The sequence below is a fragment of the Gadus chalcogrammus genome, chromosome 19, assembly GCF_026213295.1.
Source record: "Gadus chalcogrammus isolate NIFS_2021 chromosome 19, NIFS_Gcha_1.0, whole genome shotgun sequence".
NCBI lineage: Eukaryota > Metazoa > Chordata > Actinopteri > Gadiformes > Gadidae > Gadus > Gadus chalcogrammus.
In genome coordinates this window covers 7,726,776-7,869,473 of record NC_079430.1, presented here as the reverse complement: position 1 = coordinate 7,869,473, position 142,698 = coordinate 7,726,776, and the positions used below count along the sequence as shown (strand labels likewise).

General features: G+C 44.1%; 10 protein-coding genes across 21 annotated transcripts in view; 2 read left to right on the top strand and 8 right to left on the bottom strand.

Moving 5' to 3' along the window:
• The window catches only part of prlra (prolactin receptor a), a 17,339-nt gene extending 16,592 nt beyond the window's left edge, over positions 1-747 (bottom strand). The window contains exons 1-2 of the mRNA XM_056578141.1: positions 456-747; positions 1-358 (exon numbers count right to left, since the gene is read on the bottom strand). The exon at positions 1-358 is cut by the window's left edge and continues 327 nt beyond it. The gene's annotated coding sequence lies outside the window, so the exon portion shown is untranslated. The remainder of the gene's footprint in view (positions 359-455) is intronic.
• A 2,686-nt stretch (positions 748-3,433) lies between these two features.
• nedd4l (NEDD4 like E3 ubiquitin protein ligase) lies at positions 3,434-53,562 on the top strand. Of its 8 annotated transcripts, none has more exons than XM_056578135.1 (32): positions 3,434-3,802; positions 5,530-5,603; positions 11,505-11,586; positions 14,579-14,617; positions 14,937-14,990; positions 22,284-22,319; positions 23,469-23,519; positions 25,378-25,441; positions 25,799-25,908; positions 27,201-27,355; positions 28,634-28,772; positions 29,323-29,508; positions 29,634-29,711; positions 34,061-34,123; positions 35,074-35,214; positions 36,762-36,965; positions 39,460-39,657; positions 40,488-40,565; positions 43,450-43,504; positions 44,237-44,295; positions 45,262-45,327; positions 45,782-46,011; positions 46,555-46,676; positions 47,554-47,624; positions 48,015-48,110; positions 48,242-48,315; positions 48,727-48,787; positions 48,879-48,938; positions 49,068-49,175; positions 50,155-50,251; positions 50,735-50,807; positions 50,998-53,550. In XM_056578135.1, the coding sequence occupies exons 1-32, from the start codon at positions 3,758-3,760 to the stop codon at positions 51,098-51,100; spliced, it is 3,072 nt and encodes a 1,023-aa protein (XP_056434110.1). In that variant the 5' UTR covers positions 3,434-3,757; the 3' UTR covers positions 51,101-53,550. The 8 variants fall into 8 exon arrangements, with proteins under 8 accessions (XP_056434110.1, XP_056434111.1, XP_056434112.1 ...); XM_056578136.1 differs by having other exon boundaries at positions 25,378-25,439; positions 25,806-25,908; positions 50,998-53,549; XM_056578137.1 differs by lacking the exon at positions 22,284-22,319 and having other exon boundaries at positions 50,998-53,549.
• Positions 53,563-57,402: 3,840 nt separating this feature from the next.
• alpk2 (alpha-kinase 2) lies at positions 57,403-69,246 on the bottom strand. Of its 4 annotated transcripts, none has more exons than XM_056578516.1 (11): positions 69,166-69,246; positions 65,060-67,333; positions 61,977-63,588; positions 61,630-61,777; positions 60,909-61,036; positions 60,396-60,455; positions 59,954-60,252; positions 59,469-59,557; positions 58,779-58,996; positions 58,617-58,665; positions 57,403-58,533 (listed from the first exon to the last, which is right to left on the bottom strand). In XM_056578516.1, exons 2-11 carry the CDS (start codon positions 67,139-67,141, stop codon positions 58,323-58,325), a joined length of 4,896 nt encoding a protein of 1,631 aa, XP_056434491.1. In that variant the 5' UTR covers positions 67,142-67,333; positions 69,166-69,246; the 3' UTR covers positions 57,403-58,322. The 4 variants fall into 4 exon arrangements, with proteins under 4 accessions (XP_056434491.1, XP_056434490.1, XP_056434488.1 ...); XM_056578515.1 differs by having other exon boundaries at positions 69,048-69,220; XM_056578513.1 differs by having other exon boundaries at positions 65,060-69,220.
• Positions 69,247-73,554: 4,308 nt separating this feature from the next.
• oacyl (O-acyltransferase like) lies at positions 73,555-82,166 on the bottom strand. The gene is made up of 15 exons (XM_056578974.1): positions 82,004-82,166; positions 81,021-81,154; positions 80,680-80,758; positions 80,021-80,156; positions 79,460-79,713; positions 78,579-78,776; positions 78,009-78,111; positions 77,820-77,921; positions 77,438-77,603; positions 76,740-76,819; positions 76,197-76,307; positions 75,810-75,933; positions 75,311-75,497; positions 74,628-74,770; positions 73,555-73,878 (listed from the first exon to the last, which is right to left on the bottom strand). The coding sequence occupies exons 1-15, from the start codon at positions 82,164-82,166 to the stop codon at positions 73,774-73,776; spliced, it is 2,085 nt and encodes a 694-aa protein (XP_056434949.1). The 3' UTR covers positions 73,555-73,773.
• A 2,074-nt stretch (positions 82,167-84,240) lies between these two features.
• Positions 84,241-95,944, bottom strand: znf532 (zinc finger protein 532). Of its 2 annotated transcripts, none has more exons than XM_056578052.1 (9): positions 95,641-95,944; positions 90,126-92,582; positions 89,592-89,773; positions 88,675-88,851; positions 86,800-86,962; positions 86,272-86,586; positions 85,958-86,070; positions 85,740-85,872; positions 84,241-85,362 (listed from the first exon to the last, which is right to left on the bottom strand). In XM_056578052.1, exons 2-9 carry the CDS (start codon positions 92,550-92,552, stop codon positions 84,802-84,804), a joined length of 4,071 nt encoding a protein of 1,356 aa, XP_056434027.1. In that variant the 5' UTR covers positions 92,553-92,582; positions 95,641-95,944; the 3' UTR covers positions 84,241-84,801. The 2 variants fall into 2 exon arrangements, with proteins under 2 accessions (XP_056434027.1, XP_056434026.1); XM_056578051.1 differs by lacking the exon at positions 95,641-95,944 and adding an exon at positions 94,024-94,072.
• A 7,955-nt stretch (positions 95,945-103,899) lies between these two features.
• Positions 103,900-105,586, top strand: grp (gastrin-releasing peptide). Its single transcript, XM_056578058.1, has 3 exons — positions 103,900-104,128; positions 104,367-104,623; positions 104,814-105,586. The coding sequence occupies exons 1-3, from the start codon at positions 103,975-103,977 to the stop codon at positions 104,865-104,867; spliced, it is 465 nt and encodes a 154-aa protein (XP_056434033.1). The 5' UTR covers positions 103,900-103,974; the 3' UTR covers positions 104,868-105,586.
• A 1,450-nt stretch (positions 105,587-107,036) lies between these two features.
• Positions 107,037-108,712, bottom strand: rx3 (retinal homeobox gene 3). Its single transcript, XM_056578057.1, has 3 exons — positions 108,415-108,712; positions 107,935-108,185; positions 107,037-107,540 (listed from the first exon to the last, which is right to left on the bottom strand). The coding sequence occupies exons 1-3, from the start codon at positions 108,671-108,673 to the stop codon at positions 107,037-107,039; spliced, it is 1,014 nt and encodes a 337-aa protein (XP_056434032.1). The 5' UTR covers positions 108,674-108,712.
• Positions 108,713-120,815: 12,103 nt separating this feature from the next.
• Positions 120,816-125,447, bottom strand: cplx4a (complexin 4a). Its single transcript, XM_056578059.1, has 3 exons — positions 125,284-125,447; positions 123,429-123,516; positions 120,816-121,043 (listed from the first exon to the last, which is right to left on the bottom strand). Exons 1-3 carry the CDS (start codon positions 125,445-125,447, stop codon positions 120,816-120,818), a joined length of 480 nt encoding a protein of 159 aa, XP_056434034.1.
• Positions 125,448-126,718: 1,271 nt separating this feature from the next.
• Positions 126,719-137,458, bottom strand: lman1 (lectin, mannose-binding, 1). Its single transcript, XM_056578054.1, has 13 exons — positions 137,201-137,458; positions 136,546-136,700; positions 134,960-135,067; positions 133,852-133,913; positions 133,357-133,456; positions 133,007-133,130; positions 132,479-132,537; positions 132,125-132,257; positions 131,414-131,601; positions 130,850-130,926; positions 127,565-127,727; positions 127,320-127,444; positions 126,719-127,215 (listed from the first exon to the last, which is right to left on the bottom strand). Exons 1-13 carry the CDS (start codon positions 137,418-137,420, stop codon positions 127,179-127,181), a joined length of 1,551 nt encoding a protein of 516 aa, XP_056434029.1. The 5' UTR covers positions 137,421-137,458; the 3' UTR covers positions 126,719-127,178.
• A 4,940-nt stretch (positions 137,459-142,398) lies between these two features.
• Positions 142,399-142,698, bottom strand: part of ccbe1 (collagen and calcium binding EGF domains 1) — a 29,910-nt gene continuing 29,610 nt past the window's right edge. Inside the window, exon 11 of the mRNA XM_056578056.1 lies at positions 142,399-142,698. This exon is cut by the window's right edge and continues 1,572 nt beyond it. The gene's annotated coding sequence lies outside the window, so the exon portion shown is untranslated.

Below are 142,698 nucleotides of genomic sequence, written 5' to 3'. Positions count from 1 at the left end.
TGAACCTGGCTGGAGCAAACTGCTGGTACATGGTTGGTTTAGTCTCCGAGATAACCCCGCCCACGATGTCTTTCAATCCTCTCATTGGTTTAAATATTAGTAACAAACAAACAACTTAATATGGTCATGTCAGGTACTAACCCAAGCGTATTACATTTGTATTCCTTGTTAGTTTTTTACATTTTAGTCATCTGAAGATTTCGGTAACCTACTTAATCACTCTGTCAAAGTATGTTGAATTACGCCCGCAGTAGGTTTATTAAGCAGTTGTATGTGCGACCCATCTGACCGTGTGTCTCGTCTCGTCCCCTGGGGACATCGAAGTACGGGTAGGCAGTTGCGTGTGCGTTTGGTCCTTCTACGGAGATAAGACAAAAAATTAATAAACGTCAACCATAGCTTCACCTTTCTTCAAACATAAACTGATTAACAGACGGTCTACTATCAATACCTACTCCTATATTTGTCACAAAGTAGTCCTAAATTAACTTCTGGGGAACGCTAGGGCTCTCCTAGTCCCGCAGGGACAGCTTTCCCATGGCGACCTAGTGTGCAAACGCGCGGTGTCAACTAATAGAAGGACTGAAAAAGTCATGACGGCATGGGGATTCCCTGATCGATCACTCTATAAGGGTGCGATATATTATGTTTTCCCCCCGCATTTTCAAGGTTCCAGAACTCGCAAATCTGAAATCGTTCTGAAACCGAAAGTCATTTCCATAACACATCGTAACCTGCTAGTTGAAACAAGGCCCTGGTCCTGATGAGGGCGTATTTTAGCTTAGGTTGTGCTAAAGGTGGAGAGACCTTCTGGGTCCATGGGAGAGACACGCGTGACCCCATGCTCCTGCCATTGATTTTATATTCTCACCTACTTCATTTGGATATGCATGTGTAGGCCTATATTGTTGCAATGTGGCAATAACATATAGAAATATACTGGGATAACTAAGGTTGATATGAATACGGATCTTCATTAAAACAAAGAAAATAAATGACCAAACAAATATAACATGAAGAGGATGTTTCCAATTGCTGGGACAAGAAAGTGCCTCACGTCAAAGGCAATCCTGAATTGGTTGATGAGTCTTCGTTATATTGATATTGGTTTATTTAACCAAGTACAAGGTTTGCTTAGGTTCTGCTTAGCCTTATACAAAAACAGGAAGTCTCTTTCAAAATTGCAACCTTGGTGTACATGTTCGCTCATACCTGAGGGACTTTTACTCAATGTCATTGCGAACAAATATCGATGAAAGCATTCTGTTTATTCTGTCTCAAGGGCCTCTTATTGGGAGCTGTAAACATACTGTGGTTTCCACGTATGTGCCGTAACCCCCCCCCCCCCCCCCCCACATTACATTTAAAACCACATATTGGCCTATTATGTGTTTGGCTGGAGTAAATAATCATAATAATCTTTTAGTTCTTTAATGTTGGACATTTTCGACAGCGTAAATGTCATGCAGAACACTATAGAAGTAGCAAAATTCACGTATGGAACTTTACAGAAAGGGAGAATTCTGTTCACTTCTTTATTTTCAGATTTAGCTTCAGACAATTTCCCCCTTGTTCGGGCCAAGCTTCAGAAGTTTACCACAAACAATGCGTCGTTCAGTTGCAGATTGGCAGGTTGAGAGGTTGTATCCTTGTAGAACCTCTAAATCCCTGTGGAGGGAAACAACTTATCTAGAGAGAGAGGGGGGGAGATGAGAGATGAGTACAGAGAAAGTGAAAGAGGGAGAGAGAGGGAGAGAGAGGGAGAGAGAGAGGGACAGAAAGACAGATGGAGACAGGGCTACAGAGAAAGTGAAAGAGGGAGAGCGAGAGAAGGACAGACAGATAGAGAGAGGGGAGAGAGCGGTAGCGCGAGAGAGCGTGAGATGGAGAGATACAAAGAGAGACAGAGAGAGAGAAATAGGGTAGTGAGAGAGGAAGAGGGACAGAGAGCCAGACAGAGAGGGAAGAGAGAGGGAGAGATAGAGAGCGATAGAAAGAGAGAGTGAGAGAGGGGGGGCGAGAGAGAGCGGGAAGTGGCAGCGTTCAACAGCAGAATCAGTCAGGTGAACTGGAACAGCTGGAACTAGAACAGCTGGAGGACATCATTCTCTGGATTAGTAGATGAGGAGAGGCACAGTGCATCCATTCACCCACATGCATAAACATCCACGTACATCAAGTGTGCATGTATTGATTCAGTGAATTACAGGAAAGAAGCAGGCTTGTCATCACAATGGCAATCAAACTCTAAGGATATTATGGCCATATAATATAATTACTTTTAAAAATCTGGACAGGGGCTTTCTACAGTAGTAAGGTTGCCACCATTCAACCACATTCCTCAGTTCAGCAAATAATGTTAAATGATGTCATAACTCGACTGAAGAAACAATAGTGATCAAAACCAAACAATTTAGGTCAAATTTGTCTTATGGGCAATGTTCATTGACAAAAGGTGGTAAAGTGTGGCAGCTGCATTTATTACAGATTAAATCCCACCAATTTTTCATATAAATAGTTGTCAAGCCCATAAAATATTTTATTTTCATTGAGTCAAATTTTACTAGAAGGCTTATCATGCATAATCCATAGAGGAGCTATGCCTCTATTTGTATTTATTTCAATATGTCAATGATTAAGCCTAAAAACTCACGGTGACAAGCTGCACCCGTGCCAAAATATTCCCTCCGATTGCATCTCTGCATGTTTAAATGTAGGCCTACGCCTCATGTGATTAATATTTCGAGATAATATTTCCCTTATTGTAAGCTGCATGACCCCCATCATGTCACCACAGTTAAGTAGCACAGGCGTTTACGATAAGTATGCCAAGATGGTACCAAAGGGTCCTATTACATGTTTTTATTCTAAAAGAGCGCTCTGTAAACGAATCAATGGTCGTAAAGCTCATCGATAAACAACGCTTATGACAGGTTCTTGAGCCAACAACAGTGATATAGTGACACCTAGTGTTAAGTACTGGACGGAATGTGTATGTAACTGTAATGTGGATCCTTGCCAATTAGTATTTTGGGGTTTTTCTATTTTAATTGATGCATATTGCATTCACACTTTTATAGGTGTATGCATTTAAATTAAATACAATTATTGAATTTGAATCTTTATACTGTTATTGTCAGAACGCTCCAAAAGAGAAATAATGCAAAATAAAGACAGAAAGAAAAAAGAAAGAAAGAAAATGTAAGATAATATAGATCAACAATATGTGTCATATGCATGTAATTATGTTTTTAAAATACATCTGTAGGCGGCGTTACTAGTCCAGCAAAGCGCTTGTTGATCAATGTGTTCATATCAACCCGCACACCCAAAATCAGAGCTTGTCTCGGCGTATTTGATTGGTCCGTTGGAATGCCGAAGAACGTAACGAGCCAGGTGGTTGGCTAGTGATGTCATCAATCGTACTGCACTGTAAACGCTTGCCTGGGCGAGCGAAAGGAAGTGAACTGTCACAGCGTTTCGGGACAAGCTTGGAGTTGACCAAATCCAACAGTCTGAATATACGCAAAGAGTGTGTGTATTGTATAGTTTTACACCTTACAGATCTGGCACTGGCGAGGATTACAGCGCTTAGCCTGCTGCAACAAACCACCGTGTGTCGTTGGCAGGATTCGCTGTGTCTGGATCCACCATCACCACACGGCAGCAGAGAAACACACACTTTATTGTTCAGGGCTAGCTAGCTAGCTTTGAAAAGCCGCTTGTTTTCGTGTCTTCGGAGCGGACCTGAGGCTCAATGGCTACGAATTCAGATCAGATACATGGCGTTTCCGAAGACGAGGTAAGGCGACGTCAAAGCACGGGTTTTGTTGAGCCGAGATGTGGAGATGATACTGGGTTCCACTTGCACTTCATGGGTTTAACACAGCCAGTCAGCCACCTACAGCTAGCTTTACTAGCCAGATAGTCCCCCAGATCACCTTAAGACAATCCAGTAAGACATGGAGAGTTGTCATTACCTGATCAATGTTATGATTACATTCCCATCGATCATTCAATATGTGGTCTCCTCCCTCTGCCTTCTAATAACGAGATTAAAGGAGCGGTGCTCGATCGACCGTGCTAAATTTGTAGTGTTGCAACCACGGACGTGTTAAAACATTGTCCTACTTGAGCACAAGTTGGTCCAACACTTAATATGTACAGAAATGGGTTTCAGTATTATCAGCTGGTGAATGTTTCACTGAAGTTATGGTGCACCCCGCCCCTTGTTCAGGGTATGTCATCGTACGGGTTCCATGAAATTGAGGAGTAGGAGGTGGTCCAAGTGTGATCAGATGATCTTGCCATTACCTCGTACGACTTGGCACGGAACGCTTAACTACATCATTATGATGACCTTGTTTATTTCTTGTTATAGCGTAAGGAGGATTCAGTGCCATTAAATGTATATTGTCAAATGTTGGCCAATGTAGTTATATCCTTGTAATTCTGATGCATCCTAGTAACAGGTTTGCTAAACGGTGGTGCTTTCAATAGAAGCAGACTAAATCCACTTCTTTGAGCATAACCAAATAGATCAACATCCCCTCAAAAGGTAGCCCATAATGCAGGTAAAGTTGAATACAGTTAATGGTGGAATTAAATGTATCATACCCATCAAATAGGAATGGATGGATATCTTCTTTACAGACAGCGTTATACGATTATACACAAGTGGTTTTATGCAGTGATATGCCTCATCCACATTGCTAATACTGATGCAGATACATCTACCATATTTATGAAAAATAAATACTTTTACTGACCAACACAAGGGCTTTAAAACAGAAAGCAGCTGTTTTCTTTTGTGAGCCCAAAGCTTTGACAATCACACTTACCCAGTCGAAGACACATGTCCATGTTTTTATTCAAGGCAAGACAACTGGCTCACTGGTAAAACGTGGTACAGATCAGGATTAAATTTGAAAACTGACATTTGGTGTTTGGCTGAACGGACAAAAACACATCTCTCCAGGTGAGATTGTTGTGACAGTATAAAACTGTTTTTTTTCCATTAAGTGGGTAACTTTAGTCCTTAATAAAAGCTAACCCTTCATCATTGCTCATCGGGCATCAATTCTGAAACCTATCTTTTAGAAATTAAAAAAACCGACATGGAGAGACTAATGAATGGGTATTAATCATTCATGAAGTTAAAACTAATCCAAATCAGTCATACAGCCAAAGCAAAAAAAAGTAATGCTTACTTATTAATGAAGGACTTGTCCATCAGAATGCATCATGGTCCTCCATATTGAGATGACTCAAGATTATTGTAGTACTTTAATATTCTGATCAACGAAAGTTAAAAAAAAAAAAAAATTCATCCCCATAATGCCAAATTATTTAATGATTAATTACCAAAAAATTACCAAAAAACATTATAACCAACATCTTAACTAATTACATTCCAATGCTTCTACGCTTTGGGATCAACACCAACAAGGGTAGCAAACCCGGAATAGATTATCCTAAGTATAAGTGCTAGTCCAGAGTGATTCATATTGCCTTTCTTCTGCTCCCCAGCATGAATGCAGGGTGCTGCGCGTTAAAGTCATCGCAGGAATTGACTTGGCTAAGAAGGACATCATCGGAGCAAGGTGAGCCTCAGTCGATTTGTTATCTCATTCTACAAACCAACATAACATACTACAGCAGATCAAGACAAGAATACACAATGCAGGGCTTTGTTGTATTTGTCCCCTTGATCGGAACAAACAAACAGGTTTGGGTTTGTTTTTGAAAATATTCGCGCCGGTACTCCTTTGACTTTCTCTGTAGCTAGCTACGCCAAATTTGTATCATATGATAGGATTGTTCCCAACCTCACTTGTTTTTCGCTTTGATTATCTAATAGTCTGCTAAATGTAATGTTACAAAATATTCCCACAGGTTAAGAACTTCCTGCTAATATGTGAACAATAGCTGCGTTTCATTCCCCTGATTTTATGCGAATTTTGAAGTATTGAATCAGTAAACGGTGATGGAAACACCAAAATTCGCATAAAAATCCTCTAATTTGCAAAAAGGTTTATCCGCTTGCTTGAGGTTGTTTTTGAGAAATGAAAAAGAGAGTAAATGCGCAAAATGGGAGATGGAAACACACTTATCGAAACAGTTGTGACGTAGTAGCGAACATTGAACACACAGGACTGACAACGTCCTTCCGATTTCCGCATAACGACCGGCAATAGCAACCCTGCCGACATCAACTTGTAGCATCAATATATATATATATTTAAGCGTTTGTATACATATAAATCCTATATCTCATATATATATATATATATATAGATATAGATATAGATATAGATATAGGATGTCTATGTTTGCATATCCTTTAATTATATCGTGTCCATTAATCCCTGATATATGGACACCTACTAAGTTATTCCAGTCAAATTGTCTGTTCAGCCTTCAAAACGAGAGCTGGTACATTGTGGAAAGTGCATTAAACTGTAATCAGAAAACGCGGTTATATGCTATAGACCCTATAGTATCTGTGGTATAAAGGCTGGGGGGAATTTCTAATTATAAATATGTACACTTTATGTTGAAAGTATAGACCATCGCGATTCCCATTGAAACGAATGGCGTGGTGGTGATGAATAGTCTTCAAAACGAGAGCTGGTAAATTGTTAAAAATGAATTCAACTATAATCAGACAACGCGGTTCTATGCTATAGACCCTGGAGTATCTGTGGTATAAGGCTGCAACGAATTTCGAATTATAAATATGCACAATGTATCCTTTAAATACGTCCATGGAACTAATGGGCAATGTGAATAATAGATACGTGTAGAACGCTGAAAAGGTACAACTTTTCCTTGCTCTCATCGAAGAAAAAAACATTACAGCTATTTTAGATGGAAAACAACGCAATTCCACTATACATCAGGACCTAAGAGCGGATGTTATAAAAAGGAACGACAAGACCTGGAATGGGTGTAGTTTTCCACTCCAACCATTTGATGGAAACGCACCTAATTCAAATTTCTTTTTTGCGAACTTTCTAAAGATTTGCTTCACCTTTTTAGATGGAAACGTGACTAATGAGGGTGACCATTCTATGTTGGCTAATACGACGTCTGTGATTTACACATGGTATTAACACAGCAGTAGTCTTATTTCTATCCCAGCCTATGTTCCTTTCTGAAAAAATGGGTTCATGGCACAGAGAGTGAGCAATATACCCCAGTTCACTAGACAAACAATACTTTTGGCCATAATAAACCTTGTCACTTTTTAGTATGTCGCCTTTTTAAAGGGCTAGCAGTTTAATTATTTGTAGTCCTATCTTGGATTTGAAAGATTGAAACTGGGTAAGTAAGTAAAGCTGTCCTTACTTCACCAGCGGCTTGTTGTTAAACACAGTTCAGACACAAATTATGTAAACATTTCATGCTAATATATTTTTTAGTAGAAATGGAACGATACTGATACCAGTACTCTGTATCAGTCCGATACTATGCTCTTGTCCTTATACTAGTAAAACTACTCTGATACAACCACACCCGATTCCACTTACGGCCACAGGACGTAAAAGCTTGTTGGGAGGTCGTACCAGTTTCTTTAACAATCCAGACATTCAGCAAAATCAGTTAAAACATTAATTCTATATGCTGACATGCAATACAATTAATGCCCATGGAACTGTTACTCATTATTTGTTCTCGAAAGCTTGGTTACCACAGTGGCAGCTTCCCACTTGAGGACCCTGAGAACAGCCTAGCTGTCCTTTTCTCTGAGTGTATCGCAGGCAGTATTACTACATGTGATTATATGTTGGGGTAAATCGGTGATGGGTATGTATTATCCATACGGTCTATCTATGTTATTATCTGTTACTCCTTTCCTTAGTGCACATCTGAGTGTTGGCCTGACCCATTCCGGTAAACAGAAATCCCACTGATTCCTTCTCCTTTGTTGAAGTGATGTTTCATTTGTTCCACTTTCCTTAACGAACAAATGACGTGACGTATTGACACAGTCAGGAAATCGTGTGGCTCCACTCTGAAGTAATCCACGCTATACTCCATAGTGCCCTGTGTTTAGAGGCCTTTGTGTCTTCTTTTAAAGGCAAACAACGCCTCAACAAAATAACAAGAACTTGCATAACTTAGGGCTTATATATCTTGCAAACCATTATACAATCGGCACACATTGCTTATCAAAATAAACTTCACATTTATATAGGGAACAAACAACTCATGCCAGCAACAGCATCATGTTGTATATCACATTTTTTACTGCCCGAAAGAGGGGCACATTGCTTATCAAGATAAACGTCACATTTATATAGGGAACAAACAACTCATGCCAGCAACAGCATCATGTTGTATACTACATTTCCTACTGTCAGAAAGAGAGGCACAATGCGTGGATAAAAATATATTTATGTTTAGTCAAAGCAATGGATAGATCTGTAATGGTATAAGTAATCACATCAGAACTTGCGACCAGCAAGTTCCCAAATGTCAATACTTGGTCTGGTACTCTTGGTCTGAAAAAAAAGAATTAGCTGCATCCCTATTTTTTAGTGTAGCGTTGTTTCTTTGGAGCTATTTACCTTGTGTGCCTGACTCATGTCTTTCCATTCACGATAGACTACCTTTGTGACCTTGTGTGGCTAGAATAACAAGGCCAATCATGAGTAACGTAGTACATGGGACCGCTGCATTAATTTGAGTTTAAGTAAACATACCACATTTGTTGGTCCCTTTTATCAAAGGGACCACTAGGTTATGTTTTATGCCAAAATATTCTTTTGGATGATAATACAGAGCTTGTAAAAGCTGATTTTCACTCTATCTTCATGTGGAAAGGGAACTCTAAGTTTATGATTACCTAACAATTGAAAAATACAGAAAGGGTTGGACTATGTATGGAGAACTTCAAAAGTTGGAAATAATATTCCAACTTCCAAAAAAAAAAAATGTCTGTCACAATGTTCAATAGTTACCTTAAAATCATATCAAGGTAGCAGGCTTATATCGACTCAATGTGTTTTGTTTGCCCCTTGCCGGAATTTATGAATTTATCGGAATTTATTTGATCATGTATTATGTACTGCTAAAATATCACCTTTCCACAAAAATAGTGCCATTGTGGCAAGGATTAATGATTTAAGGAATGTATAATGAGTTTCCAAATCTATGCAAATACTTTCCATACTCAAGCCTATGCAAATGATTACAGTCAACAAAATACCTGCTTGTTCTTCTTGCTCTGTTGCCAATTTGGGAGGACTTTTACATGGTTTTCGGGTCTTCAATAACACAGTTGTAGCCATTTCTATGTGTAGAAATATATTCACAGGCATCGTAATTGGCTTCACTTAAATTGGTACGCTTTAAAAAAATTATCACTTCACATCCACTAGGCTGAATATTAAAGGTAGGGCATTAACATAATTCTGAATATGGTATTAAACTGCGTCTCTGCTTTCATCATTCCTAATCCCTTTCCTAAATGTCGTTTTAATTTCCCAGTGTCCTTCCTGCCTAAACGGGTTGCTCCGGAACTGCTGAGGCGAGGCTATCACTAAGATTGTGCTCTACCAACATCATTCTCTTAATTGCTTCCTACCCCACGCCCAAATATACTCTGTTTGCTAAATAAGCTCTTTGATGGGCTCTTGTGTACTGAAGGAAACCAGAGTTATTTAACTCCAGGGGAGGGGGGAAACAAGATATGTATTATTTATTAAGGTGTGTTTTTGGTGCACCCACGTCATTAAAACTATTGGTGCTTTCCTTTGGGCCACTATGGGACATTTGCTGAGATCCTTTCGTTGTCTTGCACCGAGGGTGGCGGTCAATCTTATGGGAATCAGCCTACGTGACAGATTGAGTCACTGTGTGAGTGCAACCCACTGCCGATGTAAATGTGCTGGCATACTGAAGTCCTAGCGCCATCGTGCCAGCTCTTCAGCAGGAAGCAAATGTAATTCTGTTTATTGGAGAAACATCAAATTTGCCCTCAGTGTGTAGCCAGCTACAATGGCGTGTGCTGATTCTGCAGGCTGTCACTTTGTAAGATACAATAACTTTTACCGTCGCTAATTCTATGGGTACTGATCCAGTCTGAGCCCCAAGGTTTTCTTTAGTGATTTTTGTATTTGGTTTATTACATTTCTTTCCAAGTTGTCATGGAAATGTTCTTCTATTATCTCTCAAAACAATTATCATTTATTTTTACAGCAGATCATTGTAGTTTATTTCAGTTGAATAATAGAGCAAACAACATTCTTTGTAAAGACTACCCTTACCTTCAAGCTGACTGAGATAACATTCTGTGACTCTAGCACAACGGCAACTCTAAAAAGCACAACTTCCAAATACTGCAGTCAGAAAGTGAACTTCTGCTTTAGAATTGCAACAAACTGACCATTTAACCTGAAGCTATTATTTAAATCGATTGCATGCTTTTTTGATTCCGATTGGAATTGGGTAATGGAGCCAGGCTTTGATTCCTTGGCATCACTTCGGGGTGAAATACAATAACAGTTTTTTCCCTGTCCAGTGGGCATTCACTTTGTGCTCTTTAAAGGCGGCTGTGTTCTTGTCAGAAATCTCTGATGCAATTTAACAAAGCAGCTGAAAGATGAGTGCTGCTGACATTGATTTGTTTTTAAACCTTCACCTATATCAAATGCTCTTCTCATGAAATCGTGGACAGATGTCTTCCAAGAGCAGCAGGATGTTGAAAGTTGATTGAAAAAATGCAGCAGCTGAAATTGATTGTCAACTGGACTACATTTGTTATGAAACAACCCGTATTATCCTGTTGGTTCATCTTTGTTTTTCCCCGATGTTCTTAATCACTTGTTGAAAGCCTGGATTTGGAGGCTGTAATCGCGTGTCAGTTACCTCCTATTTGTCCTTCTGAGATCGGAGTTGCAGTGGATACCGTTCCCGCACATAAAGGAGTGGACCTACCAGGATCGCTCAGATCATCCAAAAACAAGAGCAGGGTTAATTTCTACCTACCCAGCACTCTCCTGAACGGCAGGTTCCCAGCCTCTTCCCAACACTGATTACTACCACCCGTTTGCCTCGCCTCACCTCAAAACAGTTAGCGGTGGCTATTTTTAGCCGAGGAGCTCTGACAGTTGTAGCCTTATCTCACGATAACCTAATATAAGCAGTTCCTGGTTGTGAGGGTCCGTTAGAGACTCAGATTTCACACCTGGGAATCGTCAGGATGATGAGCAGGGCCTGGATCTTCCGGATGTTCCGGGCCTGATTCCCTCTGGTTAATATCAATCCAGTACACCCTGTCACTCAGGATTTAAATTAAAAAACTGTACATTATGTTTTTATTGGGCAGAATTGGTCCTCTATGTGTTCTTAGACCTTTGTGATAAAATTGGAATAACCTAATATCAACTCTCATGATGTAGAATATAGTTAGTCATATATATGTCTATTACACTGAATACATATAGGCTCATTTTAAATATTTAAATATTTAAATATTTATTCTCTGTTTCCCTCAGCGATCCATATGTCAAACTCTCCCTCTACTCTGCGGATCAGGACCAGGAGCTCGCCTTAGTTCAGACAAAAACAATTAAAAAGGTGAGTACAAAGGCAAAAAAACAGCTCTTCTGCTAGCCATTTGTGTTTCCTCTCCCAAACACTGCCACCAGCCCTTCCGTTGTTAGGTACCCTTGCTGTGAAAATTGTTTTCCTTCCCCTTCCCGCACGGGGATCAGTCTGGACCTGTAGAGTTTTCATTTTGATGGCTCATCAGAGGTAGAATTAGGTCAGTTATTCTGCCCAGACCAAATTCCTTCCTGCATCAGATATCAAGCCAGCGCTCATTGCTGTGATAGTCCATGCTAGGGAGGAAAAGCTTTCTGTGTTTCTATTGTGCGTGTGCATGTGCCATGGGCGATGAAGCAGACTGGATGTGTCCTGTACCGCCTCATCCTCACAGGGTTCAGGGCACTATCTTTCACTCTAGAGGAGGGAAAAACAGAAAAAGAGGCGTGTCTCTTTTTTGACCCATTTGAAGAAAACATGGAAACAGGCTCACAGCAGGGGGAGCTGTTAACATGCTAATTCACATCCACGAATAGCACTTTACACCGGCTGTACGTGATGGCATTTCCTAGGACACAATATGCGCACAATGAAACATCATACCACATTACAAACATCAACTCCACCATTGTGTGTATACACATGAGAGCGGGGTAAACACATTTGAGTGTACATACTGTCCTAAGCGGGTGTTATGTAGGCTAATACCTGTTTGTCCTTCCCAAGTTCACATTGCTGCGGCCATGCGCGGGCCCAGGCCTCTTATCTCATTGTTATTGTCCTCCTTGTTTTTTCCCGCCCTCTCTTTTTTTTTCATTTTATTGGGAGCTCCGGCCAATCGGCGGCGGGCGGTTTATCTCGCCGCTGCGTGGCAACCCTAGCGTCCACGGAGACGGACATATGCTTGTACGATGTGTTTATAAATAGCTGACCATGCAGTGTAATGTAGAGCAGAAGATAAAGCACCCAGGCTCAACTGTATGGGCTTTGTCTGTGTGTCTTTTTTTAAAAGTGGGCCATCATCTGCAGCTTTTCTTGGCAGTTGAAACTGAGATTCTGCTGGCCAGTGGGCGAAACGCTAAGAGGGATGTTCATCGCTATATCTGGAGCAGGTCACATGTCAGCATCCTATCACTGGATAAAACCTACAATGCATTCGGTACCTTATCACCCGTATTAGGTAATACTGTACCTATCACATTTCTTGCTTCATAAAACACACGGTAGCCTAGTTTTCTGATACATTTATCTTTTGGCAAGGCATTGGGTTCAATGGGAATATTGATCCCCCTTGAAATCTATTCCAACTGAGATGTGAGTCTTGGGTAGCCTGGTCCTACCAGACTCTCGTACTTGATTTCATTTGCACAGAGCGTCTGGACCCAATCAATTGACTAACGTTAACTCACTTGAAGGCGGGTGTCTGTTGAAGTTTAAACTATTGGATCCGCCTAATGCCACCCTGGATCTGCCATAACCAATCGCTAACGTTTGGTCGTGAAGTATGTCATGCGCCGGGACCGGCCGGGAATCACGTTGCGCGCAGGCTGTAACCAAACCAAACACCGTGAGTGAAGATGTCCGTCAACGAGAGCTGACTTTATCGTCATTGTTTTCAGCCACTCCCTCTGTTCGCTGATTGACGCACAAAATGTTGACGGAGAAAACCCGCAAATATGCTGCAAACCCAGACGTTGTACTGAAGAAAAATGAAAAATTGAGCGGAAGTACTTAGGCGGGCGGTGTAAGTCTAAGGTGTAAAATCAGCCACACTTGTGAAATTAGGGTTTCGTTGGCGATGTGGTGTTTGTCTTATTTCAATATCCATAGGAATTTTAATGGGGAATGTCACCTAGGTTCCAGACTTATAAAATGTAAAAATGGGCGCAGTGAGTGAGGTGCAGAGGTAGTGACCTGATTGGATTTACGAGAGACATCCCTGTCTCAATCCAGCTATCTGATCGGTCGGTTCTGAAGCCTGTAACGCCAGCAGTATAGCTGACATAGGAAATTTGAACCTAGCCAGAAATGTAAACAAAGCAAGAAACCAACCCAACATTTTACCCCAACAGCATGATCGACAAGTATACTCAAATTCGACTCATTTGCACCAACCCATGAAAAAAAACATCACACAACGTGATGTCATTTATGCTGAGGCAGAGCAGAGCAGATACCGAATAATGAGTGACAAGGGTGAAATTTTTTCCTAATTCAGCAAATGAGTCTTAAAGACACCAGTGACCCATGCAAGTAATGGGGCTTTTTAGCCCTGCCAAGCACAACCGCGGTATTCATCACCAGGGCACAAAACAACCCATTTAGAATTGTGTGCAAGCGAAAATGCGATTTTGCACAGGGACACACGGCCAACTGCCATTTTGTTAGCCTTGTTGTGGCAGACAAGCGGGTACGTGCAAACACTAACCAGAGATGCTACAGCAAGAGTCAGTGGCCAATGAGGTAGACCAGCCAAGCTGTTGCAAAGATGTACCCTAGACATCTCAAATAAACTTGCCTTTTTTATTGATCTTCTCAACATCACTGGAGAAAGGTTTTTGTGTGTGTGTGTGTGTGTGTGTGTGTGTGTGTGTGTGTGTGTGTGTGTGTGTGTGTGTGTGTGTGTGTGTGTGTGTGTGTGTGTGTGTGTGTGTGTGTGTGTGTGTGTGTGTGTGTGTGTGTGTGTGTATTAGTGTTTAGGGAACATGATTTAATTTATAAGCAAACGATTTGTATGTCTAGTCTGTTTGACTCGTCTGACTAACGCCTGCTATAACACATTCATTTCACACTGTGTAGAAAGTTAGAAACTCGCAAGGTTCAACTAATTGTTCAAGTGGTTCTCGCCCTCGCTTTGCCCTCTCTCTTCTTTCTCTCTCTATCTCTTTCACTCTCCCTCTTCCCCTAAACAAGGACAAAGGTTATTGGGTAATTAATTATTCTGTGTGTACCAGCGATGACCCGCTCAGTGTGTGGTTGTGAACTATAAATCCAACCTTCCACTGTGTCTGCTCTTCCCTTCCAGACCCTGAATCCCAAATGGAACGAAGAGTTCTACTTTCGAGTGAGTTCTGTTAAATAATTCAGATGCACTAGTTAGTCTTTCTTTTTAATCAATAATATACTCGTTCACAGACTTATTTTATTTTTGAACTTTAACCCAACACACAGAAATGATTACCCTGGACAAATGATTGATTATTGTATTGTCTAGTCAAAGTATTTTGCATCATCATTCAGATCTTAACCTACAGACTGAAGCAAAATCAGTTTGCTTTTGTCTGTAGGTTTTTGTAAGGGAAATACTATTCTTGAAGGCATTCCAATTAACACCGGATGACTGTTCTAACATCATGACTCTTGTCATTTCCTCGCGAACGCAGGTGTGTCCCCTGAATCACAGACTGCTCTTTGAGGTGTTTGATGAAAATAGACTGGTAAGATCACACTTTGTTTCTCCTCACTTTTTTTTTTTCTTCCTGGTTGAGAAGCATCTCAAAGGCATCTTCTAACCTGCACAATATTTCTAATTTGAGCTGGATGATGAACGCGTGCGCACAACCGTAACATAATTGTGATAACCAACGTTCGATCGTCATGGCGGGATAAACTCTATAGGGTATACCAGCCCAACTACAGGTGTGTCCATCGCGGCCTTATGCTGCATGGGAATCAATGTCCACTCCGTTTAAGGTCAAAGCAAGATGCTGAGGTTGTAACAAAACAATGGTACCTCCCTTCCCTGACTAATCGTTTGTAGTTTCAACAGAGAGGGGCAGTAATGTGGTTACCCACTTCGCCAGACGAACTCTTTTCCCCCCAGGCAAAGTAACATTTTTCCTGGAGTCGGTTATGGATAATGGCTAAGAGCTGTGACAACACAAAATTGTATTTGATATTTTTTTTTTCATCTAATGTCTTTTTAATACCAACTGGGGTCTGAATATCCAGTTTAATGCCACAGCGAATGACTGTACAGGACAGGCCAGTCTGAGACAGGGTGTTCCTGGCCCAATCTGGTACACATTCTGTTTTTGGGACTCGATGCTCACACATGCACACACACAAGGACATACACATGCACACATGCACACACACACAGACACACACACAGAAACACAGACATACACACACACACAGGTTCCCGCTGTACTGTGGGTAGTTAGGCAGATCAGTACACACATAGTGGGAGAGACAGAACACAGAGATTGTATTGCCTCCCTCCTCCGGTGTAAAGCGATACGACCAGATTTTCTCGCACATTTGCACCTCCCGCTTCTCGTAAGGGATTTGGTGACGGATGATTTATGCGCCATCGAGATGCCAGCGTGTGGAGAGGGCTGATTAGTGTTCAGGCGCTGTCGCGAAATGTTTTGCTTTGTTTTTTTTTTTTTCCAAATGTGGTGGGAGGCGTCTTGGCAACGGGCCTCGGCTGCCTCGCAGTATAGACGTCGACGACAAAGCACAGCCTGGTCGTCTCCTTATATGTCTGAGGCGGAGGAGGAGGAGGAGGAGGTTGTGATGTGTGTTTTGTTGCATGCCAAGGCACCTCCTCCCCCTTACCCCCGCCTCCCACCTCCACCGCTTTCCACTGTTTCCTTTTGGTGGTCCTCTGCCGCTGTAGCAATATGTTGTGGTCTATTTGACAGGAGAGATGTTTGAGGAGCCAGGTGGTCCGTCTTTGTACTGGGTGGCTGGATCGGCGATGCAGGCTGTTCGTTATGTGTTTGAATGAAGCGGCCCTGGCTACCTATTATACTATTATAACTACATTAATGACGGTGTTGAAGACTAGTTTGGGCTTTGTACCTGTGGCAGTGGAACTTACTTTGACCTTTCATTCCTACACAGAACATTTCTCCTTAAAAAATGACCCCTGACCCTGCACTTTGATATTCAGGGAATTCTCCACAAGTCGACCTATCGTCTGGCTTTGGCAGCAATAGATAATCGTAGCGTCTGTCCGCTCACTTGCGGACAGAGACGTTGACTAGATGCACTCTCAGGACTCCACTTGAGCACCAAGCTGCATCAGCAGTAAAGTCAGAACAAGACGTCAACTATTCCAACTGCATGCCTCTCAAAGGCCACATTATCATCTAAGCTCTGTTCCATCTCTGTACGAAGACAAATCACATCAGCCCCCCCTCCACAGAAATGAGCCTGGGGCCAGCCCTGTTGTATGCCAGATAGTTCACTCCTCTCTGGAGTGAACTGTTCGTCTTATTCACTCACTGCGTGTTTTTTGATTTGATTGACTGAATGGCACTGTGTTGACTGAATTGTGAGACACAGTTAGAAGTCTGTCTCATGAAAGCTACACCGACTCTCTGCTTTTAAAATTTTCTTCAAAGTCATAAAAAGATTTCTGCGTAAATTCTGGCAGCAGCTGGTATCACACAGCTGCATTCTGCCTAACCTGGTCCTGCATTTCAATGACTTCAGTTATATCCCTCGAAGCGTGTCTTTAAGGGGTAATGACCAGGTATGGTGGTCTACCCAGAACATCTGCTGCTCGTCCCCCCCTGGCTCCTGGTCTACTGTTTACAGACAGAGGTGTTGGCATGGGCGGAGATGTCTTTCATGTTCCATGGTTCAATTGCACATATCCTTAAGTCGAATGCTTTTCTTAGTATGGATTTTTTAAGATGCCTAGAGAGCGATCGGCGGTAATGAAGTAGTCTCCGACTTAGCGTTGGTCTCCTGAAAGAAGGGGTAGTGGGCAAAATGAGTGGGGGGGGGGGGGGGGAAAACAGTTGGCAACATACGTTTGTAACTGGATGCAGGGCAGCCATTGGTGGTCACGTGACTGACAAGCAGCCTACTGTCACCTCGGAAACCAGGAGTGCCAGCCACTCTTAACCAATCATCCCTGGAATGCTGGCTGTCACTGGGCTGAGGCTATTTCTGCTGCCGGTCGCTATTGCTCGCTAGTGCATGGAGCTTGGCTTACAGGGATCCTTCTATTTAGTTTCTCCCTCTCCCTCCGCCTCACCCCCCCCCCTTGTTCCCCCACTCCCCCCAAAACTAAAGTGTGTACCAATAAGTGGTTGTTTTTTTTCCTCAGTGCGCCTTTTCCGCTTAAACTTTTTATGTGTGTGGGGCGAGTGTGCTGCTGGTCCACATTTCATACAGCTTACTGTCAGAGGGAAGGTTCCTGAAAGACTCTTAAGAGGAGGGGACAGAGGAAGAGCGAGCGAGAGGGAGAGAGAGAGAGAGAGGGAGAGAGAGGGGAAGGGAGGTGGGGTGAGAGTGAGAAGGAGAGGAGTAAAAGGGGATCATCCAGCCGGCTGGCCGTAGAAGTGGGAGAAGTGAGCGACACGCCGAGACAGAAGCCAGAGGAGCGGCAAGCAGCCAGGCAGCGTGAGCTCTCCGGCCCCAGGACAAAATGGCCCACCGCCTGCGACTTTTTTTCGGCTCGGGCCGCAGCAACACGGCTCCGGAGCTGGAGGTGGTCGAAGGAGACCCCGGCGAGAGGAGGCAGCGGCAGCAGCAGCAGGAGGACGGCGGCGGCACCCACGCCTTGAGGTTCTGCATGCGGACACCCCCAGTGTCCGGGTCACCACAGGAGCCGTCGCCTCTGTCCTTCTCCGGCCCGACCGGCGCTGCAGCATGGGGGTCGGAACCGGCGCTGAAACGGAGCTCGTCCATGTTCATCCCCCAGCTCGCCCCCTCGGCCGAGCCGCGGGCCACCAAGAGCTCCACCATGCAGATCTCCCTCCAGCGCTCCGGCAGCAGGCCCGGCTGTAAGGAGTTCAACGGATGTGCGTACGACGACCCGCCACCCTGCTACAGTCCTCCAGGGCCGGCTCCCGCCTACACGGAGCCAGGCGAGCTAAGTGATTATCCATATCCACCGCCACCCCCGTACTCCAGCCCGGACATACCGGGGAGTCATCCCGCGGAGCCCGATCGGCCCGGTCGCAGGGTCTTCAGCATGGGGTCCAACGGGCACGGCGGGTCCGCCCCGGGTCAAGCCGGCATCAGCATCGGCGGGATCCGTATCCAGAGGAACTCCCCCGACGGTTCGGAGGTCCAGCATCTCCGGATCCTGCCCTACGGCGGGACCGGGGGGCCGCTGGGGTGGTACGTCCAGCAGAAGGGCGCGGACCGGCCCGGGACGGGCAACGGGGGAACACAGAGACTCGTGTTTCAACTGCAGCAGAATCAGAGCCAGGACCTGAACCAGGGCGGACAACAGTCCCCTTCACCTCAGGACGAGTGCACTCATCTGGGATTCGCCAACCCCGGGGACGGACCAGTGTTTGGTTACCCCAGAATTAGACTGGAGAGGACGGCCTCAAAGCAGAGAGCGCCGATGGAAAACCTACAGCAGGGTTCTGGGGGTCAAGCTAACGAGGAGGCCTGCGGCCAGCCGGAGACACGGCAGAGGGTGGAAACAGAAGACCGAGCTAAAGGTTGCACCTTCAAAATCCGAAGAGAAACTCCGAGGAGGCAGCCTCATTTCAGGATATGCTTCAGCCCAAATGGTAGTCGAGGTCAGAACGTGAACATTGACTCTGACTTCACACAAAATAACCCAAAGGTAAACCGTGTGTATGAGGAACAAAATAACTAAAACTTTGTGCTTCGTAATTGCGCTGTGTCCATGGCTTTGGATTTGCAGTGAGGTAGTGATAAGGGGTAAAACCCATCCAAATTAGTTTGGGAACAACTGTAAACATCCTGTTTTGCAAGTTCATGTAGTGCAGTAGAGTTTTCCTCAAATATGACAAATAAGGGTCATCATTCTTTGCTTTTCCATGACTCGGATGGGGGTCTGTTGTTGTTGTTGTTGTTTTAGTAGTACTAGTAGTAGTAACAGTAGTAGTAGAAGAGGCATTTTACGAGTATTTCAAGCCATACAGCCCCCGTACCAGGGTGATATGCAGGGTCTGATTGGGAAGAGGGAGGTCGACTTCTGGGAAGAGCAGCAGAGAGCTCTGCGTAGACGGGGCTCAACCACACGCCCCGGGTTCTCTTTCACCCGCAGGCATTTGAAGTTTTGCATACATCAGCTAATATACTTTTAATGAAAGGAACAGAAGGGGGAGAACTGAGGGAAACACTGCATAACCTTTTGACACACTTGTCTCCTTCTGATGTGCTTTTAATTGAATTATTCCAACGGTGAGTGTGACCATTTATTTTCATAATGCAGTCAGCTGGAGGTTACACTCATCTCTGCCACGGGCTGATTCTCAAGACGTGTTGTTGAATTTCAAAGCAGGCCGACAGGCTTTTCTTCTGAGTCTTGAGTCTGGTCTGATACGGGTTCCTCTTGCTCACAGCTGCTCCTCCAGTCATTAGGAGACGAGGTGCCAGGACAATCGAGAAGTCTAACAAGATATCAGTGTCAACATTGCCTGAAGGTCTCGAGTCCTGCGAGGTAGCGATGATCTTTGCCTTTTTAAACGACCAGTTTACTATTTCACACCTTCTCGATGTAAACTGTTGAGTGATTTATAAAAAAAATTCCACACTCATCGGTAACCACACTTCATTGTTCAGCAACTTCAGGCGCCTGTACTGAATATCCAGAGGGATTTTCAGGTCATATGCTGCAGTAAACGACATTAGGGCCTGTATTGATGCGTCTACTATGGTTATTTGGAAAAGGATTTGACAGCGAGTTTCTTCAAGCAAGTCTATCCCTGGCTTAGCAAGTCGTGATGGTCAATTGAAAAGTGCAAGTTATATAATTCTTGCATATATTTTATCCTGGCTTCACCATTTAGAAAAGAAAGAAAATATTTTCCACCCGCTATTGGTTTATTCATGGTTTCTTCAAGTGTCTTGTTTTGGTTTCTTGGAAGAGTCCCGTTCATATGCCAGAGTGACAGCACTTTTGGTTTTGGTTTCCACAGCTTGGCAGTCGTGCTGGGCCATTGGTCATGCCGCTGTATATCTATTACAGCGCCTTCACCTTCAGCAACAATGCGCCTGCTATGGTGAATTGCTCTTGTCCTTTTCGGTCTTGCTCACACATTTCGCAACACATTGTGTTTCATTTTCGCACTAGTCCCCCTCCTGGCATACCAGAGTCCCATGCCAGAGAGGGAATCCTCATATAGACCCTACAACCCCCCCCCCCCCTCCAACCCTCCCCACCACCTTTCAAAAGCCCTGCATGTCATGGCACACGTGCATGCATTCGAGTATGTCTGTGTTTGTGCCAACCAGATTGGCTGCAGACAGTTATGCAGCCATGCCATGCCCAGGTCAAAGCTCTGTTAAGACCTCCACCGCCCCTGCCACTACAACGCCCCCTCCTCCAGCCCGCCTGCATTGTCATTCACAAAGAGCTCTGGCAGACTGTCAAGGCACACTAAATCTACCTGGGAAGGCCTGGAGGCGCAGCACACATCTAAGGACTTAGATGGGTGCTTGGGATGGTTCCTGTTATTGCCCCTCTCTCCTCAGATGTTTTGCTGACCTTTTGAAAGGCAATGTTTCTAGTGTAAACAGTGCTTTATGCACACTGTGCGGTCCCCCCACTTTGACTGGAGAGACCCTTTTCAAAGGTGCACTCTGAGTGGTTTACGAACACCCATTTTCCGTTAATAAAGTCTGCGGCCGCCCAACACATTTCTGGTTTCCCGATGTGGTCGGGCAGTTGTTTGGCGGCCAGACGGACAGTTATTTGTCCAACCTAACACAACATACCCACGTAGGACGACTTGTTTATAAAAGTGTTCTAGCCTATTAATGCCCGCTTGCCCAGACATCTGTGGGCGAGCTCTCTGTATCCTCCTGTTCCGTCCCTGTGAGCATATTTTTCTGTGACATTCCTGCGTCTATTATCTTAATCGACTACGGAATGATTGATCGTAATCTGGTCCAGGGAGGGGGGGGGGGGGGGGGGGGGGGGGGGGGGGGGGAGGGGAGAGGAGAGAGGAGAGAGGAGAGAGGAGAGAGGAGAGAGGAGAGAGGAGAGAGAGAGAGAGAGAGAGAGAGAGAGAGAGAGAGAGAGAGAGAGAGAGAGAGAGAGAGAGAGAGAGAGAGAGAGAGCGCTGTGGTCTCACTCTGTGTGACCCTGTGATGACTCGGCAAAATATCCCTGTCAGCACGGGCCACAGGTCTCTTTAAGTGCCAGTGGAGGGAATGTTGTGGAAAAATACCCTCCACGTACCAGACCAGCACTTCTCAAACTTGTTTTATGACTTTAGGACCAAAGGCTGTAATTACCTGGAACATTAGAGTCACAAGCTGTGGGCTTTTTCCAAATAACGCTTTTATTTTCGTATCAGTAGCCCAATCTTGCCAGAGTGCACGATGTGTGTGCGTGTGTACATTTCTGTGCTCATTCAAGTGTGCACTCGTGGGTGTTTAGTTCCCGTATGTGTGTTTAACTAATTACACAAGTATGTCTGGAGCTTGTTTTAACCGCTTGTTGATCTGTTTGTCAGTGGTGGCCGACCCATTGTATTCCAGAAATGTAAACAAACTAAAGCTGGGAGTTGGAGTCCTGTGCCAGCACCACTACCCTGCAGAACGCAGCCACAGCGTCGGCCCACCCCTCTTTCTCTTGACTGCTGTGTATCTTTATGATGATCTGGCTTCCTATTTGCTTTTTTTTACTGTACCTTGATTGCAGTTCAACAGAACGTCCTGTTTTTAATCATGAATCAATGCAAACAGCAGAACTCCAAACGATGACCGTTTCCACCGCTGTCTACAGAACTTCTTGTTGTCTAAATGAATTGTTCCCACCCCCCCCACTCACGCAGGGCTCTACCAAGAATGGACTGTTCCACGTTGGGCAGGTAATCGTTGTCTCCATTCAAGAAGGGGCTCACTGCTATGTGGCTAAATCATTCGTGCCGACTTTCCTGCAATTGCTATCAATAGGTGTATGAGGGAGAATTTGTATTGATTGCACTGCACGCGCACACACACATATACACACACAATCGTACAAACACATTCGTACACACACACAATCACACATAAGTACACACACACACACACACACACACACACACACACACACACACACACACACACTTATACACATGCATTCGTAAATACACACACAGCCTCATGAACACGCACTCATACTGACACACACACACACACACACACACACACACACACACACACACACACACACACACACACACACACACACACACACACACACACACACACACACACACACACACACACAGTCACACAAACACACACACAGTCACACAAACACACACACACACACACACCACCTTTTCATGGGCTTGCTGTCCGTTGCCACCTCCTCTCCCTGGTTGTGTGGCCCCTGACCTGTTCTGTGTATTGGGTGGTGGTGGTGGGTGTTGTCCTTTTATCCTGCTGGGTGAACTGATTTCTGGTCCTGTCTCAAGTGATTCCTGTCTCAAAGACCTCCATATAAAGAATCCCCGGTCTAAAGCCTGTTGCTTGAACACTTGTACAATCCGTGCCCTTTTAATGAATAGGGATGGGTACCCGGGAACAGCACAGCTGCCACCATAAATTCAAATGGGAATAAAGAAGACATTGAATCGTAGTCTTGGGGTTAAAGATCCATGGTGTACATGTATTCCTTAAACCCAGTTGAAATGCTGAAGTGATGCTTGTCTCCAGATTTGTACAGGCATTCAAGGATAGGACTTAAGACTGCTGGGGATATTTAATATGAATCTCGCTCTCACTCTCTCTCCCTCTCCGTCTCTCTGTCTATGTGTAATATACACTGTGTTCCTGGATTTTTCTTTTGCTGGACTTCATAAACCCCATTCAATTTTGTGGTTTTCCCCTCTATTTTCCTGTCTAAATCCTGCTCAACATTTAGCTCATGCTTTTGGTATTCCCCAGAAGGAATTGTATTTACTTCTAAATGCAGGTATTTAAAAGTTGATCTACATGTTTTAGTTTTGTTGTTTCTTTTCCCCCCCCAGACAAGAGATGATTTCCTTGGACAAGTCGATGTACCCCTCAGTCACTTGGCGGTGAGTAGGGTCTCTCTCTCACTCTCTCGCCTTCTCTCTTTCAATGTTGCAGCTCCGCTGTCGCTATGGAGAGTTCACCATGCTCTGTTTTTCCTACCTCTGTGGGCCTACCTGGTTGACTTCTACAGAGGTCAGGCCTTGCTTGGGGCTTATCGTAGAGTAGAAGAACCGAATGGACCAGGGTGCCACACTAGGCGGCCATTCGCTGTAATCAAGGAACCGAGGGAGTCCTGTCTTTTAAAAATAGAATGAAGGCTAAATTATCTGTAAACAAAGGAGGCGGGATGGAGTGGAGAGCTAGTCGAGGTTTCCTGATAGGAGGAGCTTTGATTGGTCGATTGTTGGTAAGCTATTGATTTATTAACTTTTTGATGACAACAATAACTGCTTTAGATCAATGTTTGTTTAGTGGTAGTGTTGCCACAATAATGTCAGCAATAACGCTAATAATAATAATAATTCTACAATAAAAACAAAATAGCAAAAACAACAATGCTCATATTTAGTATAACTCCAAGATAATTATTTATTCTAAAAGTACGGTACGTGAACGACTCCTCGAGCGAAGCAATAAACCAGTCACCGAGACACACACTGCAGAACAAACACCCGCAACGAAAGAATCCGCAACCAAAGCCACCGCGCGCCTCGGCCAAGAAGTTAATGTAATGCTTTATAAGGCTGACTCGTGTTCTGCCCCCATAGGAAACGTGGACTGACGGCTCGCTCTTGCCCCCCCACCCTCCAGGGAGCGAAGGCCCTCTCTGATGTCCTTTGAGAAGTTCTAAAACTTCCAGGAATCTCTGTGCGCCGGGCTACAGGGTTAATTATTAAACGTTGCACTCGCCTCCTCGCACGTGATTAAGGATTTACAGGAGCCGCGGTCCGCTGCCAGATGCTGACTCACTTTGGTTTGGCCGAGGCAGACCAGACAAACGCTTTTCAGGCCTTTTCTTTTTTAAAGTGGCCCATGAGTATTTTGGGTCTATTTCTGTGATCTGGTGTAATGTATCAATTTTGTCTTGAGCGGGAACGTGTGTCTTCTTTTGTGTGTGTGTGTGTGTGTGTCTATTTATTTCTTTACAACATCTCAGCGAGTCACTTCCTCTTGTGTCTCTGGCTGGCGAAGTTGACATGACTCAGTCAGAATCAGAGTTTTGCTACGCTGGCTTGGTTAAAAGTGGCCTGGCTAGCATGGGCTCTCTCTGTCTCTGTCTCTGTCTCTGTCTCTGTCTCTCTGTGTCTCTGTCTCTGTCTCTGTCTCTGTCTCTGTCTCTGTCTCTGTGTGTGTCTCTGTGTGTGTCTATATTTGGATGGATAGGGATGACTTCTTTATCATATTCCTCAATGGGCCTGTCAATTTGAGGTTTCCTGGGTTTGGTTATTTATTATAAATGTTGGCTAAACTCCCAGAGCATCAGAACAAGCACCGCCATTGATCCAGAGGCATAACTTAATACCGTTATGACTGAGCTAGCGCTGCCTTGATGGATGTTGCCTGCTTCTAATGCGTTTTTAGTTGTCTTTTTAAAGTATTTTTCCGCCGTCTTATGAAATAACCTGGCTGTATTAAGAAGCCAGTACCGATAAAATAATCCTTCACTTTTAAGGATGATTTACTGTTAGGAGTTAACACAGCAAGTGTTGGAACAACTATTCTGCTACTCAGAATGTAACTTAAGTCACCATGGGCTTGCATCACCACTCCTGGGGTGATCTGAATTGCACATGGTCCACACTGACTGATCTGAGCTGTGATATCCCTCCACAGTAACTCCGTCCTGTTTCCTCTAGGATTGTGTTCTTCTATTGTATTATATTGTGTCGTTAACAAAAAGCACACCATGTCGTTTTACAGACGGAAGACCCCGCCATGGAGCGACCGTACACGTTTAAAGACTTCCTCCTGCGGCCTAGAAGGTGAGTTTCGGAAGGACGGTACTCATTAACTCTACCGTGGGAAGAAATGGAGAAACGAAAAGGAAAAAAATGGCCGGTGAAAAATTGTTAAGCGAGTGACGATCTTGCGGTGTAAGAGCGGTCATTTTAATTTTTTCTTGGTACACCCAATACGACAATGTGAAGGTCCTTCAAGGGCTACCAGTGGCAGTTAGCACCGACTGCCAAGAGGTTAGTTCTGGGGAAAGTCCCCTTCGCTTCTAACTGACGACCGAACCAAGGAGCTTAAACAGAGCTCCCACCAATTAGGCCATTGTTTTGGTCCATAGTTTTATCAGTGTGGTTATTATAAATTGGCGTGTGTTGCTATCTGTGTTGGTTGTCCAGTCACAAGTCCCGGGTGAAGGGGTACCTGCGGTTGAAGATGGCGTACCTGCCCAACCAGGACGGACAGGAAGAGGAAGTGGGCGACGTCAGGGAGGAAGCAGAGGTGAGCTAAACCTCAACTTCATAATTTTTAGGTTGGTGTAGTTTCACCGTTTGAACACACAAGGTTGGTCAGGCGTCACATTTTTGTGAGAGAAGTGCTGAATCTGAAAAAATAAATATTTTTGTTGTTTGGTCTTGTTCATGCCCCTATATATATGACTTATTCAAGAAAGGTTGTGTCCTCCAACTTTTGCTTCTATTCACCATCTTTAGCTGGTCAGCTGAATTTGAGGTAGTAACAGATGTACTAATGATATCCATATTTTTCGAAAATATTTTTCCAACTACATTTGGTTGGATGTCAATGGTGTCATATGCCCTTTACTCCCTAACCTCCAGAGAAAACTACCAAAATGTTAATCCAGTAGAGTCCTAATTTATTAATATGATCTTTCAATACGGATCTAGCTGACTATGACCTCTTTGTCAAGAGGCTCATGCTAGCCATCAAGTTACTCCAGTGTTTCCCTAACATAGACTTAACTTTGGCTGGTCATTTATTATAATATCTTTTTATATTTCATATTAAATTGTAGAGCTGCCAGCAACACACTCCCTCTCTCTCTCACCAACACACTAGCAACAGACCGTCTTAAAATAGCCCCTCCTCTCCTTGCACACCACCCTGAATCAAAACATGATCATGTGCGGGATGAAGGAGTGTTGTTGGCTTTTCGCAGCAGAGAAGACCGCTGGCCGAACTCATTAATAGAGTCAACTGGAGTTCAAGGATCAGTTTGAGGGATGCCATGAAGGCCAACCAAGCGTATAATTGAATACACGGCCTGAAACTCAACGAGAACTCATGTACTAGTTCTCGTTGGTTATGAACCAGGACCTTTTTTGGGGGTGTGAAAGAATGCGATGGTTTCCACCAATGTAAACGTATGGAAATTCAGTTTAATCTTTATTATATACATCCTATGTGCGTCCCGTCTTTCTGTCCCCCCAAAGCTAGCGCTTGAACACTACACAACAATATGTGAAATTCAACACACCGACAACAACTCTCATGTTCCCACGCTACTTCGCACGCCATCAAAATACGTCCTTTGTTATTGTTTTGATTGAGTGACCCCTAGCGGCAGAAATGACATACAAAACCATTCATTAATTTAAACTGAACAGTTTACATTGATTAACATTTAGGGCATTTAGGAGACACTTTTATCCATCGCGTCTCACAATAAGTACAAGAATATAATGATAACACTACAACCACAAATTGCATTGCAGATGATTGAATCAATTTTTTTTTAATAATTGATCCATGTGTGGCTCTTGGTCCATCAGGGCTGGGAGGAGACCAGTGAACAGGGGAACCAGAGGCCCCAGCAGCTGGTGCCTCCCCTGCCCCCCGGCTGGGAGGAGAAGGTGGACAACCTGGGCCGCACCTACTTCGTCAACCACAACAACCGCTCCACGCAGTGGAAGCGCCCCACCAACATGTAGGTCCCCTCGCGCTCGCCTCTCTTATATTCCATTCACCATCAATAACCTTTCTGCTAGGTTCTCGGAGTGCTATCCACATTCAGGTTTTGAATAAAATGGGAACAAACACATGTCACCCCTTGGATAGAACTGCTACTTACGATGACTGTTTAGTCATGGAGCAGATGATTTTATCTATATGGTGCAGATACATGTCATTAATGTGCAGATAGGGTTAGGACATCTGAGGCATTGGGGCATCAGGCACAAGAGTGGCCTAGTGGAAGACTTTGGACATGGGAAGCATCCCAGGGAAACACCCAAACTTACCACCCTAATAACCACTCTAATTAATACCATTAATATATGCTTTATAAGTATATTCATAAATGTAGGTTCTTGGCATTCGTTGGTTCCAAGATCCCCTAACTCCTGGCTGGGTGGATGTGTGTATTCCTAACCCCTGACTCCTGGCTGGGTGGATGTGTGTATTAGGGCACGACCGATTCATCGGCCTGCCGATTTAATCGGCCGATTATAGCCTTTTTGAAAATAATCAACATCTGCCAAAAAGACGCCAATTCCAACCGTTTTTTATTATTTATTTTTTTAGAAATGTTATTGCGCTTAGTATCCTGCAGATTGCGCTCCTACTCGCCTTGCTAACTAACAACTTTAGCTGGAGTAAAAAAGAGGAGATGGAATTTTACCGTACAACATGAAAGCACGCTCGCTCAGGCAGCTGCGCGCTCACCTCACCAATGTACACAAGACGCGTTGTTTGAGCATGTTGTGCCTGTTTTTCTTTAGGTCCCAGGCCATGTTAATTTGTTATACTGTAGACTCTAACGGTGAGACCATACTGCTCAGCACGCACGTGTTAGTCACTGCTCACGAGCGCAGCACATTGGGAGTTAGTTATTTATTTTACATTTTACATTGCACTAATTTTTGACTGTAAATGTATTCTAAAACACTCAAAGGTTCTGCATTCAATTCACATATTCGTCAAAAGTGTTTAAAGTATATTTAAGGTATCAAAAACTGCGTTTTATATGCTTTTTTTGGTTTTGTTTTTAATTGGCCGATTAAATCGTAATTGTAATTTTTCTCTGAAAATTATCGGCATCGGCATCGGCACTCAAAAATAAATATCGGTCGGGCCCTAGTGTGTATGCCTAACCCCTAACTTCTAGCTGGGTGGATGTGTGTATTCCTTACCCCTGACTCCTGGTTGGGTGGATGTGTGTATTCCTAACCCCTAACTTTATATTGATGCCTGTATGCCCATGCAGGGATGTGATTTCGGAGAGTGAGAACGACAGCCAGCAGCGGCAGATCCACCAGGAGGCACACCGCGTGTTCCGCTCCCGGAGACACATCAGCGAGGACCTGGAGAACGAACACATGGAGCCCAGCCGGGACCTGGACAACGTGAGGCGGAGGGACACACACACGCACGCAGGCACACACACACACACACACAGGCACACACACACGCACGCAGGCACACACACACAACCACGCACGCACGCAGACACGCAGACACACACACACACACACACACACGCAGACACACACACGCAGGCACACACACACACACGCATGTATACACGCAGGCACACACGCATACATACATGCAGGAATACATACGGGAATGCAGGCAGACATACATACACGCATGCATACATACATACATACAGGCACACAGGCATTCATACATGTATACACACAGGCACACAGGCAAGTAGGCATGCATTCAATAAGGCATGCAGGCAAACATAAATACAGACACACACACACACACACACACACACACACACACACACACACACACACACACACACACACACACACACACACACACACACACACACACACACACACACACACACACACACACACATACCTCAATATGCAATGAAATGCAGACTTTCTTGGTAACTACTCTATTGATTTTGACTCCATATCGCCCTTCCTCTAGCTATGGGAGCTGATCTCAGAGGAGGATCCCAATGAGCTCCCCGGCCCCCCTTCCACCTCCTCCTCCATCATCATGCCCTCCCAGCCCCCCCAGTCCCCGGGCCCCCCCCAGGAGTACTCCGAGGAGCTCAGACTCTCTTTCCAGCCCGAGACCAACGGAGAAGACCCAGGACCTGCGTCTGTCCAGGTAGGACCGAGAAAGACAAAGGCACGCCGATGCTTTGAAGTCGTGGCGTGAAAATGAGCGAGCGTGTTGATTTCCGATAAAACAAAAAAAAGATGAGCGGTCCATAATTCCTGGTGTCTGCACAGGGCCAGCTGTCCGAAAGACTTCGCTCCTCCAGTATGACGGACGGAGTCAGCGAACAGGCTCAGCCTCCACCCCTGACGGTACCAATCTCATCCTCTGTTCTCCACCTCTTCCCCTCACCACCTCTTGCCTTCTCTCTCTCCTCCGTTCCACAACTCTGCTCTACCTCTCCTCCTTCTCCTCTCCTCTCCCCTTCCTTTCTTTCTTCTCTCCTCCTTCTCAGCTCCCTTCTCTCCCCTCCTCTCTCTCTCCTTTCTCCTCCCCATTTCCAGTTTCCAGTGCTATGCATATAGTCAAAGTGATTGCATTTGGTGCGTTCAATGGTGGGGCACACATGGTCGTTCACCTGTTAAGTTTTGTGTTTTCTATGTTGTTGTGCTTGTTGTCATACACCTGTGTTATTGTGTGTCACATACCCATGTCCTCATGTTACTCTACACTTGATACTGTGTAGTCATCGCAGCCTCTTCCTCCTCCTCCTCCTCCTCCTCCTCCTCCTCCCACGGAATTTCTTTATCCGGTCGCAGCTTTTCACACACTTGATTGTCACAGTTCCCTTTCACTCTTTTCTTCACTCCCTGTGGACTATGGACGACGAGCGCACAGCGTCCTCCCATCCCTCTCTCCCACAGCTTGTCTCCCTTCTCTCCTTGCCACTCTCCACTCCTGATGATTCACTATTAAAGCCCCTCTACTTCTGAAGAACTCATCTGTATGACGAGTGTAAAGGTCCTAATGCTTATTAAGAACTCTACTGATGAGTCACTCACTGTTAATATTTATAAAGCTCTCTACTTATTAAGAACTCAAGTCTGATGAGACACTGATGAGACACTGTTAAAGGGGTGGTTTGGAATTTTGGACATAGGGCCTGATTCCGAAGTGAGCATTGGTATTCTATATCACTGGAGACAGCTTTCAACACATTTCATTCAGTCCTTCTAGTTGCAGAGTTCGCTCGTGCTAGGCTAGCGCAAGTCAACGGGCAATGCTAGCCTGCTATTAAAAACAGTCTTACCCACTCCACAGTACACCCGAGGTAAATCAATTATAACGACAGACTATAGATCTAAATGTCTGTTTATAGAATAATGTTAGAAATAAAACCAACCTTGCATTGCATTGCATTTTGAGGGAATTGCGGGGTCTCAGCAGCAGTGTTTATATTCCTGTACGTAGGCTACGGCAGCGGCGGACTGATACCTAGGTTACCTGCCGCTGTCATTGCTACAAACGCAGAGTACAGTGAACGAAGGAATTCTACAAGCGTATTAAATTAACAAGATATGGCCACGTTTGGAGGAGTTAGCGATGCATCTGCTTTTGAAGACGATTATGAGGAATCTGTTGTATCCAACGAACCGTACATGTACGAGCCGGTGTTTTGATGTCAAAGCCAGCAGCAACAAGCCACAGTTGAGTCCTTTCTGGATCTCACACTGGAAATTGGTGGAAACTTTGTGGTGCCCATCTGTACCGTTTATTTCTACAATTTCTAAAAGCACACTGAACCATCATGTTGCCTAGTCGTTCAATTGCTCTGTTTACGTTCTTCTGTCGTGATTCGGTTACAAACCTAACCAGCGCATAGTAGAATTCCGCTTCTGCTGAGAAAGTAGTCCCTCGATGATTCATGCGATGCAAGGTTAGTTTTATTTCTAACATTATTCTATCAACACAGACATTTAAATCTATAGTCTGGCGTTATAATTGATTTACCTCGGGTGTACTGTGGAGTGGGTAAGACTGTTTTTAATAGCAGGCTAGCATTGCCCGTTGACTTGCGCTAGCCTAGCACGAGCGAACTCTGCAACTAGAAGGACTGAATGAAATGTGTTGAAAACTGTCTCCAGTGATATAGAATACCAATGCTCACTTCGGAATCAGGCCCTATGTCCAAAATTCCGAACTACCCCTTTAAGATCACTGTTTAGATAAATGGAGAATTTATTATTTATTAGGAACTCTATCGAAATGATGAGTCACTGTTAGGGTCCCTCTACTTATTAGGAACTCTACCGTACTGATGAGTCACTGTTAGGGTCCCTCTACTAATTAAGAACTCTACTGTACTGATGAGTCACTGTGAGGTCTACTTATGAAGAACTCTACTGTTCTGCTGAGTCACTTTTAAGATTCCTACTTTTAATTAAGAACTCTACTGTCCTGATGAGTCACTGTTAGGTCTAATTATTAAGAACTCCACTGTTCTGCTGAGTCACTGTGATGATCCCTACGTTTAATTAAGAACCCTTCTGTACTGATGAGTCACTGTTAAGGTCCCTCTACTTATTAAGAACTCCACTGTTCTGTTGAGTCACTGTTAAGATCCCTCTACTTATGAAGAACTCCACTGTACTGCTGAGTCACTGTTAAGATCCCTCTACTTATGAAGAACTCTTTCTTCCGTACTTCCAAAGTTCTCGGCCCCTGGCAGGGGTCCAGCTGTACTCGTTACATCACAGTCCAGTCGGGCCATCACGGAGCCACAGCAGCACACTATTTGCAATCACTCGAGTCAAGAACTGTTAAGTGATCGGATGGGGATGAAAGTTGGGAGACAAGCAGCTCATTCAAGGGGGCCAGGATTCTGAGTCATCGAGATCTGGAGTCGATATTATGTCTTTTTTGTTTTTGTCTTTGAGACATCTGCAGCTCTGAGCTGGCAGAATACAAACTCCCACTCCTTGCCGCTTACACCCAGATTGACCCCTTTTTCAGGGCAATCAATTGACAGAGAAAACAGCCACCCCGGCAGAATGGCTTGATTGTAAGAGTCACTTAGCCATGAGCTAAAGGCTAGTCATGGGACCATCTGAGTAATGCGTTGTTCCTCTCGGGGATGCTGACAGTGGCCAGCCTGGCGTTGTCAAACCGACCCAGAGGCAGCAGATTGCAAAGTACAGCTGGCGATGTCGGACTTAGCCTCAAATGACTACTTTATGGACAACAGTTGGCGCTCGGGATGAAAAGCCATCAGAATAAATGCATAATCTTCACATTTTGTGCTCAGGTTTTGCTTTTCCCTGAAGCGGGGGGAAATGGGTGAGTGAGAGAATGAGTGAGTAATGGAAGATGTGAGAGGGCGTCGGTTACTTCTGAGTTGGAACAAACGCGGCCCTCTCCTAATGCCGATGTGCTTCTGAATGTCCATATACATGAGATTTATGATCTAATGGACTGTAGGGGTCACGCCAGTAGAAGCTTACTGGGTCTGTTTAATGTGGTAAAAAGCTGAAAGGATCAGGCAGAATCCTACAGTCAGGTCCAGTGGTTTTCAAAGCTGATTTTGGTCTCTGAGGCAACCAGTGGCTCATATTTGATACATGGCTGTGTTTGGTGGTTAGGGTGTTGGATTCCCATCGGAAAGGTTCTGTGTTCGTATCCTAGTTTTTTGTTCCCCCGACTGCCTGAAGGTATCCCTGAGCAAGATGCCATAACCCCTACCCTCTCATTAATGACCTGTATCTAAAATAACATGATTAATCACTTTACGTCCCTGTAGATGAAAGCATCTGCTAAATGAACTGATGGCAATCATAATATTCCAAACATCAAATGTAATGTAATCTTAAGGAGCACGCTAGGGGGGGGGGTTATTACATAACTCCAAAATGAATGCTGATTAGTGAACATATTAGGGAGTTATTCAAAGCATTTCTATGGGTTGGGGTCTCGGTACGGATCAACATACGTGACTCTGAGTCCCCAGTAGAATATAGAATGAAAAGCATTTTTGTTTTTTTGTTAGTAGCATGAAGCCAGCTGCAAGGTAAACAGAATTAAACTCATGGTTACAAGCAATTATGGTTAGAAGCAAGCATACTTTTGAAAAAATGTTTGATTCCTTTCTTCTGAGTAAGTTTTGTCCACCAGTTATCCTCTGAGGCCTTATGGTAAATAACATTTTCAAGAAAAACAGCTTATATTTCATGGAAATCAGCAGGACACATTTGCATGTGTATTGTTTTTAGTAAGAAAACAGATCTGTCTTTAGCTCGAGTAATCAGTGTCAACAGTATGTTTGAATAAATCGGAACAATATCCCGCAAAAACGAATCTTGATTAATTTCTTCAAAAAAAGAATCAACGATTTAAAGCACCTTATTTCCTCACTCTCTACTCTTTACTTCTGTACTTTCCACAGCCCTCCCAATTACCCACCATTACCCCTCCCCAGCCATGATTATGGGATGCTTTTCCTCCTTCATCCAATCAAAAAGCCTGACGCTAACTCCTTTAAGATCTGACCCTGCTTGCTTCCTCTCCTTCCTTGACCATATATGGCCACGACCCACCTCTCTGATCACAAAGCACATCTCTCAATTCACAGTTCACTCATATTCCCTCTCACTGGCTCCCTTCCCGCTCTCCCCCCCCCCCCCTCCACCTAACACTAAAGACCCCGTTCTCCCCTGTTGTCCGCCAGACGCCCAGCTCCCAGAGCAGAAGAACCAGAGCTCAGACAGTAACAGGCGTTGAGGAGCCCATGGTAATGTCTCCGTTTACATTCCACACACACTCGTTGTTGGACTGTCATTCAGTGGGGCGCTGAGTGAAAGATATGCCCGGGATCCCAGACATCCCTTTGGTGGGTCTGGGAGCCTCCCCCCCCTTGTTAAGAAGGCGCCGGAAGGAAAGACTGACCACAAAATATATAGAAGTTTACCCTGTTTCAATGGTGTCCTATTAAACACTTAAATCAAGACATAACAAATACACAAAAATAAATAATAAAAGTAAATAAGTAATAAGTAAATCAGTAAATATACAATTATGACCATAATCTACCATAATCCAATATAATATTATTAAGAAAATAAATAAGGTAACTTTTTGTTGGGTTAAAGCTTTGGAGTACCGTAACAAAGATAACTGGGCCGCCATGAAGTGTTTTCTGTCCAGGGAAACCTAAATGCATACCATCTGTTCCACGTGGTCATGGGTGTTGTTGTGCCCCTTGTCTTGTGGTTGTTTTTGTGGACTCGGTGTGTGTGTGTGTGTGTGTGTGTGTTGCATCAGCCGCCAACTCCAGCCTGTGTCTTCATGCTTAATACCAGCCCGGTACGCTAACCGCGGTTGTCTGGTATACGGTTTGTTTTTGGAAAAGAGTCCACCATAAACAAACTCCAAAATGTTGTCCTGAACGAATAACGTCCTCAAAAAGTGTGAAGTGGCAGAGCAGCTGTTAAGCATAAATCCAACAGGAATCCTAACCACTAAGCACCACTGACGGACCACCGTTTAAAAATAATAAAGAGAATATGTGTCCAACTCGTCCTGAGACATAGCCCCCCCCACCCGCAGATTTTAAGTGTGTGTGTGTGTGTGTGTGTGTGTGTGTGTGTGTGTGTGTGTGTGTGTGTGTGTGTGTGTGTGTGTGTGTGTGTGTGTGTGTGTGTGTGTGTGTGTGTGTGTGTGTGTGTGTGTGTGACCCCCCAGTCCCCCTCGGCGGCGGCAGCCTTTGTTCTGACCCCGCCTATCCTGCCCACCGGGTGGGAAGAGAGGAAGGACGGCAAGGGTCGCACCTACTTCGTCAACCACAACAGCCGCTCCACCACCTGGACCCGACCCGTCATACAGGTACACACACCGACACACACACACACACACAGACACACTAAGGACTACTGTTGCCCACCAGAGTTTGTTTGGCTTCTTCTTTCCTTCTTCCCTTTCGTTTGTTCTGTTTTTAATGGCGTCTCATCGCGTGACGATGAGACGCCATTAAAAAAAGAACAAACGAAAGGAAAGAAAGAGGAATGCTTCCAACACATCGGTTGGCCTCACACCAACCCGAGGCCTACTTCTACCTCTTGATCTCTCTACCGCTCACAATCTCTATTGTGCATCTCCTCCTGTCTGTCTGTGTCTGACTCTGTCTGTCTATTTGCCCGTCGTTCTGTCTGTCAGGGTCACTCTGCCTCATATTCGGGGAGAGTGTGGCCCCCAAGAGACAGAACCAGGCTCTCTAGGTCTCATACTGTGATGTTTAAATACCTCCATCTTTCTTTCTTTCTTTCTTTCTTTCTTTCTTTCTTTCTTTCTTTCTTTCTTTCTTTCTTTCTTTCTTTCTTTCTTTCTTTCTTTCTTTCTTTCTTTCTTTCTTTCTTTCTTTCTTTCTTTCTTTCTTTCTTTCTTTCTTTCTTTCTTTCTTTCGTGTCTCTGTGTGTGTGTGTGTGTGTGTGTGTGTGTGTGTGTGTGTGTGTGCGTGTGCGCGCGTTCAACTTCAATCCTCTTTAGTTTGAAATCTAAATGACTGTCTGTGTGACTTGGGTCGTCCATGGTAACTAAATGGAAATTTCCTTCTCATTTGCCTCAGGTCCGATGTGTTGACATTCTACCAGTAGATTTTCTTGCCTCATGACAGTAGTAGAATACAGGCTTCAATGTTTCCTCGACGACCTCGTATTGCACCCAACTCGTATTGTTATTACTTTTTGTATGAACTGGAATGAATATGTAAGGAGTAAACTAACCTGGGCTGTCCGGTTATTGGACAATAAGGTACGACAGGGTTGGGGATGGCTGCCTGAAGCGAAGTCGTCGTACATTATTTTCCAATAACGGGACAGGCTAGACCGGTTTTATTCTGCCTCTACCACAGTTACCAACACTGATTAAAAATGTGTTATTTCCATCTATCATGCTATTGGGTTTTTATCGCCTAAATCAGCAAAAACAGAAATTCTGTGATACTTTGAGCATGTTGTTCTTGAGTTGTCAAGCGACATATGGGTGATAGCTGACCTTTGGTGGACCGCTGGATTTGTAACGTTATTATTCAGAACCGTCGAACGGCAGCGTCGTCCCGTTATTGAAAAGAATGCACACCCTTGGAATGTCACTGACCAATCACCATCAGGGTCGTCCACCACGCTGTGGTAGAAGAAATATATCAACATATATCAAGAAAGTCTGTCAACTATTAGAACTTGGGATCGAAAATGATCTTTTTGCGGTTTGTTTGACGAACAAACCTCCCCACCAAACCGCTCTGAATCAAGAGCCTATGATGGGGAGGGGGGGGGGCGATTAACTCCTCCCTTTAACTCTCCTCCTCACCACCCACCGTGGCCTGCTTTCCCCCTAACCCCCCACCCTAACCTCCACCCTCCCTCCACCGCCAGCTGACGGAAGACGGCACCAGCACCTCCGCGGCGGGCGCGACCGCCTCCACCTCCTCCCCCACCTCCGGAGCCGGGGGTCCCTCGGAGGCCCCCCCCTCCACCTCCTCGGCCTCCGGCTCCACGAGCCACCTCCACGAGCCCCCCCAGGTCCGCAGGGCCCGTAGCCTCAGCTCCCCCACCGTCACCCTGTCCACCCCCATAGAGGTGAGATGTAGTGCCTCGCCCGCCCTCCCACTCCCCTTCCTCACCACCTCTCTCCCTCCCTCCCTCCTTCCCTCTCTACCCCGCTCCCTCGCTCCCACCCGCCCACCTCCCTCTCTTCTCCCCCCCTCTCCCTCACTCCCACCCTCCCACCTCCCCCCCCTCTCCCTCACTCCCACCCTCCCACCTCCCTCTCTTCCCCCACTCCCTCACTCCCACCCTACCACCTCCCTCTCTTCTCCCCCCCCTCTCCCTCCCTCCCACCTCCCTCTCTTCTCCCCCCCTCTCCCTCCCTCCCACCTCCCTCCCTCTCTTCCCCCGCTCCCTCACTCCCACCCTCCCACCTCCCTCTCTTCTCCCCCCCTCTCCCTCCCTCTCACCTCCCTCTCTTCCCCCACTCCCTCACTCCCACCCTCCCACCTCCATTTCATCTCGCCCCCTCTATTCGCCTCCCTCTCTTCTCCTCCCTCTCATCTCCCTCCCCCCTCCATCCCTCCCATCCTCCCTCCCCCTAATCTGTGCTCCTGATAAGAGGATCTCCCTTTGCTCTCCTCTCTTTTACCGTTATGGATCATGCTTCTCTTCATACCTTGTTTTTGTTCAATTATGATTTGATTTTATTTATGTTCTTTTTTATTAATTTTTTTATTATTTATTATGTCTTCCACGTTATTTCTCCACCGCTCAATAAGTGATGGATTTTTCCATTATTTCCTCTCACTTTAACCTGCTGTTTGTTGGACTATTTTAAATTGTCCGCTTCCTTTCGGCTCTTCCTAATCGGTCCAGCCTCTGTAGGAATATAAAAATCAATAATTTCTTTTCTTTTCTTTTTTTCAATTGTGCGCTCACTCAAAAGTGAATCATTTCTCACTAAAAGCAAAAGGCAAAAGGCCTGAAGACAATTTTTCATCAGAAAATGTGATCCACACCATGTGCATGTACAGGGCTAGTAATCATTTCAAAGCGCCCTCAAGTTTGTTATGTAAGCACTGTTTCTAATTTTAAATCTGTTCCTTGTAATCAGTAACTTATACCAGGGATAGTGTTGGGTTCTGATGACCCAACGAGCATAAACACAGCCCACAGGGCCAATGTTTAAGACACAAGTTCATCAAACTAATATGACAAGGCACAGATTGTATGATTTTTAGTTATGTTAATTCATAGATTATTGATGTCGGGAAAGGGTTACAAGCGTTACATTTTTTCAGATCATATGAGAATATCATTGGAGACTCTCCCTATCAGCCTTAAATCGCACCCAGGCTGTGTTACAAAGAAGGCTGTGTTACAAAGCTTATGAACAGTGAAACAGGATCCAAGCCCATATAAGGTCTTGGATAACTGTTTGACGACCTTTCTGTTCCCTGTTAAGATATTAAAAAGATGGCTTTACCAATATGAATTTTTACTTACTTAGGGAAGGATTAGGAAAAAAACAACAATTAGCAGAAGATGTCAAATCTAGCATAAAACAAAACGAAAATGTGAAATCAATTCAAACTCTTGACCTGATTGTTTGGGGCTCACTTTGACAGTTCTGCACGCTGTTGCACGTTTCAGGTTATGTGCGCTCAGCATCTGACACAGGTTTCCCAGTAGGAAAGTGGTTGGTTCCAGTATGTTGAGTCACGGTAGTGTTATTCATTGTGCGGTTGGCACCGTGGCCTGCAGTGGCTGAAGCACACGAGTCACGGTCGCTTCAGCTGGTTTCCTCTAATTCATCGTTCCCCGCGGAGCTCTACAGAAGAGCAGCGTGGTTAATGCATGAAATATATTTTTCATAGCAGAGGCCAGAAACAGATCAACTCAACAGGGTTGTTTTTGTCACAATCAATTAAATATATATCTTTTCTTTTTCTATATATACATAATATTCCCATCAATCAGTGGATTTGTTCAAATCATTTTATTTATTTATTTCTCAATGTGTTCTTGTCTTGTCTGTGTGTTTGGTTCGTGCGAGCAGAGAAAAATGAGAGGGAGGTGCTGACATTTCGAGGAAAACACTCTTTATAGCCAGAGCGTTGAGAGGTTGAATTGTGTGTATGTGTGTGTGTATTGTAATGAACGCAGTCCTTCATTAGGAATTAGACGTTGCCACTGAGAGGATAATGATAAGCCAGCAGCGGTTCACTCTGAGTCATTAGAATTGCTCGCATGTGTCATTTCCTGGGAATAAATGATGATTTATTTAGTGTAGGCTGGTATTCAGGTGAGGCGAGGTTAATCTTGAAAATGATGCTCAGACCTGTCTTTCATTTATTAATTTACTCCGATCTTGAATGCTGGGTATTTGCAGCATTTGTAAAAAGCAGACTTACCAAGCATATCTTTATCCAGGGCCTGCTTGCCATCATTTTGACAGCAGTGTGTTTTTTTTATCTCTATAATTTCATTACATTTCTTGATGAATAGCAGTTTGGTTTTCTGTAAGGCGCTCCAAACTAGCCACCGCTATCTGAATATATACGACTTTCTTTATCCTTTTTAGGGCGCCAACAACATCCAGGTGCGGCGGGTGGTCAAAGACACGGTGTCCAACCCCCAGACCCCCCAGCCTTCGCCCTACAGCTCCCCCAAGTCCCAGCACAAGCCCCAGCAGAGCTTCCTCCCGCCTGGCTGGGAGATGAGGATAGCGCCCAACGGAAGGCCCTTCTTCATCGACCACAACAGCCGCAACACCACCTGGGTGAGCACACAGGGGCCCCGTTGTAGTGGTGGTGAGGGGCCCGGAGTCTGGTCATGGTGCTGCATGGGAGATGACTTCCCATGCAGGGGAGACCAGTGCTTTGGCTGGTTTGACTCCCGGCCCGATGGGTTCTGGGTTTGAGGCCCGATTCCCAACGGCCTACCTTTAGGGAATCCCCAACCCCACCACAGATCATTAATGTATGTTGTTAAGAGACTTTGACTCTTGGGATAAACCTGTTCCTCCATCTGATAAAAGACAGAACGGTTAATGGATGTGACACTTTTCCAGGGGCGCAGATGGCATTTATTTAATACTATTTATTTAAATATTTGTGATTCATTGTGTGGCTTCAATAGGTAACGCTCAACATCTGGTGTTGTCAAACTGAATGTAGATCTGGTTGTTGTTGTGGCTGCACAGGACCGAATGAGATGTCATACTAGATTAGATATTCTTTGGGGGCCACACAGATGGGAATATGTTTAATAGATCAAGGGGTGTTTCTTTATTGTGTGATCGGTTTAGAGGGTCGACAGTGACACCTGGTGGTGTTGACCTGAACACTGCCTTAAGGTTTAGATTTGAGTTTGTATATTAAGTGATGCTGTTATCGTCATTTAGTTTTCAGTTAAAAAAACACCTGAAGAAAGCTTTTTTGTTTTCTCACTTTAGTCAGTTATTTAAACCAGTAATGTTTAAAATACGGCTTGACGAAGAAACGGTTGTTTCCTCGTCAAGCCGTATTTTAATCATTACTGGCAGTCCCTTCTAGTATGACCTGCGTCTGTGGGTCCTGTCTTTCAACCTCCTTGTGTTTTGGTGTGCAGGAGGATCCCAGGTTGAAGTACCCGGTCCACTTGAGGACCAAGACCTCCATGGAGCCTGGGGAGCTGGGGCCTCTTCCGGTGAGTACAGCCTGACGTCCACTCCCTCACCAGGGCCACCGAGCTATCGACGTGCGGCGTTGGACACTGGTCCACCCGCTATAGGTTCTCCCAGACGTTCTCCCAGACTGTGGTGCCTGGCCAGTGATAGATCCTCTGGGTTAGAAAGGATTAGATTTGATGGGTAACTTATATTTTCATCCATAGGGGAAGATTCTGTTGTAACGTACTAAACATCAGGGTTCAAAAGAGGGGCAATGATAAAAAAATAGGAATTAGATCACAATGGAATAACATTTTCAAGTAAAAAAAGATTATAGTCCAGTATCTGTATTAATAATATTCTAAGTACAATAATAATATATATTAAACTACAGGAAAGAAGGATGTCCATCACATTAGTGAACCCATTTAGCCACGATGAATACATTGGCGTGAATGCTTCTGCATGGGAGGGCTCAGCAGGGCTAAAGCTAAGTGCTAAACGTGGTGTGAAGGCATGGGGAGCCTCTCCAACTGGCAAAGCGCTTATTCCAAGGCACTCTGAACTTGAGGCCTTGTTTTTTTAAAGGCGTTTTCCCTGCACACATAAGGTGAATATGCAAATGGGACTGCTCAGACATTGGACTACACATCCAAGATGATTTTTAAATGTAATTGTGTGCTCAAATGTCCTCTTAAAGAGCCAGTGAGCCCACTGTTTCAGATGGAATTCGACCCTTAAGAGTTTGAAGAAAGAGGGGGGCTTATTATCTCCATGGTTACGACCCACGTCAACTTTATGATACTTCTTAAGTACCGCAGCTTAGCTGTTATGAGAGTTATAATAGGCAATGTTGCATGTAAGTGTTATACTTTATGTGTCCGGGAAGCCTAACCCTCACTCGGACGCACACATTAAATACATCGCTGCTCAGACGGAGCTTCACCGTGCACGCACATCGTAGCGTTATACTATAATTGTTCGATAAGCTGAACTTTCTCGTGGATATCGCAGCCAGCCGCTTCCTAGACAGAGCTCCATATGTCCACACCAAACAATGAATACCTCGGAAAAGGCACTCGGACATCAGCAACAATACGCCACCTGCAACCGCAGCAGAGACAAACGTTCACATATTGTTTCGGGGAAAATGGCAAGAAGCATAGGATTTTACCCCTTTATTTCCTCTAAATTTGAGAGTAATTTAATTTACAGTGATAAAATGGCATAGAATAAAATGTTGATGATCATATAAGACAAGGTGCCATGGTAAAACAAAGCATTTGGTTTTGGGTTCACTGGCACTCTAATGCATCTGGAGAGAAAATCGAATATTTCATTGGAATCAAAATACATTTGATTTAGTCTGTAAATCTCTACTGTGGGAATACTCCTCAAGTGTGTGTGTGTGTGTGTTAACCCTTAACATGTAGGGCAAAACAATGACTAACCTAGCTTTTGGCTGACCATAATGAACACACCTTCATGTGCTTTGGGGTTGGCCCAGGCTTGCGTGGTGTGCATATCTCTCTCACTCTTTCTTTTACTCTCTCTCCCTTTTGAATCTGGGGATTTAATCAAATATACCCTATTTCTTCTTCTTCTCCTCCTCCTTATTTTTCTCCCCCTGGCCATCTCTGTCTGCCAGAACATACCACCAGTGGAGGTTGGTTGGTTGCTTACCTCTGCCTGACCCCTCCCACTTATGTCTGGTCTGGTACAATGCCTGTCTCTCTGCCTCTCTGTCTCTATCTCTCTGTCTCTATCTCTGTCTGCCTCTCTGTCCATCTGTCTCTCTTTCGGTTGCTCTGTTTCTTTCTTTCTGGCGTTCGCTCTGACTCGGCTTCTCAATCTCTCTCTGTCTCTGTCATTTTGTCTCTCTCTGGTGGAGTCTACCTCTCTGTCTGTATATCTGTCTCTCTCTTTCTGTCTCTGTATCTATCGCTCCTGTCTTTCTCCAAGTCTCACGTTTGCCTCTCGAACTCACTGTCACTGTCATTCTGTCTCTCTCTGTCCCTGTTTTTTTCTCTCTGTCCCTCGGTCTACCTCTCTGTCTCTGTCCCTCTGCTTCTCTGCCTATCTATCACTATGCTCTCTTTCTGTTCCGGTCTCTCTTTGTCTGTTTCTCTCTCTGCCGCTCCCTCTCTTTGTCTGTCTCTGGAGCAGCATGAATGGACTGAACCTCTCCATTCCCCCTCTGCCCCCTGCCCTCCCCTCCATGTTCCCCTCTCCACCGTGTGTCAGCGTGTCCGTGTGTCCCTGTCTGAACGACATCAAGCTAGCTTCAGCTAGTCTAGTGGGTGGAGGTCCGTGGAGAGATCCTCCACCCAGAGCAGACTGTAAGGGGCTCGAGGGTCGGGTGGAGCTGGGGAACTGATGGAGCGCGGTAGAGAGAGGAGGGGTCAGAGGTGTCTGTGGAGTCCGTCGATCAATGTCTCATTTATTTTTCGCTGTGGTCTCTCAGCCAGTGTAGCATGCAACATAAAGACCCACGCAAACACACACAGACACACAAACACACACGCACATGCACACACACTCCTTGTGATCAGTTTGTCAGACTCCCTCGATCGCCCTTCCCCCTACCCTGTTTCTATTGCTTCCTGGCTGACTACCTGTGTATGCGTGCAGGTGTATGTATGTGTGTGAGAGACACTGTTGATTACAGATGATCACTGTGTTTCTACCCATGTGCTGATGTGGACTCGCTTTGGATGGCGTTGGATCCGTTTTCCGTTTGTATCGTTGGTTCAGTTTCATTTGCACAACCTGACTGATGTGTACCGGGCATGGACTGTAAGATGTCCATGCTCAGTACATAAGGAAGACAAAGCAGTCGCTTGATTATTTTTAGCATGGTCCCATATAGTGTAGCTAGCAGAGAGTTTGGGACTGAATGGTTGTTTTTGTTCTTCTCTGTAGCCTGGCTGGGAGGAGAGGATCCACACCGATGGACGCACCTTTTACATCGACCATAGTAAGAGTCTGTTCTCTCTCTGCCTCTTTCTCTCACTCACTGCCTTTCTCCGGCTCTCTCTCGCGTTTCTTTGATTTAGTTCACATGTAGACGGAACTGTTACGGCCACTAGAGAGCGCCAAATCTGTAAGCAGGACAGACACACACACACACACACACACACACACACACACACACACACACACACACACACACACACACACACACACACACACACACACACACACACACACACACACACACACACACACACACACACACACACACACACACACACACAGCATACTCTGTTAAGATTGATAGAGTCGTTTTCTGGTTTGGACCTGACTTCACAGCGTCTAGTGAGTTACGCCAGCGGATGGATTTTGGTTTCCTGAGGCGTCGTTGCTAACACATAAATATGCTGTAAATATGGCTGAAACACTAGGCTGCACAGTACTGCATAGTAGGCCCTAGGGTGGCGGAGCTAGACGAGACATGCATGCTATTTTTATTACAAAGGAATAAGAGCAGTGACATTAAATGTGTAACAGCTGACAGCTAATATATTGATATAAAATCCATATTCAGACTTTAATGCTGCTTCTTAGATCTGGGGTCTTTTGGTGTCTGTAATCACAGCAAATACACTCAGAGAAATATCAGCATACTTGCTAATATTGATATTAATTTTTAAAATTAATTCGAAATGTAATAAATTGATCATTCATTTCTGTCAATTTTTCTTTTTAGACACAAAGAACACTCAATGGGAGGACCCTCGCTTGCAGAGCCCAGCCATCACGGGACCTGTAAGTTCATCTGCTACTGACCAGTAGCTAACATACTGCTACTACCATGTAGCTACTAACACACTGCTACTACTACACTGCTACCATGTAGCTACCATGCTGTTACCACCATGTAGCTACTAACATACTACTACAATACTACCATGTAGCTAACATACTGCTACTAATAGACTACTACCATGTAGCTACTAACATACTACTACTACTACTACTACTACTACACTTCCACCAAGTAGCTAACGTACTGCTACTACTACACTACAACCATATAGCAACAATAATGTTACTACCATGTAGCTACCAACATACTGCTACTACTACCATGTAGCAACCATAATGTTACTACCATGTAGCTAACATACTGCTACTAATACACTACTACCATGTAGCAACCATAATGTTACTACCATGTAGCTAACATACTGCTACTAATACACTACTACCATGTAGCTACTAACATACTACTACTACTCATACACTTCTACTATATAGCTTACATACAGCTACTGCTACACTACTACCACGTAGCTAGTAGCTACCAACTGCCACTACCATGGAGCTACCATACTGCTGCTACCATCTATCTAATCTCTGTGTGTGTGTGTGTGTGTGTGTGTGTGTGTGTGTGTGTGTGTGTGTGTGTGTGTGTGTGTGTGTGTGTGTGTGTGTGTGTGTGTGACTGTGTGTGTGACTGTGACTGTGTGTGTGTGTGTGTGTGTGTGTGTGTGTGTGACTGTGTGTGTGTGTGTGTCACTTGCTCCAGGTTATTCTTTATCATACTGACACTGTTGTGTTGTTCTGTGAATACCACCCATACATCACTCGGCGGATCAGATGTCCGGGTAGTGACTGTTGAATGATTCATCAGACATTTGATTAGATTTTGTATACTTTTTTTTGTAAACCTTTCTTTGACATGGTAAACCACTGATGTGTGTGCGTGTGTATGTTTGTGTTTGTTTGTAGGCAGTTCCTTACTCCAGAGAATTCAAGCAGAAATACGACTACTTCAGGAAGAAATTGAAGAAGCCGGTGAGATATTGTTTTTCATATTTATACTTTATATATTTCATTCTGGGGATGTTGTCATTAAGACCATATAACAATGTTTTTCTCTTGCAAATGTTTCAGGTAAGGAAGCATATATATAGTTAAAATATATTTTGCTTCCTACATTTCTTAGTAGCTGAGAATTTCTTATGACGTATCATGCACACTAATTAAGTCATTCATAAATCATTCAGAGTATAATCTATTATAATATGAATTATTGCACATCATTCAACATTTATCAACCCATTGTCTCTAAATATGGCAATGGTCTTTTGTCAATGAATTATTTTTATAACATATTTTTCGAATTTGAAGTGTAAATAAACCACATGTTTGAATAACATCAACCTGTTGTCAAATCAACGTCAAGTTTTGCAAAAAAAAGAAGAACGACAAACAAACGTTGGCTTCTCTCCTCCTCTCCTTCATCCAGGCGGACATTCCCAACCGCTTCGAGATGAAGCTGCACCGGAACAACATCTTCGAGGAGTCGTACCGCCGCATCATGTCCCTGAAGCGGCCCGACATCCTGAAGGCGCGGCTCTGGATCGAGTTCGAGCTGGAGAAGGGGCTGGACTACGGGGGCGTGGCCCGCGAGTGGTTCTTCCTGCTGTCCAAGGAGATGTTCAACCCCTACTACGGCCTCTTCGAGTACTCCGCCACGTGAGTGTTTGTAGGGCGTCGTGGAGATGTGTGTGTTTTAAATGTGCTTCATTTCGCTAGCGTAGGCTGATTTGTTTTGGAAGCATTGCATTTTATATTTGTTGAAATTCTGTTTACATTGCGACAGGAATTCATAAATCAAGTGCTCTCACAAAAAGTTGAAAATATCCTGTATCTGTGGTTTGAATCATAAATGATTAGATGGCCTTCTTGTCTGTCTACCTACCTACCTACTGGCTACCTGCACTCACTCTGACCATGCTGTCATTGCGCACGACCTGAGTGTTAAAAGGCTAGGCAGACCTAAAGCTAGCAAGCAAGTCTGGTTATTTGGGGTTGGTTACCTCCAAATTCTGTTGTTTTCTCTAAATTGCCTACCCTAGATTAAATGGCTTAGCTTGTAAATCACAAATTGGTGATAATAGTCATAATATAGTGACTATAGTGAAAGTAAACCTACATATATAATGGGACAACAAACCCATTAGAAAAATGATTGTAAACGTTCACACCACAACAACAATTCTCCATGTGTTATTCCAGAGACAACTACACACTCCAGATCAACCCCAACTCTGGCCTGTGTAACGAGGACCACCTGTCCTACTTTAAGTTCATTGGTCGCGTGGCGGGAATGGCCGTGTTCCATGGGAAGCTGTTAGACGGTAGGAAGCAGCTGATTGGTCGACGGACACACACATGAGCTTGAGTGTCTTCCTACTTCCTATGACATGTTGGGTGCATTCCAAAACGTTTCCCTCTGTCCTCTGTCTATGGCTCGTTCTCTAAACTCTCAAGTTGATGAGCAGCAGTTAGTGGTAGGGCAGGAGGAATGGAGCATTGTGGAGAGGCGATGGCTGAGCTGCTTCTGTGTCCTGATAAACTTGTTGACAATCTTGGCCAATCACAACCTTCTGACCATATATGGCGAAAAATGTATTTCCTCTATAGGATACCCTTATGCATCCTTACATAATACGTATCCTTACTCTGAAGCTATTTTGATGGACACTTTATGCTGCCCGCTTATTGGTGAAATTGCGACATTGAGGAAAACATCTGGGGATTTTGTAAAAGCTATTGGAACGCACCCATAATGAGCGCTGTCTACATGCTCTACATCGCAGAGGGACAGAGGGTGGGCAGAGTGTCAGGGCTAGAAGATCCACCCATCCACACGTATCACAGCTTAATCATAGCAGTACATTGACACTACAGCACCAGGTCTATTTTTAAATAGATAGTGTTCCCTTGGCCGCCAGGAGAAAATATATATATTCGTAACATCTGAAGGATCTGGAAACTGTTTTAAAGGTAAAAATGGACAAAACCCTAGCTCGGTACAAGCCAATAAAAGTACAAAGGAACCAGTTACATCAAACTAGAATATACCACAGAACTACACAACCATGTGACATTGATAGACCAATACCATGCCATGCAAGCACTACTTAATACTACTACTAGTTCTAGTACTTGTACTACTACTACTACCACTACCACTAGTACTAATTCCATCGGTGTATTTGTATCTCCGCCCAGGATTCTTTATCCGACCGTTTTACAAGATGATGCTGGGCAAACAGATCTCTCTCAAAGATATGGAGTCCGTGGTAAGCTTTGACTTTTGTGATCAAGTTCTGAATACGCGTCGTGACACCTCTTTGGTACAGGGCAGGACTTTGTATCACACCGAAACGTACGTTTTATCAAACTTTATCGCACATTTGATCACACTTCATCGTACATTTGAGCACACATTATCAAGCTTTGAATTTTACGATTTATCCCACTTCTATCGTACTTTGTATCGTACATGTCATCAGGTTTATATTGGTGACTGAATCTTAGTTTGCATCATACAGTATCACACTAGTATGTTACTTAGTCTGCTTAAAATATGCATCCACTCAATACATTTGAGTGCTGCACGTGACAATACATGACCTGAGCCACTGGTTGACCCACTGTCTCTCATGGTATCGATGGTGCGCCCCCTGCAGGACAGTGAGTACTACAACTCCCTGAAGTGGATCCTGGAGAACGACCCCACAGAGCTGGACCTGCGGTTCTGCATCGATGAGGACAACTTCGGACAGGTACCTCAGCGGCCCTCATCAGTCTAGAGCTCCTTTACTCTCTGATCTCTGATCAGCTGAGAGCACTGTCTCTGTGGATTGTAACTATTGCATCGTTTCAATGTGTTGTTTCTGTCTTTCTTTTTTTCCAGACATACCAGGTGGACCTAAAGCCCAGTGGGTCGGACATGGTGGTCACCAACGACAACAAAAAGGAATACATTGAGTAAGGACAGCTTTTTGTTTTGAGATATGTTTCAGTATTTATTTTAACTACTACTTAAATGGTAATGTGTATTCCCCAGAATTTTCTAGAAAACATACAATCTTAAATACCACTGTAAAGTCGGTCCAAAAGGATTTACTTTCAGGCCTGAAAATGATGGATGACATTTAACTTTTCAATAAATCATATGTAAACGCCAATCTATAAACATATTTATCACATGACGGTTGATTTGGAGGTCTACATTGCCATTGGTCATTCGCTCCCTGTCCTACCCTCTCTCTCTCTCTCTCCCATACCTTCCTGTCTAACTCTCACTTTATCTGTCGTGAATAAAGCGTATAAATGCAGAACCAAACCCTGAACTACACCGCCTCCCCCCCTCACCTGGCTCCTTCTCTCTCCCCTCAGCCTTGTGATCCAGTGGAGGTTTGTGAACCGGGTCCAGAAGCAGATGAACGCCTTCCTAGAGGTGAGAGCATGCAGTGACTGTTGGTCACCGAGGGGAAATAAATAAAACCATCCAGGTCGATAGTTGGGATTAACATTCTTCTGTGTTGCAGGGCTTCACTGAGCTCATCGTCGTGGATCTGATCAAGATCTTTGATGAAAATGAACTGGAGGTATTAGATCCTGTTTAAATCGATCTGCTTTTCATTCTTCGATTGTCATCTTCTTTTTTTTTTTATAATATGTTTTTCTAACAAATTTCTGTGTCTTTGCTGTGTGTGTTTGTGTGTGTGTGTATATAGCTGTTGATGTGTGGTCTGGGGGATGTGGATGTCAACGACTGGAGGCAACACACGGTGTATAAAAACGGCTACTGTCCTAATCACCCTGTCATACAGTGGTTCTGGAAGGTAGGTCACACACACGCAAGCATGCACGCACGCACGCACGCACGCACGCACGCACGCACGCACGCACGCACGCACGCACACACACACACGCAGAGAGAGACAGGCCCATGCTACCAAACTTTACTTTGTTGTAAAGATTGCAACTGCCCAATGAGATCTATGGGTGTTCATGCGTAGCACAAAAGTACTTTTAAATCATGAATCGAAATCATGAACATTTCTATCGTAGTATTCAGGGAAAGACGTATCAATTCATATTTTATCTATATTTATTTTAATTAAGTAGTGCTACAAAAGTTGTTAGCGATGCGCCCTGGGGGACAGTGAGCGTGCGGCGGGCCCCGGAGGAGCAGAGCTATCAGGTCCTATCAGTCCATGTTAGGGCCCTGCTACAGGAGACCAAAGTCTGTTTGGAGAGCTAGCCTGTTTGTTTGCTTTGATGAAAGAGACCCCAACTCACCCGGGCTATCACTTATTAGCTGTCTTGAGCCAGGGTGACACACACACACACAGGTGTGCATACATAAAACACCCATAAAATCTCACACACATTAAACGCAGTCGCACACATAAGCACACAAAATCACACAGACGCGTCTAAAACACACGTAAGCATGCTTGCATAAAAGCACGCTCTCATACATAAAGCACAGACACACACACTTGCATAAACGCACATACACACGCACACACACACACACACGCACACGCACACGCACAAACACACACACGCACACAGTCAATCGCACACACATAAATACACACAGTCAATCACACACAAACAAACACACATGCACACACATGCCAAACACAGGCAAACAGTTAAATACAAACTCACAATAATGGCATGTGTAATAATTTCCAGTGTGATCCAGTCCTCAGACTGGGTTCATTTGATGCCCCTGTTCATCCCCCACCGGTCTGTACGGCTTGGTGCTGTAGAGCGGGTATGTGTTAAGTAACGTTCCTCCTCCTCCAGGTGGTCCTCCTGATGGACGCCGAGAAGCGGATCCGTCTGCTGCAGTTTGTGACCGGGACGTCCCGGGTGCCCATGAACGGCTTCGCAGAGCTCTACGGTACGTAGACTCATCCAAAGACAGAGACTACGGTCTACTAGCTGTGTCTCCACCCCCCCCCCCCCCCGACGAATAGTTACATGGTTTGATCCCCCCCCCCCCCCCGTACCTGTTCATGTAGCTAGATGTCTGTGGCCCCTAGAGTGGTTTATTTTGGATAGTGTTTGAATGACGGAAATGGCCATTTATTTGATTACACCAGGCTTTTAATAGCAGAACGATCGAATGGTAGACAGCGTGCGGGTTCCCCAAATACATCTAGTCATTTATCTAAGCAGGCTATTTCAGTGGATGTGGTTCAAAATACTCCAAAGAACTCTTCACCCTACTTCAGTCTTTTCTCGACTTCCTTTGATGGGGCCCACATAATCGAATAATGACCTACAGACCCCCAATGTAGTCTTCACTAGTGGCCTAATGAGGAACAGTGCACTAGCCCCACTCTGGAGTCCTCATGTGTCGCTGGTGTTTCTACCGTCTAAGGTTCCAACGGACCTCAGCTGTTCACCATCGAGCAGTGGGGCACTCCGGAGAAGCTACCCAGGGCCCATACGTGGTATGACACGCACACACACACACGCACGCACACACACACACACGCACGCACGCACGCACGCACGCACACACACACACACACACACACACACACACACACACACACACGTACTGTATGTACGTGTATATGTGTACAAATAGCCTCATAGATCCTCCACAAATAACCAAGAGTTTATATTCCCCCCCCCCAGCTTCAACCGCCTGGACCTGCCCACCTATGAGTCGTTTGAGGACCTAAGGGAGAAACTGCTCATGGCGGTGGAGAACGCCCAAGGGTTTGAGGGCGTCGACTAGAACCGACTTAAAAAAAGAGACATCAAGACGAATAAAAAAACTGTTGTTGGTTGTTTGTGACCATGTAACAAACAACCAACAAACTGCCATTTCTGTTTTAAAGTGGTGGTGGTGGTGGTGGAGGTAGCGGTTGTGTTGCTAGCATGTTGTGCTGTATGCATGACGGTGTAAGCGGCTGCCACGGCAACAGCATGGAGGCTATAGAGACTGTACAGCGACTTGTTGGGCCAATTTGCCTGTCTTTCTCTCTCTCTCTCTCTCTCTCTCTCTCTCTCTCTCTCTCTCGGTCTTCTGTCTCTGTGGGTGCGTCCCTCTTTTATTCAAGGTGCTGGGGCCCAAAGGAACGGCCTTATATTTGTGTGCACCTTAAAGATGCTGACTTCTATCACTACACTGGCATGGTTATCCCATAATAACAAAGCGATCCTCTCGTTCTCATTGTAACCCTGGATGTCCCTTTAACTCTCTCTCGGCCTCTCTTCCTCTCTCTCTTTACTTCTTTGATAAATCGGTAGTGCTGGAAACAACTCGAATGCATTTCAACTGCTCCTTTAAACTATATTATAGCACATTGTGTTAGTACCCTTCTCCTACTGGGGGTCCTGACAGGCCCTGAGCCCGGCCTGACTTACTACATGCACTATTTCTCTCTCTCTCTGTGTCTCTCCCTCTGTCTCTCTGTCTCTCTCTTTTTCTGTCTGTCTCTCTGTCTCTCTCTCTCTCTATATATATATATCTCTCTCGTTCTCTCTCTCTGTCTCTCTTTTTCTGTCTGTCTCTTGCTTTCTGTCTCTCTCTCTATATCTCTCTCGTTCCCTCTCTCTCTGTGTCTCTCCCTGTGTCTCTCTTTCTCTTTTTCTGTCTGTCTCTCTCTTGCGCTCTGTCTCTCTCTCTATATCTCTCTCGTTCTCTCTCTCTCTGTCCAACTGTAAAACAACAACAACAACTGATAGAACGGCGCAGCGATCACCTGTCCCTGGGATCCTTACAGCGAGCCCAGATTACCTTAGGAATGCTAGCCAATCCAAGACAAGGAGATCTCCCGCTCCCTTGTCTCTCTCTAATCCGTGTGTTGCTGGATGGCTGAGTGATGTTTGCAGCCTGTTGGGGGGGGGGGGTAGGACAGAGAGCAGAGAAATGTCCTCTCTCAAATGATGGTTTTATAGCCTTTTCTTAGGTGAAAAAAAAAAAGATTTTTTAAAATCGATTTTTATCACGTTATCATTCTTACGAGAAAATACAAAAAACGAAACTGTCTTTGTACTGATGAATAATGTTTACTATTTTGAGAAAAAAATCTTTAAAAAAGTGTGTGAAGTGTAAATCTGGCTTGTTACGGCGGGGAGAGGGGAACGACTTACTCCTATGATTTGTTATGGTGATAGCAAACGTGTTCTATTGTAATTCTATGAAATTGGCATGAAAAATGTATTGTGTCTTTGCTTGAATAACAATAGTAAATGGAAGTGTATTTCTCGCTGTCTGTGTTGAGCTCTGGGGAAGAAGCTACTGGGGTTTATTTTGGGGACTTTGGGACAACATGGTTCTGTTTATAATGGTATGCTTATCCCTTTTCATAATGCTGTCAAATTCTTCCTGGAACCCCCCCCCCCCCGTTACCCCACTATTGAAATACTTTCTATATATCTATATACAAAAATATATATATGTATGTATTACAATTAACAAAAGTATTATTGATCAACAACACTAAAATGAAGCGTTTTTTGTGTGTGTGTGTGTGTGTGTGTGCGTGCGAGAATGCGTGCGTATGTGTGTGCGTGCGTTTCTCGAGAAAAGCTGTGATTGCCACTGAATAGAAAGCAGCGTTTCCTACGCTTTTCCTCCCGTCTCTCCTTTTTCTAACACCATTGAACCTAAATGGGCACTTTATAGATCCTCCTACGATCCTGTCGCCTGTCGTCTGTCTTTACCATGTAGACCTGAATGTGATTCTCTGATTTCATTGTGTACATTTCTTCCAATATGAGCACTTACCTGGTGCAATATGAATAGTTTGTAAATCTGGCCTGCTGCTAAAAAACACCCACAGATCATGTCAACCGAGGTGAAAGTGTGACCACCACTTTATTTTGGTATATTCTTGACACTTTCATTATTCCTGGTTTTCCTTTTAACGTACTCCTGTCCTGTCTGTTTTGTCTTCTTTCTGAATTCGCCCAGGTTTGCGTTTTGTCTTATTTTCTTTCGTTCGGTTGGTTGTTTTGTTTTTTCCTTTTTATTTTTTTTGGTTATCTTTTCTTAGTTTTTTTTAATTTTATCTATGACAGGAAATATCACTTTTGTTAAAGATTGTGCCACTTGCTAAAGGTTTGTGGTTTATATATCTTCAGTCAAATAAAATGGACCGTCTCCGTATAAATATGGTTGTTTGTAATGTCTTCCTTTTCTTCACACAAGATTTAGAGCGAAGAAACGAAACATTAGATGCAAGTTATCGGCCTCATGGTGACCATCTTCAGTAGCTGGCATTTAGGACCAAGATGGCCTCTCGGTGAATAGGGCCCATGACATGTTTATAATATAAACATAATAGATGTTTATAATTTAAATATTTTTTGAACATATTTTTTTACTTCCAGTAAAAAAATCATGTGTATCAGAGTAAAACACTTCAGTTTTGTATTTTATAGATAATTCTATTGATCCAAAACATTAAACAACCAAAATACCAAAACAACCTAATTATCTGAAAAAGAAAGCCTTAAGCTTGTGGTTAAAACGCCAGGCGCTCCTACCACGGCCTCCAGTGAGCCACGCCGTGCGGTGAACGCTCCTACCACGGCCTCCACCGAGCCACGCCGTGCGGTGAACGCTCCGACCATGGCCTCCAGCGAGCCACGCCGTGCGGTGAACGCTCCTACCATGGCCTCCAGCAGACCATGCGGAGCGGTGAACGCTCCCCAGGTCATTCACTCAAACTATCTGGCAGTTATCAGCTCCAAGGTCGAGCAAACAGAAGGCGGCTGGGGACATTTTATCAAACCTCCTCACCACGCAATCAGGCCTCAAACACAACCCCCAGCCAAGCTCCATGGCGTTCCTCTTCATTGAGATCCTACCTTTCTGACAAAGTCTGTAAAGTTAATTTAAGTGCCGTATTGGTGTCCTTGTCTTGATAACTTTTCTCTAGTTTATATGAAGGTATCTGGTAGAAACAATAAATGAATGCTGCTTTGCCCGTTGTAGCAGAAAAAGGCTCCTATCTACTAGTACCACGTGGGCCTATAGCCTATAGACTGTTGATAAGCAAGAGAATCCTATTTACTACATATTGATTCGTTCCTTTATCAAAAGCACTGACCCAACCAGACCTTGTGAGGACATTGGAGCAAGGTCATACCGTGACGGATGGGGAAATCTAAATCTCCTGTATTGGTATAGGCTGTAGAACAAATAACAAAGTAAGTGAGTACTTTATTAATCAATTAGTCTTCATTAAGTTATTATATATTCCCTCCCTTTGTAGAAAGCTCTCTTGATGACAGTACTTTTAAATAAGTTTTCCATATTTCATTTTGATTGAATAATTCAACATAACCTAACTATTATCTATAGTCAACATATTAGAAGGCCTTCACTCAACCTCAATCCAAATCATCACCTGAATTCAATTTCAATTTCAACTTCTACCAATTCTTTACTTCAACTTTGAAAGCCACATTAAACATAGAACAAGCCAGAGTTCATTTCTTCATGGTATCGCAACCTGTGTTGCCCCCCCCCCCCCCCCCCCCCTCTTCTCCACCTTCCACCCTATTTACCTTTTCCCTGTCCGACTCAATCAATACATCCCATGTAGCTTATCACCGACGGGGGAGCCGGTGCTATTTGACTTAACCTCCCCCCTCGCCCTCCCCCTGTCCTGCCATACATAAAGGACCCCGGTCCGCACACCGCCCAGTTACAGTCCCCCTACTCGGATCAGCCGGCCGCCAGACCCCCACCCACCTCCGATCCCCGGACTGCTCGGGTTCTGCTGGACTACTGGAAGGGACCCGTGGGACTTTTATTGCCTCCTTTAAGGGCGGGCCTGAGAGCCTGTGGTGTAGATGTGGCTTTAGGAGAGGGGAAGGGATGGGGCCGGTGAGAAGACTGAGGAAGAGGAAGAACGAATAGAGCCATCGACAAAGAGGAGCCCGCTGTGTGAAATAATGCCGTGAGTTTTGCATCTTCTGTTTAGAAGGATCCAAATCCTCTTATTTTTCAACGTCTTTTTTTTTTTTACTTCCATACAGTTTGGGATGTGTTGAGATGGATGCTTTGGGATGGGAATGGGTTCGTTGGGACATGAAGGTCTGGGTTTAAACGGTCTTCATCATGTAGTCATCACGGCCTTCTGGTACTATTCTCACTGTACCTTTATCAAAAGAATACAGATTAGGGAACATATTCCAATCTCTTTTTTAACTTTCCTACACACACACACACGCACGCACGCACGCACGCACACACACACACACACACACACACACACACACACACACACACACACACACACACACACACACACGCACACGCACACGCACACGCACACACACACTGATACAATCCCAGGTGCTCTTCAACCTCCCCAGAGTTAAGTTTTCTCAGCCGGTGTTGACAGCTTGTCTATTTGCTCACACAGCCAATCTCCCTTGGGCCTTATAATGCCTAACCTGTAGCTCAGTATCAGTGGGACTGAGAACGCCTCTCAAATGACCCTTTGGAATCAGGAAAAGTTGAAAAGAAGAAGCCAAAGAGTAAAGTGTGTTTGGATATCGGGAACTGGCGAAGGCCAACAGACACAAACGTGTCTGTTGTGTTGGCCTCAATGTCATAGATTGTGGTAGCAAGCAAAATGCTCTGAAAGCCAGCGTAGTTCCTCTTGGGGTCGAATATTGAGCGTCACGGTTCAGACCAGCTCCCTCTTTGATGATGTAATCAGTATTACATGTACTAATGTATCCATCTTTTGAGGCGTATTTGTGAAAATGTCATGTTTCCATAAACTCACCTCTTCTTTTCTTTTTTTTTGCCAGGTCATCCGTACGTCCCTCCGTCCGCCTGTCCATCTATCATCCCTCCATCCCTCTGTCTGTCCATCACACACTGTCTTCTAGAGCTGTGGAGTGTGACAATGGTGTTTGTTGTCTGAGCTTTCAAACGCCATTATCACACTAAATAGCTACAGCGAGAACTGGCCCCACAAACGACCCCCTAAATGCTATAAATGCTATGAATGTATATCTTCCTGGCCGATTCTACTCTTCTGTACATTGTGAAGCCTCACAATTGTATGGAATGTAAGGGGGGAAAAATACAATATGAATCAAATGAATTCTTATTTAACTTGGCATGAGGGAGGAATGCATATATGATGTTATTATTCATTTAACCTATCTTATTGAGTGTAGGCTAGGTATAATCCCAATGCTATGATATCAGCGTGGAGGTATTGTACTCATGCGTGGTCCCTTGTGAGCGCATACAGATATAAAGAGACCGGTAAGTATTATGTATTTCCTGGCCAGGTCCCACACGGTGACCTACTAACCTCTATATATAGGGTGCTAAGATAGGGCTCATCACACTACAGGGTGATCTTTAGAGACCTATCCTAATCCTTCTATTGTTGTTTTTACGAGTTGAAACGGGGTGAGCTTGCTATGCATAGGCCCGATGTAGAGTTCGTAAATCCTAATGAAAATTGTCTTCATTGATGTGGTACAGTATTGTAATAAATAAAGATCAGGTGTCTTGTTGGATTACCTGGATGGGAATTAAACTGAAGTATATTGTTTTGGAGCAATCACCTTCATGGAAATATCACTCGTAATAACATGCAATCTTTATAAGTGGTCCTCCCACCACCCTTTAACCTCCAATAACCTCTCTCTCTACATTCTCTTGTCGCTCTCTCTCCCATTCCCTTTCTTTCTCTCTTACTCTCTCACACTCTCTGTTGTTCTCTCTATCAAACTATTTGTTGCTCTCTAGAACACACTCTGTCACTCTCTGTTCTCTCTCAAACTCTGTCTTTCCGTCTCTCTCTCTCTCTGTGTTCTTGTTCTCTCACACTATCTCAATCGCTCTTTCGTACACACACACAAACACACACACACACACACTCACACACACACACACACACACACACACACACACACACACACACACACACACACACACACACACACACACACACACACACACACACACACACACACACACACACACACACACACACTTAAACACTGTGAGTAGGCTACGCACATGAAATTATGCATCTGAAGAGATTCAATCCCTTTTGACAGAAAGACTTACAAACAGCAATATATTTTGAAAGAGTGTGTGAGATAGAAAAACAGATAGACAGAAAATTAAATGATAAATAAAAACCAGATGGATGAAACAAAACATGGGACAAACGGGTTCATCAAAAATCAGTATATTTACTCAGTGAACAGTAAAAGTAGAGGATATCGATCGACCTCAAGGACTTGGTTGATACAAGTCCTCTTCATTAAAATTCTCACCGGGGCCAAGCCCTTATGAGTGAGGCTCACAATCAGTTGCCAATCATATTGCACACATTACTTAATTAAAACAAGGCTTGTTATTTATCAAGTGCCAATGTTTTGTGTTTGTATTAACGTGAGCCAGAAACACTTAAAAGGTGCCAGAGGTACAAAATCAAGAAAGAAAAAAAACCAGCTTCCCCAATCTGTTAAGAAAATAATATAATATTGCTACATTTCAGTCTAAGACATTGGGCTTTGTATATCGTTCTGCTGACAAACAAGCTACATTCATTTCCGAGTTTATTCACTGTCAGGTTCTCTCAAAAATCATTTTATCTCACTATCCAATAACACCTCAAGATGATTCCTATAAAGAGATTTATGTTTCAAAACACGAAACAAATTAATCCTTAACCGTCGTCTAAAGTCATAGATCAGCCTCAGAATCCAAAGCTGAAACAAGAAAGAAAATAATTGGACAAAACGACCCTCCTCCAATAACATTGTCTTCTCCAGGCCTTCTTAACCTGTACGTCCTCTTCTCCAAGTTCCATTCGGTTCGAATCCCCATTCAGAGTTCGAGTCCCCTTTCAGAAGTCCAGTTTCATCAAGAAACCTCAGAGGCGGTGGAAGCGACCTTGACAAAGACCCGACACTTATACCATTAATGTCCCAGACATCTCGTCTGTTATTCTCCATCATCATGACTTTCCCTTCACAGTGGGACCGAATGTCTTTTTCTTGGGGAGGGCTGAGGAGGGCTGAGGCTTGGGTTTGGGGGCTAAGAAGGTCTTCTTGGGTTTGGGCTGGAGGGAGGCCAGGCCGAGGATCTCACAGTACTTGTTGCACATGTGTAAGGCTTTGAACTGATCGATGAACGACGTGGCACAGTTCCCTCTGAAGCCCTTGTAGCTGTGAACGAAGCGGAACAAAGATGTAAGACACGATATAGGATGGATTGCTGTTTGAAAAGTGAGTACGTTGAGGATACTCACCCTTTTTTACAGGTTGCGATTCCAACGTCGGTAAGTCGCATACCCACGCCTGCAAAACGTAAAGCAAAACGTAAAGTAAAGTGTGATTGATTGACTCATTGATTGATAGAATGATTTGGCGCATCCTGTCAAAGCCCCAGCATGCGGCAGCGTTCCCCTGACCTTGCATGTCGGTGACCAGCAGGTTCCCGTCCGTGTTGTCGTACACCCAGTGCTGGAAGGCGCAGCACTTCTGGCCCGCCTCCGAGTCGCTCCTCTTCAGGTTGATCTCCTTGCCGTCGCGGACCGAGTACTTCACAAAGTCCCCGATGAGCTCCTCCTCCAGGGTGGCGTACGGGACGGCGTTGGAGGGACGGTGGACCAGGTAGATTGGAATTATCCTGGTGGGAAAGAAAAGAGGAAAGGCGTGGTTATGGTGGGGATGACAATTCATGACATTTTAGTGGCAACTTTAAACCAAAGTAGGTTTGAGGATGGTTATTTTGCGTAAGGATGCCTACAGGTACATTTTCAGCAGTGGGGGGCTGAACCTACAACCAAGAAAAAAGTGGAGCAAATATCTTTATTGCACTCAATATTTTTTTAAGGGGGTCCCTCTTCTGGCTTGGGGGCCCATGGTTGTTGTTTTTACGACTTATATCTTGAAACGGCCCTGACCCTAACCATAGCGTTGACTATTCCTATATTAAACATAACAAAACTTTGACGAAATCTCAATGTATCGGTGGAGGTAGGCCTCCCATTTGCACAGGTTACAAACACAGCTGATGGGACTCCACCCTAACCCCCTAGCCGTTAGAGACCAGTGACAATCCTTGGACATAACACATACACCCAGAGGATGATACTCACTCTGGGACTTCTCCGAAGGCCTCGGCAGACTGGGCCACGGTGGTGTAGGCCTTGATGTACTCCCGGGCCGTGTTCTGGACCTGGCACTCCTGCAGCACAACGACGTCAGCGTCAGTGTTAGTGTGTCAGCCATGTAAAGAGGTGCTCGAATTCTCTAATTGCTAAGGAAAGCTGCTGCAGTGTTTCCTTTCCTACCTCCTTTAGCATAGGTACTATTTTAAGCGTAGCACCATTCAGCCATTCATGAAAAGATATAATCAACATGACAACATCCGCCGTTGCATAAGTAAAAGCGGAAGTATTAAGTAAAAGCATAAGTAAAAGTGTTCAGATTCTCTATCGCATCGCAGTTGTCTTTTCCTAAGTCCTTACTAATTGTCCTTCACATCTTTCCTTCCTTTGTTTAAGCAAAAGAAGTAGGAAGTCATTGTTTTGCCGATTCAACCAGAGCTATAGTGCCTTTGGCGATACAGCAATAAACGCACCTCCACAGCCAGACTGAAGTTCTTCTGCACCAGCTCGTCGTTGTCCTTGGTCCCGTAGGTGATGGAGGTGTGGACCTTCAGCACGCAGATGTTCCCCGGCTCCAGCTGGGACACCAGGCCGGCCTGCAGCTTGGTCCGGAAGGCCCGCCGGTGCATCCCCTCCCCGAAGTGGACCGGCTCCGTGACGATGCTGGCCACCTGGTTCTCCCCAAAGTACTGCTGGGACAGGAAGTCCTCCCTGAACAGCAGCCGGGAGCAGCGGACGTTCTCCTCGTTGCCCACGATGTCGACGGGGGAAGCTGGGGGAAAAGACCGGTCAACTGGGATGGACACATTGAACTGTATATGGAGGTAGTAGATTGATCTTTATTGTCCACTGTTGTGGAAATTCAAAGGGTGATTTGGAAAGTTAGGGCGATTTTTGTTCAGATTTTTGACTCACTATATGACGACTCACATGGGATGGTTTTAGGAGTTGCAAGGACGACGATCTGACTCAGCACTGCAGGGTTTCATGTTGAATAAAAGGAAAACATAAAATTGTTGCTTATTTTGCTGTTTATATGCTTTTAGCAAACACTTAATCCAAAGCTCCTTACAGTGATGTTACTAAGGACCTGTTGCTTATTGAGCAGGTAGGTGTTGGTAGGGCGTCCTGCTCAGGGTTGCCTACAGGTTTGCCTAGCAAGTCTTATTTTATTACCAAGGAGGTAGAGCAGGTTAACCTGTAACCAGAAGGTTGCTAGTTCGATCCCTGGCTCCTACTAGCTGAGTGTCGAGACAGCCCTGCTCAACTGCTCACGACACGAGTAACTGCTTGGTTGACACCGCCATCGGTTTGGGTATAAAAATGGTTGTAAGTTGCTTTGGATAAAGCGTCTGCTAAATGCCCGTAAATGTAAAAATCTTTTCACTCGTTTTAATGCTTTGGTATCTCCTCGGTATAAAAACGTACCTTCATAGGTGAGCAGGTAGTCTAGGCTCAGTGATCCATGCAGGCTGGTGAGGACACACTGGTATTTGCCCAAGTCTTGATGAGAGGCCTTAGAAATGGTGAGCGAGACTCTGCTCTCATCCCCTCCACTGAGAACCGAAGGAACAGCAAGAGCCAGACATTTATGTTTCATATGAATATTACTTGGATATTGTGGACTGTATCAACAAAAATGATCACCAGCAGGGGTAAAACATCCATTTGTTGTTATATAAGAGAAGTTCTGTACATATTTAAAAATATATATATAGATGCTCTGTGGTACTGTTGCGTAACTGATGCATACATATATTTATATAATGTATAGATCAGTTACACAACAGTATAACAAACCCTCTTGTTTGGCTGAGGTCCAAATAAACCACTCGTTTACCAGTTATTCACTAACAGCAGAGATGCTCTCCACCTACTGAATGTCAATGTTGAAGGCATGGCACGGTCAAGCTAAACTCTGCTCATAGATCATGCATGCATCAGTGTTGTAATTTATATTAATGTTAGTGTTGTAGTTATCACAATTATTGCGTTACAATTATGACGATTATTATTATGATGTTTATTATTATGATGATGGTTAGGATGATGATGAGGGTTATTTTCATTGTTGTTAGGGAAAGTTTATTGTTTTTATTTTTTTATTCGTTTCATTTTCATTTTCTGTTTCATTTTGGCGGGGCAGTACCTCCTCTTGAGCTCGCTCAGGGTGCGGCCCTCTCGGCTCCAGGTGACAGTGTGGTCGCTGACCACGCCGCTGAACTGACACCACAGACACAAGCTCAGAGGGTCTCCGCTCACCGGCTCCACCTGGATCACCACCACCACCTTGGGCTCTGGGGAATTATTAGAGACGAGTGGGCCTGCTGTATTTTACATAGTGCACTACAATCTAAATTATAGATAACATACGCAGTAATATTGAGTCTGCAAGTTGGAAATCAACCCTAACCCTAACCCTAACCCGACCGGTTGTTAAAATCAACTCCACCATTCAATATATTGAGTGTAGATGTGTGCAGAGTTAGCCAATACCTTCTCTAGGGGGTTTCTGTTTGACCACATCACTGTAGGCCTTCCTGCGTGTCGTATCAACGCCAGCCTTGGCTTCCTCTCTCTTCGGCGCCGTAGCAACCTCTGTCTTGTTGATCTTAGACTCCAGAGCACTCACCATCTTCCCAAACTTCTTTTCCGAGAGGCGCCTCCTTTTAACTGCGTCTTCGTTGATCTGATTCGTCTGAGGGGTTTCCTGCAGTTTTACGTGGGTTCCCCTGTTTGGAGGCTCTTTCCCTGCTAAAGCTTTAGCCTCAGGGTGCTGTGACTTCTGCTGAAGACCATCTGCTTGCGCACTTTCCAGCTTACCGGAAATAACTGCTACTTTATCTTTCGTTTTACTGATCTTAGGACCGAACTTTGCTTCAAACGCGCTTATCTTTCCATCCATCGCCTTCTGTTTGGTGCCTTTCTCCTCTTTCACCAACGGCGGTTCCGGCTCGATCATCACCACTGTTGCATTCTGGGTGGTGTGTTTCTTCTTCTTCTTGCATAATGACTTGGCAACGGGCACGTCGCTCACCGTAGGGCCATTGACCGCGGTAACGGCGCCATCCTCCTTACCCTCCTGTCCATTCAATGGGTCAACCTTGGTGTGGTTGTCATGCCCCGGGGCATTAGCAGAGAGGTTCTCCTGCCTCTTGCAGGTGGGCGTGGCAGGATGCAGCCCAGTCGTGGGCCCGACCTTTTTTGGTCGCGCCTTAAAGTCCAAGTTGCTCCTGTGCATTTTGTGAGGCATCGTGAGATCTTCCTGGCCAACGGCTCCGGGCCGGTCCCCGTTCTGCAGTCCCTGGGGTGCCGTGTCCTTTGTGGCCCTCGGGAAGAACGGATCCACCAAGTCTAGTGTGAAGCACGCCAGGCGTCTCTTCTCCGAGTGCAGGAAATGAGCCCCGGGAACAGAGACCAGGTTGGCCAGTTCTCTACTCAAGGCCTCGATATCTTGGTTGATATCAAGTGCGTTGCGGTCTGTCGTAAAACGGCCTCCTAAATGACACAAGCCTCGTTGAAGAACATCATCGTCCAAACTAACCGGCGACTCTCCCTTTATTTCCTCCTCAGAGTTTGAATGTTCAGTCCCATCGGTGGACTGTGTTTTATTCTGGTGGCAGCGCCGCAAAGGTGACCTACCAGGGGCTTCAAGGGCTGGCAAAGGTACACAGGTCTTTGTGTGAGGACAGCTGGCCTCCTTGTTGTCATCGAAAACCTCAACTCGGGCGAAGTCTTGATCTCCTTCCAAACCGTTAATGGTCACACAGAGATGCTGGCTGCCAATAGCGAGGGGCGCTGCTGGAATAGCAGAGGCAGGACCCTCACTGGAACACAGGACATTCTGTTGCAGAGGAGTTTCATGTGACGCTTGGTTTATTGCGTCCCCCAGGGGCACGTGTGTGTTCCTCAGGGTATGTGTGGCGTCGGTGAGGCAGTAGGGTTCCTCTCCGGCAGCTTCTGACTCAAGCGTCTCTGACTCAACAACAGTTGGAGGGGAGTCAGTCAGCTCTGACGCACCGTGCCGTAAATCTCTGTCCGCAACCGATGAGTCGTGCTGGGGGACGAGGTCCTCCGCTGTCACTTTATACACGGCACCTCCGTGAGGCTGTGAACGGAAGAGAGATATTCAATTAAAAAAGAAAATGGGAAGGATCCATTCATGAATGGACCCACAGTTACATGTAAATACAGGAGGGATTGATTCAGACTTAATGCAGCTACGACAATAGTGACAAGTTTGGTTATTTTGAGTCATTAGGTCTACAATACTTTGCATAATCTTTAACATATAAATAAATATATAAACATATATATATATTTATATATACATTATAATGTATACAAATATTTGATTTTCTTACACGTACCTTTCTATAGAACTACTAAACTGAAGCTCCGATAATTGCATGCTTCCAGTTACCAGCCTGTGGTCCATATGTCCCACATGCAAGTGAATCCCCTTGACTGTTATATGCGCTCAGACTACGCCTCTATGCCCATGAGCAAATAAGTGAGTGTCCTCTCGTGTCCCACGGACTGCAGGGTTTTTAAAAGAGGTGCTTAAGGTTGGGTAGAGTGTATAAGAATGTGGGCATTGGAGCGAGCGAAAGAGAGGGACATGGGGAGAGAGAGAGAGAGAGAGAGAGAGAGAGAGAGAGAGAGAGAGAGAGAGAGAGAGACAGAGAGACAGAGAGAGTAAGAGGGGAAGGGAGAGGGGGTCAGGTTTCAGAACTCAGCTGTGGTCTTCTCTCACTCGTACCCCCACCCTCCTCAGCCGTGACACCCAAGGGATCCGTGCTATTATCATCACACCCCCCTCCCATCCCGCTATTATTAGACACCATTTCTGTCTATCTAAAGTTTTCTCCCAGGCCCCCCCCCCCCAATGCTTCAGCTGTTTGAGATCCACGCAAAATAGAGACATTTTGTCATCGTCCGCTTCAGTCTCCAGAGCCCTGATTCCTGGCGCGCTCAGCTAATGAGTTGGAAACTCGGCCTGGCTGACGAATCATAATGACTCACAAGTGTTGTGACACGTGTTAAGGGACGTGCAATATGATTTTCAGATAAGCATCTCTTTGCACGTGCTTCGCATCTGAGAAGGAGAATGCCCGTCGTGACTTGGCTTGACTGGCCAGCTGGATGTTTCCTATAATAAAATATTTATAGCATCGGCTAAGACGTATTGATATTTATCAGTGTGCGTACGTGGGTATATTGGTTTCATTTATACGTGGGGTCGATTTATGTGTTTGGCTACAGTCGTGGGTAAGCGTTAAAGGTATGTGTAGCTCTATCTCGCTGTGTCTCTCGTTTTCTCTCTCTCTCTCTCTCTCTCTCTCTCCCTCTCTCTCTCTCCCTCTCTCTCCCTCTCTCTCTCTCTCTCTCTCTCTCTCTCTCTCTCTCTCTCTCTCTCTCTCTCTCTTTCTCTCTCTCTCTCTCTCTCTAGCTCTTGTTTATATGAAACACTGTTGCAGAGGTTTTCTGTGTGTGCGCTATCTGCCGCCACCAATCTCACAAACACAACATTATCTTTTAGATAACTTGGAAACCCCAAAGTAAACAAGTAGTCCTACCCCTTCAAACTTGAGCTCAGTCTGAGCGCACTCTCTCTCCAAGTCCTCGTCCACATCCTCTTCAATGTGAAGCCAAACGTCGTCTTCCCCGTTGCTTGTGTCACCATCTCTGTCCGTTGGACCAACATATCCCCGGAACTGGACCACATCCGGATCAGACTCCTCCAGGACCGCCGGGATCCCGGGATGTCCGGAGATCAGGGCAGCTGTCCTCACATCAATAGAACATTCTCCCAGAGAGGTCAACATAACAGAGGATACACTCGATGATGAATGTGTGTCTACAGGGGGAATCGAGTCCTGGTCCCGGGCGCTCTTGATCTCTCCTGTATGCCTGTTCTCCTCTCTTGGAGTTGCAGTTGAACTTTCTGGCTTAACCTCAAGGTGGTCCTCGACGACAGCGGGATCTGTTGGTGTGTTAGGGGAGGGGGCGGTGATGGTGGAACTGCTTCCGACTGGACTTACGCAGCGGTCAGAACTGGGTTGTGACTCCACTGACTGATCCGGGACGTCCATCATCATCTGCGTCTGTGGGTGAACGTCAGACGACCCCGTGTCTTCCCGGCCCCTCAGGAGTGTATCTTCCCGTGTGCTCACGTGGCCGGTTGTCTTCACTAGCAACGCCATCGCGTTACGCGCTTCTGAATCCCGTGCGAGCGCCTGTGTCAGGGCGTCTATCTCCGCACCGATCTCCGTGAAGGCGGCCGTGATCTCCTCCGGGGGAGATGCGATGATGGCAGCCCAGTCCGAGAGCGCCGTCTCCCAGCTGTCAACCGATGACCACCTCTCGATGAGAGGAGGCCCCCAAACTCCGATGTCACCACTGGACACACGCCGCATTGCATCACCCTGCTCCATGGAGGGGTGACCGGACATCTCTCTGTCTGCAGAAGGACAAGGCCAGGACCAGGCGGTGATATCAGCCCCTTCACTCAATGCTGAATTCGCCGACTGGTCCACAATGATCCCCTCGCTGTCTGGCTTGCCGGCTCCTTTGTCCTGGCTGGACATATACTGACAGGCGTCCATCCATAGATCAATGGGGTTGTCGCTTTGCACCACTTGGGAATTTACATGACTGGTTGACCCTGTTTCACCCACTGGCGTAACATGCTTCCAGGCATTGTCTGTTCCAGTTGGCGGTTCCAGCCCAATTTGTTGGGTACACGGTTCAGAGTCTGAATCCAAGTCCATATTTTTAAATAAATGGTTATGGGATTCAGTCATAGCCCCTTGCAAAATGTCTTCACTGGGGAAAAGTGTGTTACTAAAGAGGCTCTGGGGAAACACTGAGGGTCTGTCAGAAGATATCTGGTGGTCCAAGGCTGGATTAGATTGGCTGCTGAGGTTGAGGAAGTCCTGTGTCTCACTCTCCAAGATAAACAGATGCTCCACAGCACAGTCGCTCTCTGTCAAACCACTCGAAAGATCTGATATGAGTGTGGAAGGATCAATGTTGTTACTGTCGTGTTCCAGGCTGCAGGGGGTCCATTCAGTCTCAGGGTCCGTTTGATCAGATTGAGGTCGATCCATCAAACTGATTAAAGTAGGTGACACCATCCTATGAGCTTTACTAGTACTGGGATCTTGCTTCAGACTGTAATGTACAGCTGCTTCTTTATGGTAGAGGTCTGGGAGGGTTTTTGAGGGCACTGTGTGACAACTGGGGGCTGATGGAAGGCAACTTGTAATTTGAGGTGAGTTGCTTGTGGAAGGTGTACTATATTTATGGACGCTCAAATCACTCTTTTTCCGGTGACAGTTAACTGCACTTGAAATTGGTTGAAGGTTTGTGTGGTCGTCTACGAAACGCCATTCTGGCGAGGTACCGTTTGGCGACAAAGATCTCAAACAATCGTGGTCGGACACGGTTTCAATTTCAGGTCTTTTCGAAACGCTTTTGTTCATACAGCAAAGGGGCTTTGGTGGATCCGCAACAGCTTCTGCATGTCTCTTGTAAACAAGTGATTCCACATATGTGGTTTTATTGGGAAGTGAAGGCTCCATTTCCTCAGTATGCGTGTCAGAGAGAGTCTTCAGTGACTCAGACCGACTGTCTGAAAGATTAGCTGAAGGATCCATAGGGATATCCACGAATGTGTCTCTGGAAGTTGGCAGTAGGGGGGCTGGGACCTGAGCCCCAGTATAGAAGCTCCAGACTAATTTACAACCAAGGGCTTAGCAGTAGTAGACGACTGTGGGGGGTTTGTTGATCTGGGGTTACATGATGTAATTTCTCCCTCAGAGAGCAATTGCTATGTCTTTTTTCAGTGCCTGCAAAAGAAAGTATGAACTTGACATGACATCAATTTCGTTAAGCAAAACACAAAAGACAGTTATGAAAGCTGTATGGCAAGAGGGGTGTTATCTAAAGGTGTCTCTACTCTCTGGTAAAATTATCCAAGACCAATATCACCCCCTAGCTGTCACTTCAGGTGATTTGTTTATCTTTCACTCCAGAAATACCCCCTCGCCACTACTTGGTGAGTGTATTTAAAGTAGCTTTTTGACACACCTTATCAACAGGAAACCATGCTTTTTCCACCCACTGAGATTAAGGCTTTTAGATAATACATGCTTCCATCTTGAAAGCCTTAATTGCTTATAAACTCTTTAATGAGACTCAAAGTTACCATTGGCATAATATTTAATGATCACTGACAACCAAAACAATTGGTCATTAATGGGGTTCATATTATTATTTCGATTTTTGTTGCTGACATCTTCATGTCATAAAAAATCATGTTGAACCATATGCTTTGCACGGTCCTGTCATACTGTAGGCCACTATTATTATATTTAAATCAATCTTTTACTATTCTGTCTTATTGGTATTATGTCATCATATATATATATCCTGTATATTGTAGTGGAATGTTTTATATATTTTTTTATCATTTGCGTCTAGTGTACTAGACTACTATATCAATCTCTATAGGCCAGTACGAGAAACCATAAGGAAAAAGTGACCTTGCATTACAAATCTAACTCTTGTGATATGTTGTTGCGAGACCAAGCCTGTGGCACAGACAGTGGAAAAATACCAGCACATCTTCACCCATGACCTGCATAAGTAACATTCCTGTTGGAGAGTGAAGGGCAACCCAGATGGAACCTCTAGCCAGGACTGTTTACTATTGGTTAACTGCACCTGTTTGATTTACTAACACCGCCACAGTCAGCTCAAAAAACGCGATAAGCGAAAAAATGCTAATCACCAAATAGAATGTTCTTTGTGCAGGTGAACACAGGGATGCCAGGAGAGTTATGATGAGTGGACCTAAAGGGGATCATTCGCTGATTTGTTAGACGCCACAAACATCTCCCAGGCCTTCCAAGCGTTTCCACTGCCACCCAAGATGTAACCACACATCTTAAAATAATCCAGCCTGCTTTCACAGCTAGGAGTCGTCCACGTGACCAACGAGAGGTTGCGTGCTAAAAACTAGCATGCAAGATTTGGTAGGATCACTACTTCAGATTTGTTTTGATCTGGCCTTTTTCAGTTGGTTTATTTATAGCAGCATTTAAGAAGCGTAAAGGTGTCATAATTTGAGTGAGTTTTATTTCAGTTTGAACGAAGTGCATTAGAAGCACTCCAAATCATATAAAGTTAGGGAGATATAAAAGCTACATTTTGATTACAACTGACTCAAAGCAATGCCACATCAAATACGATAGACAATAATAATGACATAAATATCAGATAAATTATTACAAACAAAAACACAGTAATGTAGGGGTAATAAATGCTTTAGTCACCATGTCAAGTTTAATCTACATCACCATAAGCATTAGAAAATATATGATGTGAATAAAATGCGTTATAATTCTTTATCCAAATCTCAGCCCAAGAATCACAAAACAAATCAATAACTCATATAAATTGCACCTATCATCAATACTGTAATAATATCCATGCTTATTCTCAAACCGGTGATTATTAAGTCATAAAAAAAAGGAAAAGAAGAATGGTTGAATGGTTTACCTTCCGTCTGTAGCTACGTCATAAATCAAATAGTCCCGCAGGTGTAATTATATCACCGAGGCATTAAAACAGTTGTCTAGCCGGCGGTGGGGCTTTCCAAGCCATGCACATTACGTACCCTTGTCCGAGCGCTAGTCCAACAGACCAGTGATGCACCACTTGGGTATGAGCTTGCAAGTAAGAGCAGATTTCAGTCTTGGGGTGTGTGTTTATTTTTAAACTTTTGCCCCCTGCAAGTGCAAAGTCAGTTACCTGATAGCGGGGCCATGTGCCGATCTGAGACACTTATCACCCTATATCTATGTTTATTTACAGGCCACTTCCGAAGATCTTCATCTTTAGTGTATTGAGAGTCGACCGGGTACACCATGAGAATGACGCCTTGTTTTTAAATCCTCTGTTTGCTGGAGCACAGGAGCGAGAGGGATTAGACACCTTCTAGGCTCTGGAAGGTGTCTAATCCCTCAGCATATAAAACCAAGATATAAAACCAAGAACCTCAAGATATTTAACCAACCATCTGTGATATAACATGACCCCCTAGAATCTAGAGGGTCATGTTATATCACACCTAACATGTTAAATCACATTTAACATGACCCTCTAGATTCTAAAGGGTCATGTTAAATCACAGATGGATGGTTTTATATCTTGGCCCGTTTGAGGATTGGATTAATTGGATCCAATCAAGTGATTCAGATTCATTAAGACATGGATTAAGATCATTGAATATCTCAAATACTTCACTAATCCAGAAGGGGAATTCAGGAATGACACCAGCCAAAACGTTAATAGAACACGGCAAAACCGAGCAGGTGCACTTTGCTTGGTCCTTGTTTCGGATAAGCATTGATTGGTTAACTTAGAGTCTAAAGCTGCAGTTGTAGTGGACTGGCTGTCCCTCAGACCATTAGAACAATGGATCCAAAGGAACGACGTTCAGGTGAAGGATGCATCGTTCTTAATAAACCCTTCAGTCCCATCTCAAATGATGTCCTTTCCCCCGACCCTCTCTCAGTCAGTCAGTCAGTCAGTCAGTCAGTCAGTCAGTCAGTCAGTCAGTCAGTCAGTCAGTCAGTCAGTCAGTCAGTCAGTCAGTCAGTCAGTCAGTCAGTCAGTCAGTCAGTCAGTCAGTCAGTCAGTCAGTCTATTGTTCTTTGTATTTGACCATTAGAGCAACAGCTTGTGGCATCTGATGGCGTGCCCCAATAGGTGCCTTTAAGGGCAACCATCCTTGACCTAAAGCTAACGATGTGGAAGGAGGAGACCTTTATAGCATGTCTTCTGGGAGGGAATCAGATCACTTTGAAAACACCAGTGTCAACACAGAAATAACAACATGATTATTAATTACTGTATTCTCTTCAAATTCCTTCTCAGCTTGCTTAGTGCTAAACTCTGTGTCAAGACACACATTTGTGGTGTTGTATTAGCTGATGAAGCGTAGACATCTGCACTGTAACAACCAGTGAACAGATTGAAAGAACCCATTCAATGGCAGTGAAAGCGCATTAATATCCTATAGCATCCTATAACCTTTATTTTTTTTTGTTTTCCTGTCACTTTTTCTCACGATCTTGTTATATTGTTACATTTTATAATGCATGTAGCCTAACAGACTTCCTTTATCTTTCTGAAACAATGGAACTATGTCGGATAATAGTCATAGTTATCCAACATGTTCAAAGTCAGACCATTCAGTGTATAAAGAGGTCGTATGTTGTTGCAAAATGATTCTCCAGGACAGTTTCATTACCTGGATTTCCGAGGTTACGTCAACTTTTCTTGTCAGTGGAACAGACAGGTGTGCCACTGTCTTAAAAACTGCACGTTGTAAACTTCTATTTAGGGAGTCCCGAAAGTAGTGACTGTGTGTGCGTGTGTGTGTTTGTGTGTATCTGTTTTGGCGTGTGTGTGAAAGGGTTGTGTTTGTGTGTTGGGTGTTTGTGTGTCTGTGTGCTTTTCTTTGTGTGTTGGGTATGTCTCTGTTGGGCATGTCGTGTGTGTGTGTATGTGCCTTGGTTTGTGTGAGTTGGCCGTGTGTTTTTGCAGTGTGTGTGTTTGTGTGTATCTGGGACTTTGTGTATGTGGTTGGGTTTGTGTTGGGTGTGTATGTATGGCTGTGGGTGTGTGTATTGGTGTGGATGTGTGTGTAAGAGGTTGCTGACCAACCTCTTCTCATTTATGATGCTTTAGTGAAACGATTTACGATTTTTTTATTGTTAATTCTTTCTTATGCATAAACTATTGCAGGTGAACTAGTGCTTACATTATTAGGGGGTTAAGGTTAAGGATCATCTTGGAAGTTGGGTAAAAACTGAGTGATCAAATAAACAAACAGGAGAAATTGACACACGCATGCTAACACACAAAATAACACACACAAAATTAAGAAAAAAACTCACATAAGCTGTAGTTGTTTCATTCATCGTATATATTTTGTGAGAACGTCTGTTATTGTGTTCGTCTGGATGCGTCTAGGCCTATATTGCTGACATCAAACTAAACTAAAAAATGCATTGAGCCAATATGTCCCCCAATTAACTTAACATGTGAGTTTTGGATGCAACTCATTGATAACTGACCCTCTCAATTATCAATGAGTTGCAAGCCTGCTGGAGACTCTTTGATTTGATATTACATGATTGGTATGATACTCTTTTAGATATGGTGACTAACATCACTTGACTAACATGACCTTATTACATCAGCAGCTATAAAGAGAAGACAACAAGCAGTGGAAAATAATTACAGGATTGGGATATGTTGTTGTCGAGTTTTGGCTTTTGGCTTGACCCTGTGGAGTTATGTGTATGAACGGAGAGCTGTACAAGTAGAGAGTCATCTTACCCAAGCATGATATATTTAAACCATGTTGTCGCACGATCTGCCCACTAGCTGGAGTCTGAAGCGCTCTCTCTCTCTCTCTCTCTCTCTCTCTCTCTCTCTCTCTCTCTCTCTCTCTCTCTCTCTCTCTCTCTGGCAGAGTGGACTGGCTCCCAGGAAAAACCTTCATGGAGAAACCGCGCCTTCTGGCGATCGTAGAAGTGTACGTATGTGTTTGTGTGAGAACTTGACTCAGCCGTATCCCCCACCATTACTCAGTATACAGGCTGCAATCTTAAACCCTGGCAGTTTCTCCCTGGTAACATTAAGTGACATGGTAGCTACAATATTTATGCAAACACAATCTGATAGCCCATTTGGAACCTTTATTTGTAGAAACAATATTTTGAACAAAACCTTTTTATAATTTGTGTGTCAAAATATTAAACATGAATTGAAAAAACGAGTTATGTACTTATTGCTCAGTGTGTAAAGAGTGGATTATAAAATATAAATGTCACTAGGCTAGGATCCGGTATATTTAAACCGCCACAGGTGTTGGGTCAGGAACAAGACATTGGAATAAAAATTATGTTATTTATTCCCACGCCACCACAAGCCAACACACAGATTCTAGAAAATAAACATGGACCTAAGAACTATGAATGACATGTCATTAAAGGTATATTCCACATGAACCAGGACAAGATAAATCAGGTTCGAATATTTCATTAAGTTAGCCTTTTCTACACACACATACATACCCTGTCATAAAAAAGGTCCTCAATAGTAAACAAATAGCAACAGTAAGTTATTTGTCAGATCCAGACTTGTAGACCCCTGATTCCAAAACTGTGGAACTTTATTCCCAGTACACTTATGTATGTACTGGGGAAGAACATACCATCCCTTTACACACAAGTATTGGTACATCCTGTAGTCCTATTGGTGCTCTGTTTGTATAAAAGATTACAGAGTTTCTCCAGAGTAATTAACCTGTTTGTTGGGGGCTGGAATCTAAACACTTGAAATGATTGGTCTTCATTATACTTGATTACACTTGATTCTGCAATTATATATTTGTTATAATTATAAAATAACAACGTAATAACAATTTGGGCCATGTGGCCTCTCTCTGTTCTTATTCACCACTGAAGAGATTGCCATGAAGTGTAGATTCCAGATGTTGTCAGAATAGGTGTCATTATTCCAGTATTGTGAAGTTACTTTGATAAATCACAATCAAACCACAGAGGGTTTGATTGGATCAAAAACTGCTGTTTACCCAATCGTCCCCCAGAGGACGCCATTTTAAAGGCCTTCGAGCATAGCCCTCCTGCCCCCATCGCTCGGGCGTGAGTCACTGCCTGGCGCTCTGAGATTGTAGATCATAATAATCATATGTACACCTTGAAATTCTAACTCGGTTTAATGACGGAAAATTTCCCTTGGTGAAACACTGACAGTTGATTTGTCAAGAGGCTTATTAAACCACTTACCCGACCCTTAATCTAACTAGGCTAAAGCACTTTGATGTGGCTAGTTCTGTAAATAGAACTATTCATGAAGGCAAAACAGAGTCAAGGAACATACTTTCCTTTCAATGTGACTTTATTACTATGATACAGTCATATACATATTTAAAGAAGTTTCTATCAAATAGCTTGCATATGATGCATAATATCTATGTTTAACCTACTCGATGTGGTCAGGTCTGTGATCAGTGTGTATTTGATGTGCATTTAATGCCGTTGGCAATGGGGATTCCATCAAACGATCGATCCTATCAACATTTTAAACTGTGTTCGGGTCAGACCCTCACAAAACCCAAGAGCTGAGTTGAATCAGACTATAGATTCCATTCTTGGTGGAGCTGGATGAATGGGATGATGTCTACCCTCTATCCACTGCTTCTCCGCAGGAAGAGGTATGGTTTCTCCACCAGCACCGTGAGGACGTAGCCAGCCGCCAGCGTGAGGGTCACATGACCCAGGAACAGGTACATCTAGTAGAGGGTCAAGACAGACAGGAGACGAGTGAATCACATGTATCACTCATATCACATATATTACGGTAAAAGGAGATCAAATATATTACAAAAACACCTGATCATGGATCTCTTAGAGCCACTATCCCTCCTCAACATGGTCACCGGCAAGACCTTATCCCCCCTCCCTCCACCCCAACATAAGAAAATCACGCTCTACGGCTCCACATTACTCTCTATCCAGCTCCACATTCTATAGAGATGCCTCTGTATGTATTATCAAAAAGCATATTTTTCTATAATCTTCACCTGGCTACCTGACTACCTATATTGTGGCCTTGACTTGTGTCTGTGAAACTATATTCAATTGTCTAAATAGTTCATCGATGTAATCTTCCTATAGGCCTACACCATAACCTGGATTATTCAGGGATTGTATTACATCATCATTCCCTCACGTTCCACTTTAGCAGCAATCAGAATCCGAATGCCTTGTTGCCATGAAACAAAGGCTTCCGCTTACTCACAGCAACAAGGGGACAAGTTTTAAACCTCAGACGCATTACTCTTCAAGGCAAAATTAAACTTCTGCGTCGAACAGCCAGCCACTGTAAGATACACGCATCTTTCCAAAAGGTTTTCCTTGTCATTTATATATTGACTAGTTGGGAAGATTCCACGTATAGATATCCATTAAGCACTGCACTGCGCAAGAGACGGGCGGCCCACAAGGTTGATGTTTGGTGTAGTGTTAGGGGGTCTCTTACAAAGTTGAAGTTGGTGAAGTGCATGGTGGTCTCCTGCTTGCCGTTGTAGAGGATGATGAGGAAGGGGTGGATGAGGTAGCAGGAGAAGCTGATGTGAGACAGAGGGGCCCACACACCCAGAGACAGCAGGCTGTGGACCAGGCCTAGGGGAGGGTTAGAGAGAGAGAGAGAGAGAGAGAGAGAGAGAGAGAGAGAGAGAGAGAGAGAGAGAGAGAGAGAGAGAGAGAGAGAGAGAGAGAGAGAGGGGGGATGCTGACTGAACATTCATAAAAACAAGCAATATCATGTACTTAAAGCAGCAAAACTGGAAGCAATTGTATTCATTAATATACAATCAATGAATCCTGTAGTGCAGATCAGGTTATTGTGTAGACTCACAGGCCACGCTACATGCTTCGCTCAACCAGAGACTGAGGACATTGTCCCAGGTTTCGTTGCTTAAACAAGAGTGTGGATTGTGTGGTTGATGGCTGGTTTAACCAGCCTCATCCGACCTGAGTCAGTCTGATTGGACTCAAGGGCTGAGTGAGGCTGCACACCTGTTGTGCATTGAGCAATCAATGTCCACATGTTAAAGGATCCATATTATACCCCCAGCTGTGGCTGTGATTAGCCATTACAAGCCGTTTATAAACCCCCACACGGGGGGGGGGGGGGGGGAGACTAGCACCCAACAGGCTCACCTCCATAGCCCTCCTCACAGGCTAGTATGATCCAGGCCACGCTCAGAGCCCACAGGGGCCGGTGGACCCCCTGGTACAGGGCGTGGGCGACGGACGGGTGGTCCGGGACGTCCTTCAGCACGTAGGCCAGCACCACCACCGCCGCCATCCCCACCAGACACGAGACCCAGCCCAACACCGCCTGCCACTGGGGACCCAGGGGAAGAACCAGGGGAAGAACCAGGGGAAGAACCAGGGGAAGAACCAGGGGAAGAACCAGGGGACCAACGAAATATGGATGATAAGGAAGATAGTGGATGATAATAATATGAACTACAACAACCAAAATGGAGGCAGGATAGTGTAGTGGCTAGAATGTTCAACTCCCAGCTAAAAGGTACTCGGTTCGATCCCCGATCCCCACAGTCTCGCCTTAATACACCCCTTAACCCCTTAACCCATGCGCCCTGATAACATAGTAATAAGATAGTCCATGGTGAAGAGCAACAGATGGGTGTACCTGGTGCTTGAGAAGCTGGTCCCTCCTGTTGGTGATGTATATACCCAGCAGAATGCCTATTAGGTAAGGTCCGTATCTGGTGTACGGCTTGTTGTAGTAATACTGGAAATAGCTTTCATAGGTTCTGAAAAAAAATTATATATATATATATTTTGATTAAATAAAACAATACTAATCTATAAATTAATACATACATGTAAGCCTATGTTGATTTACGACGACAAAATGAATGTCAATAAAAACGATCAAGATATTGATTGTTGATTGAAGAAAGAAATACTAATATGTTTATTTTTTTATGCTTGTATTGTTCTTTTGTTTCCAAACAAAGTCAACCAATATGTACATAACCTATGTTGTCATGTGTTAGTGAGGCCGGTGCCTTACAGGGTGGTGGGCTGGTGTACTGGCAGCTGCAGCAGGGCAGTGATGACGGCACTGGCCAGGCCTGACAGCAGCAGCAGGAGGGCCGAGACCACCAGCAGCACGTACCTGTTACTGGGGTGCACACACACAACCGCAACCGCACGGTTCACTGTCTGTACGCTCTCAGGAGACTTACAACAAGGGGAGCTTGGGAACAATCGATACGGTACGAATCAATATTCAGAGGACAAGTTTGGAAAGGAGAAACACAGGCGGGCAAAATCAATGGTAAGTGCTTATAAACCACTATCTTATGTCAGTCCAACAGCCACCACAATGAGTGTTTATTCTAATAAATCAATACATTAGAGCGATTCTATCCTGATCCTGGCTCACACATAAATAGGGTTTATATCGTTTGGCTGTTTGTTATAAAATTTGTCATGGTGTAATACTAATGTAATGTGCAGTAATAACTGTTGTCCTACAGTCTGTTGAGGTAAATGAGCAGAGGAGTGGTGTAATACTATGATTATAATAATGTAATGTGGAGTAATAACTTACAGCCTGTAGAGGTAAATGAGCAGAGGAGTGGTGACGTAGAACTGGAAGTCCAGGGACAGATACCAGGTCCAGGGGGCGCACTGCAGTGGAGACAGGGTACAGACACACAGATCGTCACACATCAGTCTGACACGATCGCCACTCAGGATGGGGGTTTTGGGCAACGTGCTAACATAGAACAGATACGTAGATATTTATTTAAAACAAACTGTTTTACACACACACACACACACACACACACACACACACACACACACACACACACACACACACACACACACACACACACACACACACACACACACACACACACACACACACACACACACACACACACACGCACACACACACACACACATGTAGAGTCACAGGTGCTCTTCAGCATCACATACAGATTAAATCACACAGTCATCCACACACACACACACACACACACATACACACACACACACACACACACACACACACACACACACACACACACACACACACACACACACACACACACACACACACACACACACACACACACACACACACACACACACACACACACACACACACACACACACACCACATTACAACAAGATTGTAGATGATGAAGATAATGCCGAAGGAGATGAGATAATCACGTCATGTCACTTTCATTCAACTCTCGGGTCCAAATCCGAAATTGCGTCGTAAGAGTTTGAACTCACGATGTCCGTGATGGTGAACAGGTTGTTGACCAGCAGTAAGTTGGACCACCAGTACTTCTTACAGTTGATGACCTGGTCCTCGGCTATGAACCAGAAGGCCCCTCTCTGGGCCACGGAGTAGAAGCCGATGGACAGACACACGATGAAGAGATGCAGGGGCTGCACCCTAGGGAGACAGGGGGTGAGTCTATGCACACAGCAGACAGCCAGACGGCAGGCTACTTGTGTCGTTTTGCACAGTAGCGTCTCAGCCCAGGTAGCTAAACAGACAGACACATGGACACGCAGTTAAAGTGATACAGATACACTGATTGTCCGTGTATCGTGATGGATAGTCACGGCACATTGAGTTGATGGATCTATTATGAACCCGTCTTGGCACCTTTTGAACCTCTTGAAGATGAAGTGGGCCACCAGACCCCGGCTCAATTTGTCCTCAGTCCTCTGGATGGATCCCAGCAGAGACCTTGCGCTGAGTAGACCACTGCAACACAGACAGTACCCACATGTCACTGAATCACACTCCACATAGAGTGGGATTGACTGGGGCAGCAGGGTTCTCCTATCTTACCCCAGAAGGAGGAAGGTGTCCACGCCAAGGTAGACTGGCCCGCTGAAGGCAAACACGTACAGGGGGCTGCTTTCTACCGTCTTCTTCCATTCCTTTTCATTATCTAGAACAGAGAAGACACGAACGTTCAAGAACACCCTCACCATTCGATGCTTTCCCAGTTGCTACCCATTGCCCGCCGAACCATCTTTGGATAGAGTAGTTCTGTGTTCCTCCTCAAGGTTTCCTCTGCTTCGATCCAGAGAATCCGAGCAATGCATCCACAGTGAAGCCCTTTTAAATCATGGCTCAGTTGTGGCTTTAATATTTTGATAATACTTATGCCGGTCTGCTCTGGCTTAGGTGTTATTTTTTACCTCTCTTTTACCTAAGACTGAAAGGCTTTGCCGTTTTTAAGGATGCTGAAAACATATGCATACCTTTCACCTCAGAGGGCTTAGGGTTAGGAGTTTGAAGCCCTTTGAGACTCTTAAGTGATCAAAAACCACAATGGACTCTGACGGACTTGACTCGACGGACTTGAGAGCCTGACCGGCCAGATCCCCAGGGAGCCGGGGGGGGGAACCTCACCCAGGTTGTTCCAGGCGCTGAGCTGGGTGCTGTGGCCGCAGATGATCCAGAGGAGGCTGAGGATTCGGATGCCGTTCACCGAGGCGTAGCTCCCCACTTGGTCTGCGGAGGAGGAGGTGGAGGAGGAAGAGGTGGTGCTGAGCACACCCTGGGTGGTGTTCTGCAGGGAGAACGCCTGGAGGCACCAGTACACATAGCCTGGAGGGGAGGGGACGACACGGACCGGTGAGGATACTACAACGGTTCTCAATCGGTGGCCGCGAGCCAGAACTGGGCCTCAGTGCGAGGGTCGTGGGGACGTCAATAACGATATGTTTTCCATGTCAGTAGCTGCAGATCTTCAGATTTTATCTATCAGTTGTACACAAATATTTTCCTGTACAATATGAATATTTTCATAAGAATATATTCCAAATATTACAATATTTTTATGGATGTTGTTGTAATTAAATTGATCAAAGTAATCAAGTAATCAGGCACTATGAAGTGTGTCTGTTTTTTCTGACTCAACTGACTTCAAGGGATGTGTGATGTGGTAGCAAACACACAAACATATACACACACACACCACACACGTGCGTGTTGCCATGCAAACACATGCACACAAACAGACACAGGCAGAGGCACACACGCGCGCACGCAGATTCACACACAAACACACACACACACACACACACACACACACACACACACACACACACACACACACACACACACACACACACACACACACAACCACACACACACACACACACACACACACACACACACACACACACACACACACACACACACACACACACACACACACACACACACACACACACACACACACACACACACACACACACACACACACACACACACACACACACTGTTACCCGTATCCTCCTCCTCTGATCTGCTGCCGCCCATCTCGCCCAGCTGCTGCACAGCGTGAGCATTGTTTTTCGTATCATTCCTGCCACTAGGGGTGCCGTTGGGCGACAGGGTCCCATACAGGTTAGAGGTAGCGGTAAGGGAAGAAGACCCCCGAGGCACCCCAGGGTTCACTACTTTGTGGTGCTGCCACCTGATGAGGGCAGTGAGCAGTGTGGCCGCAAGAGGAACTGCGATCATAGCGACACAGACAAACCTGAAGGGGGAAAAGAAATGCTGCCGTTACATCACTTTGAGATATACTACCCTGTGAGGAAGGGTTTGGTTTGAATTGCTCAGTGGTATACTATGCGCTAGAAAAAAATACAATACAATTCTATTCACTTTGTGTCCTGTTTCCTACAGCTGTTTTTTCAAACAAGGTATTTTCTTTCGGTTTGGATCAATTGATTATTAACTTGATTGTTTTCAATCTCTTTGGATCAATCCCTTTGTCAAAATACTGAACATAATCGTAGGACATAATGCTGGGTGAGATGAACCGTGGACTGCGTAGTGCGTACAGGCAGGTGACAGCAGAGAGGTCAGGGCTGGCTGTGTCGGAGGCACACTGGGTCATGAAGATGCCCTGGGCGGACTGGGAGACCAGGATGGAGGGCAGGGCCGGGATGAGGGAGGACTCGGCAACCTGGAACGCCTCTGGGAGGAGGACAATTCTGGACATTATTACAATTATTTTTCCTTCTTTTTATAAATATTTGTAGGTGTATTTTACATGTCTTTCTTTTTTTCTTTTTTTTTCATAATATTACATCTACATTATATTGATATGTAAATATATATTTTTTATTCTAAATCTTCTTATTTATAGCCTAAGTTAAAACAGTGCAAAAGAAAGTGTCGATTTTTATATTTTTCTGATGCACAGGGTTTGTAGGCAGCAGACTCGGGTGTTATGAGCGGCACCTGTGTTTCTCTTTCGATGGCGTACGATAGACTGTAAAAACTGTCGCACACTGCGTATCATTAGCGGTTTTAAAGTGTGACACTGCTGTAGTTTTTCTGCAGTCTCATTGGTTTCCTTCAAACTTTTTCAGTTTTCTGGGATTTATATATGCAAATTGAGAAACTCGATGGGATAAATGCCCAAATCGTAGCCAGTTTAAAGTCAGCCTCGGGGCGACACAGTTATAAGAGGAATCAAACAGAAAGTGAAACTGACCGCATATCACAAGAGTCTCCACCTCGTCCTCCTCACAGGAGTCAGGGACACAGATCCCCACAAAATACTGGATGTTATCCTACAATAGATAATAATATGATAAGTGATGACCGAGATGAAACGATTAATGTCAGTTTCTATTATTACGAAAAGTGTCTTTGAAACTCATTATCAAGGAGCTTTTAGCTGACTTATAAGGTTTACCTCCTCCTAGAAGCTACAGCATTTTGTTACAGCATTACAGGTTATGGTGTTCAAATTTCATTGAGCGCACTTTCAGTTACACCACCTGCATACTACTAAATAAATACCAAGTAAACAATGAGATCCTGAATGTTTACCTGCTTGAGGAACACCTGGCAGTACTGTCCGGAGAAGGCCGGGCCCCTGACTGAGAGACACTCTTGCAGAGACCCTGGCATGTTGACGTTTCCCCCAGCCACGTCGCTGCCCATCTTCCCAAACGCATCGTACACTGAAAGGAGAGCAGCACAAACACACACACACACACACACACACACACACACACACACACACACACACACACACACACACACACACACACACACACACACACACACACACACACACACACACACACACACACACACACACACACACACACACACACAAAGAACACACAAAGAAACTGAGATAAATAGAAAACATTGAACTAACAAAAAACGGAACAATATGCGCTGATTTAATGCATAACTTATAAAGGGGCTAATAGGGGCTAATGAGTAAGGGCTAATGACCAGCGACTATGCTGGGGGTAATTTTGCAGTAAGGACCCACTCGCTGAACATTAACCTGCTTATTACACGGTGACTTACTAAAGTCACCAACAATTTCAGCCAAAAATATATTATTGTTTTGAATAGGATTTTTATCACTTCCGCAAAATAAATAATCTTTTGAGATTAGCTTTTGTAGTGTTATATTTAACATCAAACTAAACATTTCCATTTAGGATTAAGTGAGACTAAGTTCTTTCTGTGGATTGATCTATGATCAGATCAGTGTCTATGTGTTCAGTGTCCAAGTTACTCATAGCAGCAGTCTGCTACACAGAAATAACAGACCCTCAAATGCTGTAATTGAACAATCAGAATCTAGCATTCAAAAAAGCTGTGTAAAAAAACCCAATAACGGCTAAGATATTCAACGATGGCATGCAAAGATATCAAATCAAACTTGTCAGGCGCGTGTGATGCATCGCATGATTTAGAACGCCTACAAAAAATTTGATTTAATTTCAGAAAATCCTTGAAAAAACGTCCACTTCCACATGAAGAAGAAAAAGCATTGAGCGATGACTTACTGAGAGCAGCATAGTGCTGGGGCGGGTCCAGGCTGATGTCTCTGAGGAAGACCTGCACGTCGGACAGACACCTGTCGGACACGTTGAGGGACCGGCCTCCGTCCGGAGCCCCTACCGCTGCACCTGCTGCCCACAGCAAGAGGGCCAGCCACACCCGAGACATCGCACGACTGCACCTCCCCGAGTGGGAGTGGGATCTTTTAAACGACAGAGCCGAAGCACGTGTCGTGTTTTAAACAAGGCGGAGGTGGTGAAATGCCTGTTTCATGGTGGGATCTAAAAATAAAGGCCTTGCCTAATTTGTGGATTCGCACACCTGCCTTTCCACCTGAGGTGAGGGATTTAGTGGCGGGTCTGGTTTCGTGGAGGCTGGCTTCAGCCGATGCCAGAACAATCAGAAGCCCTGCCTGTCCTGGTTGTGTTACTATTGGTGTTAATATTCACAATGTGAATGATTCATGTAGCCTGCTAGCATCATTATAACGTCCAGCAACACAGCTATGCTATATATTCACCCCATGTAATTAAAGGCTTGCATATCGATAGCGCTGTTCTTTGGTACTGCTGTGTTTTTGCTGTGTTTTTGTCGGTTTATATTTTTGTAATTTATCTATCTTTTATATTTCAGTGTCTTTGTTACATGTTCGCAAGAGTGTCATTGGCCCAGGATGCCTTATAGGTTGTTCCTTGCGTTATACTGCTCATTTTAACAATTAATTTTAATAAAAAATGTGTTGAGTTTTATGTATACATCACCTTTTATAGCGTCTTTAACTCCAAACGATCTCAAAGAAAGATTCATAGTTTGCACTTAGCATGATAGCCATGCTATCACACTTCTATACAAGGAGACAATGTTTTCGTGTGCAGTGCACATCCAGTCTTGGTTTGCCAGGTTTTTGGTTTAATTGATGGACATTGACAGACGCACAAGTATGAGGATTGTGTAGAACAGGTGTCGCCCATAGAAGTCATTATGGGTCTGTTACTTTTATGTACCCGGGCAGACGGGCGATGTTACCTCCCCTTGGTCACTGTACCACCCTTTGCCCTGGGACATGACAGTGGCAGACCCATCATGTAATGACCTAGGAGGACCCCTGTGTGAAAAGGGTCTATTCTCAGACCTCTTTTCACACAGTTTCAAAATACACCACTGCTATAGTTTTAGCAACAGTGCGGAGAATAAACGGCGTTCAAAATAATGTCATATTAACAAACAAATGAGAAAATAAGTTTTATTTCGTCTCATGTGTCCTTCAAACTCTTTGAGCGTTCCTATATGCTACTTGGGTTACACAGTTTTGATAGTACTGATATAGTATAGCCATGTACTTTTATAGTGTGGATATAATTCTACTTCAGCTACAAAGTCAAGTTTTCTGCTGACACATTCCTTTTTTATTACCTGAAAATATTATGTTCTCTAAACAAGTAGAAAACACATCACAGTTTATACAAAGTTAAAACACCGAGCTAAGGATGATGATATTGTGTCTGATATAGCTTTATACTCCATGAAGCATGCTGTTAAGAAGTGTGTTGTTTAAAAATGCTGCCGTCCAAAGGCTGAAACGCGATTGTAGCATCCAGATAATATCCTTAAAGGTTGACAGGTTCATATAAAAAGAGCTGCCACACAATTCCTTAAAAATCCAGGAAGTACGTTGTGGAAAATACTCTCAAGTGAAGCCATGGATAAAATCGGTTGCTCTGATTGCATTATATTAAGATTCAGTACGGCTTTTTGACCAGTTGTCCAAAGAGTAGAATAGGGGAATGAGAAACTTCATTCACATATTATATTACTTTGTTTTATTTGAGAGCAATTTAAAAACAGACTCTACCAAATTGCTCCATGGTGTTGCTTCAGAAAATAGAACATTCAAATGAAGTATCTCAGTTGGATGTTTACTTAATGCAAAAAATATGTTTACTTAATGAAAATCGAATGGAAAAATAAATCTATTTATAGACTAACTAAATCAGATGGTAATCCTACTGCCTTAATTTTCCAGGTAGAAATTCAGGGTGTTGTGTGTGTGCTTGTGTGAGTGTGTGTGTGTGTGTGTGTGTGTGTGTGTGTGTGTGTGTGTGTGTGTGTGTGTGTGTGTGTGTGTGTGTGTGTGTCTGCTGTGTCTGCTGTGTGTGTTGTGTGTGTGTGTGTGTGTGTGTGTCTGCCTGTGTCTGCCTGTGTGTGTTTGAGTTTGTGTGTGTTTGTTTGTGTGTGTGTCTGCCTGTGTGTGTTTGTGTTGTGTGTGTGTGTGTGTGTGTGTGTGTGTGTGTGTGTGTATGTGTGTGTGTGTGTGTGTGAGTGTGTGTGGGACGGGGTGTCGCAGTGCTATTAAACATTCATTGGACATTAAGAGTATTTGCAACTCTGAGCATGGCTTCCCAGGGTCCCACCAAAACAACCTGCACGTGATACGACACCCACAGTGTCGCGCCCACAACGGAACTGCTGCAAAATAAAACACTATTTTCTCTCTCTATAAAAAAAGATCTATTGAAAGACCTCTCGTGTACAAAAAAGTTATTTAAATTGTTCAACTCCGTCTGACCACACATAAAGTGACACTGAAACATCTTCCTACAACACATTGCATCTGTCTGTCTTACACTTACATTTAGCACATAGATCCATTCAGTTCTTTATATATACATACATATACATACATAAATATACGTTTGTGCAAAACGTGTAGTCAAATATAAAGATCTTCATCACGCCATCTTGGTCATTGTCCCTCGACCCTCGAGTCCTCCTCGCCACCACCGGAGCTCTGACCCCGCCCCCTTCACTTCTCGGCAGCGCTCAGCCTCTTGGCCTTGATGAACGCCATCCCGTGAGTCCTCATGTGGCTGTTCAGGTGTCCCTCCGTGTCAAACACCTTCCGGCACACCTTGCACCTCGGGCCCGGCAGCCCGCGGTCGTTCTCGTCCCTGACGTCCGATTGGTTCTCCCTCCCGCTCGGACCGTCGCCTTCGCCGTCCTCCTCGTCGGCGGCGGAGGCGGCGTCCGTGCGTCCGCGCCGGGCCAGGTTGTGGTGGTCCTTCAGCCGGTGGACGATGAAGAGGTGGCGCGCCAGCGAGCGGTGCGAGGTGTAGCAGAGGCCGCACTCCTGGCACTGGTGCGACGAGCCGTCCGTCTTGTGCTGCGGGATGTGCAGGCGGAAGGCCGCCGGGTCGGCCGCGCCGCAGAAGCCGCAGACGGCGCACTGGAGCGCCTTGGGGAGCTGGACCTTGGGCTTCTTCACCGGCGGCGGCTGTGGACCGTGGGCGCCCCTGGGGTGCAGGCCGGGAGACCCCTCGCCGTCCCCCTCTTCTTCCTCCTCTGGTTTCCTCTTGGAGCTGGCGGCCTGTGGAAGACATGGAGGGCTTATGGAGGACGTGTTTGAGGCACATTGAGGCGAGGAATTGATGAGGAAATACTGATTGATCAAGTACCACTAGAAGGTTGCCGCTAGTGGTATCACTCACATACAAGTGAGGATGGGGGTATCGGAGGGTGAATTCCATTTACTATTTCATATATTTCATTTTTTTCAGATTATATGAGGGTTGAAGAAAACAATGCTACAATGGTGCGTCTCATTTTCTCTCACATTAAAACCGAAGACATTTTCGTTGGGTTCTCGCTTTTGGTTTTTAACCTTTCTTCTCTGTGCCTCTCTGTGGCAGCAGATGTGGGCTTGCCCCCATCTCATACAGGGCTCTGTAGTGAGTGTAGGTTTACCTTGTTGGGTTGGGGTTCCACATCAGCAGGTTCCTGGCTCTTGGACTCTGGTTCCTTGACGTCGTGCATCAGTTGGATGTGTTGATCAAGCAGCACTCTCTTGGGGAACGGCTGACTCAGAGGAGGGCAATGCCTGCAAATTGCATGGAGATGAAATAACCGCAAAGTCGCTTTTGCTTAAATGCCGCCGATAAATGACCCAAAAACAAAGTACTCACGGACAGGTGTAGATTTTCCGCAGACCCTTGTGTTTCAGTCGGTTGTGTCGACACAGGCTGTGCGAGGAACTAAAGGACTTGTCACACTGCCGACACGGATGCTTCTTAAGGATCTATAATGAAAAAAACATTTTTTTTTCGATCATGTGCGTGAGTCAATGCAACGCCCTTTCAAAACGGATCCCTTTGTGACATCACAGGTGGTGGGTCAACCCTTATACAGTCCACCAATGATGCACTTCGATCCGGGTCTGGGCCCGCCCACATTGTGATGTCACAGAGGATGGTTAAAAAACAGTGACTTGATCAATCACCTTGCCGTGGTCTCGCCTCACATGGGACACAAACCCCTCCCTGGTGGTAAAGACACCGTCGCAGTCCCCACACGTGTACACCTGGGGCCCCTGGGGGCCCCGATGGTCCCCTGAGTTACAGTGGCTGTTGGTCGTCTTCAGGGACAAGGGCCCGGGCTTCTTGCCTGGGAGGTTGGCATGGCCGCCATCTTTGTTGCTGCTGCTGTTGTTGTTGTTGTTGTTGTTGCTGTTGGAATGGGTGGGCTTGGTGCTCAGGGGCAGGTTGATGCCCAGGTTGGGAGGACCCTCGATGGTCTTTAGGGTCCCATGTGTGATCTGGAAGAATCCATAGGAACAGTGTTGGAGCCTTGATACTAATTCCAAACAAATCCCCACTAATTACAATCCCCCAGAAAACTCTACACGTTGTGTATATTAAAGTGATTAAAGTGATGTATAATGTAAAGTAATATATGCATACATACGTCATTGATCTTCATTATTGTCGATGAGTAGGAAAAGGGCAATGTGAGAGTCTACGAGGTGTACCTTGATGTGGTCCAACAGGAGCTGCTTCTGGGCGTACAGCGAGGAGCAGTCGGGACACTTGAACACAGACACCTTGTGGCTGCCGACGTGCTGATCGAAGTGTGAGTTGAGCAGGGACTGCAGCGTGAACACCGTGTCACACATGGAACATTTATAAATCAACCTGGGGAAGTGAACACACAAAACACAATCTGTTAGCATGTAGAGTACAACAATATTAATGTGTTTTAGTATCTATTAAATAATAAAATAGGTTATCAACAATTTTCCGCCATTAACACACAGAGGCAGGTGAAAATATCGGCTACCTTTTAACAAATGGATGTATTCTTTTCTTTGGTTGTTGTGACTAATGACCCATGTCCACTTTATGGTTTGTGTTTGTTTACTCAACTTTAAGTCAAATCTCTCCTGGAGGGACAGTTAAGTTCTGAACTGAACTAAATAAAGAGGAATGAAGAAAGTTACTAAACCTGTGAAAATATCATAAACTGTTCCTAAAACAAGGAGGAGATCTGTTGTGTTTGTCGTTTCACAGTGGTCATTTCAATGTCATTAATCTGCATCAATATATTTTAACTCTATATTTTAACAGCAAGGAATCAGACAGGAGGAGCATCTGCTGCGGATGGCCCTGAATCGATTAGCGTAGACCTGGCATTGGACAGGGGGAAACACAAACTCAAGTAAGCTGCCGTGCCTTATTCTAACGAGAGTTTCCATGAAGGGGTTAATCCTGTTTCATGGTCCAAACAAAACGAATCAGACGAGGGTATTGAGTAACACGCCTGTTTATCCAAACCTGTGTTGATGTACGATTTTTGTGAACAAGCGGCCCGTATCAGATACGTGAAACTAAACATCAAAGAATCTTTTTGCTGTAAATCTACTGTTAACCAAACAGAGCCTCCTCAATGTTCCTTCCCTTTTAGAGTTGGAAACTTTCTCTTTCCCTTTCGAGGGCTTCAGGTTAGCCGGTGTCTTGTTACATCCTGGGCCTGTGAAGCCCTTTCGACACTGTTACTGTGTCGACCTACCAGGCTGCACTGTTTTTAATTACACACTTTGCTCCAGGGTCATCGACTGGTCCGGGCCCTGAACAGTGATTTATCCCACCTACCGCTCACCAGCAAACCCTCAACCCACACATCATGTCATCCCCAAGATTTACTTTGTTCATTACGCTGACCAACGGAGCCTAACGCTGTTAATAAAAACACAAGACACACTCGAGACATCTTTACGAGCTGATGAGGTTAAGCCTCTTCCAGGCATTCCTGAGTTGTGAGTGTGCATCTCAGGAATGCATGGAAGAGGGGCCTGGACGATACAATACGATACTCCAACATTCAAGCATTCATTCAAATACAAAGTCATCCTCACAAGGATGACTAAGAACTTGGGACTAGTAAAAACAAGAAGGAAAAGGGCATGTGCCGACCATGCATAGTTTTTTTCTTTTAATCCTATATGAGAAGCTATTGTGCCTGTATTTAGTTCTTTACATCCCCCTTTGTCTCTTTAACTCTGGGCTTCCCCACCCAGATATAGTGGGGGATGTACAACAGATGGAGCATGTTTAGATGCCCCATACTCCCTCCCTCCCTCTCTCTCTCTCTCTCTCTCTCTCTCTCTCTCTCTCTCTCTCTCTCTCCCTCTCCCTCTCTCTCTCTCTCTCTCTCTCTCTCTCTCTCTCTCTCTCTCTCTCTCTCTCTCTCTCTCTCTCTCCCTCTCTCTCTCTCTCTCTCTCTCTCTCTCTCTCCCTCTCTCTCTCTCATCATTAAGCTCAATAGGTTGACGAAAAATGCAATAGACTTATCAGCTAAACGTCTGCCCACTAAGTTTGTTAGTTTTCAGACAGTTGTTTAAACGTACTTGGGTTCCGCCAGCTTGGCTCCTGGATGCTGGGTGTACCCATGTGAGTGAATGGCTTGTGCAGACTTGAACGCCATGGGGCACATGGGACATTTATAGAACACCTCGCAGTGGGTGTTCTGGATGTGGGACTTGAGGGACGCCGCATCTCCAAAGATCACACTGCAGTGGACGCACCTACAGATAACAAGAGAACAAAAGAGGGGAGAGTGGTGAGGAAGGAATGTAGGGTGAGTTTAAGAGGGTTGGTTTGTTGTAGAACTGGGTCAATGTGGAAATCCTTCAAAAGATTATAATGCATTGAAGGAGATTAGAAGTGGATGGTGATCAGGGAAGGTTTATACTCTTATACTATTCTTGAAGTCAAATCAGGATATTTCTAAGCCACTTACTTCAACGCCCAGTCCTTTAAAGCGAATGTTGCCACTACAAAACCAATGCTGTGTAAAATATGTAGGTGTTGAGATAAGCTGCAAAAACAGGCTACATCAGCAGATTTTGGTGTATGGGGTAAACTCCAATACCTTTTGAGGCAGCTGGATCCAAGAAATCCTGAACAAGCTAGAATCTAAAGCAAGCTAGAAGCTAGAAGCTAGAAGCTAGAAGCTAACCCTTACCCCAGCCCTAACCCATCTTGCCAGGATCCAAGTTAGGTGCTTGTGGCAGAACAAAGTGTTTCCGTCTAATCAGCTTTCTATGAGGAACTATGTGATCTACGCTATCTATCACAGTGGCGATAGAGACGGTTTGACCAAACACCTGCCCAGTATTTTTGTAAAGGTGCCTGCCCCTTTTCCGAACAGTTTCCAAGGGCGACTTCCCATGTCAACACTCCAAAGTTAAGAGTCCAAACCCCATCGGAATCATGTAATGTAGTATTTCTTGTTAAGATGTATCATGTTAAAACAAGTACTGACCGGTAGCCGACCCTGCGGGTGTAATGCAGGCAGTTCTTGGTAATGTGAGACTGGAAGTGGACCGACCGGCAGCTGGTTCCACACTCAGGGCAGATGAAGGGAGACTTGTGCTGGTGGATCCGTTGATGGGACACAAAGCTGCACTGGTTGGGGAGCAGCATTTGGCAGACACTGCAGGTTTTCTGTAGTCATGTGAAAGAAGAAAAGCTACATGAAATGTTGGGTTATACCTGGACCTCTCATCATTTGTGTAACATAGTGTCATATCAAGGTTCAACAAAGAACCGACTTTTCTGGTCTGATTTCAAGTATACAAACTGAATATTGAATGCTAGTCATGTCAATTAATATTTAATTATTCAACCTTCTATAATCGTTTTTACTCTTTATCATTCTACTGGCACGCATGCACACACGTACGCTCACACACACACACACACACACACACACACACACACACACACACACACACACACACACACACACACACACACACACACACACACACACACACACACACACGTACACACATACCTGTGCGTTGATCTCCACTGCTTGCTGATAGTGGATCACTAGGGAGCTCTCATCCAGGAACATCTCGTTGCACTCCAGGCACTTGAGACACTGTCTACACTGCTTGGTCCCGTCGTCCTCCAGAGGCATGGCCGCCACTAGGGGAGAACCACTCGGGGCTGAGATGACCGCCATCGGCGCCCCCGCGCTGGTCGCCTTTGCTTGGGACACAGTCGTCGCGAGGTTCACGGTCGGCCCGGTCGAGACAGGGGCCGAAGCAGCACCACATGGGCCGACGGGGGGGGACGTGTGTGTCATCTGGTTGGTGGGAATGGGTTTCAGAATAAGGTGGGAACACTGCATGACCGCCCCTTTGTCCTTATGCCCCCTGGCGTGGGACAGCAGGCTGCACTTGTTGTAGAACACCAGGCTCTTTGCGCAGTGGTTGCAGGTGACCTCTATTCGTACGCTGCGCCGCTCAAAGTGTTGGCTTAGGCTTTTGTCCAGCGCAAAGGAGTCCCCGCATTCAAGGCACTTGTAGCCACGGGAAGGGAGGGAGATACAGGCTGAGGTAGGCGGGGAGAGGTTGGGCACATATACAGGCACAGGGTTGATGCTACTCAGGACCTTGTTAAATGCCTCCACCACGGTACTTTGAGTGCTGGACAACACCTGGACCCTGGACACTTTCTTCGGGAGCTGGCCAGCCTTGGCGGTTTGTGGTTTGACTTGCTGTTGTTTTATTTTCTTGCCTGGTGCAGCCTGTTGGATCTCACAGGTGGTGTTGGATGCAGCTTTTGGGAGAAGGTTAAGGTTGGTCAGATGAACAGTCTTTGGCACGAGTTTGGCGTTTGCCAGACTGGAGTTCGGCACCATGACAGTCTGTTGTTGGGTGGCGTTGGCAGCTCTACGGATAGCACTGCTGGCACTTTGCAAAGAGGACGCAGGGATTACCGTTGCTTTGACTGTGGTGTTGTTCGCTAGCTTAAGATTGATGACTTGTGAACCTGCCTTGTTGACTGCTGAGACTGGGAGAAAGGCAGTCGCCACAGGCTTGATGGTCATGTGCCTTGTTACTTCCAACGAGCGACGGCCTGCTAGCACTGTGTTGGGAAGCGAGTCTTTTCTCGGGGAGGGAGAGACTGTGTTGGATGTGGTGGGGGAAAGCGCAGAGGAAACCATTGCAGTCAAGTTGTTGGAATCCTCCCCACTCTTGCCTTCAGCGTCAACCTCGGGAAGGACTCTGGTGACGGTGCGTTTGATCTGGCCCGACGAGGTCTTGATGGTCTTGATCCGAACTTTGGGGATAACCGGGGTGGTGCCTGTAGGCGAGGCAGGGGATTCTTTACTGCTACATTCACTAGTGACACTACATGGGCTGTCTGGTTCTCTTGACAACAGTCGTTTGGCAACTTCAAGAGCTGACTCCTGTTTGGATTGCCTCTCTGGAGGGCCTGGGCTCTCCTTGGCTACCTTCGGTGATTCGCCGCGGGGACTGACAGCGATTGATTCCTTCTGGATTGTAGGGCGATCGGAGCCTCTCGGGGGCCTGCTACTGGTTTTCTTTGCACTGAGGGCTGCTATGGCGGCTATGCAAGAAGAAAGCTTGGCAGAGGTCTTTGCTTTGGCCTGGGAAACACTTAGATCTGAGCTGCTTCCTGACAGTTCAACAGCCTCTTTACCTTCCTGTGCCTGGGGGTTGATGCCTTCCTGTTTTGCTTGCACTTCGGGCTTTGCCTTGGACGTGTCCGTGGGTTTGGTGTTATTTAAAGTACCATACTTGTTATTCGCCTCAGCTTTAGTTTGACCTAGATTTCTAGTTGCTCTGAGCTTGGAGTCAAAGTCCACCAACGTAGGTAACCGACGATTCTGCTCTTCTTTCTTGGGACAGGAAGGATGGACAGCGAAGGTGTTGGGAGTGGGTCTAAATAATGGCTGGCTGCAGTTCATCACTGTGGGCTCGTCTACCTCAATCCTATCATCGTCATCAAACTCTTCAGCACTGGATATGGGGCTGAACTGATGAATCGTCAGGGTTGTAGCATTGGCTGATGGACTTTCCTCCATGGGAACTCGCCATCCGTTCTTGGAGTCGAGTTTGATAGCGGATGCAGTTGCCTGTAGTAAACCATAATGAACACCGTTACCATGGGGATCGTGGGCATGCCGGGGGTTATGGCTCTTCCTGACGTTCTTCTGCAGGGATCCGTCTTGCTCTCCGGCGTCCGCACTCCTGACGTTCTTCACGATGACGCTAACGCCAACGTCGTGTGCCGACAGGGGCCCGTCCTCACTGGTCGCCCCCCCCCTGCCCCCGTTGGCCTGCTTGAGGGGTCCTTCGTGGTCGTCGTTCTGGCCGGACTCGATCGCAGCCTTGGGGTCCACCATGTCGGGGATGTCGAAGGCCGCCAGCAGGTCGTCAAAGTCCGGAGTCTTCATGTCTGCCATGGTCCCCTGATCAAGGCCCGACGAGGGTTTCTGTATGACACACAGGATGTTTTACTATGCATAAGTTATATAATAATTTTAGTTTTTAGTTTTAAAGTAGGGACTGTTTTCTAAGATTGGAAATTTGAGTAGGTTCGAAATAGTTTAGTTTAAGTAGCCTCATAAACTGCTCTGTGCCTCATTAAATAGTTGAAAGCCTTAAATTGCTCTTAAACTGGAACCTAATTATCGAAATGAGTAAGTCCTCTAGTCCTGTATAGCTCGGTCTCTGACAACAAACAACAGCTGCATTGAGTATTCTCCAAGGGGCACAAAACCAAGGCTATTTCCATCATGATAATCCAGACTGCACTAAAATGTACTAGATTTGCACCACCACTAATTTAGTTTTAAGATGGATTTATAATCAATAGCAGGAGCTTGAATAAGGCAACTATTTAAAGATAATAGCATAGTATAACTAACTACATCTTGCATATTCTGTTTCGTCCATGACAAATACACATTATTAGGGTAAACAAATCCAAAACCCTTAAAAAGATAAAAATGATTATGGTGATAATGATGATCATGCAATAATTACATCATCCCATCTCCTATTGTGTATGAAGAAGAGCACAGAGATAGAGGATAATAATGAACCATGTAGGCCTATACCATTATTCCGTCGAGGGCATCAATGCGACAGGACTGCAGAGCGTGATGGGACTGATAGGAGATGTGGCTATGTGTCATGTGAGTGTGTGTCTGTGTGTGGGGGAGGGGGGAGAGAGGGGGGAGGGGGGCGCAGCCTGGGGAGCCACAGTCTGCGTACGTGCAGCCACAGCAGCAGCAGCATGTGTGTGTGTATGCTCCTGCGTGCACGCGGTAAAAAGGACGCCTTCCTTTTCGCCTTTGTGTGGATGTACGTAAAAATATATGACTTAAATCTGTACTGCTGCCACAGAGGGCGTGTGGTGTAGCCACATGGCAGGAGCTAATAAACAAATGGAAAGCAGGGACGAGGGAGAGAGGTCGAGAGAGCATTTGGATTGAGAGAGAGAGAGAGAGAGAGAGAGAGAGAGAGAGAGAGAGGAACATGAAGAGGGGAGAAAAAAAAGATGGCTGCTGAGCTTTGAGAGCTGCAGCAGAAGGAGGGCCACTCTGGATGCAGGGAACACAGGGACAGCAGCCATGACACCACCACCACCACCACCACCATCCATGACGTATATGTTAATGCACAAAGAGGACAAACGCAAACATCCCTTCCTGGAAACCAGCTTTAATACACATGCAAGTATTTCACACCTCGTCTGCTATAGAAGCGATTCACAGGCCATCGGGCCGCAGAGCGGAGTGGAGAATGGCGTGATCATCACAAACGGTGAGAGAGAGAGAGAGAGAGAGAGAGAGAGAGAGAGAGAGAGAGAGAGAGAGAGAGAGGAGAGAGAGACAACGACATGCAATGAAAAAACCAGCCGCTCCTCACCATCTCTCCTGCGTCTCTCTCCAGACACTAACAAAACCTTCGTCCTTTCCTCCTCCTTCCTCCTCCTCCTCCTCCTCCTCCTCCTCCTTCCATCCTGAGACAGACACAGTCACCACCACCACCACTAACACCCCTAGAAAATCAAAATCATCCACCCTCCTCTCCGTCCAGCCCACCCTGCCTTAGGGACGGTGGGTGTGGGGGGTGAGGTGGGTGTGGGGGTGGGTGATTCGGGGAGCGTGGAGCAGGAGAGGGGGGGGGGCGAAAGGACGAAGGAAAAACCAAACAAAAACAAGGAGATCCTCTTTCTTCCTCCTTTCCTTCCCCACCAGCGGGTAGACCAGGGCCCGGAGCCTCCCAGGGGTCAGGTTACATCCAGGGCTCTGCTGCTGCCCTGTCTGGTGCCTGTGGTGGTGGTCCTCCTCCTCTGCAGCCCCAGACCAGTGGCATACGACCCCGCGCAGAGGGGGACGGTGGGGGGGACGGTGGGGATGGGGATACACAAAGAGAAGGAGACTGATAGATAGAGAGGGAGAGAGAGACAGACGAATAGACCAAGACGGATCCTATGTGGCGGTAGGCTCCCGGCAGATTCACACTTACTCACTCTCTCTCTCTCTCTCTCTCTCTCTCTCTCTCTCTCTCTCTCTCTCTCTCTCTCTCTCTCTCTCTCTTTCTCCCTGCAATCTGCCACGTCCATCCAGTCTCTTTGCCCCTCCTGGGTCCCTTCCAGCCCCCCCCCCCCCCCCTCCTCCCTCCTCCCTCCTCCCTCCTCCATGCTCTGCGCTGCTCCCCCTCAGGGGAGGGAGGGGGAGAGGGAGAGAGAGGCAGAGAGAAAGAGAGAGAGAGAGAGAGAGAGAGAGAGAGAGAGAGAGAGAGAGAGAGAGAGAGAGAGTGAGCGAGAGCTATGCTGCATCGGCTAGCCACAGCCAAGCCGATGGCGTCAGCAGGCAGAATGCTGGCAGGCTGGTCGTGGCGGTCGTGGGCCTTCTGTTTGACGTGCTAAAGTTAACCTACAGCGTTCCATCTCTCTGTCTCTATTCCCCTCAGTGGAGCACAGACACGCCATTGTTCCTGTTAGCCCCTCCGTCTGCCTCAAACCGGTTTCAGCTGGTTCCGGACACCCAGCATAGCGCTGTGCCTGCTGCAGTACGGCCTCCGGAACAGAGAGAGAGCGAGAGAGAGAGAGAGAGAGAGAGAGAGAGAGAGGGACAGACAGAGAGAGAGAGGGAGAGAGAGGGACAGACAGAGAGAGACAGAGATAGAACATGCATGGAGCTCACGTAAGAAGCTATACTGCCAAACTGTAGGATGTACCGAGGTAATGGTAAGACAAGATGATTGCATTGTTTTATAGATGGAAGATTTGTAATCCAAATCAGAGCTTGGAGCCAGATGCCTGCTTCCTTTCTGCTTCTGTCCCAGAACCCGGCCTGGCTAGTGTGACCACAATGGAGGGAAGCCCATTCAACGCCACACAGCAAAACAGAAAAATAAGGAGTACAAGGTCGGATGGGTGGTGGAAATAAAAATGAAAACACATCAATGTAATGCAAGTTCCCCCACGGTCTGAGAACAGAGACGAAGCGACGGCGATGGTAAGGTTTCCGTTTGTACCTGGGCCTTTCTCCTCCTCTGAAGCTCTGCTGCGGATTCAGCCCAGATGTGTCTGCCTGTCTGCCTGCGGTCTGCACAGAGAGCCGTCTGTCTGCCTGACCCCCAGTGCCGCCGGCGGTGGTCCTCAATTCAAGGCAGTCTGTAAATAATCCATGATGTCGTCGCCGTCGCTCCTGGCAACGACGCCCCCAGCTCTGTGGCACACAGGCGAGGGAGGAAGGAGAGAGGAGAGGGAGGACGAAGGAGAAGAGAGGAGAAGAAGAAGAGAGATGAGAAAAAAGAAAAATCATGGCCTGCTGCATCATCGTACGCCATGCTCTTCATGAAGACACACGGACAAGCACAGGATCCAGATAGCATGCACGCACCCCGCACACCCCCACCTAACCCGGCAGCTCCTCTGTGTTTACCTCCCCCCCCCCCCCCCCCCCCCCCCGGTCCCCACTGCCACAGAATATGCTCGCATGCACACATGCACGTATGCACGTATGCACAGACAGGCCAGCAGGAAATGATGGCATACCCGCGGTGAAGGTGGTGGAGGTGGTGGTGGTGGTGGTGGTGGTGTGCTTTCTCGCTCTCTCTCTCCCTCTCCCTCTCCCTCTCTCTCTCTCTCTCTCTCTCTCTCTCTCTCTCTCTCTCTCTCTCTCTCTCTCTCTCTCTTCACTCTTTCAAGATTCAGTGAGCAGTCTTCCTGTTTAGGCCTCAGTCAACGCCTGCCCTTTTTTTTTCTCCCTCTGCTTGCCCCCCATTCTCTGCCGCCTCCTCCTCCTCCTTCTCCTCCTCCTCCCCCTCTCTCTTGCTACTTCATCTGTAGGCCATCAGAGCCAGAATCCATTCCAGTCTTAGGGCCTAGTCTCTCTCACTCTCTCTTCCCTTCTCTCTCTCCCTCTCTCTCTGTCTCTCTCTCTGTCTCTCCTTCTATCTCTCTCCCTCTCTCTCTCTCTCTCTCTCTCTCTCTCTCTCTCTCTCTCTCTCTCTCTCTCTCTCTCTCTCTCTCTCTCGTTCTCTCTCTCTCTCTCTCTCTCTCTCTCTCTCTCTCTCTCTCTCTCTCTCTCTCTCTCCCTCTCTCCCTCTCTCTTTCTCTCTCTCTCTCTCTGCAGTAGGCTCGGTCGCCCCTTTAGCATGGAGGAACGGCTGGAGGGAAAGAGAGAGGTGGGCAGTGTTCGGCTGGCGAATCAGGCCTTTTGTCTGGGGTGTGTGTGTCTGTGTACATGAGTGTGTGTGTGGAGAGGGGGGAGGCGGGGGTGGGGGGGACTCTGTCTCTCGGAAGCAGCCGCAGCAGCTGGCGCAGAGGAGAGGGAGGGGGAGGGAGGGAGAGAGGAGAGAGAGGGAAGGGGAGGGAGGAGGGTTAGGGAGGGGGAGGGGGAGAGAAGAGAGATAGAGAGGAGGGAGAAGGACAGGGGACAAGGGAAGGTGGACAAAGAAATAATGAGAAGGGAAGAGACTTAACCTAAAACAGAAAAAATGCATGCTTATGTCTATTGGTTGTAGCAGTTGGTATGATCCATAATGATGAATAAATCGACAAATTGAAAAATAAATTAATAAATGACATGATTTTGATAACATCATACAAATAGTAAATGCCTATACCGTTTCAGTTGGGTATCTGTAAAATGATTATGGTAAAAATAAGTCACATTTCATAGTATGTATAATATAAAGTTTTACATATAAACATAATTCTTAATGACTCTATGTAGCATCTTTAGACATTAACATGGAGCATTACAAAATTGATGCATCTGATCAAATTTGTTCCATCAGCCAGTAGAGCACCTTTTTCTGGGAAATAAATGCAGCCAAACAAAGTCATTATTATAATCAATTGTTCTCTATAATTGGGATATGGTAATTTACTGGAAAAGCTGTGATTAACCAATTATTTCTATACAAAATAAAATTAAAGATTACAATTGATTACATTGCATGAGTCACAGTGCATTTTATTGGCTTATCATAACAGCATCACATACAAATCTCAGGAAACAAAAAGATTTGAATAAACATGTTCTCATGGCAAGCGTCCAATCAAAAGCTGGGTTATAGGCACAAATATCACATGCCACGCCTATAATTTCTCCACTTTTCTGAAGCCACTAGAGGGCGATCACGGAGCTGCTCAGATTCCCCACGGCTTTTATGGCCAGAATGACGAAAGTTTCCTCCAAGAAGACCAAGAAATGCGAAATTTTGCGCTAATTTGAACTAACTTTAATCTACCATTGCAATGTAAGATTCACAGCCCTAAGGCATACAGCCATGATGCTGAACAAATACAGCATAATGGTCTGGAATGGGACAAACCTCAATGGCATAATGGCTGACTGCCTTCCCTCAGTGGACACCAGCAGCAGCAGATGTGCAGTGGATAGATGTGCAGTCATTCTGTATGTTTTCCGGAGCCCTCCCACGCCTTCTCTTAGAGACCTATTGTGTCTCCCCTCCACTCCCCATTGTGGTGATGCTAGGCAGGGCCGTCGATAAGGGGTGAAAGGTGATGACGATTCAGGGGGCCCACAGCCCAGGGGGGGCCCACAAAAAAAAAAAAAAAAAAAATGTTTTTTTTATTCTAAATTATCATTATATCACCAGCCCATAGTACTTCCATAGTACACCCCCCCCCCGTCAACAATTGCTTTCCCCGGTCAACAATGTGCTCCTTCCACCCCCCCCCCCCCCCCCCCCCCCGTCAACAATTCAACGCAGGGGGGCCCATCAGTAAATCTTGTCTAGGGGCCCAGGAATTGTAGCAACGGCCCTGATGCTAGGCCCTGAAACAAGGTCCGTCTACGTTAATGGACCTGGAGGCCGTCGCCTCTCAGGGATGCGTCTCTACGGCCTTCCACCAAGAAGTGGGCAGTGTGAGAAGAATGTATTTTTATGTACTTTTAGAAGTAAAATCAATCAGGTAGTAAAAGTAATGCTATAGCAATATCTATGTATGCATGTCATGCCAGTCATAATATTTACGGGTGATTTTTCCTTTTGGGTAAATGCTGTAAGGTTAATAAAGATTGATAAGGAGTTCTGAACTCATATAATAGCCAGGCCTTAGGAGGCCCATTTGCTCTAGCTATGTGAGAAAGGCTACCTCAAGACAAAGAGGTTGTGAGACTGAGTGCAGGGACTGATGGCATACAAGGCAGAGTAACAACTTACAAGGCCGGCTTTGCGTGAGGGAGGGTTCCAGTCACACGCTTGCTTAGGAACCTGCGTCTGAGACATCGCATGAGCAGGAGGAGAAAGATCAGAGGAGGGGTAACCAAGAGTATAACTCTCGGAAAGAGGGACTGTCGGGTCTGAAACGTTTTGTCTCTGTTCTGCAGAACATATTGACGCATTGTGGAAGCTTTTTAACAGCAAATAATACACTCTCTTAAACTTAGTTCACAGCGTGCAGTACCTCATTCAAGCCTCTAGCGGCATTCTCCGGAATCAAAGTAACGATATTGAACACAACAGCAGAAACCTTGTAACTCGTAACTTGAATGCTTTTGAGTTCAAAAAGTTCTCGTTTAATTTTCCTTTCTTTACATGCTTTTGAGTTCAAAAAGCCCATGTTAGGGCTATACTCCCTCATTCCAAAGATGGTACAAAGGCTCTGTGTTTGGGAGGGTGGAGAGAAATGTATGAGATCGGCCACATCAAGGGAAGACGGGACCATAGACCGGCCTCGGAGAGAGGTATATAACCTGGAGCTTAGCTGCCGAGGGGCCTCATCCCCTCTTTGCCAGAGACGAGCGCTCTTCAGCTAAGGTAATATGGGACACACGCTTTCTTGTATATCTTCGAATACTTGAAGCGTCACGCTGGGCTTCGCTCAGTTCTCGTGATCTGGACAGGTCCTCGAACATAGCGTTTCCAACCAGAAACTGGTAGAAGCTTGGGTTAACTCTGTTAACCCCGCCAGGTGAAGGAAGAAAAATAAGTCATTAAGAATTGTCACTAAAGATTGATAACATCTCGATTTTTCAGCCAAAGCTTCCGGGGGATGAGACTGGCCGCGAGGCGAGCGCCCCGATGTAAGGCAACGTCCGAATAGACCCGGGAGAAAACCGAGCATCCGAGGAAGGACATGCAATTGGGGGAACTGTCTATCCAGAATTACTAACTCCAAGGGCGCCGCTGGAGAACCTCACGGTGTTAAACACCAGCCTGGAAGAATACGAGGACCCTGCAGGCCACTACGTCCTCCTCAACCCAGCAAACAAAGCGCTAGGGGACCAGTAAGGGGTCGCAGGTCGAATAAGGACCCCGGCAGGGTCGGACTTCCAGGCAGATGCAGTAACAAGGTACCGGACTACAGGAGAATGACCTCATATGCCAACCATCGTTCCACCTGGCCAAGTCATACGGCAACATCCTCTTGCTAGTGGTTCCGAAAAGGAGAGAAGGCCAGGAAGGGGATGAATCCCAACAGACGGCGTCATTACAGCAACTGGGGTTCACGTACTGGGCTGTATTTAAAGAGATAATATGAATCTCCAGGAGTCAGGGGTCAGCCCCAACCCAAATAACGACGCTGCTTGGAGGTGGGGTATACAGTAACCCCTATAAACGCCTCAATAACAGCGCTGATCAGAGCAATACTAACCACAGATATTAGAAACAACTAGTATTACTGGCTCCGGGAAATGACACACTGGTCAGTCCGATGGTACGCCTCAGCAATGGGGTTCAGACAGCGGAGGACACATCCTCGCAGTACACTGACCCCCCTACTACGCCGTTCTACACCGACCTCTCAGACCCAGGGACCCCACGGGGCATCACCCCAAAAGATCATAAGATAGAGAAAAAAGAGACAAAAGAGACTGGATGTGGTTACAGAGGGGCCTCCAGCCCTTGAGCAATACAACGTGACCCTTGAGGCGCGGCAGAAAGCCTTGGAAGCGCAGGTAATGCCAACGTCCTGATGCTAATAAGTTATTTCAGAGAATCAATGGATCATGGGAGGACCTGGGGCCACCATAGCATTCATTACTCCCTGGGTTCCCCCCGATCTGAGGAATATTCAAATAATCCCGTGGTTCGGATAACACAGACAGGATGACTACTTGCAAATTGAAAGGGGGGTATTCGCAGAAGACCCAGCTGGCGGACATTTGGCTACGGCACCAGTGTTACTCTACAGCCACAGGGAGGGTCCGTGGCGCACGATTACCTGCAATCCACCAGGCCAGCGACACGAGGGGAGTGGGTCGCCATCCTGGATATGGTCGGTCAAAGCCACCGCCTACAACCACACTGATAACCCCTGGCTCTCACTGCCATCGGCCGGTAAAGATCAGCCCAACAACGCCAGGCCTGGTAAAGGTTACTCAAAGTTTTTCTAAAAGATGAAGGTACCGCATAACGCATGCACTGACCCAACGGTGGTGATGGTGTGAACTCTCAGTGGTACCCCCTGCAACGTTTCAGTCTGAGGTCGGCCTACCTTTATTTTTTGTATCGTGTATTTTTTCTTTAAACAACAGTAACACCTCCTTATGACCTGTTACTCCTCCTGTGTGTGTGTGTGTGTGTGTGTGTGTGTGTGTGTGTGTGTGTGTGTGTGTGTGTGTGTGTGTGTGTGTGTGTGTGTGTGTGTGTGTGTGTGTGTGTGTGTGTGTGTGTGTGTGTGTGTGTGTGTGTGTGTGTGTGTGCGCGCGGGTGTGTGCATGCCTGTTGTTCTTAGTTCATTTTATCCTATTTTATTCTTCTTACCTGCCCTGGTACTGCAGATGGAAATGAGCTTTTAGCTATAATCTGGTACAAGCCATCTTCTTACTACATGTAATTAATGAACCTTGTACATGGTCCCTGTTTCAAATAAACCAATGGAAATAAAATAAATCAAGCGCCAGGCATGTGTGCGTGGATGGCTGTGGAAACCCGGGCGGCGGGGTGGGTTGTTGGCCAACGTGTGTGTTTGAGCAGACATGTATTACCAGTCATGACTCTAGAGAAAGGAGACCGACCGACACTAGGGACACTTCCTCCTGGGCCCTGGAGGAAGACGTGTGGGAGCACATTGTTTACAATAACACTTGAAGAACAACAGTGAGCTCTTTAACCCTAACTCTCCTAACAGCATCCCGGAGGTCAAAGGCTTTTTCAGCATTAATTAATTGTGTGTGAATGCAATATGGTTTGTGTTGGCTCCGAACTTGATGGATTGTGACTAATTATCAGTGTACTGATTATCAGCGAATATAGTTCCATCATACAATTTATGTAATCGTGTCACAGTGACATAACAAAAAACTTGGATTATAATTGCTAATATTAATACAAATAATTATTCTGATGAAAGAATGAGCCATCATGTGCAAATACAATTACAAGTTCTCATTATGAAGTTTCATTTCCTCATATTCTCTATAAATGTACTGTCTAGACATTGTTTTTTTAAACAGCCAATGAAGTGAAAACAACCACCGTTAACCGGAAAAGGTACTAAATCCACTCGACAGTGCCATCTGGTGTTTCAATATGTGCATCAATTACCATGTATTTTACAAACAACCACCTTCCGCAATAGTCAAAATATTGTCAAATAGTATAATATGTTCGATCTCATATTTCACAATTCACTCAAAATTTGTTTTCCCAGGGATATCTTAATTGAAGGGAAATGTATGGATTCTGTATTGAGCAGGAATCCTCATGTTGTCGTTTTTATCATCCAATATATATACAATTATTGGTTTCTAGTTTGATGAGAAAACTTTGACATTGTAGAAAAGTGCTTCACAACTTTACTTGGTTTCTAGGGCCCTAGCTACTGTATGTTGATCAAATCTTAAACCAGAAGGTACGTGATTTGTAGCTCGCCAAGAACATTGAAAGTTACAAAGTGACCAAAATCGTGAAAATCTGTCCAAAACCTATAGGATCAGTTCAAAGCCTAACACCATATATTGTATCCATCTTCCCCTTTTCACCAGAGGTGACCAAGAGATGACTCATAACACACTAAGGTCACCCTTGAACATATTGCACATTGCGGTAAGCCATGGGGAAGATTTGCCTGGACAAATTCAACCTATTCCACAGAAATGTGTAACCGATGGTGAACAAATGAACGGATATCCTCGTCTACTCTGGCACATTTCCCTCCTTTAATAACCCTGTATCAATAGCCTAATGAATAGAGTCACTGAAGGGTGAGCATCTCAAACACGTAGGCCTAGTTAGTCTGTCAACCATTTTGAATTGCCTTGTTGATATTTCCACTGATTAACTTCCCTGGTAAAGGATCTGGATTCACTGTTAGGCCACATGTTCTTGATTGGCCTGTCTCTGTTGAACAGGAACAGGATGGCCCTGACAAACTCAACCTATTCCACAGAAATGTGTTCACCATGTTGAACAACGTCCCAAACTCTTCATCTTTAATTTGCAATAGGCCTAAATACTGTTTCTCTTTTAACTCTCCAATGTAGGCCTACGTGTTTTTAAGCATGAAGTCCTTTAAGGGCCACTGTTCCAACCCCACGGTCTAGTTGGGGAGGTAATGGATGTAGAACGGCTGGGTGGATAGATGATGATGAAAGATGAGCAAATTATGGGTGAATAAATATGACTCGAAACCAGATGATGGTGAGCATGGGTTTACTGAGGCATTGGTGAACAAACAACGTAAAAACAAGCACAACAACACGATCCAACCGGAACAACATTGGTCACTTTCACTCGGTACCACTGGCACCAAATATTCTGAGCCCACATGCGCAAGAGATTTACGCAAGGCATTATTCCAATTTCTAAATGTAATGGTATTTTAGGGTTGCCAATGTTGCTCTCTCTATACCTCTCCTCTCATTTACCCTTGCTTCTTTTCCTGGAAGTCTATGCTCATCCTCTGATTTACAGTTAAAACAATGAATGTAAAGAGCCAGTCACGTTTAGTAATGGTGTTTCTTGTTTTTTTACACAAGGAAATAACATTCACCGACACTCCTTACGCCTATTATCACGAAGCAATCACTGAATACTAACAATGTTGCATCGGTATCGTGCTATGGATCATAATATGTATTGACTAATATTGAATCCTCAGCCACCGTGGAGTGTATTCTTAACTTGCCACTGACGCACATCTGTAAAGGGCGGGCTGCTATTTAACATGGAGCCTTAGGGTTTTCTCTCTCAAAGGTCTGCAGCACGCTGAACCTGAACGCGCTACATCGGCTGCACACTACGCCTCCATAATATTCTTAATTAATTTAATTAAATTCATTTAATTTAAAGTCTAAACATGGTGGAAAGCTTTTATCTGTAGTTATACTCGATATATAGTTGAATGCACTGTGGAACTTTTTTTGAATTTTTTTCTATTATAAGATGGGCGACGAGTGTGTAAGCTTTTCGTGGACTTACAGACAACTTCTACCAATGTTACTGATACTGGGAACGTTCAGTTATATGGGGCAGTGTTCACTGAGTCCACCAGCTCTCCTCAGTAAATCCTACCCTCGAGGGAACCACTGGGCAGTGGGTAAGGACCGCTTCGTGAGGCAATGCAAAAAAGAAAAGTTGTTCTTGATTTAATAATGTTATAAGTATTATAATTATTGTTGTGTTGGAACTGGTTGATTATAGATTCGTTTTTTAATGGATTTTACAAATTCAAATAATGTAGGCCTATATCTTCAATCGCCCAAAATGTAACACTATTCCATTGCATACAGCTGGGTCCCTACATGCAGTCCTGTTGTTATTTTCTCTCCTCACAGGTCATTTAATGGGGAGGAAGAGCGTTGAGATGTTGCCTGAACCTCCGGTATACGAACAGGACGGAGACGATCCACTGACCTCCTTGGAACGAAGGGAGATACCGCTGGAGCAGCCGCAGTACCCCTCCAAACTAGACCGGGACGTGTTCGGGTCAAGTCCCGCCAACCGGAGACTTCAGGGGCCCCACGGCGCCGACAGACGCCATCTGGAGAGGACGAGATCGAGGGAAGAGGTTCGGGTGAAACCCCTGAGAGAGGTAAAGGGATTTAACCAAATGTTTTATAAACTGATAAACTCGTTTACTTTATTGTGACCTAAATAAGTAGCTTACTGCATGCCCTTAAAATGTTTATTTGAAGTAAATTGCCTGCAAGTAAACCTGTTAAATCAGTTATTGTATTGTCTTGGAGTTGCATTATTCCTTTAAAGCTGTTGTTGTGTTTTAGATGCCGGACTTGCTGCTGCTTGGTTTACACCTGAAGAATGGGGGTTCCACATGAACCCACTGTTCAATGCATTATAGCTGCACGTGTCATGTTACACATATTAAATCCTTCAGAGAATCACAACAAATCACTCTTATCATTTATCAGTAGCCTTCCATTTTATATTTTGATTTTTTTTGTCCAGGTTTTCAATCGCTACAGCAGTAGGCCTACATTTCCAATAAGTTATGCCTATATATTTTTGAACTACGGGTTAGTGAATAAAAATATATATTTTTATTTTCAGTGTACGGTGGAATGTTTATTATGGAATGTCATTGTTTTACCCTATTTAATTTGCAATCCTGAATTGCAGTATTGGGAAGTTCCCCCTAGTGTGTGACTTTAGGCTCACCCTATAAAGGCTTATCTCAATTCATGCCCGGCTGTAGTAGCGGGTTCATAACACTAGATGGCAACAGATATGCGCTTTACAATTGAGGATAGAATAGGACCAAATTTGAGAGCTCATTTAAAAAATCTAAGTCATAATATTGTTGCACACATTTTAAAAGCATTATCTTTGAATGAAAAGCAAAGGAAAAGAGTGATGAATTAACTGCAATGACATGCAATTATGTAAATAATTAATGATAAATGATAGGCTACTTCTTTACTGAACAAATTAGCCTTAGGTTTGTTGTTGGATTTTCGGCCCATGTATTATGTCTGTATTTATGTATTGACTCCATATATTTTCTACTTAATGCTGATCAATCATTTATCCTAACTCAAGCGTGTAATATATATATAAAAAAACATTGATTCATTGATTCAATTCACTTTACTAGACGTTTCAAGAGGCAGTTAATATTTTTTCTCTCTGTAAAGAATCATTATTAAATCATGAGGTCAGATATTTACACCCCTGACCCACGTGTGTGTGTTTACCCCCTGGAGCGGGACAACAGAGCTCCTCAGGGCGCGCGTACAATGCCTTATGCTAATTGGCCCAATTCCATTTGGTGAAGGCCCTCCTTTCTGCTGCCGCTCAAAGGGAAGGGCTCCTGCCTCATTGGTAACCCAGGACTCATAATAGACCCGAATAATAGACTTACAAACCACTTTCACCCAATCTTCATAAATCTAATTTGACCAGTGCAAAGGGAAAGTTAAGATGCTGTTTAGGGAAGGAGGAAGTGCCCAACGAACTTTAAGTAGGGTTAAAAAAATAAAAGAGTTGAAGATAATGATAATAGCGTTGGGATAATGAAATTGAGGCTGTTCTCAGGATGCATGAAAATATATTTTTATCATTTTATGTTTTAACTATTTTATATTGCCTTATGAATGTTTGTAAACAGGCCTATAAGGTGATGTGTGTGTACACATATCTATTATGTTATAATGACTAAATGCTGCAGCCAAATGTGGAAAGACATAGAAGAAATCACTTTGTCAACGCTTACTTTACTCTTGATTGTCGAAATAGAGAATATAATAATAAAATAATGTTTCGTGCGTCAACCACACTGGGGTGCTATAGCACCCATGTTTTATTGTATTGATGTGTGGGCATATTATTTAAACTCCAAAACACTTCAGTACTTCGGCAAAAGACGAGGCAATGGCATGTATACCGTTAAAGCTTTTTAATGAAGCTAATCATTATTATTCCAATTAAACACATGCAATGATGCTGGTTATCAGGTGTATAGAAAGTAATTCAGTACCACTGTGAGGTAAGTCCAATAAACGATAAATTCCCAAACCATTGAAGTATGGCAGCGCACAATATTGAAGTTGAACAAATATCATGACGTCATTTTCATATTTATAAAATACAATTCGTCACATTTGACCACAAATAACGAAAAAAAAAATGATTTGATCTAATTTGATAACGTGAATGATTATATGCTGTTTTCCCTGTTCAGGCTACATTGCAAAAGTAAAATAAATAAATGGTGATAGATTCATGGTGATATCAAGACAGCAGGGTTCAGCATGGGACGGAGAGCAGTTTACTGACAAAAACAGTTAAAGCCCATCAGAGCTGGTTAAAATTCCCACCATATCATAAAAAGAGTTCATCAAAAACTGAAAGAGAAGAAAATCCATAGTACAAAATAAAATTATTCTGAATCACAAGGGGGGAAAAAAACACACCCAGACCTAAATCTCCTCATAAGAGCTCGATGAAGTCTGTAAAATACAAGTTAAAAAAGAAGTCCCCCCATCTCGTTACCACGTCTTCCCGAAGGACTGGATGTGTTCCTTGGCCTTCATCCTGAGGGACGCAATGCTGGAGTTCCGCGGGTCCGATTCCTCCAGGACCATTTTGTCCATGAAGCCCGAGCAGGGGTAGGCCGCTGCCGGCGGACATATAGAGCCTATATGGGGGAGCTGGTGATGGTTGGACCCTGACCCGGGCGCCGAGTGGAGGAAAGTAGCCGGCATGGAGGAGGCCATGGAGTGGGGAGGCGGTGGCGACGCGTAACCCCCACCCGAGAGCCCCTGGGAGCCGCCTATGAACCCGGGGAGGCCGGGCAGGGACGAGGCGGCCGTGGTGCTGGTGATAGGGGTGGTGAGCCAGGGGTCCAGGTGCAGACCCCCTGGGCCGTGCAGCGGGTTGGTGGAGGGGCAGCCGAAGGAGAACAGGGACGAGGGGGTGTCCTGCAGCCGGATGGCGCTCACTTCCAGCTTCTCCTGGCGCCGCCACTTGGCGCGTCGGTTCTGGAACCACACCTGAACACACCGGAAGAAAGATGTGTGATCAACGTGTCAATCATGGAATCAATTATATATCCATTAATCAATTAAAAAGAGAAGTAAGTTAACATTGTTTAACTTTTCGTCCTTAGGGCTACTTTAATGTAAAATGCTAAAGAGTAAATATTTCATTAGTTAATGTAAGGCTATATATTTCTAAAGGCCGATCATCTGAATGGAATAATAAGTAATGCGCCCTATGAATAGTTTTGGCAGCTTCCTAACCTATTTATTAAATAATAAATCAATGAATTGTGACATGAAACATCATATACTATTGGACATTTACAACCTCTTGCCACCCTGCATTTCAACATTAAAATCACAAAATAACAATAATAGAATAATAACCAATGGCTTGATGATTTACCTGCACTCGGACCTCCGGCAGGTTGACCTTGAGCGCCAGCTCCTCGCGGCTGTACACGTCGGGGTAGTGGGACTTGTCGAAGGCGCGCTCCAGCTCGTGCAGCTGGAAGGTGGTGAAGGTGGTCCGGTTCCTGCGGTGCTTCTTCTTGGGATGGTCCTCCTCCGAGTCCTCTGAGTCCGGTCTGCCGTCCCCGCCCGGCGAGTCTGCTGGGCTGTGGGTCGGACTGTCCGAGGTGGTGGTGCAGCACATACCTGGAGGAGAAGGTGTGCAGGGACGTTTGAGTTAATAGGAGTTCTGTCTTTTTTTTAACAGACATTTTTTAAGTTTGACTCTGAAGAGCGCCAAACTTTTAAGAGTGTGCAGCCAGAAATTAACACCATGTTGAATATAAATGTATAGGCTCTAATATAACTATTTGAAACTTTATTTTTGTTTATATAGACTATGAGTATTATCTTTGAGTCAAACATTTGTACTCACTGTCAAAAGTTTCAGAATGATGCTCTTTCTTGGTCATCGGGGCTACGATCACGTTCCCGTTACGCGCCGTGTCATTCATGCAGGACTTCTCTCTCACGCTGTAAATCGCTGATTTGTTGAACATGTGGTCCTCTTTAAATCCCAATATGGCATCGATACTGTGGACCCTGGCGGGATGTCCCGGGCTCTGGGCAAAACGCGCCGAGGAAGACGAGCGCTCATCCATCATCACTGCACCGGACGATCCGAGAACCCACATTTAGTGATAAATGTCGATGTCGTTCCCGAAAACAAATAATCACACGAGACGGTAGGAAAAAATAACGAGAGATATTGTTTTTAAAATAAAAGCAAAAACAAGTCAATGCTGATGGACTTCCCGTCTGAGGAACCTGTGCGTAACCACCCCAAATCACATCCAGAAAAACAGATATCATTCAGTCAGTGTCCTTCCTCCGGTTCATCCACACAAGTGATGAACTCGCATCTTCTGGTACGAGGCTTATAAAGTGGTCCTGGTTTGAAGACCCCCCTACTGGTGTGACCCCCCCAGGAGACGTCAGAGAGGGGAGGCGAGGTTAGGATCTGCTCTTCACGTGGCTGTTGGTGCAACACACTGGTTGTACTGAGTAGCCGGTCCGAGGAAAGGGTCCCGCAGCTCTCCAAGTCCTCTCAATCTCAAGTGCATTACCCACAGTCAGTGGCTGACTATAAACCTACTTATATAAATCTTAAAACCATCTTTTCTCCTCCTCCAGATGTCGTGTTCATGTTAGGCTGTGGAAACGAGGAGTGGGTTGAAGATTAAACCACAGATTAAGGTAGTAGGAAATTATAATTACACGTTTTCTTGTGGAAGAACATGGATTGCGAGATGAAAGCTTAATATTTAATCAAAGCGTCAAGAAACGTTGACCCATTATTCACTTAGTGAGAAGGATGCTGTCCTTTTGGAATCCGATGATGCAACTGTGATCAAACATAAAACGTATGCATGTCTTTGTAGAAATAATTCGTTATGCTTTAACTTGCATAATCTAAAGGAATGGACTTTTTTCTTCCAAATCACCCAATGATTATTCAATAGCAAGTCGCTGAAGGAAACAGGCAACCTGTTCCTCTAAGTCAATATTTGTCCTGCAAATTAGGCTCAGGGAAAAGGAGGAAAGTCGTGTAAATTAACACTAAACAAAGATGTGGCCGTAGTTTGTAATCCCGAGCCCACATGCTGCTTAAGGGGATGACATTATTTTACACAAAAGAGTTAAAACCCCTAAAACTATTTAGCACTTCCTAATGAGGCATACCGAAGATGACCCTCTTCTTTGTCAGCGATAATCGAAGAGCAGGAAGACGCAGAGAAAGAGAGACGTCCGCACTCGAGTGCCCATCGTTCTCCGGCTACTTTAGGGATTTTTTTTATTCATTTAAATAACGTAATCGGGAACATAAATGTCCGAATTGTTTTTATAGCCAATGATAACAAGTAGGCTATAAGATGGCGTAACTATTAATGAGGGGACTATTGACCAAATATAAAGTGAACATGGAATATGCAATAATTGAGGAAGATGAGGTTTAGGCCTATTGTTATTTTCAGACGTTTATATTATTAATATATGATGTGTATAAAGTAATATTCACATCATTATGTAAATATTTTTCCTTATATTTTTTTTAGACTTCGTTTTGAACGCCAAAAAAAATGCTTAACTAAAATGGTCCTAACTCTCCTTCTCCGAGAATTGAAAGGCGTGACATTACCCAAATTACTCACATAGGCCTATTAGTTCGTCTTCAATTAATTAAGTAATCACGTTTGGATACACACAAGAGAAAACAATGACAAGTAATTGGTTGACGTAGGCCTAGGTGAGGGCATATATTATGAAATAGCCTAGACTATTTCATAATATATGTCAACATTATAAGCGTTTTTATCATATTAAAATTAGTTTTACATTCCCATTAAGTTTTTGTTGGTAATTATAGCACAAAATGCATCCACCATGAAGTTAAGACTGCATCTGCTCTGGGGTATACTAGAAATCAGAGTACTTCCGGTTTCCAAGAAGTTTAAACCGAGTCAGCTAGGAATCAGCTGATGCTGTACGAGTCGTTACACAGCAATCACGTTCAACCTCGTGCGCAGCTGCATGTTAAACTTCAAAACCTCCGTTTTGAGGAGTACGGTTTTAAAGCGCAGCACAGCTAGCGCAATGCTAACTGACAGAGCAATCGGCCCAAGGGGTGACACTGTCGTTTTCTATGAAATAAAACATAACACCTCGGTTTTTATCAAAAAAAACATAAGGGGTAACACTGTCGTTTTTTATAGACCGTCATCAAATAAATAATAAGGGGTAACACTGTCGTTTTTTATCAAATAAAACATAAGGGGTGACACTGTCGTTTTTTATTCCCAGTCATCAAATAAAACGTAAGGGGTAACACTGTTGTTTTTTATTGCCCGTCAACAAATAAAATGTAAGGGGTCGTTTTTTATCAAATAAAACATAACACCTCGTTTTTTATCAAATAAAACATAAGGGGTAACACAATCGTTTTTTATCAAAAAAAACATAAGGGGTAACACTGTCGTTTTTTATAGGCCGTCATCAAATAAATAATAAGATGTAACACTGACGTTTTTAATCATAAATGGGGCGGCTTAGCTCAGGAGGTAGAGCAGTTGTCTTGTAACTGTACGGTTTCTTGTTCGATCCCCAGCTCCTCCTAGCTGCGCAATTATACGCCCCCAGCGAGCAACGGACGTGTCTATTTGTGGTCCATAACACTGTCGTTTTTTATCAAATAAAACATAACGCTGTCATTTTTTCATAAATCATAAGGGGTAACACTGTCGTTTTTTTATTGCCCGTCATCAAATAAAACGTAAGGGGTAACACTGTCGTTTTTTTAATAAAACATAAGGGGCGATACTGTCGTTTTTTTATTGCCCGTTTTAAAAATAAAACGTAAGGGGTAACACTGTCGTTTTTTATCAAATACGTTTTTTTTATTCCCAGTCATCAATAAAACATAAGGGGTAACACTGTCGTTTTTTATCGGCCGTCATCAAAAAAAACATAAGGGGTAACACTGTTGTTTTTTATCCAAAAAAACATAAGGGGTAACACTGTCGTTTTTTTATTGCCCGTCATCAAATAAAACGTAAGGGGCAACACTGTCGTTTTTTTAATAAAACACAAGGGGTAACACTGTCGTTTTCTATCAAAAAAAACATAAGGGGTAACACTGTCGTTTTTTATCAAATAAGTTTTTTTTATTCCCAGTCATCAATAAAACATAAGGGGTAACACTGTCGTTTTTTATCGGCCGTCATCAAAAAAAACATAAGGGGTAACACTGTTGTTTTTTATCCAAAAAAACATAAGGGGTAACACTGTCGTTTTTTTATTGCCCGTCATCAAATAAAACGTAAGGGGTAACACTGTCGTTTTTTTAATAAAACATAAGGGGTAACACTGTCGTTTTTTATCAAAAAAAACATAAGTGGTAACACTGTCGTTTTTTTATTGCCCGTCATCAAATAAAACGTAAGGGGTAACACTGTCGTTTTTTTAATAAAACAGAAGGGGTAACACTGTCGTTTTCTATCAAAAAAAACATAAGGGGTAACACTGTCGTTTTTTTATTGCCCGTCATCAAATAAAACATAAGGGGTAACACTGTCGTTTTTTATAGACCGTCATCAAATAAATAATAAGATGTGACACTGTCCTTGTGAATCAAATGTGGGGCGGGTTAGCTCAGGAGGTAGAGCAGTATTCTTGTAACTGAAAGGTTGCTTGTTCGATCCCCAGCTCCTCCTAGCTGCGCAATAATAGTACGCCCCCAGCGAGCAACGGACGAGTCTATGTGTCGACAATGTCGTGTAGATTAAATTCTGCAATCTCTGTTTAATTCAGAAGTAAAGGTAACACTGTCGTTTTTTATCAAATAAAACATAACGCTGTCGTTTTTTATCAAATAAAACATAAGGGGTAACACTGTAGCAGTGTCGTTTTTTATCAAAAAAAACATGAGGGGTAACACTGTCGTTTTTTTATTGCCCGTCCTCAAATAAAACGTAAGGGGTAACACTGTCGTTTTTTTAATAAAACATAAGGGGTAACACTGTCGTTTTTTATCAGCCGTCATCAAAAAAAACATAAGGGGTAACAATGTCGTTTTTTATCAAAAAAAACATAAGGGGTAACACTGTCGTTTTTTTATTGCCCGTCATCAAATAAAACGTAAGGGGTAACACTGTCGTTTTTTTAATAAAACATAAGGGGTAACACTGTCGTTTTTTATCGGCCGTCATCAAAAAAACATAAGGGGTAACACTGTCGTTTTTTATCAAATACGTTTTTTTTATTCCCAGTCATCAATAAAACATAAGGGGTAACACTGTTGTTTTTTTATCAAATCAAACATAAGGGGTAACACTGTCGTTTTTTTATTGCCCTTCATCAAATAAAACATAAGGGGTAACACTGTCGTTTTTTATCAAATACGTTTTTTTTATTCCCAGTCATCAATGAAACATAAGGGGTAACACTGTTGTTTTTTATCAAATAAAACATAAGGGGTAACACTGTCGTTTTTTTATTGCCCGTCATCAAATAAAACGTAAGGGGTAACACTGTCGTTTTTTATCAAATAAGTTTTTTTTATTCCGAGTCATCAATAAAACATAAGGGGTAACACTGTTGTTTTTTATCAAATAAAACATAAGGGGTAACACTGTCGTTTTTTTATTGCCCGTCATCAAATAAAACATAAGGAGTAACACTGTCGTTTTTTAGCAAATAAATCATAAGGGGTAACATTGTCGTTTTTTATCGGCCGTCGTCAAAAAAAACATAAGGGGTAACACTGTTGTTTTTTTATTGCCCGTCATCAAATAAAACGTAAGGGGAAACACTGTTGTTTTTTTAATAAAACAGAAAGGGTAACACTGTCGTTTTCTATCAAATAAAACATAAGGGGTTACATTGTCGTTTTTTATCGGCCGTCATCAAAAAAAACGTAAGGGGTAACACTGTCAATTTATCGAAAAAAAACATAAGGGGTAACACTGTCGTTTTTTTATAGACCGTCATCAAATAAATAATAAGATGTGACACTGTCCTTTTTAATCAAATGTGAGGCGGGTTAGCTCAGGAGGTAGAGCAGTATTCTTGTAACTGAAAGGTTGCTTGTTCGATCCCCAGCTCCTCCTAGCTGCGCAATTATAGTACGCCCCCAGCGAGCAACGGACGAGTGTATGTGTCGACAATATCGTGTAGATTAAATTCTGCAATCTCTGTTTAATTCAGAAGTAAAGGTAACACTTTCGTTTTTTATCAAATAAAAACATAACGCTGTCGTTTTTTATCAAATAAAACATAAGGGGTAACAATGTAGCTGTGTCGTTTTTTATCAAAAAAAACATAAGGGGTAACACTCGTTTTTTTATTGCCCGTCCTCAAATAAAACGTAAGGGGTAACACTGTTGTTTTTTTAATAAAACATAAGGGGTAACACTGTCGTTTTTTATCAGCCGTCATCAAAAAAACATAAGGGGTAACACTGTCGTTTTTTATCAAATACGTTTTTTTTATTCCCAGTCATCAATAAAACATAAGGGGTAACACTGTTGTTTTTTATCAAATAAAACATAAGGGGTAACACTGTCATTTTTTTATTGCCCTTCATCAAATAAAACATAAGGGGTAACACTGTCGTTTTTTATCGGCCATCATCAAAAAAAACATAAGGGGTAACACTGTCGTTTTTTATCAAAAAAAACATGAGGGGTAACACTGTCGTTTTTTTATTGCCCGTCATCAAATAAAACGTAAGGGGTAACACTGTCGTTTTTTTAATAAAACATAAGGGGTAACACTGTCGTTTTTATCGGCCATCATCAAAAAAAACATAAGGGGTAACACTGTCGTTTTTTATCAAATAAGTTTTTTTTATTCCCAGTCATCAATGAAACATAAGGGGTAACACTGTTGTTTTTTATCAAATAAAACATAAGGGATAACACTGTCGTTTTTTTATTGCCCGTCATCAAATAAAACGTAAGGGGTAACACTGTCGTTTTTTATCAAATAAGTTTTTTTTATTCCCAGTCATCAATAAAACATAAGGGGTAACACTGTCGTTTTTTATCGGCCGTCATCAAAAAAAACATAAGGGGTAACACTGTTGTTTTTTATCAAAAAAAACATAAGGGGTAACACTGTCGTTTTTTTATTGCCCTTCATCAAATAAAACGTAAGGGGTAACACTGTCGTTTTTTTAATAAAACATAAGGGGTAACACTGTCGTTTTCTATCAAAAAAAACATAAGGGGTAACACTGTCGTTTTTTTATTGCCCGTCATCAAATAAAACATAAGGGGTAACACTGTCGTTTTTTATAGACCGTCATCAAATAAATAATAACATGTGACACTGTCCTTTTTAATTAAATGTGGGGCGGGTTAGCTCAGGAGGTAGAGCAGTATTCTTGTAACTGAAAGGTTGCATGTTCGATCCCCAGCTCCTCCTAGCTGCGCAATTATAGTACGCCCCCAGCGAGCAACGGACGAGTCTATGTGTCGACAATATCGTTTAGATTAAATTCTGCAATCTCCGTTTAATTCAGAAGTAAAGGTAACACTGTCGTTTATTATCAAATAAAACATAACGCTGTTGTTTTTTATCAATAAAAACATAAGGGGTAACACTGTCGTTTTTTTATTGCCCGTCCTCAAATAAAACGTAAGGGGTAACACTGTCGTTTTTTTAATAAAACATAAGGGGTAACACTGTCGTTTTTTATCAGCCGTCATCAAAAAAAACATAAGGGGTAACAATGTCGTTTTTTATCAAAAAAAACATAAGGGGTAACACTGTCGTTTTTTTATTGCCCGTCATCAAATAAAACGTAAGGGGTAACACTGTCGTTTTTTTAATAAAACATAAGGGGTAACACTGTCGTTTTTTATCGGCCGTCATCAAAAAAACATAAGGGGTAACACTGTCGTTTTTTATCAAATAAGTTTTTTTTATTCCCAGTCATCAATGAAACATAAGGGGTAACACTGTTGTTCTTTATCAAATAAAACATAAGGGGTAACACTGTCGTTTTTTTATTGCCCGTCATCAAATAAAACGTAAGGGGTAACACTGTCGTTTTTTATCAAATAAGTTTTTTTTATTCCCAGTCATCAATAAAACATAAGGGGTAACACTGTTGTTTTTTATCAAATAAAACATAAGGGGTAACACTGTCATTTTTTTATTGCCCGTCATCAAATAAAACGTAAGGAGTAACACTGTCGATTTTTAGCAAATAAATCATAAGGGGTAACATTGTCGTTTTTTATCGGCCGTCGTCAAAAAAAACGTAAGGGGTAACACTGTCGTTTTTTTATTGCCCGTCATCAAATAAAACGTAAGGGGAAACACTGTTGTTTTTTTAATAAAACAGAAAGGGTAACACTGTCGTTTTCTATCAAATAAAACATAAGGGGTAACATTGTCGTTTTTTATCGGCCGTCATCAAAAAAAACGTAAGGGGTAACACTGTCGTTTTATCCAAAAAAACATAAGGGGTAACACTGTCGTTTTTTTAAAGACCGTCATCAAATAAATAATAAGTTGTTACACTGTCCTTTTTTTTCATATGTGGGGCGGCTTAGCTCAGGCGGTAGAGCAGTATTCTTGTAACTGAAAGGTTGCATGTTCGATCCCCAGCTCTTCCTAGCTGTGCAATTATAGTACTCCCCCAGCGAGCAACGGACGAGTCTCTGTGTCGACAATATCGTTTAGATTAAATTCTGCAATCTCCGTTTAATTCAGAAGTAAAGGTAACACTGTTGTTTTTTATCAAATAAAACATAACGCTGTCGTTTTTTATCAAATAAAACATAAGGGGTAACACTGTAGCAGTGTCGTTTTTTATCAAAAAAAACATAAGGGGTAACACTGTCGTTTTTTTATTGCCCGTCCTCAAATAAAACGTAAGGGGTAACACTGTCGTTTTTTTAATAAAACATAAGGGGTAACAATGTCGTTTTTATCAGCCGTCATCAAAAAAAACATAAGGGGTAACACTGTCGTTTTTTAGCAAATAAATCATAAGGGGTAACATTGTCGTTTTTTATCGGCCGTCGTCAAAAAAAACATAAGGGGTAACACTGTCGTTTTTTTATTGCCCGTCATCAAATAAAACGTAAGGGGTAACACTGTCGTTTTTTTAATAAAACAGAAGGGGTAACACTGTCGTTTTCTATCAAATAAAACATACGGGGTAACATTGTCGTTTTTTATCGGCCGTCATCAAAAAAAACATAAGGGGCAACACTGTCGTTTTTTATCAAAAAAAACATAAGGGGTAACACTGTCGTTTTTTATAGACCGTCATCAAATAAATAATAAGATGTGACACTGTCCTTTTTAATCAAATGTGGGGCGGGTTAGCTCAGGAGGTAGAGCAGTATTCTTGTAACTGAAAGGTTGCATGTTCGATCCCCAGCTCCTCTTAGCTGCGCAATTATAGTATGCCCCCAGCGAGCAACGGACGAGTCTATGTGTGGTCCATGTTATTTAGATTAAATTCTGCAATCTCCGTTTAATTCAGAGGTATAGGTAACACTGTCGTTTTTTATCAAATAAAACATAACCCTGTCGTTTTTCATCAAATAAAACATAAGGGGTAACAGTGTCGTTTTTTATCAAAAAAAACATGAGGGGTAACACTGTCGTTTTTTTATTGCCCGTCATCAAATAAAACGTAAGGGGTAACACTGTCGTTTTTTTATTGCCCGTGAACAAATAAAACGTAAGGGGTAACACTGTTGTTTTTTATCAAATAAAACATAAGGGGACACTGTTGTTTTTGATCAAATAAAAGATAACACTGTCATTTTTTAACAAATGTAACAAGGGGTAACACTGTTGTTCTTTATCAAATAAAACATAAGGGGTAACACTGTCGTTTTTTATTGCCCGTCATCAAATGAAACGTAAGGGGTAACACTGTCGTTTTTTATCAAATAAAACATAACACTGTCGTTTTTATCAAATAAATCATAAGGGGTAACACTGTCGTTTTTTATCGGCCGTCGTCAAAAAAAACATAAGGGGTAACACTGTTGTTTTTTTATTGCCCGTCAACAAATAAAACATAAGGGGTAATGTTGTTTTTTTATTGCCCGTCAACAAATAAAACCTAAGGGGTAACACTGTTGTTTTTTATCAAATAAAAGATAACACTGTCGTTTTTTATCAAATAAAACAAGGGGTAACACTGTCATTTTTTATCAAATATAACAAGGGTTAACACTGTTGTTCTTTATCAAATAAAACATAAGGGGTAACACTGTCGTTTTTGATAGCCCGTCATCAAATAAAACATAAGGGGTAACACTGTCGTTTTTTATCAAATAAAACATAAGGGGCGATACTGTCGTTTTTTTATTGCCCGTCATCAAATAAAACATAAGGGGTAACACTGTCGTTTTTTATCAAATAAAACATAAGGGGTAACACTGTCGTTTTTGATAGCCCGTCATCAAATAAAACATAAGGGGTAACACTGTCGTTTTTTATCAAATAAAACATAAGGGGTAACACTGTCGTTTTTTTATTGCCCGTCATCAAATAAAACATAAGGGGTAACACTGTCGTTTTTTATCAAATAAAAGATAAGGGGTAACACTGTCGTTTTTTATCGGCCGTCGTCAAAGAAAACATAAGGGGTAACACTGTTGTTTTTTTATTGCCCGTCAACAAATAAAACGTAAGGGGTAATACTGTTGTTTTTTTATTTCCCGTCAACAAATAAAACGTAAGGGGTAACACTGTCGTTTTTTATCAAATAAAACACAACACTGTTGTTTTTATCAAATAAAACATAAGGGGTAACACTGTCGTTTTTTATCAAATAAAAGATAACACTGTCGTTTTTTATCAAATAAAACATAAGGGGTAACACTGTCGTTTTTTTTATAAAATATAACAAGGGGTAGTAACACTGTTGTTCTTTATCAAATAAAACATAAGGGGTAACACTTTCGTTTTTTATTGCCCGTCATCAAATAAAACGTAAGGGGTAACACTGTCGTTTTTTATCAAATAAAACATAAGGGGTATGAATAATAGGTATGATACATTTGCGCTTATTACACCAGGTAGGCCTTCAGTACCATACAGGCTACAATATAGGAGTTGCTTAAAGTGCCCAACTAAAACTCTACAAAGAACAGATTATTTGTATGTAAAAAAAATAAATGAACGCACAGAGGATCGTACCATTCAACGAAACATAAAAAGGTTCCCAAATCCTAAAAAAATCCTAATACCAAACCCTAACCCAAAAACCATGCTCTTACCCTGAAAGCTATAATCCTAATATGATACCGTAACTTTAAAACCAAATCAAACACCAAAAACCCAAACTCTAAAACCTATCCCATTCCCTGAAACTGAATCCTAACATAACCCTAACACAAAAAAATGCAAACTTTAAAAAACTTTATTTTAAGTGAAACATTTCCTTGACCCCTTATGAGGTCACAACCTCAAGGTAGAGAGGCCCTGTTGTATGTAAAGTAATTAATAAGTAAAATTAGTAATTGTGTATCAAAGTACACCTGTGGTTGGTAAATAATGGAGGGATCATCTGATGAGTACAATTAGTGCACCAAATGTCCGGCAAAGAATTGTGTGGTTTGCACACTTTCTGCGCTCACATCGTCCCGTCTAACGCTGAAACTAAAGATATACGCCCCCTGCCCAGCCTGGCTACCTCAACAGTTCTGATCCTATTAACCGGTAATCTCAAGAGCTCACAAATCCAGTGCCTTTCAGAGGCAACTCCACACGAAGCACCCAGCATTCACAGCTTCCTTCTCCCTCCCTTTCAGGATCCCCCTCTTCCAATTCAATAATCATACTCCATTAAGCACAGTAGTGTTTACTCACTTTGTTGGTTCTAATGGTAAACTAGGGGAAGGATCCACTTGAGGATAAGGATCCCAGGTTAATAAGGTTAATAAGGACCACATTGTTTTGGATAGTTTGGGATCTATCTGTGGAGATAGGAGATAGGATTACGTTGAGGTAATCAGATCAGTAACACATGTCGTTTGCTCAGCATCTTTAACTGAGCCTTAGAGGAAAGTTTGTAGTTTGTTGAGTTTGTGTGTATAAGATGGAAAATCACCGCTAGATTTAAATAATGAATCTTGATGGTTCTGGTGTTCTGATGTCATATGTGGCATTTAGATTGGACATAAAAGGACTTACGATACACATTTGACAAACATACTTCTTTTAATCATTTATTTGCATTTTTAGTTGCATGTCTGCAGTCATTATCAATATCTATGGAATGAAAACAATATAATTCAAAACTTGGACAGGCAAAACTGAACAGCTTTCATTCTTGCCTATAGGCTAACATTTTAAAAGGAATATAGATTTGATCAAAATACAAGAGGACGTGAGATATTTTACATGACATATTCAATACAGAGTCAATGCTTTTTTTTTTATTTTAACACAATTATTGTCAAGAACTGGAATCGACCAACTCATACATTGTGTCCTGATTGTCACTCTTTCAACAACATCGGAGCGGAATACATCTACATTCCAACGTTTACTCACACTCACTACAGACAAACATACAGTATAGTCAACAACAGACTGAGGGAGAGAGCTGGGAAAAAAGGGTTGATATGAATCCCGACTTACTTTGAAGTCTTTCCTTTAGTAATTAGCTGTTTCATTGAGGTGCTACACAACACTGTCTCGCATAGATAAACAAATACACAATTATCGTTAAAATGACTTTAGAACAAGCATTTTGGATTTGAATGTGTGTTTGATAAACATGACCACGTGGATAGGAATGCGTCAGAGAAAATGGATTTTGTTCACCTCACTGGAAAGGATCACTTTTTGTAGATCATTTAGATAATCCAAAACATAAACAAACAAAACAAATGAGTAATACTAACAAAAGGAGTAATCTTTCTGGACCAGAGTCCACCAACAACTGCCATTTTAGAGTTAGCAAGTTATACAGACACACCAAAAAACAGTTTCCATTCAGTTGAGAAAGTGGAATGAGACGGAAGTAAAGACATAACACCTGGCCCTTATCTGTACTACTTATCGGTCCTAGTAATTAGCTACTGTTTTGTTTACAAGTATACACTTTGAGTCGAAGCTTTGACTTTGTATCCAAGCCTCTCGCAAGCTGCAAGGCTGGTGTGTTCCTAGGAAAGCCGGCATTTGGGTTGCATTTTATCATTTCGCCCCTTCTCTTCCCCCGCCCCCCCCCCCCCTCCCCCACCACACCACTACACTACCCTCCCGCAGCCCCCCCCCCCCTCCCCTAACAATAGCTCACATCACAGAGCACTTCTCCTCCGCCTTGGTCTTGAGCTCGGTGACGGTGGTGGAGGCCTTCTCCTTCAGCTGGTCCATGTCCATGTTCTGGAGGTTCTGCATCTGGCCCAGGAAGGAGTCCTTCACCTCCTCTTCCGTGGCGTCCTCGTCCACCATCTTGAGCAGCTCCTCGGGCACGTCCACGTCATCGCCCGCCATCTCGATCATGTTGTCGTCCTGCTCGCTCTGTAAACACAACCGGGGGAGGGAGCAGTATGTGGCGGAGTTGGAAATGAGGCCGTGAGGAGGAAAGATGGTAGCACACATATTAAGAACAATGAAAACAAGGGTGGAGTTGATTGGTTAAATGGGTGAATCTATCCGTCCAGCCGTCCATCTATCCATCCCTCTGTCTTTGTAAATCGTTTAGTTTACAGCAGACACGTGCTCTGGCTTTTTCTTCCTCTTGTTTCTAGAAGATTGATACTTGATGTAGCAGTAAGGGTAAACAATCAGGTGATCAAGAACAGCAACATATTATGGGATGGTTTTTGGGCCTTTCTGCAGGTCCCAACAAAACCTTGCAGAAGTACTGTTAAAGTCGATCCGTTTATGACATCCCGAATGGGAGTGACCACTCAGACGTATGATTGAATGAACAACCCCAGCAAAACCAGTTGATACATAGTCCACCAAAAGCTCTGACCAGCCTGTTTTAAAACCCCCACATTATGATCATTTTGTAAGGGGTTGTAAAGACTCATAAACATCACACATGATGAGCCCTTTTTAACTGGCGTATGTGTTTGGATCACAATCTATGCATTGGCATGAGTTCATTTTGATATTTTAGCAATGTGGCTGACCAAAGGAACCCTGACCCTTTTCTGCATGGATTCAGGATTAGTTCCCCCCTGTTTACATGGTAACCCTCCCCCTACGGTATTCTAGGAAAGTGATACCTCTCTCCAAGAATGGCACTAGTCTTGACCTCTAATCATGGATGCAGATTTATAAAGCAGAGTGAGGTCAATACGATTTTTTTTTTTTTTCTGATAGGAATCTAAATTCGAACCAGTAAATCAGACGATAGAAACATATCGATATCTGTACATAATAAAGAAGCAAACATTCAAATTTTTTCCCCAACCAACTTCAAACCCTTCCGCACAGACCTGTACGGTACAGACTGCAGAAGGCTGCAGAAGACTACAGAATGCTGTTACAACACCATGGGTCTATGTTTAACACCAAGCTGTGGGATTACCATGGCCCACAGCCGTGGCCTCACGCAAACAACCAATGACTAAAGATCTGACACTCTCAGAACAGCAAAGACGCACACAGTTAATAGACCAAACGGAATCATTTGACAGCATCAGCTTCTCGAGTCAAACGCCTGCACTCGGGGCAAAGGTATTGTTTCAAACAATAACCGTGGCTATTAGAGAGAGCGTACACAGGTGTCCTCGAAGGAAGCCAACCGACAAAGGAACCTTGTTTCCTTGACAGAGTTGTTATGGTGATCAGGGAGTTCAGCAGAGCCACCTTGTCATAATGAAGACACCTTATGTAAAGCAGTTTTTGTCAAAGGCCCAGGCTTTCCATGCAATGGAAAACATCAATTGAAGAAAGTAATTACATTTATCAATACCTTGATTTTCCTGAAGATATGTGTATAATAGTCAAGTGTCAGTGCTTTGTCACACAGCCATAGAAAATAATATGAAGAGGCGGAAAATTGAGTTCATTTATAATTTTTCATTAATTTGTCAATGCAGGGAACTGATCAATTGAAGACTCTGCAAGAAAACTATGGTTACCATCAAACATAGAAACCCCTTTGAACCACATTTCGACATACCTGATTCGCTCCTGCCATTGTAGCTAAGGTTTAAACCCGTTCTCCTTTTATCAGTTCGCTCTTGACAGGGAACAGGAAGAAATCACTTTGTGTCTACTCCTATACCGTCCTCACTCACACTTGTTGCTTCACACCAAGCGCCTGAGATTACTCAAAGAGGCTGCGACACCTGCTCCGCGACGGTTGGCCGTTTAAGACCCAAGGTGCTCAACAGGGTGCTGGAGGGACACGTGGGGACGTCGCGCTCACACTAATCCGTTGGCATGGTTTCCGCCGTCTTCTCTCGAATCCTAGTCTGCCCAGAACTCGTGCTCACCGGATCAGGGTTGATGGTCAACCAGGCTTGAAGAGGAAGCCCTTACAAGGCATCCAATCGCCATGCCTTGCTTTTAAGGGTTTTGTCTTATTACGTTTGAGCCAATAAGAGGCCGGACTTGAATATGAATTAGTTTTCTGTCTTCTTGTTTGATTCTTGCTGAGAGAAGTAATTAATAGGGTTTGACTTTGAAAAGTCAATAGTTTTTTAGTGGTACTCACACTTTTCAAATTCCAATCCTGCGAATCAATATTTGTGGTTTCAAATATATACGTTTATATTTAACAGAAATATATTTATATGTATGAAAGAGAATATATTTATGAAGCAACCTATTTAAACACGGCAAAGTAACAAAATGGATTTAGTTGTCGGGTTATTTTGGAGAGTGAGTTCTCACAGTCGCTCTTTAAGTTCAGCAGCACTTGTTGAGGCAGTGAGCAGTGCTTACCTTTGGAAGTCTGTATTTATCTCGTAGACAAACCCTCAGTGTGGCTCTCTCTGCCTTCTTATGCAGGAAGTCTGCATCTCTCTCCATCCTGTAGAAGAGACACTTTAGAGTAAGACCAATTAGACATTATGATTTCAGAACGAGGAAAGGCAGTAGCCAGTTGTAGATATCACAGATTCAATGGCGTTGAACAATGGCGGTTGATTATTATTAGTTTGTTTGCATAGCGGCCATCTTGATTCTGTTCTGTCCCCCTGCCGAGCCAGAATTTATAACAAAGATGGAACCTAGCGGCCCGCTATAGGCGGTATTACTAATCACCAAACAAAGACCTTCATGGTTTAAGGGTATGTAATGTATGCACAGTAATGTGTTGTCCTGTACTAGTTGCGTAGACTTTGATTATCGTGACAAATACAATATTACAATATTTTGATTGTACTGGTTTTGCAAACACAATGGGAACACTTTCATTATACTTAAATCCAATTCATGAATATTGGGGATATGAGGGGCTAATTTCACACTTTTATAATAGATTATTGGTTTAGATTGTAGTTGTACATACTTCTTCTCGTATATATTGTTGTTGTATTCTTGTATTGTATTGTTGTTCTCGTATTAATGTTTAGTGCAAACTTCTTTCATGTATAACAGCTCCAATTGACCTCACCTAGTCACCTTAGCCAACTGACTAAAATAAATTGTATGACCTTTGTAAAATGCATTGCCCAAACTGCCCTATCTCCAGAGAGATGGAAGCACAAATCTGGTTATGTCATCTACATGTCCAGCCTCTACATCTAAATCACTCGATTTATTGGATGGCAATAATTCTTCTGAGCTTTACAGAAGTCCTAAACACCCCATTTTCCATTATATCCCATTATTAGAGATACACCAGATTCATAATTCAGGGTAGCATATTTATGTACCCAATGATGCACCATTTCATTTGATAATGCTGGACATACTCTAAGCATCTTAGAGTACCATATTAAGCGCTATATAAATTTAATTTATTATTATTATTATTATTATACCCAAATACATATCTCTATACGGAATTATGATGTAATATATGTGGTGTGAAATGATTTTTCACACAACAATTTGAAACAGTCGACAAGAGACAGCAGCCAAGCAGCTTAGCAAACACATGGCAATGGCCATTTTGACATTACCTGCTAATATTTCAGGCTATATGCTAAGCTATAAATTATGCTGAGAAAATGATACAGTAAATGTTGCACAGTGAATATCAGAAAGCATTGGTCAATTGTAGGCTGATTGGTGCTTGCTTGGAGGAATTAGTATTTTCAAATATTTTACAGAATATGGCTACACAGTCAAGCTGACTCTGTTTCAGATATAGTATTAGAAAGCTTATTGAAACATATTGAAATAGACAGGATATCCCTCAGAACAGAGGACATTTTGAGGGAGATTGAGTAGTTTATTTTAGGGAGTTATTATCTTTCAACAAATCTCTCCATACAAATCATGTCAGCTGAATTTTAAATAATGGTATAATAATAGTCTATTGTGACCATGCACACAAAAAACATCTTTAAATTAATAAATGAAATGTGTATCAATACAATAACACACCTTCAACGTTTTTTTTATGTGCACTTTCTAACATTTCGGGTATGGCATTAATAAACTACATTTAGAAAAATAATAAAAAACAAACAGCAAAACGTATTCGAAACATGTCAGTATTTTTTCGCTCCAAAAGAACGTTTTGTCAAGGTCAGACGTGTTGGTTGGTCTGACCCGCCTCACCCGGGCGTCTCTCCACCAGCCAACAGTGGGAATACAACAAGGTGGACCCCTCTCCAGCCTCACTTACTTCTCCTCCACCACCTGTTTCTGGTACTCCTCATACTCCTCGCGGGTCATGCCCGCCGCCTTGGCCGGGTCGGTGGGCGCGGCCTCCTCCTCCTTGTCCCCTCCGCCGCCCAGCCCGATCCCCGACAACGGGTTGCCGATCATGCTCTTGATCAGGAACGCCATTCTGCTGTAAGCCCTGCAAAACTGATCTCCTCCGCCGCTATGAACAACGAGCCGCCGTTCCTCTCAGGTTCAGGAGTAGTAAAAGTTGGTCGGTAAAGCTGTTGCCTTTCTGGGGGCGTCCTTCAGGGGTCTTTTTGGGGCCTCCTTGTTTTTTGGGGGGGGGGTGGTCGGTAAATCCAGCGGGATCCTTCCTTTTGCTAGCTAGCCTGCTGCGTGTGTATGTAGCCAAGGACACACTGACACCGAGCAACACGTACACACACACGCACACACACACACACACACACACACAGTTGTGCCTCGGCCATAATCTGGATTAAACCCTCCCAGCTCGGCCATGTTTCAGGGGCAGATGGCACGCTCTCTTCTCTCTATTCCTGACAGACAGCAGGACCTCTGTGGATCCCTCATTCCATTTTAGCATACATTTATTGATTTTCTGTTACTTTTACAGAGCTTCGGTGCCACATTGTCACCATTGTGAAAAAAAAAACTGTTGTAAAGTGGGCCCGGTTCTTTTGGCATATGTGGCCTCCGACCATTGGTGCTTAATCATATTAGTGAGGCAGGGGGCGCGGCCGTGTGCAACCTGGCTCGGACATTTCCATTTATACTACTGAGCGCAGACCGGGGGAGGGATGAGTAGGATTATGGAGCTGTTTATCCCCTGGCCACGGCGCCATTGTTTTTAGAAGTGTGGGGAGGGGGGGTGATTAAAATGTCCATAAAGGATATGGGGTGACTTAACCAAGACCTTTCTCTCTTTATCCACTACGTTCTCTACTTCCGATACCTGACCGAAGGCCTCATAAATGACCACATCTCTGAATGTACGCAATGAAACAAACTCCTGGTGGCGACCTCTGCACACTACAGGTCCTTGGTGAGACACATTCCTGAAATATTCATATCCCAAGGAAATATTACCCTTGAAACTTGACAAGCAGAATGACAATGAGTGTCCGACAGGGATGGCTGTAATCTCAATGTCTCAGGTTTAGGATTATCAAATCCATAAAGACTCAAACTCAAAACTCAGTAAGTGACTAATAAGTACACAAACGCAATGAATTTGTGATGCGCAATTATTTGACTACCTTTGTTGGGTTATGAACCAACTGCTCTGTTTGCCGCCGTCTACGTAACAATAATAACCAATTGGAATAGTAAACTGCTACTCATAAACGTACCCAGCAAAGGTAACCTCATGGATGAAGAGTGACTGAAGTTCACGTGTCTGAGGACCTCCATAGCAGTTACAGGAATGTAAATAAGCATACCACATGTGTTTTTGTTTTCCTCTATTTATATAAAACAGCTTGAGAAGACAACACAACCACTCATTCAGCATTGCTACACATTATGTTACGGTTGTTGGAGTTTTAGCATCGTAGCATCGATCCAAACATAATATTTTAAATTGAACACTTTTATTGTAACCTAGAGCCATGAATTCATTGAATGAGACAAAAGCCGAGGAAAATCAACTGGAAAAACACTGCATGTAACGTTAAATTATTTTGGGAATTTTTGAAATGGTGGAACACTTTGAGCGGGAATTAATACATAGGTTGTATCATCAAATTAAAACTGCAATTTAAAAAAGGGAAAAGAATTCTCAAAACAAAAGTATTTTCTTCAAGTATAATTATTTACAATTTCAAACACAAATTATATTAACTAAAAAAATCATGGACAATATGGACATCTTCTCATTTTCCTGCCGTCTCATCAAAAGAACTTCTTGGCTGCCGCTTCCTGTTGACTTCTATTCGACAAATAAACAAAACAGAAACTCAGTCAGCATTCAGTGATCACATGTCAGTCGATATGCGTCAGTACGGGACCGGTCAGCCAAGGGGGAGGACCTACTTGTACATGATGTAGCAGAAGAACAGGACGGACTGGATGACCACGAAGACGACGAAGTGGAGCGTGGACAGACAGGGCGGAATCGGGGGGAAGTCTGGACATTTCAACATCTTCTCTGCAGGGTTCTGGGGGGATACAGTTAAACATCCTTCAAAATGATTTCAGGTAAGACTTGTTAGTCACTTTAAAACAATGTGTGTGAGGTGCCGAGCTGGATCAATATATCTTGGGGCGGGGTGTTGTACCGGCGGGCTGCGCTGCACCAGGTGATCCACGTCCCTCTTGACCGAGTGCAGGTGTTCCTTGATTTCGTTGAAGTGCTGCACCGTCTCGTACGTCCCGAGGCCCGCGGCGTTGCCCTGGTGCTGGACCGAGCCCACTTGCTTCAGGGACTCCTGGAAGGAAAGCCTGTAAGCAAACCGGAAACCAGGATCAACTAATGAGCTGCAAAAGGGCATCATCATATTCATTAAGAATGGGATGTAGTTTTAAAGTTGCAGTGTGTAGGATTTAGTGCCACCTAGAGGTGATCTGCAACCAACTGAATAAACCCCTCTACCCTCCCTTTTCAACAACGTAGGAGAAGCTACAGTAGCCTGTAAGGTGCCAGGTAGGTACTTCGAAAATAATTTATTAGTTATTGTTTATTGACAGCATCGAGTAGCCAAGTGTCAAGAAATGAGGTTCCTTGATAGATTAAAAGGGTTATTCTATTTATTCTATTCATTTATTTAGTCAAAGTCTACGCAACTAGTACAGGACAACACATTACTGTGTATACATTACATACCCTTAATACTATAGGCCATAGAGCTCAAGAAAGATGATTGATGATTAAAATGTGTCCGTAACCCAGAAAGACTTCCATCGAATCCAGATACAGGACATACAGGAGCAGGGAGAGGAATAGACGTCATACTTGAGAATTCCTATACAGGTAGACACCAGATGTTGGGGATCTAAGCCAGAACCTTCCTGCTGAGTGCCAAACCCCCATCTCACTACACTACCCTGCCCACTCTACATCTATTGAGATATTTCTAGAATAGTGAGAAACGTCCAGTCTGTTCTGCAGCATTTAATTTGAGACAGGCGTTTGTATTTTCATCTTCATTGATAACTTGGTTTGCTACAATTTGATGAATTACTTTGCCAAGCGTGGATATTAACAGGAAACTATTTGAAAAGTGCAAAAACGATGTGTAACCTTCCATGGAAAGTGCTAGGCCTAATCCCTTAGATCTTTGAATATCCTACATAACACTAATGCATTAAAATCAACGTCTTAACTGATTGTTAAAGGTCATGAGTGAAATGTCCTAAGGGGGGAGTTTTGACAAGAAAGCAATCAGAGAATCAGAGAATGTTTTGCCTGTGTGTGATGACAGATGTATTTAAAGACTACTAATCTGATAAAGTGGGGAACCAATTGGTATTAAGATGTGGTGGTCTTTTCTTGCAGGGGGGGGGCGGGGAGGGGGGGTTAAGGATGTAAAGGGATGACAGATAAACACATTGTAATTTGTTTCTCAGAAGGATCAATAAAATACCCTCCCTTGAGAAAGTGAATATTTAATAATAAACCATCGCCTAATCTTCAACAGTGACCCCGTTTATGGAGATGAACCGCCGAGACTACAAGGGAAATGTGTGATTTGGGGAAGGGTCATGATAAACTGACTTAATCTACTGAATAATTCAGATGTGCCCTTCGTATTATAGCATATGAGAGCAGGGATGAGGCAGCTGTAGGCCCGTGCGGGGACCCGCAACTTGTTCAACACGTCAACCGGATTATTGTCCCTGTAAAGCTCATCTTAAAATTGCCTTTCTGCTGAAGGGTGTTGCTCAATTGAAGTCATTATGAAAATGTTGCCTTTTCACGCCATCTTCACTGGATGATTGGGTCAGTTGATTGAAAAATACTTGACTGCAGATGTCCATTGGTTGTGGCAGAAATAAGTATCAAATAGAAATAGCGATGAACACATATATATACATACACACACATATACATATATATTTTTTTTTCTTATTCTTTGTCCTTAATATTATTGTTGATAAAATATATCTTTATCAGAGATATATATATATAATCTTTTTTTGTTAAGGATAAATGTTCAGCGGGATTTGGGGCATACAAACAGCTTTCTTGTTTTATTATAGACAAGAGATTAATGTTACATAAAATAAAACCTTTAATGTCTTGTGATTCCGATTAACCCTCAATACAGATGGTTGGCGCGTGCAAATTAATATTAAACAATACAACCATAGAACGTTTTTAATATTCCAAAGACAATATGGTGTCTTTGTGTCTTCTTGAAATATAATCAGCACGGTATTAGAAGGATCAATGTTAGAGATCAAAATGCCTCTTCAGACTTTTTCAGTTCACTTTGACCCCATTTCAGAGTTGCTAAAAGATTACCAACGTTTAAGAATCATCACCGTTGCCCTCTTGCCAAAAAGCAGACATATTTTTAAGTATTATGATCTGCACAATAACAAGAAAATGCTGTGAAATTAATCATCAAATTCCCTTTTGTGCGTGTTGAGAAACGTCTGTTAAATCGCTCTACCGTGTGATCACAGTGGCTTAAGCCTTGAAGGACGCGTGGCCACAGCAAAGAACAAATATCTTACTGACGCGGGATGAGAAAACCTGACAATATCCAAAACGCTGTACAATTACATTTCTCCCATTTAATCACGCATACTCAAGTCTGAAATATCAGGCGGTCCTTTGAGTCTTAGCCACGCAGGACTACAATTGCAATCTCTTAAGCCGTATTATCTTCCATTTGTATTGCAATAATATCAATAGAGATAGTGAACGTTAAATGCTCAGAAGATTATGTCTGGGTCTTGGTATGTTTACCACTTACAACTTGCGTTACACGCAGTAAACCAAAGCAGCATATGAAATGCCATGAACAGGGAAAGTGATTATTTATTTACTCGATGTATAAGATAGCTCACATTTTGAGGTTTTTCATTTTATTTGTTGTCCAGTTTGTTGTTCTCTCTATTTTGATGTGCGCAAGAAAGACAAAACATAAAAAAAAAATGTAATAACGTGTTAATTGTGTTATGTCCCTCTCAACCAAACCCTAAATTGAATTAGGAAGACAAGTCATCAAAGTTGACCGGATTTCACTAAGGAGTTTTAGAAGTATAGAAAATATTGTACATCGGGGATGTCATTATTGTGTCTGTGCATGTGTATGTTATTGTGCACGTTGCTGTGGTAAAGGATCTTTAGATAGAGTGAGTAGGTATAGAAAGCGGGGGATTTCATGGTGAGCTGGATTATCAGGCTGACAAACACCTGGGATGCAACTCATTCTATTGTTTTCAAGATTAACCATGAATTCAGAGATTTAAAAAAGGGATTTTTCATATTTTTCTTGTTTTTCCTGGAGTATCATAGGTCATTTTGTATCTGGAGGACAAAAACAACAGCAAGCTTTCGAAGTTCAGAGACCAAAACCGTTTGAATAACAACCGCCCCGGTCGCCGCGACTTACCGGAGGTCGTTGAGGTTTTTCAGCACTTCCTGTTGGGTGGCGATGACCGAGCTCATCTGGGGACCGCCAGCATCTGGCTGGAGGCAAAACGCCGTTGACGTCAGTCACAAAAAAAACAGAAACGGCTTTCATTCTTGTGCCAACGTCAAACGCTCAGACACACACACAGACACACACCCAACGGTTGACGTCATATTTCGGTCCGCGGCTTAATATTTGTACATTAAGATAACACTTAATTAATAATCTCCGATGGGAAATTCAGGTGTTGCATCGAAAGGAACAGTGCAAATCAAACCAGAGATAAGAATACATCTAAGATAGTAAACAAAGGCCAAAGAAAAAATGAGTTATTGACAAAAAAAAGAGCTTAAAATGGAGCCTTTGTGCTTTGAGTTTAATGTGCAAAGAAAATAAATAATAATAACAATAATAATTACGAAAAACAATTACAGTTTCTGTATTTTCCGTTCCCTATAACCCTTCAACAGCTATGGATGTATATATTTTCCAGTCCTATTCTGTTCCCCTTAACCCGGTGTGGGGGCGTGTGTGTTCCCGTACCTGTCCGGACTCTGCGTTGATGCCCTTCTTGGCGACCTCGTCGGTGATGACGGAGACGTAGCGGCGCTGCTCGTCCAGGATCATGGCCAGCTGCCGGTGGAGCTGCTTGATCTCCAGGTGGATGCGGTTCTGCCCCTCGAACACCTGCCGGATCTCCCGGTCGTTCACGCTCTCATACTGCTCCTCGACTGGAAGAGACGCCGACGTCCCTCGCGTTAGATTCATTCGCGTTGCATTTATATACATTAGGTTCATGTGATTAGAGATGTTTGTTTCTTCCCAGTTCCTCAAATAGTTGTACGATACCGTGAGCGCATACATTATTAGTGCAGGGAGTTGAACTCCTAACCCTGGCAGTGTTAATGCTGAGTGGAGGTAGACAGGACGACAAACATATTTGTGTGTGTTGTACACACACACACACTACAACGTTTTATTGTTAAAGAGCCTATGGGCCTATACGATATTGGTGTCATGCTGTCTGGATCAGTTGGTAGAACATGAAGGAGAAAAACATTTCATTTTATAACTGTTTTCAAAATATTGAAAGAAAAAAACTGAAATAGCACACACACACACACACACACACACACACACCTTGAATTTAGTAATTGGCCCCTGTGACCCGACTAATAAATGATATATTTATAATATTATTTAAGTTTTCTAAATAGTGTATATATTTGTAGGGTGTAGCAGCGGTTGACTCACTGGGCTCCCCTAGGACGTCCGGGTGCTCCTTCTGGAACTCCTCTTTCTTCTTGTCGAGATCCTGCTGGAAGTTCTCAAATTCCTCCTGGTACTTGTCCTTCTCCTCTTTGGGGATCTCCGCCTCGGCTGGGGGCTTCAACAACGGAGACAAAACAACCACTCTGAGCTCAATGGAGAGGGCCGGGTTCAAACTTTTTTTTCTTCCCAAGTAGCCATCGGCACACAAAGACAGGCTTTCGTTCAAAAATGTTATGTCGTGAACTATTTCTCAAATTGCTGAGCGATTCTGTATTCTTTCTCTTCTTTTTTATGTGTGGCGGACTACTACGATACAACAGGAGACGTGTTAGTTACCTTTTGCTGTCCAGGTTCCGTTAGTCTGAATAATAAAAAGGACAAAACATCATGGTCATCTATTGAAGGGGAGAAATATCTGGGATTAGAAACATTTAGGAAGAAACAGACAAGACAGTTTTAACACAGGATTAGAAATACTTAAATTTACCCTTCAAATTACTCTCTTTATGGTTCAATTTTCCGCCAATTCGATTAGTTATCTCTAGATTGACATTGAGTTATTTGGCACTTGCCCCAAGCTGAGTTCAGAAATATTCATACGATATGATCAATATTGAGTTACAAAGACAAAGTGAATTGAGTCTGCTGGTTTTAATATTAGTGCTATTCAAGTGCACATCATGCATCATGCTAATACAGAATCCCCATTTGTTTCTTTTCATCTTCATCTGAACATTGAGCATGGTTTGTGTTCACTTTCAGAAGGAACAGACAATGTCTATGCTTTATAAGTACCTTTGTTTCAAGCAAATACACAACTTCTACATAAAAATACAGAACAGCACGCTAAAACATGATGACTACCTGCTAGACCACCGGTGGCCGCTGAGATCCCAAAGAAGCCCTCCTTAGGGATGACAATGTTGTCCATCTTGGTGCAGAACTCATAGTCGTCCTTGTCTGGGGTGAAGCCGTTGTTGATCATCACCTGGATGAAGGAATGAATGAATGAATGGATAAAGAGGTAAAGAGTGGGGAAATCATATCTGATGTACTGATGTACAACTGCATGGAACTGATGTACAACAATGTGCAAACGATTCGGAATGTGTGTTGTGAGTTTTTCGGAAAAGTTCCTCTTTTGAACTGCCTAATTTATAGGTTTGTGTGTTAATGTTGGACACTGACTGTGAATCAGTGCTTGTGGCTCCTACCGTCAGCGACTTCTTGTAGTAGGTGATCTTGGCTCGGATGGGATAAGGTTTGTTCCGGAAGTCTCTTAAGCATGTTCCTAGAGCCTGGGTTGTGCCATCACTGGGTTACAAATAATAATAAACACGATTTTATGTTAACCATTAATTGCAAACACATGTAAAACGCTCACGAAAAGCGCAACCATGAGAAAATAATAATCTAATAAGTAAATCATATTATCACATTAGAGTCTATATGCTTATGGATTATTCTGTAAACAACCCTGATGAGATATGGAAAAAGGCGGTGAGTGTAATTTGAAGACATGATGGAATAAAAAACTGTTATTTACAGTCTTTACTGGCCCAAGAGAGATTAGGAGAGATGGAGGATTATTATTTACCCCCCACCCCCCGACCAAATATAATCATATTTTCTAATCTTCTTTAAGTTGTTCAAAAAATGTGGCTGGGTGATGATGTCAGGGAGCAGAAGGAAAATAAATATTTACTCACTTTTGGTGGTCATAAACAAGTTTACCATTGTTTCCCACAACGACAATAGCAGGGTTGTTTTTCTGAAAAATAAATTGGAGAAAGTCAAGGCAGGTGTTCATCCAACACATGTATGCATGCAGGTAAATACAGAATTATGCAAAGGAATGAGGCATGTAGAAATTACGCAAACTTTAACACACATCACACCAAAGGGCAACTTTGACATCTTTTCTAAAATTAAACCATTTATTTTATTGTCTCTTATAGTGAGTAACCGAGGTTACTCTCGTAAAATACAATTATAGTACCATGATTTTATAAGTTTTAGATTAAATTAAACTAGTTCAAGTAGATAATGATTTGCAATACCTGCATCATCATCATCATCATCATAATAAGCTTGCATTTCAAGTTCACTTTGAACACCCTAAACAAGCTGCAAAAATCCTCCTAGTGGCCAGGGCTTGGAATTAATTTTACCCCTCAGAGTTCCGCAACTGGTCTCAATTGTACTTTCAACTGTCCCGACCACTGTCCCCATGATTTAGTGTGTGTAAGCACTGGTGTGACCTAGCGCAGATGCCACCTAACATTTTTCAAATTTGAACACTGTTGAAACAGTTTAAATTATAGTTATTCCATGACATATAAACCTCATAATTTAACTTGTAATGATATGTTTCTCTACTGTCCCAGACACCGTATCTTCTAGTCTAGTGCTTTTGCTTTGCTAGTGGCAAACAGGGGATGAATCAGGAAAACAGCATTATCAAGCATGTGTAAAGGCAACGCCCTCAGAGTTAACATTTGCCAATGCCAACAGTGTAATATAAACTGACCTTGGGTCAGACAAATCACTGATTTCAAAGCTTTGATTCGGCAAATCCTCAGCTTGGTCTAATAATGTTTTGTGAAATGGACAGATACTTTACTTGAAGTTACAAAAAGGACTACCTGAACATAATATAGTAATGAATGGCACACGAAAGCTTTAGCTTTATCAAAAATTATTGATGTCCTTATCTCTGAATCAGGTGACCGTGAGTACGTTTGGAGAAGTCCTGAACAAATCAACACACTAAACCAAACTATTGAACAACACAGCCGCTGAGAGACTCCGTCCCACCTTTCCGTCGTTGTCAAACGAGTCAAAGAAGATTCCGATTCCGTTCCACTTGTCGGCCGCTCCGTACACGGGGCCGTCCAGGCCTTGTTGCGAGGTGAACCATATCCCCTGTTATCACAGAGCAAACACAACCCGTTAGGCAACATGCTGTTCTCCCCCTGGATACCGCCGCAGCAACGGGTGACTGATGCTAAGGACACGGCCAGGGGGGGTTTGAAAGTCAAGTTTCTTTGCATCTAATGCCGACATTATGAATAACAACCCGAGTTCCCATTATACAGAGCTAAACTTTATTCTTGTTTTGCAATTTCATATGAATGTACAATGTACATTCATTTCAATAACAAACAAGAATAAAGTTTCACTTATTTTTCTCGGTGGAGTCGATGCAGATGACATCATGACTATCCTCCCCAGAAACTGTTCAGGGCGCCCATCTTTATTCTTCATACTTGATGATGTGTGGTGCAACACAGGGATTCATCTCTCGCCCAAACCACCCCCTTGTTTGTCTAATGATTGAAGCCGTGAAAGCCCCGGCTCCTGTCGGGATCCGCTAATGAACGGCGGCAGGAGAAAAGGAGCTTTCACCAACCCCCCCCTCGAGGACCGAGCCCGGGGTCACACACTCAGAGAGGGGTGCCACTAGAGCCCCGAGCCACCAATTCAATGTCTCTATCAAGTACACTTCAGCCCTGGCAGATGCTTGCGGGCGCCAGCGGCCTGTGGTGGAACACGGCGGGCTGAATCGGTGTGAAATCATAGGCAACACCTGAAGGATAATGTATGCAGGTGTTTGAGATGAAGGATAAGGGGGTTTGATTGGCGTGGAGTGTGTATTCCGTGTTCATAGAATGATTTTGTTTTGTTCTAAAAAGGATACATGGGGGCCCTAACTGATCATCTCATTTCCTGTATCTGCATTCAACGTGCGATCTTCCCATTAATTAACATTAACATTAATGTTAATTTACATTAATGTTAACATTCTACACAAATAGTTAACAGTAGTAGTGACAGTAATAGTGAGATTGGGAAGATCGCACGGTGAATGCAGATACAGGAAATGAGAGGATCAGTCAGGGTTGGGACATCTTGCTACCTATCTACCTGCAAGCTAACTCGCAGGACAAGTGCCTCATGTATGTACTCAGTGGAATTTGGTTGCCCCCATAGAGCTTACTGCTTCACAGGGAGGCGACACAAATCAGACACTTGTGAGAAGAGGAAGTACACCAAGCCTCAACGCTTCACCACCAGTTCCGTTGTAGTAATCTTAGTTTTTCATGCAAATGATGCCTCAACGGCATGGTCTGCTGGAAATATATCTGTGAGTGTGGCCGAATACACAGGCTAGAAAAAACTATATGAACTTGCAGATTCATCTGGATGCCATGTTACTGCCCTACATGAAAGCTGTTATCAACGCCATGTTCATTACCAGTCCCTCTGTAGTTACCCTGTCCTTCAAGAAGCTCGTATCAACGCCGTGTTCATTATCAGTGCCACTGTAGTTACCCTGCACTACATGAAGCTAGCATCAAGGCTAGGTTTACCACCAGTTCCACTCCACAACATCTCCTCACCAGTCCGTCGGCTCCCATCCGTCCTCTGCCCGAGACACGGAAGGTCACCACCGCCTCCCAGCTCTCAAACAGGACCATGTTCTTGCTCCACACGGAGCCCTTCTGGCTCCTCAGCGAGGGGGTGATCCGCACCTGGTCCGCACTGGGAATAGCATCTGGGAGAGGAGGAGGAGAAGGAAGAGAGTGACAATAGTAAATCAGTCATATATTCTGGAAACGGCTTCAGTACAGTGAGACCATGCTGTCGTAACTGTGTAGACTGACTAGTGCTAAAGAATGAACTGTGTTGCAAGAATCCAAAGCCAGAGGCTCCCAATGGGAGATAGGCTAAGAGATTGTTAAATACACAATCGTCTGAGGTCTGCTGGTCCAATTCAGGTGAACACATAGCCTGCCTTTAGTGGTCTAAACAGCCGTCTGCTAAATAAATGGCGTTTCTTTGGTGTTACAACAGAATCTCATCACCCAGATCACTGTGAGCATCAGCAGCTGTGGCGGGCTGCTGTCACAATATCGATCGATAACTCGTATACGGCCAACTGTGTAACCTTCAAAATTATGTTGAATAGGGAAGGGGAAGAGGAGAAAATATAAAACGGTGTACATTAAATAATACATGATGACAGGTAGGTTGACAGCTGGCTCCAAAACTTACTCCCACTGTGTATCCAAAACGGAATGCTGCCATCGGTTAGGGACAAATGCGGTCCTTTGAAGCTGTATTTGTATTCAAAACGTCTGTGGGGTGCTTCTGGGTCTGACGTCGAAGCCCCTGATACAATGTTATCACACCCGATACTTTTTAACGTTATAAATAATACTGATATCAATAGGTAAGATTTTGCCACAAGTCGCTTTCCTATGGGCACCGCCATGTTTCGTGGACAGTGCTGACGTAGCGCTCGAGCCTTGAGCGTGACGTGACGTCCGGAGGGCCAACAGGGCGTTTTCTGATTGGACGGCGGCGCTGACGTGGCAGAGCGCGTATTACGGTTTGTTTGAGGTTGTGAACTACATCAGCCCTATAGGAAATAAATAACTAAATAAATAAAATAGGAAATAAGTTACATGTGCTCATTGGTTAAAGAAAACATGTTATTATTAAAACAAACCTTAGTTATTTTGAATGATTTTACAAGTTCAAAAAAGTAAAAAATAATTGGTTGCGTTTTTCTGGTGGTTGAGAGAGAGAGAGCGAGAGAGAGCGAGAGAGGGAGGGGGGGGGGGGGGGGGGGGGGGGGGGGGGGGGGGGGGGGGGGGGGGGGGGGGGGTGCATTGCAGAGTAGAGGGCTATATTTTGTGAGTAATTCCCCATCTCGGGTCGGGGTTGCAAGATTTAAATAACAAAAGCAACCCTAATAGGTCATTGGTAAAGAACAATAGAAAGCCGTAGGGTGTTAATGGGTCAGGGAAACTGTGAATACACATGACATGAATCAGTACTAATATTTGGCCAATCAATTACAATTTAGAAAAAGGGGTACTTAGTGACATAATCTGATTAATGTAGCCTAATAAAGACAGGAAGATTAATATATTTGGTGAGGTCATTTTTCAAACTCAAAAGTGAGATAACTTCACCTCTACCATCATTTAATTAGCTTGTTTATTTAGCCTATCGCTCTGCCTGTAATCTTCATAAGAACATTTAAAAACAAAAACGATTTCCTTGGCATGCTAAAGAGTGGCGGCCTGTGGCTGTTGATCTAGAGGTGTTTGTATTACATGTCCCCATTAGGTCTGAAAGGGAGAGTGTCTGGTCTGACCCTCAGTGTGAGTCCAGGGGTCTTAGCTAAATGAAGCTTGTCGCCTCATGGTCTCCATTTATACACCGACGCAGTACAATGCAAACCATTAGCACACGACACAATGCTAAAGCTACAGAACAACACTAAGGTAAAACCCACCGCAGGGTTAGAAAGCACACGGTTCACTGGCCCCGCTATTAGCATGAAAACAAACATTGACCTGTTGTCAATTCAGCACTCCTGCATGCTTCCATTGTGCTCAAACGGTTGTGGTTTCCCCACCTCTGGCTAACGACTCACGTCCATCCAAGGCATCGTAACGGCTCATATTTAGTGAATCGAACGCGACCCGTTTGTTTTGCCAACTCACAACACGGGTCTCTTCATGAGACTTCATTCCATTGCGTTCTGGCCCTCGGGGGCCATTATGTCGCCTGGCCCCCACAGTTGTGTTATTATGAGTTGTGTGCACACATTGGTGCTACACATTCACTTTCCAAACAATACAGGGGCTCCAACACAGAGGGGGTTTGGTCAGTCATTTATCCCAGGACTGCAGGTTCAACATATCCCAGTGTGGTCCAGAGAGGAAGAGAGAGGGAGAGGGAGGGGGAGAGGGGAGAGGGAGGGAGGAGAGAGGGAGGGAGGGAGGGAGGAGAGGAGAGAGGAGAGAGAGAGAGAGAGAGAGAGAGAGAGAGAGAGAGAGAGAGAGAGAGAGAGAGAGAGAGAGAGAGGGCGAGAGAGAGAGAGAAAGAGAGGGAGAGGGAGAGGGAGAGAGAGAGATGGAGCGAACGAGTGAGAGGAGATAGTGAGAGAGAGAGAGAGAGAGAGAGAGAGAGAGAGAGAGAGAGAGAGAGAGAGAGAGAGAGAGAGAGAGAGAGAGAGAGAGAGAGAGAGAGAGAGAGAGAGAGAGAGAGAGAGAGAGAGAGAGAGAGAGGAGAAGAGAGAGTAGAGAGAGGGGCTGAGAGAAGGGGGAGGGGGGGGGGGGGGCTGAGATAGAGAGGGAGGGAGGAGAGAGAGAGAGGTGAGAGAGAGAGAGGAGAGAGAGAGAGAGGAGAGAGAGAGAGAGAGAGAGAGAGAGAGAGAGAGAGGGAGAGGGAGAGGGAGAGAGAAAGATGGAGCGAACGAGAGAGAGACAGAAGAGAGAGAGAGCGAAGAGAGAGAGAGAGAGAGAGAGAGAGAGAGAGAGAGAGAGAGAGAGAGAGAGAGAGAGAGAGAGAGAGAGATGGAGAACAGGGAAGGAGAGAGGAAAGATGAGCGAACGAGTGAGAGGAGATAGAGAAGAGAGGAGCTAGAGGAGAGAGATGGAGAAGAGAGAGAGAGAGAGATAGACGAGAGAGAGAGAGGTGAGAGAGAGAGAGAGAGAGAGAGGAGAGGGAGAGAGAGAGAGAGAGGGGGCCCTCGTTGTCCCCCCCGACTAAGGACCGCCAAACCAGCATTCATTCCAGGAGGGCGCCCACTCTCATTATTTACAGACACACTAAACGACAACGGGGGCCACACACAATGTAACCCTTCCCCCCCCCCCCCCACCCCACCCACCCAACCCAACCACCCCCACCCACCCCACCTTTATGCCGACAAGTGCTCAACATCGGAGGGGCAACTGTGGGTGCCCTCTGCACCCCACTCTGGGCCCATTCTGTTCTCCAGATACCTGCACGTAAGTGAAAGATGGAGAGGGGACAAAGGACATCCCTGCACTCTCCCTCTGGGCCGCGGGCTGAAGCGGGGCCCATTTGAAAGCCTTTATTTGTGTAAAGCTTCTCATTAACTCTGCTCATGCTGCCCCTGCCGGCCTGGCCGTGGCTGGAGTGGCCCGTCTTGTAAAATAGCTACCAATTAGTACCTCATCAGCTCCAATTAGTGCACACAAAGCCTGAATAAAGATAACTCCACCAGGGGGAGGGGGGGCGGCCTGGTGGGGGGTGGCCCGGCATCTGTGTGTGTGTGTGTGTGTGTGTGTGAATTGAAGGGTGTCTGAATTGTCATACACAGAAAAACACATACACACACACACAAACACACCCACCCACACACACACACACACACACACACACACACACACACACACACACACACACACACACACACACACACACACACACACACACACACACACATACACACACACACACACACACACACACACACACACACACACACACACACACACACACACACACACACACACAAAGTGTGCATGAAAGTTTTTTTTTTTGCATAGCTTTGTGTGTGCATGTTGTTGAAGTGTGTGAAAAGTAGTGTTCTCACACACTTCTCAAACACTGTATTTGTCTTTGTGTGCGTGCTTGCGTGTGCAACAATGCACAACATGCAACCACTGGGGTTCTCATGCATTTGTGTGCAGAAAGGTACATGAATACATGATCACAACGACAACACATGCAAAAGATCACAACTTGCCAAGCACCACTGTGTCAAAGCCTTCTCCCACCATGCATCACTGCAGTCCCAGCCACTCCCAGTGTACGTTATCGTTTATGTTTGTGTACGTTTCGATGCTGCACACGTTTGACTGTGAGGACTATAGTAACACACTTTCATTGTGGCAGAAGTTGCAGCAGGCGTATTCAACACCTCCCATGTATGGGATGTGGAGGAGGGGGGGGGGGGGGGTATGTGGTTCATTCACCCTCTCCCTCTCAACATCCCCCCTGCTTTCTCTCTCCAGCACCCCCCCCCCCCCCCCCCCACACCCTGACCATGGCAACGAGTCGTGTGTTTATGTGCTGGGAAGATAGTTCCCCCAGGGGTCCCAGATGGAGAACCCCCCCACCACCACACTTCTACGCCCCCACCCATCCCCCCCACTACCTGCTTACACCACCTAAAGCACTCAGAAGGACCCGCACCATCTCTCCTTAGCATTGTCTCGCCGCCGCCCACCACCACCGCCGCAACCCCCCCCCCGCTCTCATTGCTTCCTTAATCTTAGGGGTCCCACAAGAGCGGGAGCTTTCGGTGGTCTTGTTTAAAGGAGACGGAGGGGAAATAACAAGGGATGGATGCTAAAGAAACCGGTGGCAGAGTTGCGTTGTAATTACATGAAAAGACAAGGGAGGGTCAACAATGTGTCCTTTTCCCCTGTTGTTGGGCCATCATAATCTTCAGTGAATAGAGAGTGAGTGAGGGGTAACATTTACCCCCCCCCCCCCCCCCCCCCCCCCATCCACACACACACACACACACACACACACACACACACACACACACACACACACACACACACACACACACACACACACACACACACACACACACACACACACACACACACTCAACAGCACTGGTTGGCCACTACTAATAAAACCCACCTCATTAAAGAGTTCAAGCACAGTACCGCATTCATTCATTCATTAATGTTAGTCGGTAGATGGACAGACAGCGCGTTCTATGCTGGTTCCAATTCAAACCGCCCACTATATTGTTGGTTAGTTGAAACTAACGAGGGGTGAGACAGACAGAGAGATATAATTAGGAACAAGGGGGCACTTCAGTAAATATCTGAAATCTTTTCAGGGCCTCTGCGCTTCTATGCTTGTGATTAATTACTTCCACAAGGGATTTGGGGTGGGGTGGGGTGGGGGGAATATATCGGCAACTATTTCTCTGTTAGGGATGCTCTCAGCTCGTTAAGGGGGTTGGGGGGCTTCTTATGTCGGCCGCTCTTTAATCAAATGCAAATTATGGTAAAAGTGCGCTCATTGGAAAACAAATGAGCGCATGAACAAGGGACGTAGTGTTCATTTAAAGACGCGGTGTGACCGAAGTGTTTATGAGTTTATCAAATTAATTGAAGTAATATGGGCCGTGTTAGGAAATATGTTGGCTTGTTGATGAAGTCTTTAGTAAGGCATCGCTGCATTATGGTTGCATGACTCAATGGAAGCCATAGTTTGGAGATTATCGAATGACATTGCAAATGATAGGGGTCATAATAAATGTTTGCACATTTTTATGTGCATGTATCTGGGTGTTTATGAGTGTGTGTGTGTGTGTCTGAATTGTCACACACACACACACACACACACACACACACACACACACACACACACACACACACACACACACACACACACACACACACACACACACACACACACACACACACACACACACTAAATTCCTTGCACATCTTTTTGCAAGAAAGGAATTTGCCCTCATAAAATTACAATATTATAATGTTATAGCATACCTGGCACTCAACTGGCCATTGCTGCTGTTACAGTTGGGTGACATAATAATTGAGTGGATTTACTGCTACAATGTCCAAAGTAAGAAGTAGAAATATAAGTTTAGAATTATAAAACACAGAACTTATTTCCTCATTTTTTAAATTCAGTTATCTTTGACCCTATGTACAGAAAACATTTGATTGATT

Coding starts and splice junctions, on each gene's coding strand:
- alpk2 (XM_056578516.1), bottom strand. CDS start 67,141: ATGGATCCTTCAGCTAATCTTTCAGACAGTCGGTCTGAGTCACTGAAG. Junction 58,666..58,778: donor GCTGGTCACCGACATGCAAG/GTCAGGGGAACG, acceptor TACGTTTTGCAG/GCGTGGGTATGCGACTTACC. Junction 58,534..58,616: donor ATCGCAACCTGTAAAAAAGG/GTGAGTATCCTC, acceptor CTTCGTTCACAG/CTACAAGGGCTTCAGAGGGA.
- nedd4l (XM_056578130.1), top strand. CDS start 17,942: ATGGCCCACCGCCTGCGACTTTTTTTCGGCTCGGGCCGCAGCAACACG. Junction 48,111..48,241: donor ATGAGGACAACTTCGGACAG/GTACCTCAGCGG, acceptor CTTTTTTTCCAG/ACATACCAGGTGGACCTAAA. Junction 50,252..50,734: donor CGGCTTCGCAGAGCTCTACG/GTACGTAGACTC, acceptor CTACCGTCTAAG/GTTCCAACGGACCTCAGCTG.
- cplx4a (XM_056578059.1), bottom strand. CDS start 125,447: ATGGCGTTCCTGATCAAGAGCATGATCGGCAACCCGTTGTCGGGGATC. Junction 123,517..125,283: donor AAACAGGTGGTGGAGGAGAA/GTAAGTGAGGCT, acceptor TCTCTTCTACAG/GATGGAGAGAGATGCAGACT. Junction 121,044..123,428: donor ATAAATACAGACTTCCAAAG/GTAAGCACTGCT, acceptor TTGTGTTTACAG/AGCGAGCAGGACGACAACAT.
- rx3 (XM_056578057.1), bottom strand. CDS start 108,673: ATGTGGGTTCTCGGATCGTCCGGTGCAGTGATGATGGATGAGCGCTCG. Junction 108,186..108,414: donor TCATTCTGAAACTTTTGACA/GTGAGTACAAAT, acceptor CTTCTCCTCCAG/GTATGTGCTGCACCACCACC. Junction 107,541..107,934: donor TGCCGGAGGTCCGAGTGCAG/GTAAATCATCAA, acceptor CGGTGTGTTCAG/GTGTGGTTCCAGAACCGACG.
- grp (XM_056578058.1), top strand. CDS start 103,975: ATGGGCGACGAGTGTGTAAGCTTTTCGTGGACTTACAGACAACTTCTA. Junction 104,129..104,366: donor AGGGAACCACTGGGCAGTGG/GTAAGGACCGCT, acceptor CTCTCCTCACAG/GTCATTTAATGGGGAGGAAG. Junction 104,624..104,813: donor GGGTGAAACCCCTGAGAGAG/GTAAAGGGATTT, acceptor GTTGTGTTTTAG/ATGCCGGACTTGCTGCTGCT.
- lman1 (XM_056578054.1), bottom strand. CDS start 137,420: ATGGCGGTGCCCATAGGAAAGCGACTTGTGGCAAAATCTTACCTATTG. Junction 136,701..137,200: donor GTTTTGGATACACAGTGGGA/GTAAGTTTTGGA, acceptor CTCCTCTCCCAG/ATGCTATTCCCAGTGCGGAC. Junction 127,728..130,849: donor AAAAACCTCAACGACCTCCG/GTAAGTCGCGGC, acceptor GTTTGCTTACAG/GCTTTCCTTCCAGGAGTCCC.
- znf532 (XM_056578051.1), bottom strand. Junction 86,963..88,674: donor GCCAAGCTGGCGGAACCCAA/GTACGTTTAAAC, acceptor TCACTTCCCCAG/GTTGATTTATAAATGTTCCA. Junction 86,587..86,799: donor TCCTGTTGGACCACATCAAG/GTACACCTCGTA, acceptor GGATTCTTCCAG/ATCACACATGGGACCCTAAA.
- oacyl (XM_056578974.1), bottom strand. CDS start 82,166: ATGTCTCGGGTGTGGCTGGCCCTCTTGCTGTGGGCAGCAGGTGCAGCG. Junction 78,777..79,459: donor ATCAGAGGAGGAGGATACGG/GTAACAGTGTGT, acceptor CCTCCCCTCCAG/GCTATGTGTACTGGTGCCTC. Junction 75,498..75,809: donor ACCAGCTTCTCAAGCACCAG/GTACACCCATCT, acceptor CTGGGTCCCCAG/TGGCAGGCGGTGTTGGGCTG.